We start from the raw sequence: 120,223 nt of genomic DNA on the forward strand, positions 1-120,223 counted from the left end.
GATTGATCATTATTAACTTCCAGTTTTTCTGAAGAATCAGCTTAAGTACCTCACATAAAGAAAATAAACTCATTAGAAGACAATGAAATATAAAAAAGTCTACGTTTCTTTTTTTTTTTCTTAAGTAGGTCTCCTCTATTGTGTCATTGTGGATCCTTGGCTAGCTCTGCCTGGAAAATGGGCAGTAAAGGAGACCTTGTTTTATACAGAATAGCTTGAAATGGCAAGGAAAAAGAAAAATATTTTGATTCCTAAACATAGCTGCTCTGCCTCCTGGGAACTGTAGTCCAGGTATTGCAAAATTATATTCTTCACTGTAGGTTGGGTTCCCTGTAATAAGTAGATCAACGTGCCCTCCTCTTCCACTTTATTTGTGCAGGGAAATGGTGCATCACAGCAGTCCATAACACACCAAAGGGATAACACAGCCTAAAAAGAACAGTGTAAGACAATCAAAGGAAATATATGAACGACTCAGTAATGTTACAGAATTGGAATAGGATTATTACCGCTGCTTCAGCTGCACTTTTCTGCAGAGAACAAGAACCATTGACCAAAAGTATTTTTAATTAAAATAGTTCTATCGAAAGCTCAGCTCTTCACCTAAACCAGACTAGAACTGTACTTTTTTTGGTCAGATTTCCTGTTGACAAACTGTTCAGACACTACTTCTGCCTGCTTCTTTCCCAGCCCCCTGTGAATCAGATTAAATGACAGGGGCTGCTCCCTCTAATTCTCATACATGAATTGCAGTGCTGAGACGCCTTTATGATCATGATCATGCCTTCTAGCAGAGATTGCTTCCCCAAAAGCTTGATGGAAACAACCCTCTTAGAGAGAAAGGAAGCAATTTTTTCCTCAGAAAAAGTCTTAGGAGAAAACAGCCTTCTCAAGATTCTGGCACAGTAGGTTAAGTATCATTTAGCAAGCATACAGAAAAAGGCATGCCTGACTGTTTTCTGACATACAAATCCCATCTTAAATAGGCATTCTGAAGGGAGTGGGGTTTTGTGGGGGGCTGTTATTTCTGGAGAATTCAGTGGAACCCAGTCTATTGTGTTGGCTGTCCCAGAAACTGGCATAACACTGAAAATGAAGCAACAATAATGAATCAAATCTACTGGAAACAGCAATGTGCTAGGAGGAAGAAACACAATCCAGTAATGATAATGTAGTTTTACAGACTTCAGTGTCCTGACATGCCACAGATTTCCTGCATCCATCTTTTAAACCTGCAACTTCTAAGGGATTAACACCTTCTGATGCTGGTTTTATTAATAACAGAAACATTTTCAAATAGTTCTGGGTCCAAAATTAGAATGTACAATAGCTTTTTTATAAGTCTAGATTAGTGTAATGCTCCTAGATTGTAGATTCCTCCATCACTGTTATTTTAAATTTGATAAGATAAGGGGATCTAAAGTGTGTTCACATTCCAGTTTTAAAAATTTAAACAGGACTTGGGATTTTGAATGCAGGGATCTCAGCCTACCTAATGTCACAGCAACAAGGCCTGAGATCCTGGCCAACTAATCAAAACACTTACTTAAAAAAGCTAAAAAGAGAAAGATATAGAAGAGATAGACAGAAGAGAAAAAAGATCCACTAGAAAGAGCAACAGGACCAGTGACAGGAACTGAGGGAATGGCATGAAACTGTCCAGAAAGGTTTAGGTTGGATATTAGAAAAAGGCTCTTCACCCAAAGGGTGGTTGGGTACTGGAACAGGCTACCCAGGGCAGTGGTCACAGCACCAAGCCTGGCAGAGTTCAAGTATTTGGACAATGCTCTCAGGAACATGGTGTGACTCTTGGGGTGTCCTGCCTAGGGCCAGAAGTTGGATTTTGATGATCCTTGTAGGTCCCATCCAATTCAGAATATTCTGTGATTCTGTGATTCAATGAAGAGGAACTCAGTGCTTGTTTGGGTTTAAGCCAAAGCTGGCAAAAGTAATGAGTCACCAAGGTCTTCCTCTAGACCCCAGTCTGCTCCAGTAGTGCACTGGTGTAATTCAGCACACCGGTGATGTAGGAAGTAGCCATTAAAAAATGTTTCACTTTCCTTTAATGACCATCTTGATTCTTCTTCAGTCTTGTTTTTTAATGGCCCTTCTGAAGATTTGAATAGCTTATCCCTCTATTAAGAGTAAACAGATGTGAGGTTAATGCAGTACATTCTTTTCTAGTTGTGTTTCCTTTTTCCTTACCACAAATGATTTTAGCAGTAGAGTTAGGCTTTTTTGTTTGGATTAATGCAAGCCTTTTCCTGCTTTTTATAGACAAATGGTTGTTACCTTAAGCAACTTAGCATATTGGGCATATGAAATAGTCACAATCATCTTTTTCATCTATGTTTATATAGCAGCTAAAGAAATAGAGCCATGCTCCATGCTGGTGTCTCTGCAGAGCTATCATAATGTAAATAATTAATAATAACAGTTGTTCAACACTTGAATGGGAGTCTGTTGTTTGTAAACAAAGAACATTTATTTTCTCTGCATTTCTTATTACATAAAACATTAAATTACTCCAAAGGAAGGAAGCTGTCTTACTCATACACTTGGTGAAATTCCTCAGAACTCCATGACACATCCAAAAGTGAAAGATCAAATGGATTTTTTGAATTATTTTAAATATTTTTTACTAGCAATGTGGGCAAATAAATATGATGTTTATGTTAACAAATTTTTCTGCCAAAATGTAATTATAAATCAAATAGGCCTTGTGGTAGTATTGTCAACATGATAAGTGAAAAACAATAAACAGATTTGAAAAGAAGGAAATTTAAAAGGGCATCTTACTACAGTACATAAATCCAATTACAAAAGCAAAACTGTATCAGAAGTCAGCTGTGCTTTTTCCATACAAGATGCCTTAAGAAAGGAACATGAGTTGACACTGCAGAAAAATTAACTTATTTTGCTGAGACTCAATATGTAATCTTTCTTCCATGTGTTGTAATATTTAAGTATTAACAGGAAAAACCCAACAGATTTTGATTAAAGTTGTGGGTTCGTAATTCCAGAAGATTTGAGAGTCATGATTTTCCATTGCATAAGGCATATCATCCTTCTTGTAGTACAGACATTGAGTGTTTTGATTTATGTCATGCAAATATATCTATGTTCCTTATCATAGTATTACATTACATTTATATGCCAATTGAAGAAAAGGTCCTTGCCCTTAAAATCCTCCTGTAAGTACACAATATTAAAAACAAGTTAATTCCCACTTAGAAGTTTGGCATTTATGCCTACATAACCAATCAGATACTAATGTGACAGGGAAAAGCACAGACTCAAGGTAAGGAAGGTGGAAGGTAAGGTGGTAAGGAAAAATTCATAGATCACACACAATTGAACATTTCCATTTCTGTCTTTTTCTGACTACCTCAGGACTGAATCAAGAGGAAAAGGAAAATACATATTACTATAATTACTTGCAACACACCTGCATGAAAGTCTTCTAATCAGATCAGAACATCATGGTGCCAGATGTTATCTAGAGAAAAGGGGATTCCTCTTTCAAAGAGATGACAGCAGAATAAAAGTGCTTATAACTTAGAGCTCTTGTCTTGAGATTTGCTAGAAGTACATAAGTGTTTGGTAATTCTTCATTTAGACAAATTCACTGAATCCAGCACTGCCTGTGTTCTCATCAGAGCAGGCTTTAAGCATAACCTACTCAAGAAAATACTTGGTGTCCCTTTACTTTTGTAGAGTCTGCACACCCAGTCCATCAAACCCTCACCCACACAGAGGAGCTGCAGCCCAGCTGCAGTGACAGTAACTCCCTGTTACTTACAGAACTAATGTACACGTAGCCCTTTTCCGTGGGGCTCAGAGAAACCATATGCAAGGTGAGATAAGAGTTTACACATGGGAATCCACAGAGGAATAGATCTTCTGCCTATGACAGGCAGAAGCTTTTGGGTACTTGGCCTCTTAAGCAGTATTTTGACCGTGCTGGGAACACTGACTTAGAGCAGGGCCTGCAAATCTGGCAACAGGAGTGGCCCAGGAATTTGACAAAAATGGGTAATGTTGTTCTCTTTTCTTCACTATAGTGGTAAGACTCCATTTCTAAATGATGCTTAGTACCTTGCTCTTGCTGTCTTTCCACAGTAACATCACAGACATGTGCCCTGTCATTGTCTCTCGTGCAAGCTGCCCAGATGTACTGCTTTCATAAACTTGGAGAACTATGGTGCACTTCAAATCAGCAGCATTTTTCACTGTCAGCCTGTATTTCTCTGGTTGCATTCACTGCATTGCCTTGCACTTTTAGTGCTACCATTTGCTGCTTGTCATTGACAAGAGTCTTCAGCAGGTGGTCAGTTTTCCTGCTGGATAACTGGCAGAAGGGAAACAAACCTGTCCCTTTCAGCTAAGTTCCTTCTGCAGCAAGTGTGGGGATATGAGCTTGAGGTGACCCCATCAGCCTCAGCCAAGCCTTGTTCTATTGCTTCATACTAGTTCAGCTGGACAATGCCTTATTAGAGACTCAGTGCTCTCCTCCTCTTATATTTCACAGACTTCAGTGGCTGTTTTATGACCATGCTATCCTTTCTCTTATTGTTTTTATGTATATTGCTTTTTTTCTGGGTTGCTGCCAAGACACGACTTGTTTAAAAAATAAACCAAACCCAGATCCTGGCTTATGTCACCCTAATAACCTCAACTCCGTGGTTTTGTCTCTAGGGTCTACAGTTCATGACATCAAGTCACTTCATAAAATTGAACTGGGTTTGATGGCTCATGGATTTTGCTCCAAACCCCCTGAAATTAACTAACTTCCCACTGACTAAAATTGTCTTCAGATTCATCCTTTGAGTTATCCTGGAGTCACTTGGTAAGATCTTATCGTTGCTGTGAAAAGAAAAATGCATTAATTCTTGTAGCAGATTTCACCAGCAGTTCTCCAAGCACTTTGCTTGCAAGGAAAAGTATCATTATCTCAGTTTTATAGGTCCTTAACACATTTTTGCATAGGCTTGACAGAATGTTTTTGAACACATTCTTGTCTTGTCACTGCTCGTTTCCTCTAAAACTATTTTCTTAGATAAACAGGCATCTGTTAATATTTGACCACACTTTTTTCCCACAATCCCTTTCCTTTTTCCATGCACAGGGTAGATGGTGCTCAGTAGGTGCATAGCTTTCATATTTTAATTTCCATGATCCATGTATGTCCCTTGCCTCTCTCCCTGTATGCTTCTCAGACTTCCTTTTGATGTGAGTTATACTTCTGCATGTCATTTAAGAGCTCAAGTGCTTTGTGCCTGTGATAAGCTTGTCTTTCCATTACATAGTAGAATAAAACAGGATGTCTTTCCTCTTCATAGATAGGGAATATATGGTTGAGTTTTCTATTTTGAGTGTACAGTTTAACAGTCAAAGATCTCCTATTGCAGAATAGTCAGCTGTACGGAGCATAAGTACACACTGCACTGCTCCTATTCAATTCAGTTTCTCTTATGAGTGCTCAGCATTTCTACAAATCTGTTCAGATACCAAGTTGGATACTCAAAAACAAAGATAGGAACATTTTGAGATAATGTGGGGAAATTTTCATTTAAGCAATTTGCCCAGTGTTACAGAGGTCACATTGCATTAATGATAAGACCATCTTTTTCCTTTCAGTTATCTCCTGCCTTTAATTATACATCTCCCAACTATTGCAACAAACAGCTTAGGCAATCTGTGAGGAAAAAATAATTGTGTCATTAAAAACTCCATTCCACAAACCACATTCAAGGGAGGCTACTACAGTTTTTGAAGCATTCCTAATCCAGCATCTCCTGACTTTTTGAGTGAGTGACTTTGTTCCCTCTGAACAGAATTTTGTGTGCAAGTGATCTCCTATTTTTTTTTTTTTTAAAAGCAATCCAGACAAAAAAGATTTCCATTTTGCAGGTTGTGTTCTATCTTTGACATCAGTAAAATTCCACATTGCCATCCTGGTTGTTGAGACACCAGAATTAACTCATAGAAATAGCAAATTGCCATCTGGAGATAAGAGTGTGTTGAGGTACATACTGACTGAGAGCAGAAATCTGGGAATCTAATGGCTCTGGGGGAGGGTGTGCCTACAGCTTCTGCTGTCCTGCTAGCTCCTGTCTTGTTACCTTAAGTTTCATCCACCAATTTTGAAAATTCAGTTGCATTTTCCTCATTCAATCCATCAATCAGTCCTAGACTCTGTCCCCAATGTCCTCACGCAATCAACAGACTCCTCATCCACCCATGAGTTTTGCCCACCATCCCTACCTGCATCTCTACACAGCCTCTCTTAGAGCTGCCCTTCACACTGGTTCCTGGTCATGTTTCCTTGCTCATCCTGACCTCCAACAGATTGATTTGAGTTCTGATCTGATCCTGGGGATACTTTTCAGCCTGTGGGCTCCCAAGAGGTCAAAACCAAAGCCAAATCAGGTGTATGCATATTTCAAGAGAAGAAAATGAGAAAAAAAATATTTTACAGGCTTATTGACAATTGCCAGAGCTTTGTGACAGGCAACTCTCAACATCCTTTGAAACAGAATTTAGGTCTCCTAACTTCTGTTCTTGGCCTGCAAAACAATCTTGTGCTTATAAGATCTATGTTAAATGATTTATTCATTGCTGCAGTGGAGCAAGAGGCAAGACTGTGTATTACTCTGACACTGAGCTCCTTCCATTCCTACCAACTTCTGCAGGAGCTTACCCCCACACCCAAGGGGAGACCCAGGTGCACACCAGACTGCTCCATGTACAGGAAACCTCGAGGCAGAGAACACTTGGGAGCCATGGTGTTCTCTATGAAGGGCTGGCCTGATGCCCAGAGGAGCTGGGACACAGGGCATGACAGGAAGCACATCAACAGGCAAATACAGTGACAGTCTCAGTCATGGTGATGAGGTTGTGCTATGTGCAACCAGCTTAAAAACCAGGAGCAAATCAGCTTCCTGCAGTGTCCATTTCACAGATTGTTCAATTTTTTTCTCACTCTTCTCTGCTTATGTTTCAGTGGTGTCCGCTATTGCTTTCCTCTGCCTCTCTTCCCTTGGCACTCTACCTTTCACCCTTTCTGGTTTCTTCCTTTTCTCGAGTACTTTTTCTTTCTGCTTCTTTTTTTTCCCCCTGTTGATTCTCAGCTGTTTTTCCTCCTTTTTTTACTGACTTTTTTCCCTGACAGCTGGGGATTGAGCCAAAGCCTGCTGAAGTCAATCCATTACCTTCAAAGAGTTGAGGATCAAGGTCTTATTCCTGCTTGCTTCTCTGCTTCTTCTACAATCTCTTTTCCTATGCAGCATTCTCTGTGGTGTTTTCCTTCCAAAAGATGGGTTACTGCAATATGCAGGGAAGGAAGAAGGTTTATAGAGAGAAAATCCTAAGGACCTAGTAAATTCCTTACAGGATTGCTAAATTGCTACTCTGAGTGCACAGATGCAGAAAGCCAAGGGATTTGATCATAAGATTAGGGGGGGTTTTTATGCTTGCTTCATCACAGCACAGATTCTTTCATATGGCTCTGAGTAGTGGTCCTTGCAAAGGTCTTCCAGGAAGAAAATCCCTCTCATTAAAATTTGCCATATTACATGCTGTAGCTAGTGACTGCATTGTCATACACTTAATTTAGTCTGCTGATCTTGAGCTCAAACAGGCAGTATTTAATCACATAAACTAATTCCAGGAAACCTGAAAATAGAGGAAAAAGCCCAATATTGACTGGATATTTACTAATATATTATAAAATCATGTAAATCCTCACAAAGTGTCTCTAATACCTACCACATATGTGTGCATGTGTGTGTATGTGTGTGCATACATGTATAAAAAAAAGTACATACAAAGTTATCTATGTATGGAGAGGGAAAAGTACTGAATATGTATATATTGGATGTATTGGTTATATTCTCATAGGATAGATGTATGAAAAATATTTTGGTAGATCATAGTCTGCAGTAAATATGTGCTGATGGTTGAATGTTAATACATTTTTTGATATAATATGAAGACAGATGCACAGCTACTGTAAATGGATACAGCTCCACTAAATACTGAGGCCAGTAGTGCAAGCATTGTTTTACACCAAACAGTATTTTTATTGTATATTTATAGTCCTGGCTTTATATTTGGCCCTTCATCTGGATTAATATTTTGTGCAACCAGACCAGAGATATAATAATTCTACTTGCAGGAGAAGCCCCATCTTCTTCTCTGCTGCCAGCTGTTGGTGTGAGGATACCCCTGATAACATGGCAGAATCAGTCCTGTTATATGAACTTGCATACTGAAATCAAACATTTTTCCAGCAGAATAGCGACCTATATTGTTCAAAAATAACCAGCCAGGCCCCTGTTACTAGAGTATGTAGGCCATCACAATCCAGGGGGTATTAGCTAAACTCCACTTATGCACCTATTTTTGATTTATAGATGGAGACGTCAGCCCCCACTAGATCACATGATGTGTAAATCCTCATGCAGGAAACCTGTGGTTGGACTCTGCATTGAATTCAGATCTCAGCCTCCTTCACAAGCTCATTGTTCCACACTTTCCTGATGATACAGTAAAGGTAAAGCAGCCTAAATATTTTATAGAGCTTCTGCAAATCACTGGAAAACTGTTGACCACAGTACCTAGGGAACATGAAGCAGTGCTGCAGTCAGTGCACAACAGCTAGACTCCAATGGTTGTTTTAATCCTGTTTAACTATTCTCTCAGCAGGTAACTGTGAGACATAAATTATCTACTACCTGCCAGCAAGGTGCCTGTACTGTAGAAGGTTTTTATGTTACTCAGGAACACATTATATCCAGCTTTGGAGACTCAGTCAAAAAAACGACAGTGTTCTTAACAGTAGGGCCTCTTAAATGTAAAGGGACATGCAGACCTCAGACTTAGAGAAAGCAATAAAAACTGTAATAGAAAATATCTAGGAGGAAATACTCGGAAAATATCTGTACTCAACTTTTAACTGATTCCTGCAGTTCTGACTGGTTTTTTCCTCTCGTATATAAAGAGCATCTGTCTACCTGTGGTCCAAAAGTACTTTTATTTTAGAATGAAGGAAACAACAACCATAAAGTACAAAAGTAAAATTCCCATGAAAGCACACTGTATGTGTGTATTTTTCCTTTGTGCTGTGCAAGGTCTGTACAAAAAGTCCAGAGTCCTTCTAGGTCTCCAAAATGTAAAAGGATATGATGTAGCAAATGGAGGCCCAGAGTTCTATGCTGCATAGAACACCATTGCAAAGCATTGCTATTGAAGCATTCCAACTAAACTCCTTCCCAACTTGCCTCCATGCCATTCCCATTGACTGCAGCGAGCGAACCAGGTGAAAAGCACAAATATGTCACAGCTTGAATAACAGCAGTCCCTTGAGACTCATGATGTATTTTAAAATAGTGTTAAAAAGAGTTCATGCAACAGTATGAAACTGGAACATGTGGCCTAAGAAACAATCCTTTATGTAACAGCTGCACCTTTGTCTCCATCATTATGGTGTGCTCATGGTATTCCGTGGAACTTGCTAGTTGATGTGTATGGATATGCTGCATCTGCAGCCCTGCTGTCAGGTGCTGAGGAGGCTGCAGGAGTGGAAAGCTGCCTTCAGGCTCTCCCCTCTGACAGACATCAGCTGGAGAAAAGCAATGTACAGCTGTGCTTCTTCTCTGAGACCACTCCCACGTAAAGTCCTACAGGGGCTGGTCCTGTCTCTTTTCCTTTTCATCATGTGCTGAAGAGCTGTAGGAAAGGTCATAAGGAGCCGAGGGCTATGATACCATCAATCTGTTGATGGCAACCAGCTCGTATGTCTCTTTTCAGCTGATGCAATCAGTGCCATGACACAGATGTCACAAAACTTACAGGAGACAAGCCTGCAGATCAAAATCAGTTGGCTGAAGATGAACTAAAGAAGGAAGAGCTGTTACTGGAAGGAAGGAAGGAAGGAAGGAAGGAAGGAAGGAAGGAAGGAAGGAAGGAAGGAAGGAAGGAAGGAAGGAAGGAAGGAAGGAAGGAAGGAAGAGAACTTTGTGTAGTTAAGGCAGTAAGCAAATCCTGCTTCCATTCTGGGAAAACGACATGTAGTTTTGGGTCCCAGAAGAGCCTATGTTGCCCCTGGATTCTGTATGGCTTGCAAATTTGACTTGTATGTTTTTCTGTCTCCTCTGCTATCACTTTTTGTGGTAAAGGTGACTCATTTTACCTTTTGTGAGAAGCCAACAGAGACTTGTTCAGGTTAAAAAGAGAACAAAGAATAAAGCTTGTCAAAAAAAGCAGAAACATAAAGAAAATGTGGAAGGTGTAATTCCTTACAGACATACTTACTGTCAGTCCAGTTTTGTATTTTATTCTTGGTAAAAAAGGTGTTTGAATGTAGATAGTCAAGTAAGGATTAGCAGACCCTGTGCAGGCTTTGGAAATGAACATGATCTGAAACTGTCTGGTTTTATAGCCTTGAGCAAATCATATAATCTCTCTGCTACTGTTTTCTGATCTATAATCCAAGAGTAGTAATGCTTTCTTCTCAGTGGTGAATTAACGAATACTTTCAGCATGTTTTGCAGTGCCATATACAAATATTACAATTACAGAGAAACAGGCAACATATGATATCAATGTCAAACAGGTATAGGGTAAACTTGGGATGCTGGATAGCAGTGCACTGAGATACAACTGTAATGAGTTCATTAGTAATGCACGACTGGATTGATTAAGTAGTTGCCACTGTGTAAAGCCTTGTCTAGAGCTGATACTTGATATATTATTTTGACCTGTGACAGATGCTCAATGATCTTGTCTCTTAAGTTTTGGCAGTGCCTGTCATGTCAATACAAATTATCGAGCCAAACTGAATGAAAGAAGCTGTAGTTGCCACATGGATACCTTTTTTATATTCTCCTGTGTATAAAAACTGCAGCTTCCCAAACCGGATTTTTTACATAACCTTTCAGAAGCTTAGTTTGAAATAGCTTGTCTTCTTTTTTTCTTTCTTCCTGAGAATGTTTCCTCTTGCCGTCATGATAAAAATGTACTGCTGTGACAAAACAACCATGTTCCCATGATTTTATCCTTTCCTATCACAATGGCAGCATGTCCTGTATGGTTATGACACGGCACAGAAATTCTACCACACTGAGGTTACTTTTACATTGCCTGATAATGGTAACTGTGATGTGAAGCATCAGAAGATATAACATTTTTCTACACAAAAGAGTCACAGGAGGACTCAAACAGTCTTTGAGGATCTGGATATCCAGCTGAGATAAGAGGTCTGGATGAGTCAGGGTAGTTGCATGCAGAAGCCTTTCAGCTCTAGGCTGGGGATTTGAAGATGAACAGCATCTAGAAGAGGTTACCTATTTCTGGAGTTTTTGATAGCTTATTTGAACTGGGATTCAGCTGGGGATCCAGACCCTTTTACTAGCAGGCTGATTATTACACACTGGGACGTTGGCCCCAGCAGTGGTGGTAACTAGTGCAGCACACCCATCCATCCATCCGTCCGTCCGTCCATCCCAGTGCAGTCAGTAAGGACTGCAGGTGAGAAGTGGCAGTGTGGATACTACATATGTTAGGGGTACAGATGTTTGACATAAAGGATGTTTTGTTTTGGGTCCTTCAACTGTGAAGTGAAAAGATTCAGGCTTTTTCCTTCCCTAAGTCTCTCTTCAGCCATCCATCCCTTCTAATCCCAAACTCCTTCTGATGGCTCCTGGGCTGTGCCTCATATGTGCTTTCACTGGCATTTTAGCAAGAGCTGGGATTGCTAACCTTGTTTTAAGGCAGGCTAACCAAGGCCTTCTGCAGATGGGAAGCGAGGCATCGCACTGTGAAATGATTTGCTAAAGGTTATCCAGCTGTGACTGAGAAAGTGTGCTCTGATTCTGCTGCCAAAGATGCCACAAAAGTGTAAATGTTAATAGTAATAACTTTCTCTATGTGTGTTTCTGCTTTGCAAAATTATATCTCCACCAGGGGACTTGTTAATGTCAACGTCATTCAGTTTTCATGATCACCACTTGAAGTGATCAGTCAGCTGTGTGGATCTACAAATTGCTCCCTTGCAGCCAGCCTCTTATTCTAATGCTCGGGTGACAGTCAGCTGTAAGGATCAGACTCGAAGATGCCTTTGATTTTCCTTTGATGTTTCTGAGCCAAGGAAGAATTTCACACAGCCACTGGGCGGTTGGTGAAGATCCCTTCTGTTTGTGGGAAGCCAGTTACAACGTGGCTGACCCGCCTTGACCTTAAGATTACTGGCAGGACATCTGGGATGTCCTTGCGAGGCAGAGCTGGTTCACTGGCTGTGCCAGACTCAGGGCATAGACCGATTTGTTCGCCTGGATGCAGGCGAACCATTCCAATATTGTGATTATAATGGAGGCTGCACAAATTGATCCTGGTCAGACTCAGTGTGCGTATTTATTTGCTTGCACTTTGGTATCCCTGCTGACGTGTGAGGATAAACAGGGTTCGCCCTTTAGGATTTAATGAGTGGGAACAACTTACAAGGACAACAGGTCCTAGTTTCTAAGCCTTTCTACAAGTTAACTCTCTCTCCCCTTTCATTATTTTTTGTTCCCTTATTTACCTCTTATTCCAGATCTAAGACCAGCAAAAGCTTTTAAAACCCCTGACAAATAAGCATCGAATAAGAGGCTTTGTGCTAGAAGGCTCTCTGGAGTAAGGCACACGCCGGGAGAAAGGCACAAAGAACTAACCCTGGAGGGGAGGCCAGTGGGACGGGAGAGAATAGCTGGAACTTTTTAAACCCTGCTGAAACAAACGGGACGGGGATTGCTGTGTGATTGCCGGCAGCACTTCGGCGGGGTTTGGGCGTTTATTTCCATGCGCGGGATGGCTGTGGGAGCTGCCCCGTCCCTCGGGGGGATGAGCATCCCCGGCGCGGGCCGGACTACAGCCCCCGTCATGCCGCGGCGCGGGCGGGCGGTGGCGGCGAGCGCGCCTGCGCCGCCAGACGTGGCAGCAGCCGCAGCGGCGGCGGGTCCGGAGCGGGTGCGGCGCGGCGGCGGGATGGCAGTGCCGGGGCAGGGCGCGGGGGCTGCGCGGCGCCGCGGGCGGCTCCCGCCGCTCCCTCTGCTGCTGCTCGGCCTGGCGGTGAGTGGCGGTGGGGGGCGGCGGGGGCGGCGCGGGGTGCCCACCGTCCCCGGGCCGGGGCGGGGGCGCGGTGCGGCCGGCGGAGTTGGGCGAAAGTTGGGAGCGGGACGGGCCCCCGGGACCGGGCGCGGCGCCTTCCCCGCCGCCCGCACCCGCCGCCGGCGCGGGTGGGCTCGGCTCGGCTCGGCGCAGCCCGGCATGGCCGGGCGCCGGCAGCGCTCCTCCCGGGTGTCTTCCCAGCGCTCAGCCCCTGAGCTGCTCTCCTGCTTCCCCTTTCCTTTTCTCTCTGTCTCCCAAAGCACCACCCGGAGAAAGCGCACCCCGGCGTGCGGCGGTGGCTCCCCGAGCGGCTGCGGGCTGGGGTCCCCGCCTGCCCCGGCCCCCGGGGCTCCGACCGCCGGCGCTTCGGTCCCAAGTTTCGTGTGAGAAGCGGTGCGGCAGCAGAGGGTTTCCAGAGGATTTCCCCCGGCGGTGGCCGTGCCGCAGCGGAGCTGCCGCGCTCGGCTTTGTGCACCTGAGTGTGGCACCCCCGCCCCGGGCACTGCCGCCCCTGCGCCCCTCGCATGTGGCGCTGTCCATCCCGGTGCGCTCCGGAGTGTCGGGCTGTGCTTCACTGACATTACACTGAGTAGCGCGCTGCTCACCTCAGGGAGGCCCCTAGACTTCCAGCAATATTTTAAAGTCTGATTTTTCTTTTTTTTTTTTTTTTTTTTTAATCCACAGAATTTAGCATAAATAGCTTAAAAGATTGGTGAAGGCACGCTTTAAAGCGCTACTTTATTCACTTTATTGACATGAACTACAGTTCATCCTTCTGCCCGGACAAATGGAGTTAATAATAAAAAATTACGTTAATTTTTTTATGCACGAGTGATCTGAAATGTGTTTGGAAATGCATGACCGGGGAGCACTCATCTAATTCATACAAATCAAGTGTGGAATTGCTAATTGCCCTGTGCTTATTCTGTACTAATATTAGAATTGCCTTTGTGGGACAGAAAGATTCGGCCCTGTCTGATGTAGCCTTTTGCCCCTGGCAGGGCCATAGCTATTGGCTCATCCAGGAGAGAAAAGAAATGCTGTGCATTCTGAACAGTTTTTGCTTTGTTTTAAGCTTGGTCTAGAATCGCAGACCTCTGCTATCTGCACTTTATTGATTTCAAGTGAAACTGAAGTCAGGCTGAACTCTCCCTAAATGCTGAAGAGGTCTTAGTGTGGATTTTTTTTCATCTGTGGCTCATCTTTAATATATGCAGTAGTTTTCTCAGTGATACTTATGGCAGTGCATTCCTCAGATTGTGCATATACTATGGATGAAGTGGAGTTACAATTGGACTGTATTTTCTCTCCCTTCAAAATAGCTAAGCACATGGAGTTATTTCTGGTATTTCCTACTATATCCACTGTGACTGTCAGACCTTCTCGCACTGTAACATTCATTTCATGTTAATGTAAATATTTTCCTGTGATTTTCTTTGTAGATTAAAAGATTTTTTCCCTATCTTTCTTCATATAAATCTGTTGTTCCTAATTGTTCTAGTTACCCTCTTTGACGTTTTGTGTTGCAGAACTGGTGTCTTTGAGATGAGCAGAGGGGGCCTGCTGTTGTCAGTGAAATTATACAAAGCCATTTTTATTTATCCACATTATTCTTTCTTACCTTTCTTAATTTGCCACAGCATTTTATTTGCTCTGTGATGCTGCATGCTGAGCAGATGTCTTCACTGAGCTGTTGATTCAGCTAATTCTTTCCCCTTTGCTGTGTACAAGTAGTTTAAATTATTTCTTCCAATTTGCATTATCTTGCACTTGAAGGTGTGATTTTTCATCTTGAAATATGTAACTCGCTGTACTCCAGGATTGGAAAACTAGCCTACAGCTGTGACATAGCAAAACCTGCTTTTAATTTTTCTTTGAGGTGATGTGGGGCTATTAAATCAGGTGGTTCTCAGTGTGTAAAGTTAAAGTGAAGGTAATACCAGCTGCTTGGTAGGTCAACAAGAAACATTTTTTCCTTCCAGCCAGTCCTTTTTCATGTACCCAAATGTGTTTTGGTTTCTTGGGTTGTTTGTTTTTCTGGAAGTGCTGAGTACTTGCAGTGCACCTGGAACAGCAGCTAGAGTTGTGCATGCGTAGCACTTCTGAAAAATAGGGCTCCTTTTTGACCCAAAATTAGAGGTGGCTTTCGAGAATTGAAATCCTTATCTCTGTAAGACTTCCTACATATGTAAAAGGGAACCTACAAAGCTGGATGAAGAAAATATTTCAGTATCTTCTAATGCGAGATGTTAATTTGTTACCTGCAGCATCACTGTGGATGTGTGATACGCATATGAGGAAGATGGAGTGATTGCTGTCTGCTGTAAAGTTTTATTTCTTGAATGAGTTGGAGAGCCATGGGGAAGTTGTGGGTTCCCTGTTTGATTTATGAAGTGGTTGACGGTATTTCATGCTCAAAGGACAGAATTTACTGTTCAAGGCACTGGGAAGGGGTTTCACACAACGGTGGATTAGCATTTCTTCTGATGCATCAGGTGCTCTGCTTTCCCTAGCAGAAGGCAGCCACTGCTTCCCAACAGGATTGTGCATCTGGGTCCGTTTGCTTTGCAAACACTGATGAATGTTATCTCATGCCAGTGTGGCAAAGATCAGTTTGTCTTCCGAGTGTTGGCTTAATGACAGAGAAACTGAGTCAAGAGTCCGGCTGACTGAGCACTGCTGGGAAGCAGACTTTGTGACCTGGTGCCACTCAAACCCAGTGCCTTCAAAGAAGGGCTTGAAAGGAACATTTCAGGCTTCCAGCTCCTCAGGTACTTCCTTAATCCTTGCCAGTAGGATCACGGGAATGCACTAGTGAGCACTGACACTGACTTGTGAATCCAGGCCTGCAGGGAGGGCTTGGGCATGATTTCCCTCTGTGTTGCAGGTAGCCCTGCAGTGTGGCAGCGGTGGCTTTGCCTCTGGTGAGTTTGCAGGCAGGGTGTGAGTACTGCTTCACCACTGCAGTGCTCAGGTGCTGTTTCGTATTATGGCATTTGGGCTTGAATTCAGGAGTGCCTCTTCCCATCTACTTATTGTTTGTACTACAGGAGCCTCTTTGGAAAGTGTTTCCTGGCAGTCAGAGGGAGGATATTGCAGAGACAAATCCCTTACTTGCTGTCCCGCCTCGTATTCCTACTTTGTCCATTCCGTCTTCAAAATACAGGTGTGTGAAACTGTGACATGAGCTATGCTCTGTCTCCTGAGATGCCCTTTCCAAGTCAAACCTTGACTTTTTTACTCCACTCCATGCCTTTTGGTGGGATGTTTTCAGTCCATTGATTTTGGTGCCCGAGCACCTGTTTACCTCAGAGGCCCTGGGATGTTGACACAAGCGTGGTGTGGTCATCAGAACTGGTGTTCCTGCCCCGGGGTGAGTTCATGGTGTCATGAACAGTTGGTGATGGAAGAGGTGCTTGTTCTGTTGTTGACCACTTCTTTTGCCTTTTGGTGATGGAGTTCCTTGAATTCCCCTGTTTCAGTAAAATGGAGGCTGTGAGGTATTTCTTCAGAGCTGTGGTTGGAGGTCTGAATGGAAAAACTCAGTGATTCTGGTTGCAAATTGCATTGCACTAACTAGCATTGCCTTAAATTTCTTGATGCAGGCAGGGTCACTTTGGAAGTAAGATATTGTTTACCTTGTTCCTGCCACCTTTTCATGCTTGTGAACGGCAAAAAATTACAGCAAAGCAAGTATTTAGTTTTGGCCCTGTGCTGGCTGTGAGTGGCTGGTAGCATTGGTGGAGGGTGCTGTGAATTGCACACTTGCAGAACACAGATAACAGAGGTAATTTAATTTGTGACTGTCTTGATGATGTCTTGTCTGTTGTCTTTGGGTTTAGAGTCATATAGCCTGTTTGCTGGCTGACTGCAAAGAGACTCTTTCTCTACCCCTCCTCACCTTTCCAGGACATGGTACAGCATGACTGTGTGGTTGTGCTGCTCTAGGATCAGCTGTGTGCTGGTTTGTTCTGGTGCTGCCTTCCTTTCGCCTGTTGCAGATCACTTCCTTTCTGTGTGAATCTTGCTCCAGCTATTAAAATTAAGCTTTGTCTCCTATCACCTGGCAGAAAAATGTGAGGATTAATTAGTTAACATTTGTGCAATGCTTTGAAGATAACAAGTGCCATATAAAGTGCTAGAGATTTTTAGGTGTCATTTTTTTGCCCTCTCTTCCTTATAAATCCCATTAATAGTGTTTTTGTCTTCTTTTTATAGTACCTCCTACGTGCTTCTTGAGTAGGTGGTATTTCTTTAAACTTCTCGAAAACCCAGTTTTTAGTAGGGGATTATGTGGCATATGCTTTGCTCATGCCCTTAACTTCTGTAGTCAAATGTGCTCATTCAGAAGTTGTATTTGAAATATTATTTCATCGACAGCTTGTTTAATATATGTATGGTGCCAGTGCCAGGCTTGAAGAGAGAGAGCTTCACATTCAGAATAACGAGAAACTTCTTTGTCAGCGTTAGTAATTGATCCTATTACAGTCAGTTGTTAATTAGTAAATAGTTGCACAGGTTTTCCTTCACAGAGCATTTGAAACCCAGTGATAAACCATACAATTAAATTGCTACTCAGAGCCCTTAAGAACATCCTTTAGTATAGACTATTATGCCTGTAGCTTAAACCCCACTGTTTAAGAACAATATGAACAGTAGAGTCTAGTCAAATCTTGACGTCTCCATGGTATTTTTTGCTACCTTCTATATTTGGAAAGTGAACATAGCAAGCACCACGTTAAGTGGAATGCCTTATTTGTAGCATTCTTTAACCTAAGTTAAAGAGTACTAAGACACTATGTGTCAGAATTTTAATTTGCCTTCCTTTGAAAACAAAAGAAAATCCGACACTTGCCTCTTTACAGATGTGACCCCTGCAACAAAATGTCGTAGTGCTTTAGTAGTGTTTCAGTTTTTTAATTTCTGGAATGGCTTGAGGTGAGAGTTAACTGATCTGGATTACGTATGCAGTAAGAATGTGCTCTTCCACAGAGCTTGTGGGAATGAACAAAACCCAGGAAGTGTCCAGTGGGCATGTCTGCAAATGTAATTCTGTTGGGCAAACCCGTGGTTTTCGAATGCTGTCGGTCTTGCAGTGCAGAAGTTGTTGATTTTCCCGTGTGTCTGCTGGAGCTCTCCTCAGCTGTCCATCCCATGCTGCTGGAGCACTCCTCAGCTGGCCATCCCATGCTGCTGGAGCTCTCCTCAGCTGTCCATCCCATGCTGCTGGAGCTCTCCTCAGCTGGCCATCCCATGCTGCTGGAGCTCTCCTCAGCTGGCCATCCCATGCTGCTGGAGCTCTCCTCAGCTGGCCATCCCATGCTGCTGGAGCTCTCCTCAGCTGGCCATCCCATGCTGCTGTAGGTGTGGGAGTCACTGCTCCTGACTCAGACCATAGGTGGCTTTTCGGGTTGGTAACAGACATCACCGAGCAGCCTTTGTGCTGGGGGTCCTCAGCAGGTTGCACTTCAGGAACCCCTGCAGGGGCAGGTGGCAGAAGGTGGTTTTGTGATTCCAGCGGGATTGCAGAGACTGCTGCAGTGGCCACTTCAGTTGTGACCCCTGAAGTCTGAGACCCAAGAGTTTCTACCCTTTCTCTTCTCTCCACATAATAATTTTTTACCAGGCTTCCTTGAGCTATCTTTGGGTAACAGAGCTAACCTGTCTCCTCCCATCTGATTTGATTAAAATGTTTCCACAGCTATTTTAGATATTAATCATGAATGAAAAAAGGGGACTGTCCTACTTATCACTATCCATCTTGGAAGGCATTTGTTACAAATGGCTCAGTGATCAAAGCAGCACAACCCTGAATGTAAATAGCAGTAGAGGGAGAGCTCCTGAGTGAAAAGCAAGCAATTATTGCACAAGGTCAAGAGTGGTTTGTATGATGAACAAGGAAGATAAAACATCTGCAGTCAAACTGTGATTCTTGTAAGCAAGGAGGCTTTGGATTTGAACATCTTGTGGTTTTAAGTGGGAAGGAATTGCGGGGAAGGAAGCAATGGGTCGGTTTCTCCCTTCTGCCTGCCTGGAGATGACTTAGACCCAGTATGGTCAGTACATGCACATTGTCTGCACCACGGGGCCTGGCTGTGTCGCCAGCTGATCTGCAGGTTTACAGACCTCTGTCACCACAGTACAGAGGTGTTCCTTCAAGTCAGCCTTCTGAAGTTAAGTGCACAATCTATCACAGGGCTCATTTTGAGAGCTAAATGGAAAAGGAAAGGTGAGATTCTGTTTTCTTGTTGGGATTTCTTGCCTGTTCCCACCCCTCCCCCCACCCCCCCCCCACCATTTTACTGTGGCAGACAAGACCCTTGTTCAGAACGTGAACTACTCCCCTCCTAAAGAAGTTAATAATGAAATGAAATTCAGTCATCTCCATTACTGCTTGAAATTTTGAGGCAGGTTTCCTCTTCAACTAGACTCCTATAAAATGCCTTGTCAGACACAATCTGTTTCATATGCACAGGGTTGCTCATTGATCATATTTACAGTGGGTTGAGTGCTGTTGTCCCAAAATGAGAATGACACCAGTGGGTGGCTAAGCTAAGACAGAAATCAGAGTCAATGTCTTGCTGAAAAAGTGGAGTTTAGAAATTGTGGTCGAGTGTAAGGCTGCGTCCTTGCCAAGCAGCAGTTGGGCTAGAATCAGTGTTGTCACAGCCCCAGCTATTCTTGATGAATAGTGTGCAAATTGGCTGCCTAATTATACATGTGTTAGTGTGCGCATAAAAATTGCGTGTTGACATATGGATTCAGCTACCTAAGCACTGTTTCAGCTGCATATCCTTTTATACTTTTTATGCATTATTTGTGTCCAGGGAAGTATATATTTCAGGCTCTTGAGCTGGAAACAGGAGAAATAGGGAATAGTTTTTCTGTCCAGTGTACAGTTCTGCTCTTCTGATAGAAATCAAATTAAATAAGGAAGATCTATTTTCTTGTTTTTAAAACTGTGTTTTCACTGCCCTTGATGAACAATAAATACATAAATAATTCTCCAGATATGCTGCTTATCCTTAGCAAAAGACCATGCTGTCACAAAGCTTTTGTGGGGAACAACTCATAAATTGAACTGGGTTCTGTGGGAGCAGCTGTTAAGCATTTATCACATTTAATTTGAATAATAAATGTAAAATATGAAAATACATTCTTGTGGCTGTTTGAAAGATAGTCCCTTTTTTCATATTAAAATGAGATTCAGACCAGAGTAAAAACTTAAGAAATAAACTCTGCTTTCTCAGATCCTTGATGATTTTGAGAAAATGCGGCCTGAGGGATGACCACATTTTTCAATAGTGTCAGTTCTGGAAGTATAATTAGCAAATAGTTATCTGCCTGTAACTCTTTGCCTCCGGGTTTCTGAAAGCTCAGATATTCCTTGGGTACCAATTCTAAGGGAGTGGGGTTGTGGAGGGTTTACTGCTCTTTAACACATGCATATGTTTGGCAGCTCTGCAAGGAATTGCTAGAGAGTGGGGGAAAAAAAGAAAATTAAACCTTTTTGACGGATCAGACTTCTGCCACCAAGCTTGCAAGATCATATATTTAAATACATACTTTGAAGAACAGAGACAGCTAGAACACATGGGGGTTTTGTACCTTGTACTTGGATAGCAGTGTCTCAGCAGTTTTGAATTGACTTTCTTGAGGGTTTGGGTTCACTTATGTTTTACTTGAGAGTCTTTCATGCATCTCAGACACTATGGTCACATGACTGATGTGTCACCTACACCATAAAAATTCTGTGAAAATAAATTCATATTGCGATCTTGAGCTGGGGAAAATCTGCAGACTAGAATTGCTATGAGATTTGCATTTCATAGTCTGCCACTTGTAGTCTGTCTTTTTTTGAAGGTCTCCACCAAAGTTTCCTGCATCTGAGAACACCAGGTGACGTTCGTGTCACTGAGCCAGCCATGGATGAGGACCTGTTATGATAGGCAACTGTGCAAACACAGCATGAAATAAAATAGACCTTTCCTCTGTTTTGTTGCAGTTTCTCATTGCTGTAACTGGCAAGGGTGGCAGGGATGTTATACATGTTAGTCCTATTATGCCTTTTACCTTAGCAGGTACCGAGGTGGGCAGCTTCTTGAGAAAAATACTTGGAGCCTTTCTTAACTTTTCAGTGGTGGTCATGAGTAGATTTTAAAGCTTTAGGATGCTCAAGTGACAAGAGAGTTTAGCTTGTTTCTTATTTATAGATTTCCATATGTGTGAATGTAGCACTTCCTGATGCATATGAAAAGAGGCTTCCTGCTCAGGAGGGACTGTCACCTTTCTTGACCTCTTCTTTTTTTAATATGTGCTCATCTCATCTTGTGCCCTGGATTTAAACAAAAAGCAGTGTGCTTGATCGGGCAGTGCCTGGCTAATGAGCTCTCCTGCAAAATGTCTGGAGTAAAGCTACCTGAGTCGTATCTTACAGTTAAATTCATGTAGCACAGTATATTCAAATTAGCTTCATCTTTGCTGCTGCTTTACCTATGGGCTGTATAGGAACATGTGTTTGGTTTTCTGTGGAAAAGAAGCATGAAACTGCTTCCACAGAATTCTTTTCTCCCATCCTCTTAATTTTACGTTGTTGCCAGAACTGGTGGCTGTAGCCCTGGTGTGGCTGTAGGGGCTGGTACAGTCATCACTGCTGTGACTCTAGAGCAGGGCAGAGCAGCCCCGTGTTTGGAATTGGCATCTGGTGGAATTGACTCCTTAGCATCCCTTGTCTTCAATGGAGCTGGGAAGGCAATGGGTAGGGAAGGCAGAGGTTCTTCTGGAGGTTTAACCATAAACCAGCCTCTCATTTATTCCTGGGTAGGGTCGGGTCTTGATTAATTCCAGCAGGAGAAAGCTGGAGAGTGCAGAACTACTTAATTCTTATCAGTTTGCAAACATCATATAGTGCAAATGTGGATTGGAGCCAGTGAAATTCTCAGCTCAGCCGATAACCTCCCAGTATTGCTGTGGCTGCCTTAGATGTGCAGGCAGGGCATTTCTGTCTAACTAGATGCCTTTGGCTTGGACCTTTTTGGTTTTATAACCAGGAAAGGCTGCAACATTAATCTTAACTAAAGGAAGATGATGATTTATTCAGCTGGGCTGACTGGTGTACTTGTATGCACAATGCCTTTCCCAGTGGGTTTTGGGCTAATCCATAGGAACACAGAGTGCTACTGCTGTAAAACTGCAGGAAAATGAGTAACGTATTGATTTGATACCTGGAGAGGAATTGGGCAATGAAGCAGTGGATATATGCAATGTGACATGCATCTCCCTCCAAGCACCTGCTGTTCCACCAGCGCAGCGAGTTTTCAGTTAGTGGCAACACCGACAGGGCAGTAGTTAAAGCTGTCATTGTTTTCAGAATCCAATTTTTCAAGAGGTTTATAGCTCTGCCATTATAAGGAAAGAAAGAAAAAAAAAAAATCACTGAAATTGGCAAAACAGCCTTTCGGAAAAGACATGGAATGTCTGTACTTAAAACAATGAAATGGTGTGGGTTGGAAGGGAGCTCAAAGATCATCTCGTTCTAACACCCTTCTTCTGAGCTATTGGTAAACACTGCAAACAAAGTTTACAATATCATTTGGTGTCATGTCAAAAGTGGCTTTTGTGGGGTTCTTTTAGTCCAACTACTTCTTTTTGATAGTCCATAGACTAGACTGTCCTTAATTGAATCAGTTTTTTAAACTGAACAAGCAACCTGTAGTTTCACTTTTTCCCTGTGTTTAGCCTTAGTTTCAGTTAAGCTTAGATTTTGTCTTCTGTAACTCAAGGCATAAATAAAACTATAAGACACTTGAATAGTTACAAAAACTGAGGTGAAGGGAAAAGTTTTTTAAAAAGTACTTAGCAATAAAGAGGTCTGCCCATAATTTGGATTAATTTTTCCTGTGCAGCCCGATTGTGATGGTTTTGGGCAGGACTTTTCATGTCTGTGTCACCTCACTTAGCACAACTATATTTGCCTGCTTTGATTGGCAACACCATGTATTCATCTCAGAAAATACACAACTGATCCACGTACATCAGCCTGGAGTAGGAAGGCTGAGCTCCAGACATCTGGATTTAGAAGAATGTGAGTCTTTCAGTCGAATTAAAGCATCAAGGACATTTATGCTGAAGGTAGGGGCTGACTCACAAATGTGCTTGCTTCCTCCTCACGATTTGACCATCTGGTCAGCAGGGCCCAGTGGTTGGAATCCTGCTTTATGTTATAGATGTCTTTTCTAGTAACTTCTAAGTTCTCAAACGTCCTGGTTGTTTTGAGGATGATCTCCGTCTCGGCTCAGCTTCTCTCCGTTACCTTGCGTGTCCCAGGATTCCCCTCGTGCCCCTCTCGTCTCCACATGTAAAGACTTCTGGCATTTTTACAGTCTGTTTGGTAGGTGCAGGGTTTTGTTTCTGTGCCTCAGTGACTATGGTGCTTGCAAATAGCTGAATTTAAATGAAGTGTGTGCCTGGGGCTGTGTATCCTGACTTCATTGGCTTAGTCGCTCCTTTAAATGCTGCATGATGTAATACATGAGATGCAAGAAAAGCCTTTTACTTCTTCACATCCACTGTGGACACATTTTCCAGCCTGGTTGGAGTGAGGCACGATCAAAATCAGTTCTGTAATTAAGGAAATGTTGAACCTCTTGTGCGTGTTAGGCAAATGAGCTAAAGCTTTTAGCCAAGCAATTAAGTGTTAAAGGTTTTACTGTAAGGTGAATAGAAGCTAGATGATTTCTCCAGCTAAGCTTCCCATAATCATTCCATTAGCACGAATTCAGTACAGTGCAGAAGGGAAGCAGCATAGCCTGATGGATAAGATTATTACTATATTATTATTATTGAAGATTATTGCAGTAAGAATAAGTAGCAAAGGCCCCAGCTGAGGTTATGGTCATAATTTGATAGGAGCTTTACTTTATGGTGGACCAACTCTGCTCTGGAACTGTCGTGATTTAAATAGACCAAAAGATGCAATGGAAAATAACTTGTTTGCATAGATACAGAACGGAGATGCAGAGAGATTAAATGCTGTGTCTTCCATGGGGCCAGTGGAAGCTGAACAAGACCCTGCTGTGTGTGTGACACGGTGTGGGCACTGAGAAACATGAGCCCTGCTCCACTTTGGAAGGGTGGGTGGGAGAGGGCTGTGATTAGTGCGGTAATGTGGATGCTGGATTACTTGCATTTTCTGTCCTCATTTCCTACATCTGCTCCCTGTCAGTGTGGGTTATTTTAACTTCATGGCTCTCGCTGTCTTCCATAGGGTATCAAAGTACTGGATTGCGTTTGCAGCATATTCTGAGATCTGGGGACAAGAGTGCTCTCAAAGTGGCAATTTGCTGCTTCTCTTTTTGAAAGTATATTTAATGTTAAGAATAAGAATTGTTATCCCATTATCTGACTAGGGAACACACTTTTAAAGGGGGTGGCATCTTAAATAAAACCATGTTTCTTGTAGTTGTGTTCATCTTTCCATTTAAGGGTACTTGTTAGGATGGTGTTGGCCCAGTTTCAGTAAATCACATGTCTGGCATTTTTTCTTTTGGTTTTGCTGATCAAATCAAAGTGATAGCCTCTTTAAGGCGGCATGTCTCAAGATTATAAAAAAACAACATGGCAATTTGCAAAAGCAGGTTGTCTTTGTGACTGATGTTTCTGGCTCTCTGTTTCCCTAGGCATTCTTGCCAACACTGACGTACTCATTGAAGGTGTCTCCACTCATAGAAAAAATAAGTGATCACAAGGATTTTAAGAAGCTTCTCAGGACACGGAATAACGTACTAGTGCTCTATTCCAAATCTGGTAAGTCTTTTTTTTTTTGATGTCACAGCTCTTTGTGCCCAGCAAGGTGTGTACCAAGGGGCTCCTATGTAAGCTTCAAGGGCTCCTTCAGGACTTCTTCACTGTCCTTTGTTTTAATTCAGAGGCTCCTGATGTTTCAAGATTGGAGTCATCTTAATTCAGCCTTCTAATTGCTCTGTCACATTGGCAAAAATGTACTTTATTCTGGCTTTGTCTCCAGAACTGGCTCTCTGTAATAAGAGCTTTCTGGTGTGTTTATCACAGTAGTTTGCAAGTTTCGATTTCCTGGTGACACTGAAAGGCTTAATGAATAGTTACAGTACTGAAATCAATCCATCTTTGCTTCTGACAGTTTTGAGTGTCCCGTGGTTGTCTTTCAGCTTTAATTAACAAAATATCAAAATAAAAAAAACTGGTGTGTAAGATGGAAAATGACTCATCTCACATTATGCCACCTGTCCCCTTGAATCTGTTTGTTGTCTCCTCTGTCATTCAGATTCACCTTTCTGGCTGTTTACTTACCTGTTTGCTCTTCCTTTGCTCTGTTCTGCTCCTGCTGTACCTTTTCTCCTTTGTTGCCTTGGTTTTTTGGGAGGTGTTTTGTGTGACACCATGTAAAATGAAGAAACTGTCTTTAAACTTGATACACAAGTGCAGAATGCTTTTGTGAATGTGGAAGGCATTGGACAGCAAGAAATAAAATGTGTCACTAAGGTAATTTTCCTTAGTGCTGTACTGTTTTTGTTACTGCTTCCTTCTTCTTCCTCTAGGCGGGCAGGACAAGATAATGCCTTGTTTGGGTGTTGGGTCCTCCTTTTCTGACCTGTTGCAAGGGTCTTGTGTCAATTAAACACCCTGGTCGTAGAGTTGCTCTGGGTTCATAGTGTCTCAAATAGGAGCAGTATATGGTGACCAGTATCCTTCTCCCCCTGCCCCCCCAGTATCAGAGAATTTTTCAGACAAAGATGTGCAGGTGCTGGAGTAATTAACTTTTATTTCCTAAAGATATGCTTATTCTAAAACAGTTAAAATTATATACATGGCTTATTTTTTGTTAAAATACTTGTGTTTTGCTATAGTGGGGAACTTTGAGCACTTGAACTTGGTCAAATCGTTTTGTAGTAACGGGTTCAAAGTGAAAATCATAAAAGAGTTTCTAATGCTTTTTGATTTTTGAAAGGAACACTTTAGATAAAAAGACATCTGTATTATTCAGCTTCTTAAAGGGAAAATTTTCTTTTTACGCTTAATATTTTAAGTGGTGGTTGCTTTCATTTTTAGCAGCACAACCAGAACACTTCAGCTGTGACACTCATCTAATAAATGTTGCCCTATGGGCATTATTCAAAAGCCATGTTATGGAGATTTCTTTTTTTCTGTTTTTGTTATTTAATTGGTTGGTTTTAGCAGTCTAAAGCACTGCATGCAGAGCTGACTGTGGAATTAATGTTTCTTCCTAGAACAGTGATCCTTGCACAATTAGAATTCTCTTGCTCAGCTGTCATCCAGAAAGAGAAGAGGGGAAAAAAGAGACAGGCATTTGGAGGTGCAGTTTCAATCCCAGATATACATCCCCCAGCTGTGATGAGATGCTGGCTGGCAGCTGGTCATACTGCTGGAACAAAGGCTTTGCTTCCTATCTGAGCAGAACTAGATGTCACTTTCTATGGCAAGCAGAAAATTCACTGGTTTTGGGAGGTGTCACAATTCGTAGGAGATGTTTAGTGCCCCCTACCAGCTGGGTATCCTGCCAGGGCTTCTCAGCTACTGAGTCTGCTGGGATGAGTGGGTCGCTGAATGCTTGTTTTTAAAAGTGTATTTGTCAAACTGTTCCACTCTTAAGTACATGCAAAGAATTCCCCCACCTGTCCTAAGTCCCTGTGTTGGAAAGAAGTGGCAATTGCATGTTCTGGGTATTGGGGGCATGAGAGTTTCTTGAGAACTGATATTTGTGGGTTGATATCTCTGATGGCATCAGGCCCAAGCAAAGTCTGTCAAATACAAAGAGGCTGTTTCTGGCTCAGGAGATTGTCGAGGTAAAATCTGTGAAGGTTTAGAGATGGTTTGGTGGGGTATCCCTACACACTGGCTCTACTTGTCTACTCTGACATCTACAGGCCCTCACTTCCTCAAATGCTGGAGATGAGATACTGGTCTACAGAAACATTCAGTCTGACCCAATATAGCCATTCTTACATTCAGTTACTTGGAGTAGTTGTGGAGATCTGGAAGAGGCTTTGGGTTTCTATTTTCTGTTTATTGAGGAAGGAAGCAGTTCCTGTTAGATTTTTTGGGGGAATGGATACTTACTTGTGCTGCTATATTTTTCTCTCTTCTGTTTATTTTTAATACCATTTATAAGACTCTTTTAGGAACGGTGGTGTTTTGCAAAATCTACGCATGTGGCATGGCATTATAAAAATCTCTGTTGGGTGTAATACAGCCAGTACTTGGAAGGACCTTTTCTGGGTACTGCTCATGACTGTTGGTTTGGGTATCTCCCAGAGTTATGAGAATAAAGTCTGTTATTTTCTGTGTATAGCTGGGGTAGAATTAGGGAGGCAGAGATGCTGAATGACTTGCCCTTACAGCTGATGAAAGTCCTAAATGAAATTGCTCTAATTAGCAGGCAGTGGTACAAACTGGTTCATGCCCAGCCACAGGGAAAAAGGCAGTGTGGGGATGAAAGCTATAGGAGAGGACACAGTACAGCTCCATAAATGTAGCTCAGGGAGTGTGTCTGGAAATACCAATTTCAGTGTGTTGATTAAGGGGGTAGAGGAAAGTCACCCAGCTTCAGCTGCAGCCAGCTTTCCTTCTAGTTTACAGAAGATTTTACTGATCCCTGTTATATTGGTTTCTTCAAATGAGACAAAATGTTCTTCAAGTACTTCAGAACATAGAAATGCAACATTGTGTTGTTTTGTGTGGATTAGTAATGCCGTTGTTAATTTAGTTTTAATATTTCATTTTGTCTTTCAGCTGCTGCTGCTGAAAGCTCGCTCAGGTTACTGTCCAGTGTGGCCCAGGAGGTGAAAGGACGAGGTACTATAAGCTGGATAGACTGTGGGTACGTGTCATGCTCTTTTCCTTCTTATTTTCCCTTTCCCTGGGTTTTATTGCTAACTTAGCTTTTTTGATGGCTCTGAAACTTTTTTCCTTTAACTGGACCCACATAATTCTGTGCAGTTTCTTCTGTAGGGAGCCTGTATCTTACCATCTTCTCTTCCTTTGAATGAGTGGAGGGGGATATTTTTTTCCTTATGGCTGTTGTTACTTCTCTGACAGCATGTTTTTCAGCCTGAAGCTGAGACCCCAGCTAACATTGCCTTTCATAGGGGACACACAGTGTGCAAGCTTTTTTTCCACAAGCCAGGGGAGGAGGAATCCCACATGTTGTGCCTCAACTGGAGGGCAATGCAATTCCGCTCTGACAGCAAATGTTGTGTGAGCAGTAAGCCTGTTTGCTTGGTTTTGAAGCATCCACCCATTTGTGTTTCTCAATAAAATGTGCTTTCTTTTAAAGACCTTCCTCTGTGCTGGTATAGGTTCCTGGCAATTTTTAATGTGAAGGCAGAGAAACTTGTTTTTGTAAGTGGTTGTGTGTGGGGGGAGGAATGAACAGGTGGGTACTTTCTGTTTTGCAGATGTGAAAATCTCTGCTGTGGGTCAACTCAATAACATGTTGCTTGTGGTTTTAGCCTGTGTATTGTAGTGCCTCTGCAGCTTTGAGAGCTTTGCCTGCAGGTGGCAAGTTCCTCTTCTTGTGCTGCAGAGGAGCAGCTTGCTGCCTACCTGTGTGTTGGGATGGATTGCCATGGTATGAACAGATTGTACACACTGTTACATACATCATGTACACTGTGCACGAATGTAAGTCAGCTCGCATCATGTGGCTCCCTTAAAATTGCACTTTTGAAACTAACCCCCATCCATCAAGTAGTGACCCAGAATAAGTCGTTGGTTAATGCAAATTAACGTGGGTTTGTATTAGTTAACCTGCCCTGCTCTTCTCCTGCCACCAGGCAGGTATCTCTCCTGTGGAGTCCTCTGCCTCTGCCTTCTGTTTGCATTCTGCTGGGCTTGTCCAAGTGCACGCACACTTTCATCTCTGCCCAACTGGTGCGGACAGAGTTCCAAGCCATTTGTTGGCAGAAAGCAGGGCTGTTCCTCAGAGGTCAGTGAAGCCTGCACCACTTGCCACCTGCTAAAAAGCCAGTGGCATACCTCTGAAATCCATGAAAACCAGTCTCATTTCTAACTAAAGCATTGATAAGTAATTTTTTGTTGTCAACAGTGAGGGCTAGCAAATAGGGTACTGAGCCAGCCTCTTGGCTTCAGTTTCTAATCAGCTTCAGTTTCCGAGTATGGACTGGTTGCTACCTTTTTGTGTCTTTTGTTTTAGGCTACCTCTGTGTTGGAGGACTTAACTGCTTACTCTGTGTGTGTGGCATCTGTATACAAATGCTGGATGATGAGGCTGTTCAGCTGGCCCTTCAAAATGCTGCTGTAATACAACTAAGCAATAACTCCCTTCAGGGTTTATTTTAATTCTGGGTTGGAGAAGGACAGATTCCATGTTTAGGACTTCAGTTTGAAATCCAGAGAAGTTTTGTCACTTAGTTCAACAGGTCAGTCTCTGCTCCAGAGTTTGTAAGGAATGGTGATGGGGAGGGAAATGTATTGTTTGGTTTTGCTGTAAAATAAACTTCAATTCATCAAACCCTAATATAATCTCATTTTCCAAATGTTGACTTCTAGACCAAGTTTTGTTATGAAAGTTACTTGCAAGAAATGTATTTTCAAGTCTCTCCCATTCAGTGCTTTAATACTTTTCATAGGAAGCTTGGTACTTGCAGTGCCTTTCCTCTCACCATGATAGGGAGATATTTAAGTTAAGCTTCTGGTTTCTATTGAAAGGTGAGTTAATATCAGACAGTGAAGCAGCCTAGTGAGAGTCATGCTGTAAGGGCTTGGAAGACCTGGGAATAGATTAGTAGGTCCCCCAAATTTTCTTTGATGCCAATATTGCTATAATCAGATTGCCCCTTGCTGAGTGACAGGCAGTGACCAGGATGTTGTAATATGGCAATAGGTGTAATTCTCTCTTTGAGGTAAAGCAGAGCTGCCTTTCATGTCTTGTTTGGGAAGAACCTGGAAAATATAGCTGGGCATTTTTCAGAGATGGACTTCTACCCCTTCTATCATTCCTGCTATGGGATATCATAACAGAGTTTGTGAACTTGCCTCATGGGGCAAGGTGAGTTGGAAGACTGGCTTGTGGTAGAGGAGGTTTTGGTGGATGCAAAAAGAAACCCTAAACAAATAGTTTGAGCCCCCAAACCAAGTTTTGTGGTCAATTTGCTTGTTAAGCTTTTGAGGCATTCTGAAATCAATCTAGTAGTGTTAAGGTAACTTTTAAACATTTTTTTTTTCATGAAAGGTTTCTTTCCTTTGCTTATTGCTTTCTAAAAAATTGTATACAGGTGGCTGCAAACCACTGCCCACCTCGTTGCAGTGGTAATACCAGAGGCTGCCGTAGTGCTGTCTCATGGAGGGTCAGTTGTAGGGCCTGGACAGCTGAGTCTTACCAGAGTGGCTCAAACCATTCTCTTGCAGCAAGTATGATGAGAGGCTTATTTGCAAGTCTTCATGCCGAAACAAACAGCACACAGATGCAGGGATATTTACAGCACAGGCTCAATTTGTTTTACAAATACTGACAAGAAATGTCTTGTTTGGCAGCAATATTTAGCAGGAAATTTTGGCTTTGCTCTTCACATCCCTCTGTACTGGGCTTCTTTGCCTTCAGATCCAAGCATTGGCAAGGCTGGCATACATGCAGAGTTGTGGTTTGTGCCTCTGCTTCCCTGTGGCGATGACAGCAGTCCTTTTCTTTCCTTTTTCTTTACTGACGGTGCTTTTTTTTTTTTTCTTGTCATTCTCCTTCCCCTCATTTTCAGGAGAAGGCAAGAACATTCTGCTGTGCAGACAGAGATCAGTGTGGATTGCTGAGTCTCGGCAGCATGGTCTGTATTTCATGCAGTGGAGGGGAGTGTGCAGGTTGGTGACTGGAAGTGGACTTCCTAATGCTGGTTTGCATGGAAACCGTGTTCCTTGGCCTTGGCTTCTGTTGTATCTGTGGTATAAGACAGAGATCAGCTTTGAGCTTTCAGTTACAGGTTGAGTGGTCCCAGGGAGAGAGGGAAGTTTGTTTTTCAGCATGATGTAGGGAAATGCTTGGTTTCTTACTGAGACAGTGTGGTGTCGAGGAGGTTGCCGCTTAGTTTGTCACTTTGAGGCGGGGTAGTAGAGATCCCCAGAGTGCTGGGGCTTGGGAGGTGTAGGACTGGGAATGCCATGTGCCTGCCTTTCCTGCACAGCTGGGCTCACTTGTGCCAAGTGCCATGCTGGAGTGGGGCTGTGTGACCCCCTGCATGTGGCACTGTAGATAAGGTCCTCGTTCGGGAGAGCTCAGTCCGTTCCTACAGGCAGATCGACGCCTCCTTCTAGAGATGAAGGGGCAGCTCGAGAGCTGCTCATGGCATTGAAGTGGTCACTGTTGGCTGCTGTGTGCTGAGATAGCATATGTGGCTCTGTACACAGTTAAACATGAAGCTGTTTCAGTTGTGAATAAAAGACCCAGCAATGATGTGACAAAAATATGCTTTATTTTAGCCTTTACATGTTTTAATTAGGAAGTCCTTGCTGAGGCATTTGACATTGAATGAGTGGTGGTGTGAGAGACAAGAAAATACTGAATTAATTGTGCCTGGTGAGATACATGGTATTTGGGATGGAGCACAACGTTGCAGGTTGTTAAATCTTCAGTGTTCCAGAGAGATGCATCAGGCACCTTGGGAGCAAATGTTCTGGGACTCGTGTCTGGGGAGGTGCCACGTTAATAGGAGCTGAGAGTCACAGCTTCTGTTCCTGGCTTTGCTAATGAGTCACTTCTTGTTACTTTGTGCAGTTACAAAAGGTGTATCTGTTTTCCAGGCAACTGGGTAAATATTGCCTGATTCATTAGTCAATATGTAAAGAGTTTGGAGGACTTTGAAAGAAAAAATGCTGCAGCAGCACAAATGGGTGCTCTTTAGGGCGTTCAGATGCAATTTGAATGGGCATGTAAGAAAGCAGAAGGTTGGGCTATTTACTGAATTATTTTTTTAGTTGTAGGCTGATAGAAATTTGGAAAATTGAAGGGCATCATACAGAGTTGAAAGCTTAGGATGTCTGCAAAAAACCACTAAATGATGTGATATTTTCTGTCTCAGAGGCTGGCTGCTGCCAACTCTGACATCAGGTTGGGGTTTGTGCTGCAGAGCCTCAGTCCCCCCAGTCTCCCAAAACCTCAGTTTTTTAAGGCATGGTAAACAGGGGATAAACATTGATGTGGTCAAGTGAAAGAGGAGTTTTGTGAAAAACAGAAACTCCTGTCAAATCCTTGTGGTGGCAAGTAAAAGGTACAAAGTCTTGTGCCTGGGAATATGGTAAGGTGGAATTACCTTTTGAGTGACGGACAAAATTCTTGCTGTTTGTCTTTAAAGCAGACAAGGCTCTAGTCCCAGTTTGTGATGTCCCGAGCTCAGGTTTTGAGGAATAGTCGTTACAAAGTTATTCTCTAGCCTTCTTAAGTGGGTTTTGTGATCACAGTGTGGCCAAGGACTGATGTTACTTGGAAGAGTGTAACTAGTTTGGGTGAAGTGGAAAGAGTAAAATGGCTTTGTTGAAGAGAAGAAAATGTGTTTGGCAGGTTATAAAGTGCATTGTGGCCAGGTGCAGCTTTGAAGAGGTTGAAAGTAGCTCTCTCCATCATGAATATGATTTAGGGAACACTCCTGGGTTCTCCAGTTACTGAATTGTCTCGAGTTTTTGTTGACTATAACTCCTGCCCAATTGTGGATTGGTATTTTTAAAAAACACCCATTTCTCTGGCTCTGGGTAATTATTCTCTGCTCAAACTTGCATGGTTCCCTTTACTGTAGGTCCCAAACATAAACAAAGCTGTGTGATTTCCATCTGCTGTCATAGCGCGTGTGCTTGGCTTTAGCACATCAGACTGCTAGGAAGAGGAAATGCCATCTGGTTAAAATGTCTGACTAATTTTTGTTTAGTTTTAATCCCACTTTTTCTGCTTTTGTGTGTCATTCTTTTAGTCCCTTTTGTGTGTCATGTGCATCATTCTTGTAGTCCCCATCCCCAATAATTACTTGTTATTGTAGCAGTCTCATGACACTTAGCATAAAGGTGAGATCGTTATTTGGCTGGCAAAGCAGTCCTTTCAAACCTACACAGCTAAACATGCTGCTTCATGAGAGAGCCAAATCTAATGAGTATTTGTCTTTTCTGGGGTTTTCCCTAATATCCCTGTTTTTCTGTATTTTAGATGAGGTCTCCCCAAATTTCTAATTTCCTGATGCTTTGATACAGAATGGCTTTACCTATCCACACAGTCATAAATGAATGTGTTTAATGCCTTGACATAGCAGGGAGAAATTTCAGAAATAAGGCTCATGGTACAGATGGTGTTAAGAGTAATTTTGCTCTCTAGTTTCTACCTTCATCCTATAAAGCCACTCAGAAGTAGGATTTATTTAAGAGAATAAATCTACTCGTCTTTTTTACTTTCAGCTGAATTTTAAAGCTGATGAAAAGCTTTGAAATTGCAAAAAAAACCTTACCAGATCTAATAGAGAGAGAAAAAAGAAAGGAGGCTCTTGCCCTGGCGCAGCCTTTTCCATCCAAGCAGATTTGTGATGTCTGGGATTTCTGCATTTTTCTACAGTAGCCTTGAAGGTGAAGAGCAGCTCAGGAAAGGATGGCTCATAGTGCCAGCCTGGGGGAGGTAGCAGGGGCTCTGTTTGCAGCTGGTGCAGGGGAGGTAAGGCAGGTGTCCCTCAGGAACACTTTGCAAGTGAGTTATACTGCCAGTGTGGTCCTTGTGTGAGTGCCATTTATAAGGGCAAACTGCATTTACAGCATAGATTTTCGATGCCTTCCTTCTGTCTCTGTCATAACCTGTCTGTGTGGTTAATGCTCATTCACATTAAAACCCTTTTATTTTGCTGTAACCGTTATACCACTCTGAAAAAAAATCCTTTTTTAAGTAAGCTCTCAGTTCCTAACATAAACCCATTCAGTTTGGTGTATTGCATTAATTCAGAAATGCAGAGCAATTAACTAAGTCCAGAGCAATGGTTGGGTGTATGAGCCTGAGCTCGTCTGTTTCATCCTAAACTTAAATATTCCGTGGGTTTTGTCTAGAGTTACTCATTAACCAAATCTTCTATGTTGCTGCTTTTCAGACCAAAATGAAGAGTAAGTGAGCTCAGATTTAATGTAAAGGAAATCACCTCTGTTTTCCTGCACCCAGTACTTAATTTAAAACATCCTCTAGCATCCATCCTCTCCAAGCCCATGGTGCAACTAAAGGTCATAAATGGGTGTACAAAGGGCTGCAGCATCTGTGTGCCCATGGGTGATGTGTTCAAAACCTGCATTTTGGGGTTCTTAGATTTGTGTGAAAGACAGAGTAATAGTCATCTTGTATCCTAGGTTGGGACCGTGTTCCCCTCTGCCATGTTGTGGGATGAGGGAAGCTGCTGCTTTGCAAAGAATTTGAGTGTTTGGTGGTTTTAGAAGTTCCTGCGAAGCCTTTGGTAGCTCTTGTGAGTGTTTACCTTATTTCTGTGCAGGTACGTGGGCTGCCAAGTGCCTCTTGCTAATTTATATTTCCATGGAAAGTACTGATCATTATAACTTCGTGACTTTCTGCAGGGGCTGGAGCTTATAATTTTTTTCCTTAATTGTTTTAGCTTGACGATATGATGATACGTGTTACCTTTTTGCCTTGGTTTTCTTTCTGCTTTTTGGTTTGCTTTTGCTTGCAGTAAGAATTAATCTCATGGGTTTTAATTTTTGGAAAATACTTCTTTTTAATCTTATTTCTCTAGATCTCTGGCCTCTCTAATTGACTAATGGGCACAGGGAGTCGTTTGTATTGGGTGACAAGTGGTGCTGGGTCTCCACAGCACATGGATTATTCTGTTTGCATTCCTGGCACGTTCCAGGGGAGCGTTTGGAGCAGAAGGCTGCAATCAACTGCAAGGTGTTTGCAATCCCCCCTTGAAGTGGGGATTTTTGGTGCATGCTATGGGGTAAAGTCAGGCCCTAAATTCACATGAGACTCTGTCCTGTTCATCTGCTAATCCCTATCTTTAATTCTTTCCAGCAGTATGTTTTCTGGTTTTGGCTTTCATGCTACCCTATCCCTTAGAAGAGTCAAGCTTTTCATCTGCCGCACTGTTTGAGCGGTTCATTTGTTCTGTGCTGTGGAAACCTGTTGCTATTGTTACTTCTTTTAGAAGATAATTTCCATTAGGAACCCAGAATGAGTGCAAAATGTTGCTTTGTTTTCCAAGACAAATCTTGTATTTAAGCTTCCTGTGCTCGTTACTTCTGCATCCGTTTCTCCTGGGTCCTGTTCCTACTTTGGTGCCTGCATGTCCTTCAACCCCACTCAGGAGCAGAGTATCAAAGTGCCTTTTGCACTGATGGCTGTATATGGGTTTACTGTTTGAGTAGGTGTAAGTCATTACCATCCAGCTCTTTGGAGAAGTGCATGCCAGCCTGATGGTTTGAGAAGTGATTTTGTTCCTAGGAATTTTTTTTGTTTCTGAATTTCAGATCTGTCTCGAGTGAGTGATACAGGAAGGTGTGGGATCATTATAGAGTATGAGGAGCATTACAAATGTGACGTACTGTTAGCAGCAGTAGTTGTGACAGCTGCTGGCCCAGGATGTGAGGGAGAAGTGAGGATGATAGGGGGGCAGGCAATGCCTGCAGTCTGAGAAGAGGAGAGTTTCGCTAGAATCAATCTGTTTTTGTTTGGTCAGCAAGGTACACAAACTGCTGTATTGTAAATGGATCACGCAGTCTTTGTTGGAGGGTGGAATCAATGACTACAAGGAACATAAGTCAAAATCCCATATTGTCCCCAACAATGGCTAATGAATTTCATTTTTTTATTTCAAAACCTTGTAGGAGCACATCTGACTACAACTGGCTGTAAATGACTTCCTTCTTCAGATTATGTGCAAATGTGTTTCATACTTTTGGGAGGGTTGAGGAAATTTTTGCTGCTAACACTTCTTTTGCTGCTTTTTTGGGGTCACAAGCTCAATTAGTTGTTTGGCAGGATCTCAACTCCATGCTTTCTCAGGATGTTCATCAGTCTATTTTCTGGAGAGGGTATTCTGTGGAAGGTAGCCAGAGGGTATTGCAGAGGCTATGCATTGGGCTGGGAAACCCTGCTTGATAATTCACTTCTGATAGCTGGGCTGAAATTGCAGTTGAACTTCCCTGAAATTATAACTGGAGTTGTTTGTGATGGTTTTCACTATAACATAAAAGAATGAAAGCACCTGAACAACAGAGACAAGAATGAGAGAGTGTTCTGGTAGCAATATGACAGCTTTGACTGATACCTTCCGAAGCTTTTCCAGTGTTGGGAGGCTTGCTTTATAGGCAGTCCTGCTTCTGCTTTGCCATATTCCCTTGCTCTTGGAGCCTGCTCTTTCTCCTTCCCTGCTCATTTTTGTCTCTTCCAGCTGTTGGGACAGTTGACAGTGTTTTTGTACAGTCACTGATGCAACAGAACTGCCATTGCATTAGAGTCTACAGGCACAGCTGTGATATAAGGGACTGCTGAAGCATAATTTACATGAATTGTTGAGCCCTGTTTCAGAGGGAGAGATGTACAGATAAAAGAGAAAATCTGTTCAGAAATTGTGAGCTCTGTGGTTTGCATGTGGTTACATCATACGCTGATAGAGGAATGAGATAGTTTTTGTGCAGGCAGATTTACTGACCTGGTTACTTAAATCAGTTCTGTCAGCATTTTTATTAATTACTTCTCTTGTGCCTGGAAACCCTGTAGGTATGGGTGAAAAAGAAAGCTGGGTGCAGTCTGCATTGCAAAGTGTTAGGGGGTGCCAGGGCAGTGGCTTGGAAGTGATGTGGCCATACAGCACGTGCACACGCTGCTGTTACATTGGCAGCTGGAGATGTGAACCTTTTTGGATGGCATTTTTGTCATTGCCGAAGAGGGTTTTGACAGTCATTGCAGATCCTTCCTCCCTGGTGATGGGGTTGTGGGGCTGTATTCCCTTCTTCATGAGAGGCCAGTGGGCAACATTACATAATAATGGAAATAATTAGGAAGCTGCAAAAGATGTTATTTGTGCTCATAAAAGAGAATGGTGCTGAGGATGTTTGATCTTATTATGGTCCTTTGGGACCTGACTGGACAATATTTGAATTTGCCTCAAGGAGGGCATTTTGCACTTCCACTTCCATGAGCCATTTCTTACTTGAGATCCATCCAGCTTGGACTTGTTTTAGATTTAGAAACCATGTGGACTTAACTGCAGCAAAACTCCTGGGTCTTATTTTGTGTTCCTCCCATCTAGCTTAATCCTCTGTTCTTTCTCTCTCCAAATTACCTTGACACATTGCTGCAAAAGCCTTTTTCTCTTGTGCTCCTCCTGCCACTGGGGACTGCCATCAGTATCTCTCCCTGCTTCTCCATTCTTATGACCATGAGTGTCCAGACCTGTGGGCAGTCCTGGACAGGCAGAGCATCTTGTGCCACTCCTAAGGAACAGCTGTGACTCGTCCCCTTCAGGAGCTGGCTGCACTGGTGGTGAGCCAAAGGAGGCCAGATCTCCTTCACGAGTCCCTCGCCGCCCTCCTGCCCTGGTAACAGCTGGCTGCCTGTGCTAAGGGATTATTCATGCATGCTAACACTGACAAGGGACCCCAGAGGTTTACAGAGAGTGCTCCCTTAGGGCTTCCTGCCAGCTCCATCATGACCCCCAATGACAGAAGTATGTCCCGGTAGAGGAGATGGGGATGTGAATGGAAAGGGATGAAGTGTGCACGCGATCTTTGCAATGCACGCTACCTTTGTTGTTTTTTGGGCTTGTTGCTTAGTTAGGTCAGCTTGGATAGTTCATTTTATTCTTCTTTTTACCAAGCTGTCATATGTCATCACTTCTCCAGCAAAGGCACGTTTTGGAGCCCTGGTTTGATTTTGTGGAAGGGGAAGGGTAGAGAGCATGCCTGTGGGAGTGGAGGGAAGCCGTGCTATTGTGCCACTTAAGGTTTGACCTTATTACCACATAGACAGCTGCTGGTTAGGTCCTTGTGGTATTGAAAATAGGTTGATGTTTTGGATGATTTTCCAGGGAGATAATGCTGGATGATTGTAGGACTGTCTGCAAGAGTTCCTTCAGCGGTAGCACAGCAGGGTTCAAATTGCTCTGGACAGAAATGGCAGGAGGCAGCCAAGGATGGCTGCTGGGGACACATTACTGACCTCATCCTCAAGGCAGTATTTCCTGAACCTAGTGCCTTGTCTTGAGTGGCTTGGCCTGGGTTGGTAGAGTGCTGATTTTGGGGGTAGTTTCTGGCTTTTTAGGTTTGGGGGTTTTTTTGGTTTGTGGGTTTTTTTATTTTCTTTTCATTTTATTTCCTGTTTTGGGTGTCTTGTTTTTTTGGTTTTTTTTTTTTACTTTTAGTCATTATAACAAACTCTTACACTGCCTCTTCAAGTGATATAATTAAATTGCAAGAACTGGAGTCCTAATTACCCTCTCCCATGTGAGAGTTGAGGAGCTCATCTTCAGAGAGAGGCTGTTGGCTGAGATTCAAAAGAGACAAAACTCAGAGCAGGCTGCATCTGTGTTGATATTTACTCTTATTAAGAATAATGGTCATTACCAAGTGATATCAGAGTGTGTTGCTCTTTGCAGGTTATTTTTGTCTGTCTGTAAGTAAAGGCAGAAGGAAAAGCATCTCTGCCATTTCTGCACGTCTCCTTTTCTGCTTTTTCCAAATAATTGTTAGTATAGCATCTGAGCTGGTGGGTCTGGCATGTGCAAAAATCTGCACTGATGCATGAAAAAATTACTGATACATATTTAGCATTTCCTATTCTTGGAATTTGCTCCTCTTCTATCCTGTGCATCAGTGCAGATAGCTTGCATAAACAGGCTTAACTCTCAATGCAGTGGTGCAGAGAATTTGCCCACTAAATGGTAAGAGACATACTGGAGCAAACTGCTGCTTTCTTTCCTGTGATAATGGCTGTGCATTCAGGCAGCTGTGTGAATCTCTGCAAATGGAGAAATCTTGAAAGCAGGGTACACTTAGGTCCTATATAGCTATTCTTAATATTCTTTTTTCTTTTTTTTTAGTAGAAATTCATGCAAACAGAAAATTAATTGCTAGGAGTTGAAATGGTAGGACTTTTGAAGCTAGCTGCTTACTCACAGGTATAGCTCAGCAATAATGCTTTGTAGCTTTTTTTCCACTGTAAACCTTGCAGAATGTTAGTATCCATTCAGATCTCTAAATGACACGTAAGGGAAAATTATGGTTTAGACCATAACCTAAAGTTGCACCAAATAGGTGGTAGAACAGGCAACAGGATTCTTTTGATACCCATTGTAACCCTCTGCTTATGCCAGAGCAATTGTCTGCACATCTTGGTGTTTCACAGACCCTGTTGCTGAGGTTTCAGCATTGCACTCGTTCACATCAACCACCTAACATTTGTCTTGGCAAAGCTGGGATAGCCACAGATACACGTGTACACTGGAAATGTTTGGGAGTGTCTGGAGGAGCGTTTACCAATGTTGACTGTTGTGTGGGCTGACTGTAGCTAAGTGCCTGGCACTCAACTGCAGCAGAGCCACAAGAGTTTCTCTGTGCCTCTGAATCTGTCTGGGATAAGACAAGAGAATGATCTGATACTGGTGTCTTCTCTGAAGATTCCTTGACCTTCAAGTCATTTAGGTTTAGCCCATGGGACCATTGGAGAACTGCAGGAGAGAGAAGACAGGATGTTTCTGAGCCCTGGGTTTGATGTTGCTGCAGGCTTTTCGTATGAACTCCACGTGGCAAACATGTTTTTTTGGCATAACTCCAAATCCAGGGCATTTGTTCTGTGATCTAGTTTTGTTACAAGGAGACATGTCCATGGTATTCAGTTCTCAAGCTCAGATCTCCAGCCTTCCAGAAAAGCAAAGAGAGTGTTTGTGGGCTACAGTGATCTGAAAATGCAAAACTGACACGAATTCAATAAGACTTTTTGGATAAATATGCTTCTGTTCAATTGAGATTATTACAAGTGCTCCTTCCTGGTGTGGTAGTTGTGTGCTTTGTTAGTTCCTTAAAATGCTCATTTCCATCTTCAGCATAATATTCTGATTTTGCTGCATGTGTCCATGGCACATCGCTCCTTATTTCCATGTGCCATAAACATTTGGGAAGTTTCTGCTGAGGTGCACTCTCACTTCCAGCTCACTGTGAACTTGGTGTTTGTTGTTCTTCACATTTGTAGAAAGACAGCTGGAGAACATCGAGAGAATTAGCACCAGTGCTGGCAGCAGCACTTAAGTTGGTGGGGCTCTTGCAAGTCTTGCATCTTGTTGTCCCTAATCAGTTTAAACTTGATGGGTTTTCAATGTTTTCATTTTCTAAATTGATTTATCTGCGTAAAAGGTACAAGTTGTCCTCTGCTGGGAACAAGTTTCCAAGCTGTTTAATCTTGCTGTTTGTCAATGCAGAGAACAGCCTTGTCAATGTGAATCATCCTCTTTTCTGTTTTGCTCATCTCCCCAGATCTTTCACCAACTTCTTATTCACTTCAGCTTGAAGTCTCCTTATGGCTTCACTCCTACCCTGTTCAGGAGAGCAGTTAGGCCATGAAGACCCTTTACCTGCCCACTGAAACAAATGTATTTGCAGTTCTCTCCCATGACCCTTCTCTCTTCTTCAAGTCAGCCTAATCTGGTGCTGGAAGTGGTTCAGTCTTGTTGAGTTTGAAGACCACCTCCAGCAGGTCTGTCTGCTGATACCTCCCTCCATCTTTAGGAGCTGTTTTTACCTCTGCTTGCCAGGTGTGGCTCCAGGACACATCTTTCATACCTAGAATGAATGGGGTTGCTGGGCTTGGGGCTCCAGAATTTCAATTGTTTTTTGTTTTCTGCAGGACCTTTTTAAGGCTAAATGCTTGTGATTTGGACTTGGACATACCATGAACATGGGGTTTTTTGGCTTTTTATTATCTTCTGCCAAATGTAAAAGCTGCTCTTTCTCTTTGAATCTTTTCACAAACAGTGCTCTTTTGACCACCACCCTAACCAGTAGCATGGCTGTAATGAAAACTTGTCTTCCTAAATTTTATGTTAATCTCACGGGCAGAAGATCTGCTGAGGTCCTTGGACATGCTGGAATGAGCTGCTTCTCTACTGGTTAGGGCTTGGCTTTGGAATGTAAATTTAACACAGTTCACTGTGTCCTGACCAAGTAAACAGAGGAATTAAATTGACTAATGGAGCTCTCCACAATGCTTGTCCCACAAACTTAGCTAAACAGCTTCCAAATTGCTGTTAGTTGGAATCAATTGCTGATGAGGAAGCACAGCAATGAGTTCTCAGAACTGAATGCATTTGATTTTCTTTTTTGGTAACCTTTCTTCCAATATGTGTTTTTTGCAGTGATACTGAAAGCCGAAAATTATGCAAGAAGATGAAGGTAGATCCTAATTCAAAGGAGAAGGGAGTGGATTTACTCCATTATAAGTGAGTGCTGGGCTGGGATTTGAGGTTCATAATTGTTGATGCTCCCATTAAGACTGTCCATTCTCCTTTCAGCCCCATGCTGCTGCAGCATTAAGATGACTTATTTTTTATCCTTTGACATATGAAATTAATTGCTGTTTCTTCATTTTGCAAGCATGTGTTGTGACAGAAGTTGAGTTAAATTTATTCCACTGTTGAATAGAGAACACTAAAAGTGTAAGCGGGGCCAGGGAGAGATGTCCAATGGACTAAATCTGCCCAGTGCACGGGGCTGATGCCTGAGATTTGAGCTCTCTTGCTTTGTGTCACTTGCCTGCTGGCATGTGCCTTGGACAAGTTGCTTCACCTCTCTGTACTTTTCTGACTTGAGATAGTCCTTCATAATGTGAGTAGAGAAAGGCAAGTGTCGTGAGACAGCAAGAGATCTTTCTTCCTGAAAATAATAGGAGTGGGAGTACTGTTAGGTACACCAAGCAGCTATATCTCCATCTCCAAAGATAATGCCTTAGTAAATATTCTTGTTAAAGTGTCAGGGAGGAAATTGTTTACTAGGAAACTGTTTCCTTTACACTGGTTTGCACCCTCCCTTTTTCTTTCCTCTTGTTCCTCCCCACCCCACCCCCCTTAAATTACTGTACTGTAAATTCTACTTAGTTCTGTGGCTTCAGCAGGATAATGATGTTCTGGTTAGTGAGAAGTCAGGAAGAGCAGCTGTATGAATTGCAGTAATGTTACTGTAAGTTAACACTGTTCCCCACTCCTCGTTTAACAGGGACGGTGCATTTCATACTGCGTATAACAGAGCGGTCACATTGAAGGTAAATTTAAATATTCCATTATTATTCTTTCGGTTTTGCTAGATGTGGGTGAGACATTTGTGGATTAAAAACTGGTTTTGGTATTTTTTCATGCTAAAGGCATCAAAGGGAGGAGGATTAATCTTCATAAACAGCTGTCAGAATGGCCTAAAGGTTTTTGTGTGCATACATGTCTGTCAACCATAGATCCAGGAAAATTGTTTACTATTTAAAAGATTGACCCCTTGTTGAACTGGAAGGTAAACTGTAAGTTAACTTGCACACTGGTAACAAATAAGGATTTTCTTGTTTTAATTGCAAGGTGCTCTTTGTGGTAGTATAACTAAAAGTATTAGCTGATACTGCGTTTTGATAAGGTGTTCTCTGAGGTTCTTAGATTTTGTGTTTATAAACTTTAAAGAAAGCTGAGTGGCCTTATCTTTTATCAGATTGTGGAACCACAGCTCCTATGAAAGTGCTCTGAGTGCATCAGGTATAAAATGACCTTTCTTCTTTTCCGGCAAATCTTGACATAAAGCAACAGAAGGCAACATTCTGTGGGCAAGGGAAGGGAGAAGGGGTGAGACACAATATGAATGTGTAGATCCAGATGATTGTGGAAACAGTGAACTAAGAGCACAGTGAGCAGGCCAAAAGTGTGCAACTTCCCTTTGCAAAGCCCTGGTGAAGCACTGGAAGTTTCCTGATGTGAGGGGCCTGGCAATGACTTGGCTTCCAGAAATCACTTCTGTCCAGCTCTGATGTCCAGTTCCTGTTTCTTTTCCTCCTCCAGCAAACCCGGGTTCTGCACAGTCCTTGGTCTTTTGAAGACTTGATGACATCACCCCAGTAATTCCATGTATTTCCCCTTTCTGGCTTGTTCAGGGGATCGCCGTGGAATGGAGGAAAGCCTGTGTGAGATGTGTGAACCTGAGTCTGCCAGAGTGACTGTTCCTAAGTGCTCTTGCTCTGGACTTTGCTTTTACAGCCAGAGTTGGAGAGTATGTGAGGGGGGACTGTCTTGGAAGTGTGCCCTGACTTGAATTCATTCAGTGTTCACTTGAGGCTGTCATGCAGGATTTGTCTGAGGTGGGCAGAGTAGGGCCGTGTATCTTCACATCTCCTGCAGCAGAAATCTTGCCTGGCATTAGGAAGGACGATGCTAAATACCCAGCCCAGTCAGCAACTGCCTAAACCAGCTTCTGTACTTAATGAGGAAATGCAGCTGGTGATTATTTTTTTCCTTCTTGGTGGGTGATGGGTTAAGGGAGACCTGCTAGCTGCCTAAATTTGGGTGATTTGAACAATATATGATGTGTCTCTCCTGCCCTCCATAAAATGCTGCAACCAGGAGTTAGTGCTGTGACTCTTCCTTACAGATCAGATCAAGTGGAAAGCACCTGCAGTGCTCCAGGGAGCATTGGGCTGAGAGGCAATCATAGCACAACAGGAACCAGATCGTTTATTCCTTCAGCTGTTTTGTGATGAGCGTTTTGCCCTTCCCTTTTGCCCTGCCTGCTGGGAAGCAGAAAGCAGCGTCCTGTGGACAGGGATGTGGGATTCCATTGGGGGTGGAAGAGGGATTTTGAAGCTCCCTCACTCTAGGTGCTGGAGTCTTTCTCAATTTAACTGCCTCTGTGAAACCAGCCACTAATGATTTACAGGTTGGGCAGTGGATCAGATCTGGGCAGTGGTCAAATAATTCAGCTGAGTGTTTGTTTGTTCTGCTGCTCACAGCTGCCTGGATATTTTCTGTATTTCTCCCTCTATTCCACTTCTCCCTGTTTTCTTCTGTTGAGCCAGTGACCTTTGTTTCTCTCTCTCAGCTGTGTTTGTCAGGAGTCTCCCAGTACATACAGAGAGCAGCAGAGCAACACAATTACATAGGGTATCATACTCATTTTATGGACAGGTGGACACACTGAAGAACAGGGACATTAAAAGACTTGTTTCACATCATTCAGCAAACTTGTGGCAATAAAACTCAGATCTTCTTTCCAGACATCCAGTAGACATATTAATATATGTATGACATTTTGGAGAAAGATGGACACAGCTCTGAAGAGCTGTAAAAGGATTCTTCTGGAGTAATCAGCAATTTCATAGCTGTGGCTGATCCAGCTGATAGTGTACTCGGGTTTTTAGAAAAGCTTTTCATTTCTTAAAGTAACTAAATCCTTATGTAATTAGCAGAGATGCCCTTGTGGTTTCACTGTTAGAAAAATGAGGAATAGAGGATAGCTCAGTGTTCACAGTGGGGGGAAGTTACTTGGCAGTCAGAACCTCCTGCTGCTGAGACCTTTGTTAAGATCTGAGCCGTTTGGGGTATCTAGGAAAAGGAGATGAAATGCAAGAGAACAAAATTCAGTGATGCAAAATCATTAGGAATAGTTTAAAAAAAAAATCCAATTCTTTGCAGAAGGGCTTAGGATCTCACAATACTAAAAAGGACAGCTGGAGGAGATTCCAGTAGATATTTCTGTCACTGTGAGTCGCTTAAAAAGCGATTACTTCATTTTTCTCCAAATTTGAGGGCAAACAGTGGCATTTTGGGATGGCTGATTTGAAACAAATAACTGCAATGTTAAAAAAAGAAGTTTTGGAACTTGCAGCTACATATTGTGAAAGCCAAGAATTTAGGAGTCTGGAAGACAGTTTTTGATAGTCATTAGAGATAGATCCATGGATAGTAAAAAAGCACAGAGGTCCATATGCAGCAGCTTGTGCAGAGTCGGTAAACTTGATTTCTTTTTGCCAGAAATGAAGAGCATGTGCCAGTGTATGCTATATAAGAACTGTAAGTACTAGTCTGTCTTCTCCCCAAGTAACTGTAGTCATCTGCTGTTGAAAACCTAAGCTTAGATCAGCCTTTCATCTTACCTGGAATGTCTGTTCACATGTTGCTTTAGCCACATGATGTCTAATTCTCAGAAGAGCCACGATGCCAGTATCCAGACTGTATTTATTACATGAGGAAGCCTTTTCTGGAGTATAAAGTACAGGGAGAGTTTTACCTTTCTTCTAAAATGGAGAAAACTCACTGAAGTACGAATCTGCTTAGTACTAGCAAAGGGAATAGACTAACCCAATAAATTGGTCCTGCTCTAAACCCCCAATCGTTTTCAAGTTGGCTGTTGTAAGGAGTGTATGTGTGAAATCGAGGAAGGTCTTGTTATTAGCATCCCTACTGCGTGATACTTCCAAGGAGTGAGAAGCACAAGGATGTGTTTCTGTATATTTTTTTTCAGGTTAAAACCTAGGTCCATGTATTTGATTACCAGCTCTCCTGTTGAAACTTGCTTGTTTTCAGCAGCATGTGCTGGATGAAGCATGTCCTGTATTGTGCTGAATCGAGGTGTAAGGTTCAAAGCTGGCACAGCTGGTTACAGCCCATCGTGGCTCTCTCCATGCTGTGGGGGTCAAAACAGGTCCTGACTGTACCACGGCAGGACTGGAGCGAAGCTGGTTCTACAACACCAGGGTTGCTGTGCCCTAGATCTTGCTGTGGCCTCTAACACAGCAGCCTTGGGAGCACTGCTTTTCTGTAATTAGAAAGTGCTGTGGTTTGTTTGGCTGTTGTTTAAAGTAAGAGAGGAAGTTCTCTTTACTGCATGAAGAATTGAGCGCAAGGCAACGTACTGCCTACTCCTGCCAGAAGACATTACACATCTAATTTTTTTCTGTCTTGGCTGAGAGGGAGAGGCTGGATGAATTAAATCTCTTTAATCCTGCATCCTCTAACCACATCTGTTTCTACATGACTGAATTTGGCATGCAGGAATTCTTGAAACTAGCAGAGTCAATTACACTCATTAGCCGTTCAAGATGTTGACCCCTCTCTCCTCCTCTCCAGTGTATAGTTGAGGTCTCTGCATGCTCAGGGTGAGCAGAACTTGATGCAGCTGTCCTAAAGGTAGAACATCTCCCCTGTTTTGTCCTCATCTTTCCTTTCCCCATGTATTATTAGTCTTCTTAGGATGTCATTTGGGATGTTAATGCCTCTAAGTCTAGAGCTTTTTACACTGTAACTCCATTGTAAATTACTTGATTTTATATTTTTTTTTTCCTAGCTAGCTCCTTTCCCTGATAATGCCACTGTAAAACAAATTTCTTCTGGAAGTGTTTGTCACCCTCACCCATTAGGCCCTTCTTGCTGTGTACATTAAGTGTTTTGGTTGCTGTCTGGTGACTGATACATGCTGCCTCTTGTGATAAGACAAATCTTTTCAATATTAGCTGTGCAAGCAGACAGAAACATAAATGCAATAAATGGATCCTGCTGTAAGCTCTGAATCCTCCCGAGCCTTGCAGTACCAACTGAGAGGCAGGAAAATGAGCTAAACTCCCCTCTCTGTTGATAAGCTGCTGGGATATTGTACCACAGCAGCCCCACCAAAGGCAGAGAGGCAGTAAAAGTGTCTCTGAGATGGTTCCAGCAGTGGGACGTTATTAGGTGTGCTGCCAACCTGCTCCTAAGAAGGTGGAGTACACACCCAGGCTTTTAGATAGAACTGGTGTGTGTTAGGATAGCTCACTTAGTGCTGTGGCAGCTTCATCCACTCACTCTCACACTGAAGGAAGCTCCTCAGGGACCTCAGTATGTTACTGCTGTGGCAGAGATCCTATATGGGAATGAACGCAGACCTACAATCAATGCCTTAGAGAAAGCAGTGGGGCCATTCTGAGTGGTGAATAAACATGGAATACCAGGTATGATGTTTCCTAGAGCAGACATCTGAGGATAAAAGTGATCAAGCCTGTGTTTCCATGTACAGCTGGAAATGGGGGTTCGTGTGACTGCCAGAATCCATGGAGGGTCTCTCATTGGTTTAGGAGGGCTGGAGTTTCCTTCAGGCTCAGCTTGAAAACAGACCTATCAAAGTATATTTCCTTATGGTAAAGAGTATATCTGTGGTCTGCTGAAAGGGGTTTTTGGTTGTATGTCAGTCAGGTAAAGCAGTTACGAATTATGTGTGCATGTGTACTTGACTTGTTGGACATGGGAGCTGCAGAATCCTGGGGTTTTGTATTTCCCACTTCTTCTGTCACATTTGCTTCTTATTCTCACACTTGAAACTGCATTCAATGGATTTTTTAGGTAGGTGGGTCACACAGGGAACTGTTGGTGGATTGTTCTTCCTTTGACCAAATGAGCAGTTTGATCTGTAAGTGTGTTCGTTTGCTTTTGCTCACAGCAAGTATCAGTGTGCCCTCCAGCTAGTCCTGTTACTCAGATATGGTGAAGGGCATGGGAGCCTGACCTCTGCATAAAGAGAAGCCTTTCCTACTGACCCATGGACTCACTGTGGAAGGTCTAGTACCATTGAAAGAGCTCTCTGAAGGATCCTTGAAGCTATTTCTCTGTGTGCTGGTACACTTCCACTCTGTTTTCCCCAGTTTTATAGTGGGAGTGGGAACTGATAAGTTTGAATACCAGTTATGAGGAAGGTACACACCCACGTATCACTTGGTTCTGAAACAGGAGATTTGTGCTAATCTGCATTAGAGCAGATGAATATATGAGCAGAAAAGCAAAGGCACTAATTGGATGGGGTTTGCATCACAGCATGGATTTGAGATTGGATGTCTCATGATTTCCATTTGTGTTTCTTTAAAAGCTTTTTCCCCCTGTTTATTACAGTCTATAGTGGCCTTTCTCAAGGATCCAGAAGGTGCTCCACTGTGGGAGGAAGATCCTGAAGCTAAAGATATTGTGCATGTCGACAGTGAAAAGGTACATTAGCTGTGTAGATGTTCTGTTGTTTTATAAATATAAGGGGTGAAGGGAGTGTGTATGTGTGTATTAACTCTTAATGAAACACCACTGGTTTCTTTCTTTGGAAGGCAAGTTTAAAGCACCCAACCTGTTTGAAGTGATTTGACCAAGTTTGTGGGTTGTGATAACTGTAAAGTCCTCTGCTTCTCTGCTTCCCTGCTTCCCACCCTCCTCTGCCCTGCATGTGGTCATAACCTCAGTCTGCCAGCTGACACAGCAAGTGTCAGAGCTTGTGGATGGTGTGGGGGCACAGCCCTCTTTGTCTCAGGGAAGTGTAGCAGCTTGCAAGATACAGTCACTGCAGAATACAAGTAGGAGGTAAAATGCTGCTCTTCAAACTGCAGGTTGTCATTAAACCTTGGGTTCCCTCATGTGCCTGAGGTTAGGAAGTGTGGAGCAGGAAGAAACAGGATCTAGATCTTGAGGGCTTTAGCTTTGTGCAGTAACTGTCCTCTCAGTCTTAAGTGGGAAAGCAGTGAATGTGATAAAACTACCTTAAAAACTACCAGTGCCACCAGTTACCCATTATGTTCTTTCTAATACAATCAGCTTGGTCTTCTATATTAGTTTCCTAGTCTATAGATTTTTTTAAAACTTTAATTGATTGGACTCTAGCTGGTATTTTGTAAAGGGCTTTCTCAATTTTCTGGCTTTCATTTTTAATATTAGAAATGGTTATTTTGACATTCAGTTTTTGTAGGAAGATTAATTTTTAATGTTCACCCTCTGTACTCTATTACAAGGCTTCCAAGGGTTGCATTCAATTTGAAAACTTCATCTAGTTTTTCTATCATGCTGGTACTTGAAAAATCCTTTTCTCATGGCATCTCATAGGTTTGGCAAGGTTTCATAGTGTGAAAACTGAACTTGTTTTGTTATTATTGAGTCTGACTTTTTGAATTGCAATATGGATTTTGGATGTCTCAGTGAAGAAGGAATTTCCAGTCAGAGATTTTGCAGGGAAAATGAACTAAACCGTGGAACTTCCACATATTAACAGTGAAGATACTGGTCTAGGATATTCAGCAGATATTTGAGTGTATAATAAATTCTATCATCTTTTTTCAAGTTAAAATTGAGCAAGGAAAAAAATTGAGTCCTGTCTGTTAGGAAAGATGAGCCCTTTTCCCGCAGATAAATGAGCCTGTGTTCTATGAATACATATATTAGTTTTTTAAAGTTGTAATACAAATAATAAGAGGTGTCCTTGAGTATAAGTGTGTTTTTTATTTTCTTTGGTTCATTCACTAGGAATTGAGAAGACTTCTGAAGAAGGAAGACAAGCCCCTTCTGATGATGTTCTATGCCCCATGTAAGTAGCCCAGCATGTCTTGTCACCTCTCTCTCCCTTCTCCACTGAGAGATGTCCAGGTCTGACAAGAAGCATCACCTGTGCTCCACTAATAATACCATCTTGTGCCACCTTTATCATTCAGCTCCTTGTCTTGTTCTGCCTGTTTGTCCTCAGTTTTTCCCTGGTTATCCATCACTTGTATCCCAGTCTTGTCTCTTTCTCTTGTGATGATGACTCTCGCTCAATGTTCTTTTAAACAGCTGCTTTCTATGATTTTGTTATAGATTTGTGCTGCACAAAACAAACACTGTACACTGCAGGCAGAGGGAACAGTGCAGTCGTCAGGAGCAGGGCTATTGTTCCTGCTCCATCCTAGAGGCATCCTGCATGTTCCTACCTGCATTGGCAGGAGTAACTAAATGCAACTGGGGTTTCAAGAAGAGAAGAGCACATTGGAGTCACTCCATTTCTTTTGTGACCTTGACCTTGTATTGCTGCTACTTTGTCATTGCATTGGCTGCTTGTTCCTTAATGTTGCAGATTTACAGCTGCCTTTTTGTGTTTCCTGGTGACTGCTGTGTGAGAGGCTTTCCAGCTCTTCTAAGCAAGATAGTGTTGCGCTTGAGTTGTTGCTCAATTCAGGAAGCAGGGAAGCCATGAGAAGGGAATAAATGTGTGACCTAAACTAGAAAAGCCTCCCAGGACTGCCCTGATAGAGAAATTGATGTTAGGTACCACAAGCAATTTGCTGGCTGATTCTCTTTTAAACTCTGTCCCATGGCAGCATTGTCTGGTGTTTCTCAGTGTATTTTCTCTTGTAATTACTGCCTGAAATACCAGTTTACCTTTTTATTCTCATCTGAGCACTGCCAAGATGGCCAAAACTGCCCAAGACTTAGTTTGATGCATCACTGAGACGATGGTTTTTCTTTTAATGAAATCACTTGTGGCTCTGTGCCTTCAGGCTGCAGTAGTGTGGTCTTATGTGGCCTGGCGTGGTGTGTGGCTGTTCCCAGCAGCTGCTGCCTCGGATCAGCAGGAGACGATACGGCTGCTCTGCTGTAAATCGTCCCTTCGGGGAGAGTTGGGCTGCTGCCTGGTGCTTTCACAGTTTTCCTGTATCAGGAATTATTGTTTTCCACAACTGGGTCTCTTTCTGAAATGTGCCTTATCTAACCCTTCGTTCTCTTTGAACCGTTCCCTCAGAAACCCTCCTCCTTCCAGTTTCTCTTCTTTGAAGTGGCAAAACACCTGCTAGTTTTCAGTGCTGTAATACTTGTGCTGCTTTCCAAACTGCTGTGAAGGAAGTCTACTTGTGAGTTTTTTTCTTCCTCTCTGATTTCTCAGTTTGTAACTCCCTCATCTTTTATTTAACACACAAGACCTTCTGACTTGGTTGTTGTCCAATTTTTCTTTTCTTGCTCCTCTTACTGGAGACAGAATACATCCAGCAGGTGCATTAAATTGTGGGCTTTGAGCAGCTGAAATTATTGGTTACATACAGGTGTTACTTTTCATAACTGGGAGCAGGAAATCATAACTGGTCACTGGAAGAAATTCTGCTTTTCGTTACTTGTAAGTGAGGTCTTTGGCAAGAGAGGACATCAGAGGCTTTATCTGGAAGGCTGTGGGGAAGACAGCTGCCTTATTTCTCTGCTTTGTTAGAGGCAGGGGCTTTAGATTCATTGTGGCAGATTCATAGGAAATGGGCAGGGGGAGATGAAAGCGACTACAGACTTAGATGCAGTTACTTTAATATTTCAGGAATGCTTGGTCTGGGTAAAACAACTCAGAGCAAAGGCTTGCTTTCCTCAGAAGATATTACCTGCCATTTGCAGACCATTCGCTGTACTTTCGGACCTATATTAGAAAGTCAGACAGCACTAAAGATGAAATATTAGGTATATTTAAAGGCATTCAGATGTATTTGTAGTTAACTGTCAAAGAAGGCTCCTGCAGGAGACTGTCTGGATTTGGCAACAAGAAGGAGCTGTTTATAAACGTGATTGAAAACAAGGCTTTAAAAATGAAGGTGTTAACTAGTGGAAAGACTAATGTGTATTTAATTAAGCTCCCTCTTTTGGGACAAAATACAAGAAGAAAGAACAGAAGAAAATGGGTTTTTTGAGGTTCCCCTTTTATGCATGTTGAGGGGTATATGTGGCTTGGCAGCATCCTGAACAATATAACCCAGAAATACGAGGACAGGAGAGGATGTACTGAAGTGGGAGCAGCAAGTTTGAGGCAGCAGCAGAGCTGGGAAGAGGAGGGTGATAGGGGTGATGGCTGTGTGGAGGAGGCTGCTGTGTGCCTGTCCTCTAGAAGGTACTCCAGGGTGCAGCAAGAGAGCAAAGAGGGGAAGATAGCAAAATCTGCTGAAGGAGTTTGGGGCCTGAGGCTCCTGAGCAGGGAAGAAATAGAGGATTCAGAAGATGATGTCTGTCAACTCACATCTTTTGATGTCTGTCCACTGGTTTGGATGAAGCTGCAAGACTTCAGTGGGCCTTAAGTGAGTGGTCTGTGCCCACCAAGAAATTGTCGTTTTAACCAGCACTAATTTAACAACCTCATTGTCAATTTGAGCAGAGAGATCAAAGGTGGAAGTACCACAGAAACAAGAACTCTCCTTTCTCAGAGTAAAGGATGTTCTTTTCCAGGCATGCTGATGTGATCCTAAACGAGTGGCTGCAAAATCTGTTCCTCCTTTCTGGAAGATATTTTCAAAACTCTGTTAACCAGAACAGAGGTGTTGACTACTGTCCTGTGGTGGACTGAGAGTTTCCACAATAAGTGTCTGGAGTGCTTGGCTCCAGCTACCTTTCTTTCATGCTGGCTGCACTCCTGCCCCTTCCCATCTGCATGCACGGATTTTACTTGGCAGGGGTGAAAACTGCTGCTTACAAGGTGATTTACTGCTAATCTGCTTAGCCCTGCAGAGCATCATCAGACAGCTCTTAGCACACTCCAACTACACATTGGTGGTCTTCCTCACTTGCCCTTTGTCTTTTCCACAGCAGCACATTATTGTATCTTCCAAGGGCTGTTGCTTCTGAGCTATGTCTGCTCAATTAACAGAGCACTGTTTAATACTTGATGTCTGTGTAATGTGTTTAGGAAATGCGTCTCAAATTAATTTCAAAGCCTTGTTAAGCTGGGATGAATCTGAAGTACCTCCCCCTGTCCCTTCAGAGACCAGAAATGCACAAAGCTTTTTGTTTTGAGCTCACAATTACGACATCTTCTGTTGACTTTGGATATGTGTGTTTCATCTTGTATTCTCCTCTGTTTTTATCTCGGCTCAGCTCAGAGCCTGAGGAATATATAAATATATATTTTATATATATACACTCTCTTCATACAGGGATGAGAAATGAATATGAAAATGAAGAGCATGAAAAATGTGCAAAAATAGAGGCTTGTAACAAGAAGTAACATCCTTAGAAACTAATAATCTAATAATCAATTAGTGAAGTAGATAAAGAATTTTTGTTTAAATTTTTTGACTTTAAATATTACTTCATATGCTTTGGAACATAGATACTGTAGAAGAGGCTGAATAGAGTTGTTGGCATATTACTCACACAATTTTTTTCTTTATCAGGGTGTGGTGTTTGTAAGAGAATGATGCCATCTTATCAGCAGGCAGCAACAGAACTCAAGGGTAAATATGTAAGTGAGAAAATGAGATTTATATAACATTTCAAAAATCATTTTAACACTTTTTTTTAAAGTATTTAAACCCACAAATATTTATCAAAATTACCAATTTCTAAGCAAGTTGAAACAAAACAGAAATAAATGACTCTGTTCCAGATCTCTTCAGGATTCTCTATCTTGGTTTTTATTCTTCTAAAACATTGGAGAATGAGATGTTAACTCCCTTGCCCTTTAGAGCCACTGCAGTTTTTTCCATAGAGATGCAGGCTCTGACACTATGTAGATTTATGTTTAGCCTCTAATTTGTGAGTTTGTAGACCTTTTGAGCTCATTTTGGTAAAGAAAGAAGTGTTTGCCTTAATGGGTTTGATCAGCTTTTTGGCCTGATGTTTCATAGCAAGGTCAGGGATGGATGCCCTTAAAGCAGTTATTAATCCACTTTTTTAGTGGAGAATCACCGTGTTGTGGGAGGAAGAGGCCCCTCCCATAAGCTACTGGTAACCTTCCTAGCCACTCAGCATTAATATAGTCTTACAGTTGAAGTGTAGCTCTGTCAAAGTTAGCATTGATGCCACATAGATATGAAAGTAAGTTTTGACTCTAATAAAGTACAGGATTCACAGTAATCTAGTTACCCCTTTGTACCTATAAGGTGTATTGATCTCTGTAAGCAAGTCAAAGGCACTTGTCTAGTCAAGGTTTTATAATGTGCTTAACGTATGATTTATATGATGCCAGTGCACGTAAGGGATGAAGAAATAGGATTGTTGTTTCATGGCTGTAGTAGGATTTGGTCTGATCCTGCCTGTTGGGTCATTCACTGCTGTGTTTACAGGTTTCCTTGTGAGGAAAAGATGAAGCACTGCAGTTCCTTGCTAGGGCAGCTCTGGCAATCCCGTCTCATGACCACCTAGTGCTGTCAGACTGCCCAACATTCTCCTAACTAGTTGTTTTCAGAAGTGTTTTCTCTAAGTCCTTGTTTGCTTAGGGCTGAAATGAGTGGGAGTTACTCAGATTTATTTAGGACACGGCACAACCCTTAGAAGATATTTTCAAGAGAGTTTTTGTCTAGCCAGGCAGCACTCTAATGCCATCTCCCCTCAGAGGAGCACGTGCTGCAGCCTTTGGGAAGGCACTCCTGCCTTGCATGGCAGTACCGTGTGGGGTGAGAGGGATTAGAAATGTAAAGCATCACCTGTAGAGACAGTGCCAAAGAGAAGGCATGCTGCAGAGCACTCTGTCCTCCTGCAGTTATCCCTTCCTCGTCCATGTGCATCTCATTTTATTAAATTCAGACCAGAGAATTTAAACTCTAGATCTATTCTGGTTTGAGTATTTCCTTCCTCACTTGGAAATTGTTTCTGTAGATCCGGGCTAATCCTGCACAGCTGAGTGACAGGACTGGGACACAGTTTTTTGCAGTGGAGTGTTGTAGTGCAGGATCAGTTCAGAGGAAAGTCCAGTTATGCCACTGCCACCCATGTTTTTCACAAAAATCGGTCTGTTTGTCAAAATTTGGCCCAATTAGCTTCCTGAGTGGGATGTGTACACAGCTTGCCATTTCTGAAGTTAACTGTGCTGTACCCATCATAAATTATTCATGGAGTGCCTTAGAGTGATGCTGACCTCCAGATCAGACTTTGCTGCAAAGTTTGTGAGTGGTTTGGATGAGCTGAAGGTTTGGCCTTTTAATCTGACCTGTCATTAGCTGTCAGGATGTGCCAGGCTCAAAAGTGATTATTGCTGTTACATAGCAGGAAAATTAAGTACAGTATTGCCTATTGAAGAGGTCATAAAAGTGAAAGGGTGCACTGTACCTGCTGCTGGTCACTGTGTTCCCTTGGGACTAGCTGTTTCTTGTCCCAGTGCTATTACTGAGAGGAAGGCAGGGTGGCATTTTTAGTTTATATTATGGTTGTATCTTACTATTCCATTCCACCCAGTGAAGAAGGAAAAAGTGCTCCAAATCAGAAGTGGGCTTACTTTATCCTTGGCAGGAAAGATTCCTGTGGTTAGAGGGTTGGCTGGGCTCTGGTGAGTGACTGTCACTGTGGCCCCAGAGCACAGGGGAAGTGGTTATTAGCAAACCATTCATCATCTCCCTAATGCCCATGGACTTTGTGAGTGTGTCAGAAGGTTCTGCTCAGTAAAGACCAGCTTGAGAATATGCTTAAGTGCTTTTCTCCTTTGGTGCTTGTTTTTTGTTTGTGTGTTTGGGGTTTTTTTTTGTTTTGTTTTGTTTTGGTTTTTTTAATTTTTTTGGTGCTGTGAGGTACGACTTTTGGAACAATCCATCAAGAAAACTGTGAATCAAGGTCGAGGGTCACAGCTGAACAGGAATGGTCAGAAGCTCCAAATTAATGGGCAGCTAGGAAGGATTCAGAGGTGGTTTAGGTTATAGGTAGCTTGTTGGAGAGCAGATAAGTGTTGAAATATTTCAGTGAAATAATTCACTGCAGAGGTGAAAGGGGTAAACTGATCTTTGTTTCTGCAATGGCTATTACAAGAGGTAATGGACTTAAATTGAAGTTGGGGTCATTCAGTCATTTGCTAAAAGCAAATTCGCCAGACGTCTGGCAGGAGGACCCTGGCTTTGGGCACTGGGTGTATTTTGATGGTCTCTGACAGCCTGATATTTCATAATTCTGGATTGTTAGCCAGCTAAAGCTGTTACTCTTGTCATTAAAAATAAATCCTATTGTAATAAGCTTTTTGCTAATTATGCTTCTTATAATGTAATGAACACAAGAATGAATCCAAGTTATTGACTTGTATCAATCACCATTGGATGGACACAGTGAAATTGTCTGAAATGGCCAGGGATGCCCATTTAATTCATAGGAAATCCTCTGAAAGTTCACAGCAAACATGGAATCTGGTAGGCTGGTGTTACTGGGTTATTAGTTACAAACCAGGTTCTTTCTTTATAAAGCAACCACTGTTATCTTGATCCTATTGCATTTACCTGCCTTTAGGTGGTGACACGGAGGATAAGGAAAGGGGAAAATTGAGTCTAGATAATCTCATATGAATTAAGGCAATCTGGTTCTTTGAACTACAAGGAAAATTCAAAGTGGAAGACTAGACCAGCAAGTATAAACCTTATTTCTGTACTCTCCTCTGTTCAATTTATCCTTTCTTAGGATAGGGAAGAGAAAACAAAGTATCTTTTTGTGACTTTCCAGCACGTTCTTAGAAACGGTTGACCTTCAAATGAGGATTTTCTGCTTTAAGATTTATTTCATGCTGGCTCTGAGCACATTTGGTTGGTCTGTGCAGTTTGCTGCAGTCAGGAACGTGGTATTAAATTCTGATGTGGTATTTCAGCTGGAAGGAGAAAATCCTGTTTTTGGAGAGGGAAGGAGGAGGGGGTTGGATTAAGACCCTGCTGCTAAAATGATTTAAGCCGTCAATGCCATTAAACTAAGTTAATCAGGAAGTGGTATCTCAGCAACTTGCTGGGTCCAGGTTTGACAGCAGAACGACCTCTGTGTGAAGTGCACACCCACAAAAACTTGGAATCAATCCTATCTTCCAATTTTCATGTCAGAAATTTTTGGAAGACATTTAAACAGGGCACAGAATAAGTCACGGGGCACAGTACAAGTCACAGGAGCCCTGAACCTGAAGCTCAAGGACTGTTGAGATGGAGGATGGGTTGGGATAGAGGTGAGGAATGGGGAGGAGAGAGTTTTTGTTTTACGTGCTAGTCTGAAAAGCTACTGTGCTTCTGTGCCTCTCTTTTGAACACTGTAGGACAAGGTTAATTCTTAACTCTCATTATACCCTACCCTACCCAAGTTAACATATTTAGAGGATGTAAAGGCCCTGTGCTATTTCCTGAGCTCATGGAAATAGGGCACATTTTATTTTCACATCAAAGTGCTGATTTCCCCTTGCCTTTCTGTAAGTGCATTTTTGAACTGGGATAATGCCAGTGCTTCGTTGGTTGGAGATTCTGGACATGAGCTGAGATTGAAAATTCATTGCTGAAGTGGAAACTAGAGAGCTGAGGGTGGAACTTCTGCTGTCCTGTTTAATGTTTGGATATGAACTGAGAACTCTTTTTTTTTTTTTCCTAGTTGCAGAGGAAGAAAAAAAAATCTAGTTACACTTGTACACTAAACTTGTACATCTAGTTACACTAAAAATCCAAATGTGCAAAGAAGAGCACAAGTAGTGCAATTGAGAGAATTCCCTTTAGGTATTTCTGTTAGTGGGTGAATAAAAAGAAACAGAGATGCTTCCAGAGCAAGGAAGAGGTGACATGCTGACTGGTTTGTGTGTTTTCTCTGGATTAGACTCAAGTATTGTTCTGTTCCCCCTTGCACAAAATCAGAAAAACTTCAGTGCCTTTTACAGAGCCCCTTGCTTGACAGCTATATGAATGAAATCAGAATCTGCCAAGATTGAAGTGGGTTTTACTTAAATCTTCAAACAAATGATGTGATGTTCCTGCTGTATTATAAGAATCAGTAAGATTATGCTCTTTTTCCAGGTTCTTGCGGGGATGAATGTTTACTCTGCTGAATTTGAAAGGATAAAAGAAGAATTCAATGTCCGGGGATATCCTACAATCTGCTATTTTGAGTCAGTTATGTTTTGCTACTAATTTAGAAATCATGCACTCTTCTATAATTGCATCTTTTTATCTTTTAGGGCAAGGACTGAACCTTGTTTTGTTGCTTTAACAGGAAAGGAAAGTTCCTGTTCAACTTCGAGAACTTTGGTGCTACTGCAGCAGATATAGCAGAGTGGCTGAAAAAGTAAGGCATTGAACTTCATGCACTCCACCTTTTATGTACTCTTCATTATTTACAGAATGTAATGCTTTAGGAACAGACATCTCTCTCTCCTTCCCTCTGCTCAGAAGAGCAAACAAAACTACCCCGCTGAGATCAGCTAAACTCGTACCGGGAGATTGACTAATGTTTGTATTTTAGCATGCATGCCTTGCATTTCACAGTTGCATTTTGTCTGTAATAGGAGACTGACTGTGGACTAAAATAAATGCAGATACACAGATCTCAGCTTTGCTAAAAATGCCAGCTTAAATTTCCAGTGATCTTGGGTGCTTGAACTTAATACCTTGCAAAAGGTTTAACTCCTGTTGTGTTAAAAATGTGTATACGAAGTGTGCAGTTCTTGTTGGTTCATCAGCCTTTAGCTGAAACCTTTAAAGTGTCTTTCAGAGACAAACTGAAGATCAAGGCACCCTGGATAGGTAGTCACTTTTACAACATCTGTGTTTGCTGTAATGATGTGAAAGTGTTGAAAGCCCCTTGTTCTACCTAAAGATAGCTGTTTGCTGTCATAAACATTTTGGGGGCTGAGTGAGCCTGTGGGACTAGCAGTTCAGAGACAGACAGGAAAAGTGTGTGTGTGTATAGCTGCTCTTCAACTGGTGCAAGCCCCCCCATGGTCAGTGAAGCTGATGGAGCAGCTGGAGAGAGCTGAGATAATCTGGTGATGGAGAAATCCCGTTTGCAGTGCACCCAAGGCTCTTGGGCATGGTGTCATCTTTGTAAGCCTCCCATGTTTGCTGCAGTCGTGGGAAAAATACTGAAATGACCCTAATGAAAGGAAACAAACACATGGGAAAGAACAGACTGTTGCAAACTATTGTAATAGTACAGCTTAGCAGAATTGGCTCAGAATAAATGTATTTTGCTGTACTAGTGGTGCTGTGCTGGGGACATGCATATGGTTGCAGGTAGCCCAGGCTCTTCAGCAGCAGTAGCTTCAGGATTTGGAACCCACAAATGAAGTGAGAGCTGCATTCCTGTTAGCATCAGGAGCTACAAACACTGCAAGCAAGTACTGCCCAGTGGCTCAAACAGGAGGAATTCAGCCATAGTCATTAAGCCTCGTGTAGTCAATTAAGCCTTCAAATGTGCATGATCAAGATGGCAACTCTTGGAAGGAGATGATCAGCCCTTGGAGCAGGGATAGGGCTTAATCACCTGCACTTTGTTATGTTTTTCAATTCTGCAAGGATGTGGTTATCTCTTGGCTACCATATGTGAAACATTAGCTGTTTGGGGTGTTTTTTTCCCCTGCCTGCCCACATAATATCCAGATAATCCCTGCAATATGCAGTACCTTTATATCAGTGCTGTGACAGCAAATGAACACAGCTACTGGAGGCAGCAGAACAGCTGCAAGCTCTTGCCAATGATAATCTCTGCTAACAAGCCACTGTGGGCTTTGGCTGATACTTCAGCAGTCCAGAGCTAAAGACAGCTGTTCGTCCTCACTTAGTGTTAGTGCATGCTTATTAGTTGCCCAGAAGATGATCTGAGCAGTAGCCTTGTGCCCCTGTTCTGTGTAATAAGTACAAGGTTTGAAGGAAACCACATTAAGTAATTATGTGTACTTATATTTTGCCAGTAATTGATGCTTAAATTATGATAAATTAAATTATTAATAAAACCACATCTAGGGTAAACATGCTACATACATAATATACTGTTCTGAGGAATCTGCAGTACAGGTAGTCAAAATGATATGGCAAGGGCTTTAGAAAAGCCAAGGAGTGCAATTAGGTAGCTGCAGGGTGTACAGGCTGTGTTTCAGAATAGCATAATATTAAAATATTGAAAGGTTGCTTTGGTACAAAATGTTGCTCTGAGAACCAAGGCATGGCAGATTCGTGGCAAGGAAAGCCAATGCATTTTTATACAGTGCATGCTGTCATTGTAGAGTCTTGAAAGCAAATCCAGCAGACATTGAGCCATATGAAATGGCCTATTTTGTGTGGACAGTAAGTACACTCCGCAAAAAAGCAGCTGTTGTCCCTCTCCCTCTTCTTGTTTTTTCCCCTCTAAATATTACTGGTAAAGTGCTGAAAGTGGTTGATCTTAGGCTTATTTTTGAGGGAGAACATGCTATAACTTAATGAAAGTTAGAGTTATTTAAATCATTGTCCACACTTTTTCCTCTCAGGACAAGAATGGATAGTTTGGAGATCTCCAACACCTCTTTTTTTTTTCCTTTTTACTACTTAATGAAGGTGCTTCTTTCTTATGCTGAAAGTGTGCTAATGCATCAGTCTTGCAGATGCTTTACCTTTCTTATCTTTCTAATAGGCATTGGCTACTATGTTAGGGAGTTTCAGATGTTTTCATGAGGTGATAGAGACAAACCATCATACAGCCTTAATGCAACACAGTAGAGATACTATCTTGTACATACCACTTTTTTGTTAACTCTGGTACACAGCTGTATCAGTCTGAATGGTAGGCAAGCCCAACAGCTTCTTGCTGCCTTCAGTAGCTACTTGGTTTGTCTTGCTGTTTTTATAGATTCCCCTCAGGCCCTTCCTTAGCATCAGCTACTCCGTTAAATCAAGAACTTGTTCTGTGCTCTCAATTGAATTAGCTTTTTATGACTCTTCTGGACTTCTGTCATCCTAGTCAGATGTTGGGTGTGCCTTGTGTCTGGGCTAAATGACATTTTAAATTTTGTTTATTGCTTTCTCCAGGCCTTGAGGTGTTTCTTACCAACTCCTGTGTAGGCTTATTAGCATGCACAACATTTTAAATTAGGCCATTTGAATAAACATCCTGTGCCCTGCTTTACTGATTCCTGACTGAAATAGGTCACACCAGGCCCTGCCAAACACCACTTTCTCCCAGTGCTTTGTAGGCACTGTGTCCATGTTCCTCATGCTCTGCCTACTCAGCCCTGTTCCCAAATCCATTGAGTGTCATGGTGTTTGCTGGAAAGCCTTTACTGCCAGGATACCTGGAGATTATTGCTCTCTGGGCTGCTTGGCCAGGTGCAGCTCTGACCTTTGCTTTGGTGTTTGCTTCTTGTAGAAGCAAAGTTTGTTTATTGTAGAAGCAGCAGCAGAGGTGTGCATCACAGTTCTGCACGGATTGCTTAATATTCTTGGATCACACCCATTGCTTACATCAACAGAAGTTGCTGTGTGAATCTGTGTATCTCTACTGCTTTTTTTTATCAAACTAGGCTTTCAGCCTAGAAATGAGTAAGGCAGGATAAATGAGTTATCATCTGTTTGCCATTCCTTGTTCCAGGCAGCTAACACAATAATACATTTTAATAAAAAATAGTAAATCTGCTTTCACCAGAGATGGGGTCACATCCAGACCTGTACTTTGCCAAAGAATTTAGGGAATTTTGGGGGGTATTTGGAACTCATTACTGCAACTGACAAGAATAAAATAGCTTCAGAGTCTGGCTCCCAATGTTTGTATGTTTGGGTGTCTTTTCTGTGAACATTGCTTTAATAAATAAAATGTCAGTTAGCATAGTTTAGTTCACAGCTGCCAAATTCTCTTTTTAATGTACATTAATGAAAGCCAAAACCAATTGTTTACTGAGATGACGAGCTCCAGAGGAGCTTAGGTTCAGTTTCCAGACCTGCCACTGTGTCTTTGAGCAGTCTCTGTGGCTCTGACCCATCAAAGACAGTTGAACTCATGTGCAATCATAGTGAAGCTGGTAGAACACATCACTTGCCTTTTGGGTTAAGCATGCAGCTGAGTAGCTTTGCTGAGTTAGGCCTACAAGCCCACTGCAGAGTGAGGACATAACGATGCTTCCCTGGCTCACAAGAGTGGTTCAGGGTAAAACCATGTATTCCTGGGGAAATGGTGTGTGTAGGTGGCTCATGGTCCCAACACTACTCCTCCTTTCTCTGTTGGCCCTAATCATGCTGTCAGTATCCAAGGTGATGGGTTAAATTGGCTGTTTCTGCTCACTGCTTTTTTCTTTCATTTGCAATGACTCCTGTGAACTACAAAGTGGGAATGCTGTGAGAAGGGGAGCATCCTGCTGAGGAGGGTAAAAGAGTAGTAGAAAATGCACTTGATTTCTATAATGTAATAACCAAGCAGTCTGGTTATCTCCTCGCTCCATCCCCTTCCATTGCTGATCTGTCCTCAGGAGCTTCTTGCAGATTTTTTTATTCCTCCTCCAGTTTTATCTGTGTTTCAGTGCCTTTGGGTTCTGGATGGGTACAATTATGGAAGCTTCATAGGTTTGTGAACCCTATGAACCCCTATTCAGTAACTCCTGTTCAGTAGGGTTGGTGTGTCACACATGTATGAACATCTGCACAAAGTGGTTCTTTACACTGGTTTGACGTTCCAAGATGCCTGCTTAGCACCAGAGAGCTGCCTTTAAGCTGTGTCTGTTTGTCTTGTAGCCCACAGGCACCTCAGCCACAGGCTCCAGAGACTCCCTGGGCAGATGAAGAAAATGTAGTTTATCACCTGACCGATGAGGACTTCGACAAGTTTATAAAAGATCATTCATCTGTGCTAGTGATGTTCCATGCACCATGTGAGTTTGTTTTCTCTTCTGTACTCTGAGCCAAATGCTTGCTAACAAAATCAGTGATGTTTTTCTGTGGAAGTTTCACAGAACCGTGAACTCAAAAGTCCAGGCTTTTCTTGTTTGTGATGATTGTTAAATACACAAGGCACAAAATGTTTGTGAAGTTGGTGACTTCACATTTAGGACGGAGATGTGCTTCTGGAGGAGGGACACTTTGTAGACTGAGTCAAAACATAATTGAGTGTAATGGTGCTTAAATAGTCTGAGTACTCATCACTCTACAGCATGATTCCTCATTTTCAACTTCTCTTCAGTATTGTTTGCTTTCAAAGCAGAACTCTGGTTGAGTAAACAACTCAACTTGATAACCATGAGCTTCTGGGTTCTTGTCCATGGCTGCTGATATGTCATTTTGAGCATTTTCACTCCTCTGCCACAGTTTCTCTGGCAATGTAAGGGATGATTGTCATTATATATTGTGCTGAACTATGCCAAAAGTAGACCTAAGTTTAGAAAGTCCTCAGGACTTTTGTTAACTAATGCAGAGTTGGTGGTGATACTACTTGCTGTTCTGCTGAGAATGCATTGAACTGATCTTTTTCATGACTTGAGGTTTTAGCTTGACCAGTAAAATGCAGTGGATTGACTTCAGGAAGCTGTTCCAGCCACACTGCCCTCTTGTATGCTGTTGGGTGGAAGAGAAGAATGCATTAACCTCTGTTCACTGTGGATGTAACTTGTTTCAGCTACACAGCTGGTTCTTCCAATTGTTTCTGTCTGTGATGGACAGTTCAAGCTTGAATCTGCTATGCTGGATGACACACAGTTTCTCTCTCCTCTTGCTGCTGTGCTGGCAGTAGTACTTGGGTGAGATGTTCATTTTCAAGGGCACAGATTTAAAGGTTAGTGCTCTGGAGGCAGACTGTGTGCTCACAGCTGAGGGTCTTGGCACAGAGGCTGAAATCCTGCTTCCCTTTATGCCAGCAGGAGTTAGCTCTAAAATGCCTTTTTTTGAAGGTCTGCTCATAAGACTCATTTGAAAAACGTACCATAATGAATTTCCTCTGCCTGATGAAGTGTCTAAGAATTTGGTCCACTGAAGCAGGGGACTGACTGCTGTTTTGTTGCTGTGTTCCCTGGATTATTTGTACTAATGAAAGTGGGACCGGAGATGAACTCCTGCTCTGAAACCCAAAACACAAGTAGCAGGACTGATGAGGCCTGGTTTGCTCAGGAGTTATCCTTCGTTACCCAAATCCTTCCTTCCCCAGATTTCCCTGCACCCCGGTGTGCCAGTGACAGCATGGGCTGCTGCTCCTCGGCAGCTGTGCGCTTGCTGAGCAGCTGCTGCCAAGCACAAATGTAACTCCTAAATTCCCTCCTTTCCCTCTCTCTGCACAATGGCATGGGATAAGCATCCTTTCTCTTTAGCCCTGGATCTCAGCATGTTTAGAGATCTAGTAGTATTTTAAAGCTTTGCCTTTTTTTGAGTTTGTAAATGGGCAAAGGAGTCCAGTCGTGTATTCAGGAGGAGGAAGAGGGGGAAGAAATCAACAGCTGGCCCTGGCAAAACTTAATCCTTTAGGAAGCCAGATTAAAAATAGATGAATACATACAACTGCAATCAAATTTTATAGTAAGTTCAAGTTAGTTTTAAATCTCAGTAGGATTCTGTTGAGTTTTTAGTGTTTTTTTAGTATTTTCAAGAACACAGGTAACACAATTTTAGGGTTAACAATATTGCGTGACCTGTTTTGAGAGGAGGGGTGCTTCCAGACAGGTATGTTTTGTACTAAGGAACATTCTGCACTAAGGTACAGCAGTACTTTGGCAAATGCTGTTTTAAAAGTAAATCAAATGCCTTAACTGGGCTGCTGCAATCTTCTGATAACACTTTCCAGCTGCTCAGAATTGGGATAAAGAGTGTTCTTTGCCAGAACAACTCCATTTTAAATGCAACTCGAATATTTGGGGCATTTTATTTACATTCAGGTGGTAATGGTAATTCTGCCTACATGCAGAATCCAGCTTGTACATGTGTAAAAGATCTGTGTTTATAAGAATCCTCTCTGGGCATCCTCAGCAGAGTATAAGGCTTGCAAACTAATTAATGACAGACAACTATCATAAACAGTTATCTCCATGATTAAAAGCTCTTCTCTTAGCACTTCTTAAATGTGCTAATGGTGTCACCTTATGAATATTAGGAGATAAATTATTCCAGTAAAAGAAGTGGTAAAACTAGTGAACATCTTACTTGTTTTGACCGTGGTAGGTCAGGCTGAGGAAGTTTTTTTCTAAAAATTATGTATTAATAAAAAAAAAGTCAAAACATCTATAAGATAGGCTCATAACACAGGATATACTTCTAAGTAACTAAGAATAATCAAGGGGATTTCAACACTGGCCTGGAATTAGCAAGTACTTAAACTCCTGTGTCACCACGCAACACACACGTGACTTGGAGTTTTTCTGGCGCACTGTTATGGTTTAGCCTCAGCCACAGCTCAGCCCCACACAGCTGCTCCCTCATATTGGGATGGGGGAGAGAATTTGAAAGGTAAAGCCAAGAAAATTCGTGGGTTTGTGAGATAAAGGTGGTTTAATATGAAAAGCAAAAGCTATGTACAGGCAAACCAAAACAAGGAATTTGTTCACCACTTTGCATTTACGGGCAGGTGTTCAACCATTCTGAGAAAAGCAGAGTTTTGTCACACACAATGGTGACTTGGGAAGACAAACTCCATTACTCCAAATGTCCCCCCTCTCCCTCTTCCCCAAGTTCTGTATGCTGAGCACGACACCATGTGGTCTGGGATATCCCTGTGGTCATTTGGGGTCAGCTGTCCTGGCTGTGTCCCCTGACATCTGATTGTACACCCCTAGCCTCTTCACTGGTGGGTTGGGGTGAGGAGCAGAAAAAGTCTGGATTCTGTAAGCACTGCTCATCAATAGCTAAAACATCCCTAATTATCAACTCTGTTCCCAGCACAAATCCAACTCATGGCTTAATACCAGCTACTGTGAAGAAAATGAACTCTTATCCTAGCCCAACCCGTCACACACACATGAGGAGCTGTTTTAGTAGAGGAGAATTATTTCAGTGATGCTTTAATTGCATATTCAGGTGGCCAGTGCATTAACAGAGTGTAGTATGAAAAGATGGAAAAGCGGGGAATTGGCAGCGTTTTATCTGCTCCCCTGCCCCCAGTGCTGAAGATACAGCTGAACCAAACACATCCCAGGTAAATACCTGTGAACTGCACCATTAGGCACTGTGATGGATGTGGCCAATTGGGTCTCCGTGCCTGTGGCTACTAATGATCATCCCTGAGGACCACACTGTAATTATTTACAATCAGTTGCACTTACTAGCCCAGTCAAAGGCATGGCAGCATTTTAAGTGCTGCCTGGCATAACTAAGTTCAAGGAGAGCAGCCTAGGGTGTTTTAAACACATCAGGAAGGTCTGCAGCATGCAACTTGCACCTCTTGGGATTAGAGACACCGTACCTTTTGTGCAGTAGTTTATCACAACCATTAAACAGAAGATATGCTGCTTCAGGTCATGTGGGTGAGTGTGGGTGGGCAGGATGAGTTCATCCTGCTTTTGTTTCACAGGTCACTGGGGACACAGAGCAGGATTTTTAACCTGCTGCAACTCCTTTGTAAAGCCCTTAAGAGGATGTTCAATAAATCTGAATATTTAGCATAGGTAAATAGTGACCCAGCCAGTCAGGCTCTGAAGGCACTCTCCTCCCCAGCCATCTGTGAAGGGTGTGCACTGTTGTGCTCCTTACTTAAGCATTTTGCTGAAATTTCATAAATCGTGTTATCCTGGATATATCCAGACTGGAGTCTTGCAGACATCTGAAGTGTTTTTTCAATCTGTTGTTGTACCCAAAACCTGAGTTCTCCTGCACTGTACAAAAGAACAAAGAAAGGCCCCTCCTTCCCAAAGGATTTGGAGTTTTTACTTGGATTGATTGTATTTGGTAACATGAGATAGCAGAGTTGTGTTAGCAGGCCTATTTTTGAGGCTGTAACAAAGGATTTATTGCACCAACCAAAGTTATTTCTGTACTATAACATAACTAAAGGCAGCCTTGTTGCTTATGATAGGCTTCTGCTAGCAATGAGAATAAAGAGTCCATGTCTGTGTGTGCTTCTTGATATCTGTGCCTACAGCTGATTGATTTATTTAGATGCCCAAGATGACAGCTGGGTTCTGAATGTCTCTAAATATGGGTTATGCTGCCAGTCAAGTGTTGTTAAATGCTTTAGTGTCATGGGTATTCACTGGGACTTAAAATGCTCCGGAGTCACTTGATCACAAAAAAAAGCCCTGTTTGTGTTTTCAGTTTCCTCATCAAACTGTTTGCTGAGTCCAATGCAATTTTTAAAATAATTCTGTCCAAAATATTTGCCAAATTAGTGAGGGTTGCAGTCTTTCTGACTCTGTTTTGCCAAAGGAATAAACCTCCTACACATTTATCCTTTCTACATTTTTCTCAGCATTTTTCTCCAAGTCACATCTCCAAGTCACAAAATAAACCCAACTAAGTCACTGTTAAATCAATTCAAATGCCACTGAAAGGTGTTTGAAGTCCAGGATTGAAATTCAAGTCAACTCAGAAATGGTTTCTAGCAGTGTCTGCTGTTCATGCACAGGAGTTACTTTTCATTATGTTTTGTTAACACAAGAGACACTGCTAACATTTTAACTGTGTCTCATTCACAAGAGACACTGCTAACATTTTAACTGTGTCTCATTCACAAGAGACACATGCTAACATTAAAGCATACCTGTTCTTGCAACCTAATGCAGAATAATGTCCTGGTGCCACTATGAGCTGTAGCCTCCCCGTGTACCTTCAGCAAGCACGGATCTGAGGAGTCTCTGATGCTGATTGGTGGTTGTAGTCACCCCTGATGTTTGCTTGGGGCTTCTTTACCCTCTCTCATACCCCATCAGCCAGACCAAAGTTTGTGGTCTGGTACTGATGCTAGAGGTAACAAACAGAGGAGAAAAAAGTGCTTTGGTTATACTGTTAATGTGAGTGTGCATTTGCTTTTTAAAGGATTAAACTATTAAAATGTTTTTCCTGCAACATTTCTTCCTTGTATGTGAGCTTAAGTTCAGGTTAAACCTGTGCTCTTCCCAGTCCCCTTCATAGGGTTCCTTCAGAGACCATATAAGCTGATTGCAGGAGGTAAGGTTAGAAAAAATGTCCATATCCTTAGTAGGATATTGGAGCCATTGTGGTTTTTCCTCCAGTGATAAAGAGGGAAAACAGGGAAAATGCAACCTAACAGACCTTTGCTTGCTTCCTCCCAGTGGAAGGGAGTGCAAAAATAAATCTTGAAATTATAAAATGCACCACAGTTTTCATGTGTTGTTGAAATGTCCGTGAAATTCCTTTCCTGTCCTCGGATATTTTCTCTCCCTTTATAAACCAACCCAATAAATTATGCAGTTGCTGCTTTCCAAAGTCATCTATTCAGCTGTTCAGGTTTTTAATTGCACAGGGAGCGGTTTTATCAATTTGGCTTTGAAAAACAGCTTTTCACACCCTTCACTCCTTCCCTCCTCCCTCCGGTGCATTAAAACCCAAGGCTTTAAGCGACTTTGTGAACTCATTATTAAGAATCCCAACCGATTAGCCCAGTACAAGAAGAAGGCCTCAGCTTCTAACCAAGTAGTGAACTTGGATCTCTCACAGCCAGTGCACCATCACTGGTTTCAGTGGCCTTGTTTTTGTTTCTTACTGCTGCACATGGTGAAATTGGGATGTAGAAATCCATTGCTCACTTTAAATATGAAGTAAAGCGAATCCAAAATGTGTGCACAAAATCAAATCTGTTTTTTTTCAAACCATGTTTTACAACTATAAATAAATACGTCTCCCTTTCAGACCCCCACTGGTTTGTTTTGAAAGCAAGCTATGATGCTGTGAGCTCTAATTGGGATGTCTGTTGGCAGCATCAGCCAAAAGGCCACAAGTTGAAAAGGCTGAGGAATAATCTACTCTGCAGCCTGAAAAAAATTGCCTTTCTAGCACAGGTCAGCAGCAGCCCAACATTGGCAGCCTGTGATAAATAAGGAAATTAAATTATTTGTAAATAAATAAAGTTTTTCCATTCTAATTCATGATTCAGTCAAAGATATTTTTTTTTAAATGTCAACCAATGCAGTTGTTCCAGTAGAGGTTAAAGGCTTGTGGGTTATCCAAACATCCAGCAGCAATAAACATGGATGGAAACATCCTTTAATTTTTACTTGGCCCTGTCATATATGACATATGTGATTTTTAAAATAAAATGTTGGTTGTGTTCAGTGGCTACCTAGAGAGCCTTTGGCATCTGCCTTCAGATGTAGAGCCTCTGGGATAAAGGCAAACAACAGGTATCTGGGAAGCTGGTTTTGGTGAACCTGTGCAGGTCTGGATTACTGGAAGTTTGTAGTGTGTAAGGCATCTTACAGATGTAAGTGTGTAAGGAATCTGGTCAGATGCCATATCCCTGTGGTACAGCTATATACTAGTCCATAGGAAGATACACAAGGGGACATTTATGTGTCAGGGTGCTTGCTGTGGGCTCAGTCCTGTTCATACCAGACCCTGTGAAAATGTTCTCCTTGTTTCAGAGTAATTATAGAAAGCTTTGAACAAGTCAAACTTTCTGGACTGTTATGTGGGTCACAGGCAGTGCCTGTCTCTGGTGGGTTTTTTGGTGGAGCAATGCAGATGTCAGGATGGGCTGTTGCACTGCCTTCATCACCAAAAACTGAAGTGTTGTGCAAGGGCACTCGGATGATGAATGTTGCTGTTTAAGAGTCTGGACAGATTGTTGAAGAGAAAAGATTTGCTTCAGTTTTAGAAGCACGTTTCCTGACTCTCTGTGTCCCATAGGCTCCTAATTTTAATGTCGCCTTAGTGTGTTTTTAATGGGATGTATAATAAAATGCTCCTGTACAGGCATAACTTGTGCCAACTTTCTGTGCATTGTATGTATGTACTTCTCAGCTGAACATTCCTGCAGGCTTCTGGAGCAGATACATTCTTCGTGTAAACCAGCTAGAAGTGGGTACATTCTTAGCTTCAGAATCTGCTTCCAGAGGTGAACAAGTCCTGACTGTTGATTTCAGAGAGAGGAGGTTTGGGTTCTTCTTAGACTGGGTTCTTCATTATATAACAGCGTGGAAGTCTACAACAAGATGTTGCTCGATACTACATATACTTGAATATCACCAAAAATCTTAGGGAGTGTAAACAGTTCAGCACAGTGACCTGCCAGAGCAGTGACCTTTAATTAAACTAATTACAGAAATTATTTTCAGGGAGATTTAATCACACATTAAAGCAGAAGTTCTTGGAAAGGCAACAAACCAGGAAAATGACGAACCTGACGTGGATTTTTCCTTTAATGACAATACCACTCATGTTTCTCAAGGATCTAAAAATAAAAGTCAATATGGGTTTTTAGTGGTACTTAATATAAATAGGAATGTGAAGAGTATAAAAATCCTAATAACTAGCTTGTGCAGTATAACCTGATAGGATACCTAATGAAAGGGGCGAACACAGCAACGACTGATTCCATTGTCTCTTTTCTGTTGGTCTTTTGATACTGGCACACACAGTTCGTATGGGATTATTGTCTTTTTGAAGCAGCTTGTGCTCTTTGAGCAGGGTATGGTCATAAAAAAGGATGATCTGATGATAAGAGCGATAGCCTTGGCCTGGAGATGTAAAAGTTCAGTTCTTTGCCTTGCTTTGATTTGTACAGTCACGACCCAAGTCACTAAATATTTGTCTCGGTTTCCAACCTGTGAAGTGGAGATAACACTTCACCTTGCATGGGAGTTTTATCTAGCAAGCCATGGCCAGACTGCAAGCTGCTCCAGTATTGCAGGAATTGAGATATGGCAGGCATACGAGCACTGCAAAGTCTTGATTAACGTGAAGGAGGTAGGATTCTGCCTTTGGTGTTCCCTGGCTTGTGGCAGACAGCAGTTTTTTGGCCCCCAAATTTAGGAAACCCCATCTGCCACTGGGTGAGCACAGAGCTCAGACAAGATTATGGCAGCTTGAGCTAATGACTCGCAACCTGGTTACAGCTCATGCCAGGACTAAATGGGAGGAGCCTTGACTTGCTCTGGTTGAGCTTCACAACAGGAGGAGTGGCAAACTTGGGGTGTTTTGGGCTGCTCTACCTTTGGGCTGGATCTTGACTTGCTCCGTGGCATGTGCTGTTCTGGGGACACAGCGTGTACATTGAATAACTTACTTGGTAGCAGTTGTGGGTATTGAGAGCAGAATGTAGGGTATAGGTAAAGGAAGAAGGAAAGGAGACAAAATGTAGATATTTGGTGGTTGTGAAATTTGGGAGGTTTGCTCAGAATGCATTGCTGTATGCTCGCCTCCAATTAGGAGCAATTAGTTTCTCTATTAAAGAAGACATTTGCAAAGGCTATTCCAATCAGAAAAAAAGCTTCATGTGAATGTGTGGCAGGTGGTGTGAAGGGAACATTAGTTTCTTTGGGGATTTGCTGCATCATTTCTCACATTACTATTGCCTTTCCTTTCTCCTAACGAGTCCTTACCGACTGACTCAGCCTGTTACATAGGAGTAGCTGCTGGAGCACTAAGGAGCAGCTGAGGTGACAGCTGAAGAGAGACTGGCCTCATTCTCTGGGTATTTGCTGTCAGTTATTTAGGTGGTCAGAGGGGTCTTTCAGAGGACTTAGGTAATTTTAGCTGTTAAAAATCCACATTTGAGTGTGTGAATTGGGTGACTGTCATCCTGGCAAGCTTGACCCCAGTGTACATGTAAGCCCTTAATGCTCTTGTGATGAGTTCTGATAGGAGTGAAGCATAACTTACTTTTATAGGTTTACTTTGCTTGCCTCTAATGATGGGATAACAGTAGGAATTAGCTTTAAGAATTAAACTCCAGGTTTATTTTTTCTGAAATAAATTAATTTCCTCACTTGGATAAGCTCAATATACTGTGCAGGGCTCTCATTTGGAAAGTGCCTTACAGTATCTCTGCTACTTGAATCCTTACCAGTAGAGTTTTCACTGTCAAGTTTATCTTCCTAAATACTTTATGGCTTCAACTTTTGTTCTGTGAAAGGTAGAGAACTGACGTAAAGGGCAAATAGTGAACAGAGAAACCTAGAGTGAAAGATTGCTTGCCTGCCTGTCTGCTCCTTGTGCCCTTTCAGATGGTGAGTTGGCAGGTGATGCCATTTTTCTGAGTTACTAATACATGAATCCATTGCCTGGACACTGAGGCATTGTGCTGCTGGTGGAGCTGTGTCTTCTGGAGTTGTGACTGCTTGTGGTTGGCAACCGTGCAAGCAGGCTTCTCCTAAATAGGTGAATAGGTCTCAGCTGGTAGCCACTTCTGCTGTGATTTTGGACAAAAAACGTACATTCTGCACAGTATCTCTTCTTGACACTTGACTTTTCCAGACATCTTCACAGTAACAGTCAGTGTCACCATTCCTTTTAACCTCCCTGCCCCCTAAGCTTGAGTTCTTTGGGATGTACCTTTTTAGGAAGATCTCATTGCGTTACATCCATTTTGCTGATGTCTTACACAAATTGCATCCTAGGAAAGAATTCTCAGGTTATGCTGTTTTTGTGAGCTGAACATTCAAAGCTCTTTCATCGAACCTGTGTTCTTTGGCATTTTCATTGCTAAATCCAAAGCATAAAGTCTTCCATAGTGGGGTAAGAGTGTGAGGGAAAGCAGTGCAACTTCTCTTCCCTCCTCAAGGTAAAATTTTGTTGTTCACCTGGCAATGGAGAAAGAGGGGAGTCTTTTTTGGATGTGGAATAATTCTGGCTTAATTGAGAAGGAAACTTTCTGGTGGTATTTTTCATAAACTCTCAACAATTTCACCTTAAGGCAACCATGCTGTTGTCTCACATTTCAGTCGGGGAAGATTAATTTTCAACACCTACTCAGGGCCATGTTCCTCAGAGCTGGTGTAGGAAGTGTAATTCATATCTTCCAATACCAGCTGATTCACCTTCCTTCATTTCTTTTCCCTCCCAAGAGGGATGGTAGGAGGCACTATCATCTCCCAACACTGATTTCTATCAGTTGCACCACAGTCTTGAATAAGAGGGTATATGCATGCAGTTTTGGTACATATATGCAATGTAATCTCCAACAGCCGGAAGCTGAAACCACCTTTGGAATGAAGATAAGGAACCATGTGATTCTTGGTTTTAGTTTATTTTATGTAAAAATGATGATTAGGTTAAAGGTTGTTCCTGGATGCGTGCTGGAGTCTCTGCTGTGCAGATGGGGTGTATATTTTCAAAGGCTGCTGTCAGGAGTCCAGCTCAGCCACGGCCCCCTGTGAGCTCAGAAGCTGAGAGTGCACACTGAGGGCAAGATAGAGCAGAAGTTTCTCTCCTTGCTTGATTCTCAGGAATCCCTGGGAGGCAGCAGCCTGTGGCTGAGGTTAGTCTTGGAGAATATTCACCCTTTACCCTGAGCCTGAGTCAGAAGAAGATATGCTCCAGTGTGACCAGAAATGAAGGCGAAAGTGTGTGTTGTGCAGTTCACCGGAGCTGCTGTCTTTTAAATCCCGTGGAGGCAGCCTGCAGGACCTGCTCCATGTTTGTCTCCCATGTGCTGAGCCTTCCCCTGCCAAGGGCCATTGCTGGCTAAAGGTGGCCCTTCTGCCAGAGCTGTGAACACAACACAGATGCAGACAGGTTTCCCAGAGGACACATATAGTTAAGCTCTCTTCTCAGTTTGATCTGATTCATGTAATGCATCTGACTGTCTTTTTCAAAAACAAGTAAATAGTTTTAACTCATACTACAACTGTCTAAAACTGTTATGACTCTCCTGAGCAGTTTTAGTGATGCTGGGAGGCAATAAATTATGCCACCATAGAAAAGACAAGATGGTGTCTGTGTTTGGGTCACTACCACCTCAGCAAGTCATACAGACAGGAAGAAGAGTGACCAATTTGTAAAGATTTTGTGCCCCAACTTCACACTGAAGGGCTCCTGGAAGCAGGCAGAGACTTTCCTCTGTGTGCCCATGCTGGGACTGGATTTGCACAGCTCATTGCAAGCACAGATTGCTGCAGTCGGAGTTCATGGTAATGCCAGTGAGACGGTGATAACGGCGGGGCCGAGTCGCTGCCGTGCTCTCCGGTCGCTGGGATGAACCGTGCAGCCCACGCAGCCACGGCGTTGGGCTGCAACCGCAGCAGCGTAGCATGACTGCAATAATCCAAACTGCTTAAGTATCTTTCTCCTAATTCTATATTTCTAGTTCCTCAGAGTCTTTTCCAGGCTGACCTTTCACAGGCTTTGTCTTTTGTAAAGCCGTAAAGCTGTTTGCTTGTCACTGATCTCTAAGCAATGTAGTGCCTGGTTAAACCAAACCTGCCTTTAAATGTATGGTATTGGGGGTGGGGTGTGTCTGGATTTGTGTGTGTGCTAGCTGTTGGAAATTTGAATTCAATATTGCGTTAAAGATGTTGAAGATGCATCTCTTATGAGAAAGCATCAAGTCTTAAAACATCACTGTGTTTAAGTATCTGGAATTTTACCTGGGTGTGCAGTGCTGCTGCTGAGAACATGAATGGTTTGATGGGAGTAAGTACCCAGAGGGAAAAGGTGGTGCAAAATTCTTTGGGCTCCTGATCCTTCCTAAGATGATTCTGGGGGTTTTTTTGGGGTTTTTTTGGGGTTTTTTTTAGCAGAAACATGAAGATCCTGGCATGGCCTGACTGCTCTGGCTACTGTGACTATTAAGTGAGCATGCAACCAACCCAATTGCAAATCGTACCTGTGATTACAGGGAGAAACAGCTGCTTTTGTCATCCTCCCTCCCTACCAAATTTGTGGATGATTTTCCATCAGATGTCTGCAATGCAGATGGCTAAATTATGCAAGGAAGTCTGCAGCTGTTGTAGTTTATGCTCTCCTGTACCGGTGAAGGAACTGTGAACTGCCTCATGTCAGACCTGAGAGATCCTCTTTTACATGATGCATAAGAAGTCTTTGTGTGTTACAGACTTGCATGGCAGAAGAGAATACATTTGTGTTCTTGCATGGGTGATAAGAGGGCTGGGATTTGTGTGTGGCTGCAAGGATTGTGTCACCCCTGCTCCATGTAGATACTCCTGCTTTTATATGTAGGAGTGCAAGTTCAAGGTCAACAATGGGGCACATGTAAGAACTGGCTATTCTACTGTTGTGAGAGGTCACTGCTCCTTTGGGATTAAGAATGTAGAAACCAATGGTGTTATCCCTAGCTGTTAAACGTTTAGAAAGCAAAGGTGCATCTGAAATTTTTGACAGTTCTTTTTCTTTGCTTGAAGTTGTCCGTAAATCTTGTGTGAGTGTATTCTGAACTGCCAGTGGCCCACTTGCTGAAAGCAGGACTTGTTTTGTGATTCAAATTCGTTTTCTCATCAGGCTAATGGAGGTATTTTTGGTATGCAGCTATAGATGGATGTAGAGCTGGCATGATACAATAAGTAGCTGGTACATGATAAGAGTATTTGAGCAGTCTGTTGATGACAGAAATATAATGATTCTTTAAAATCTTTATTTGCAATTTAGTTTGCCTCTAGGGTTCTTGATGTCAGAAATTGCTTCTTCACAACTGCCTGGATGTTGTCTTTTATCTCTTGCTTGTCACACACACTTCAGATCCTCAGACAATATTGTCTTGAAATGAGAGGACATGACCAAAAGCATGGCATTTATTTATATAGTCATAATAACCTGAAAGAAGCAAACACTAAATGACAGAAACAGAGATTTATATTCTTGGGCCAGCACTAAGACAGCATATGCAGGAGCTTATCTGGAGCTGCTTGACTGGTTTTCTGCCTGTAGAACTTGGTTTTAACAGTAGAAGTACTCGTATTAGTTCATTTCTAAAAAGATTTGGAGCAACTGTGTGTTGTGAATCTTTGCCATGGTGCCAAATAGGCTGCAGTAAACAAATACAGATATTTCCTTGGAAAAAGAGTTGCTTGGTACATTTATTAGCCTTTCCTTTGTCCATGTGCTGCTCACCCTTTCACTTCAGCATTGCTCTGTCCACGCTTGGCCTTTGCCTCTACATTTGCATATGGTCACTCTCTATGAAGGACATAGTGCTGAGCAAGTGTTGTCCTCTGCCCTGCAGTGGGATTCTGGAGGGAAGTGACCAAGGTGATGTGGGGACCTTTGGTCACCACTGTCTGGGGGTGCAGCTGAGCTAAGCTGTGTGACAGTGACTGCACCAAAGGAGAGAGCTGCTTATCTGCCCATCTGCACAGTGCAAATGAGAAGATTGATTATAAATAAACTGGGAAAGAAGAATTCTTGCTTCATTTAGACATCTGTTTTAAAAATGGTTAGCAAGGGTGCGTACCAGATGTCCTAGCACTGATTGTTGTAAGTATTGACTTCTTTTCCCTGTCTTGTAACACTTCCTTTATGCTCATCTGTGTGCTCTTTCTAGCCGAGCCTTGGCCCTTGCAGCCTGGGGCTCCTTTTGTGCGAGAGGATCAAGATGAGGGGTGAGAGGTCAGAGGAGCTGTCCTGAGCTGGTCAGCAGAACCTGGCCTGGTTTCTGCTGCCAGATGGAGAGTAGCTCTGTCTTGCACCCCCAGGGCAGCTACTTGTCTTCTGCAAGAAAAGACCGAGGCTGTGGGAGTCCCCTTGGATAGACACCTACAAGACCTTTGGGTGTTCCCACCAGCCGTGACCCAGAGAGGCTCAGGGGATGGCAGTGCTTGGAGTAGGCCCAGGACATCCTTGTGCTGATTGCAGCCTTTCTTCTCACCTGGGATGGAATGAGTTGCTTCCCTTGCTTAGTCTTTCAATGTCAGTATATGCTTAACAGGACAGTGCATCTTCTAGAAGCACATCTGTCACAGATGCCCACTGCAGACCTGTGGACTCCTTCCATTGTGTCAGCAGCACACAGGAGCATTTGGGCTCAGGGTCTGTAGGGTTGTTGTTATTTTCCCACTCATTTTATGAACAGAAAACATTTAAAACTAGAGGAGCTTAGCACAGAGGGATGAAGCTGCTGCTGAACAACCTAATGCAGCAATCAAAGGAGAGGCAGTGACCTTGGAATTCATTTAAATAACTTTTCATTGGCCTTGAAAATTTAATGGCAATCTTCACAGGATTATTCAAAGATAGGCTAAATAATCATAGGAGAGATTATTTGATTTGCAGTTTGTAGGTCTGACTTGTAATTTGTATCTCCCCTTTTCTGCAGTGGTAGGTAAAAGCAGGCTGTAACTCACAATGGCAAAATTCTCATAAAGACAGCCAGAAAAGCATCATTTATTGTGGGAGAAGCTCTTAAGGTTTGTTGTCCCTCTCTCAGGTTCAGTTTAATGTGGTGACTGTTTTCCAGGCCGATACATCGTGCTGTCCTCTGTCAGGGGTAGAACAAGCATTCACAATAAAGATTTGAAGACTTCAGTTTGCATTTAAGTGCCTTTTAAAGATCTGATGCTTCTTCCCTTTATTTTAAGCATGAGTGAGTTAGCTTTGTGGCAGTCAGTAGTGCTGTGTCTGTGTGATGTTCATGAAAGAACCTGGAACAGTGACATTTCATGGTCTGGATATCTCGATCCAAAATATTACTTACATGAATTTCAGATGCTTTGGATATTTTTTCATATCCTGAGCAAAATATGCCTGGGTTGTTGGTTTGGGTTTTTCCCCCTCTGCATAGCTTTGTGAAAACTCTGATTGTTTAATGCCTTTGGTTGATCAGATCTAATTAATGATTGTAATATAATTGGAATATAGTGGATACTGTAGCCAGAGCATAGTATGAACCTTGCTGTGGCTAAAGGACTCACTGTGTAAAGCCCACCAGGGTGAAGTTAGCTCTGCAGAAAAGTATTGTTTGTACAAATTTAAGCTACCTAATTCAGAGTGGTTCCCAGGTATCTGAGCTGGGAGTTGAAATGCCCTTTGTTTAGAAGTGAGGAAGAGCACAAAATGAGTAAAGTTCCCTGCTCCTAGAAGGAGAAATAAATCAACTTGGGCAGGTGTCAAAGGGATCTGTCAGCCCCTTACACAAAGCCATATGCCTGCAAGTTTTCCGTGGGTGGCAAATAAATCATTTTGCCAGCCTCTTTTGTGCTTCTAACCAAGATAAGCAGTGCTGAGACAGTAACTCTTCCTCAGCCTCTCCCAGCTTCTTCCTGAATTCACCTGTGAAGCTGCCACATCAGGTTCCCAGCATTCTCACACCACGGTGTAAAATTAAAGCAAATCTTTCTCCACCAGCTGAGCTCCCCTTGTTCTGCTGCTCCTACCACGTTATTGGGTTTTGCTTAAAAGAATGGCATGGGGCTCTTTAATGCTGTGGTCTCTGTGCAGATGACTAAGTGGTATGACTCTAGCTGGTGTTTGAACTGGGGTTTGGTCTGAGATCAACCGCTTCAGTATTTGCTGTAATTCTTAGGTGGGATTTGCAGTTGTTATTCAAATGTGTTCACCCTGTTCTATAAACATGCCCTGAAAGTGTTCCATGATGTGCTGTGGTGGCTGAAGCTCTGTTTGCTCTGGTGAAGTTACTTACACCTGGATGTCTTATCGCCTCTTGGCTGCAAACGCTCTTTGACTTGTGCTATATAAAACATGCTTGTCTTGTTGAGTTCAGGCTCAGGTTTGTGTCTGCTGGCTTCAGCAGTCATCCCATTAGAGGGAAACAAAGCAGTGCTGAGGTTCAGAGTCTTTGGTTTATTTTCTTTTGGACAATGGTGTAAAAATAGCCCCAGCCCTGTTACCCAAACACCTCAGCGTCGACTTTTGCTGGCATGCATTGAAACACATTTCTAGCCGTATCTTCTGATACAACTTCCAAAAGCTCAGCAAAGTCTGGGTTTTCAAGTGCCCATTCCAACAATAACAGCTCAGGAAAGCGAGCTGGCTGCTGCTGCAGACAAGAGGGAGAGGTGCAGCGAGGCACTGCACTGGGATTGCAGAGGGCAGTGTGCCAGGGCTGTGCCAGCGCCTTGTCCAAGCTCCCTGCACCTCCAGTCAGACCTGACCCTTGCCATGCCAGGTGTCCATCCCGGCCACTCCGTCCCTGTGCACTGTTCCAGGGGAGGCTGCCGTTGTGCCAGTCCCTTGGGGACAGGGAAGGAGCTGTCACTGAGGCCCAGCATCACACTGGAGGAGCCAAAGTGTAACTTCACATCGCTGCAGGAACCTCACCTGGGCCTGCAAGCAACTGCACCAGCTGAAAGCAGTTTAATTTACACCCAAATAATTTATTCTAAGTCTGCTTTTCTCACTCATGCATTCATTTTATTTTATTGTAATGTCAGCACTTAGCAGTGAAGTAATGGCAGATCTCTGGAGAACTTCTCACAAGTGAGAAAGCACCATTATCTCAGTTTTACAGACCCTGCTTATGTTGGGAACATATGTGGTGGTGTAATTACACTGATGTGATTAAATCAGTGCAAATCCTTGCTAGGGGGACATGCTGCAGCACTGTAAAGCGGGGCTTATTATCAGTGCAGTTGAATTCAAATTATATTACTCTATTAAGCTGTACTAGTGTAAGCCTCCACTGAAAGTCACGAAGTCACAAGAGGAGCTGTGTTGTTTCTTTTTAAAGCAGATAAAGATTTGGAAGCTGAAAGGGGTGAAGTTGTGCCTTGCCTAAGAGCATGCTAGAAGCAATGGGCTTGACAAATATTTATAGTACTTCTTGTAAGGAAAGAGGTGTGGGTGTGAAATCAGGAGGTGTATTATTATTTTTTTTTTTTTAATAGATTAAGTTCTTTGTTTAAACTATTGTGGCCATTTTGGAAAAAATCCTGTATCATACTAAGGCTTTACAAATGCATACAAAATTCAAGTAAATCTTTACCACATGGTTTTGGATTTTGATAATGGCTGGATGGGTCAATGAATAACCATGGTGTATACAACTTAACTGTATTTTTGTTTTTTGGCAGGGTGTGGGCACTGTAAGAAAATGAAGCCAGAATATGAGAAGGCTGCAGAGTTTCTCCATGTAACCAGTGATGTAAGCTAATTTCCTTTATTATATCCTTCAAATAATCAGTAATAAATAACTAGAGTAATAAAAGTGACTTTTCTCCCTACAACAAATTCAGCTGTTCTCATCCTCCCACAGGACCCTTCAAAATGTGCTTCCAAAGTACAGTCTCATCGCTAATGCATGAGCCCTGCCAAAGTCTGAGGAAGAACATTCTGTCTTGAACGAAAACAAAATCGAAAAATGTTTATGTATTCTGCTGTAGGCCTCATACATAATATGATCAAATCCAAAAATGGATTTTTTTCCCCTTACTTAAAGGCATTGAATGTGAAGAAACATAGGCTTTTATTTATGAATTAGATTTGGAAAAAAACAAAAGGGGTTGATCCCTGTTTCAAATACCCTGTTTTTAATGGTTGCAGCACTCCATTAGCTTCATCTTAAGTGCTCCATCAGCTCTCTGGAGAAGAGAGATCCAATAATACAAGTATTAGTGTTATTGATTTGGTCTCGTGCTGTGTATGCCATGCAGGAGGAGAAGTAGAATTAGTCTCCCCCATACTTTAAGCATCTTCTGTGGAGACATCTAGAGTTCCTTTATTGCTGTTGGAGAGGGAGGAGATGAGAAAAACAAAGACCCAATGAATCACACTCTATGAATGCCTGTTCTTCTGTGCATCTAAAAGTGGTCCACAAAAAGATGCCCACAAGTTAGGGAAGGATTAATTTGTAAACTTGTCTTTAGCAGTGCTTGTTTCTTCTGGGAGAAATAGGGATTTGTGGGAGGAAACGCAATTTCTGAGAATGGCTCTTAAGCATTATAAAGTGAATTATATCCAGAGAGTACTATCAGAAATGGGAGGGGAACGGGTAAGACTCTGGTTACATTTAGTCCATAGTATGTCCCTTCCTGGTTTTGCATCAGTCCTTTCTGTCCTTCTGTATGTCTGTGCTCAGAATCACAGAATTAATCAGGTTGGAAAAGACCACTGAAATCGAGTCCAACCCATGACCAAACACCACCATGTCAACCAGACTATGGCACCAAGTGCCACATCCAGTCTTTCCTTAAACACCTCCAGGGATGGTGACTCCACCATCTCCCTGGGCAGCCCATTCCAATGTCTAATCACCTTTTCTGTGAAAAAATTCTTACTCATGTCCAACCTAAGCCTCCCCTGGCACAGCTTAAGACTATGTCCTCCTGGAGGCAGCAAAGGAACCCAGACCATGAGTGATTGCCCCCAAGCCCACTGTGTCCTGCTGAAGAGGTGTGTGTACGTGGCTGGGATTTACAGTAAGTGATCTCTGTTTCAGAGTCCAGGTGTCCTTGCAGCAGTCGATGCTACTGTCAACAAGGCACTGGCAGAAAGATACCACATCTCAGGGTTTCCTACTTTGAAGTATTTTAAAGATGGAGAGGAGAAATACACTCTGCCACACCTCAGAACAAAGAAGAAGATCATTGACTGGCTGCAAAAGTAAGTTTTAAGGGGTTTTGAGATAGTATTTGGGTTTCTGGTTAGTGACTCCTGCAGATGGCTTTGGAACTAAATGGAGCTTCAACACTGCCTAAATCCCTTGCTAACAAAATTAAACTGAATTCCAGTATTCAAACCCACAGAAACATGTATGTTAATTATGGTCTCTAATACACCAAATCCTTTATTTGCTATGGGGTTTTTCATAGTTGTCCCAGTATTTCTTTCCCAAAATAAATATTTTTCAAATATGCCTTAAGCCTTTCACCAGAGAAGGAATAGCAATGGCTCTGAAAAATAAACAGAACATTTGTTGTTTCCTCTTTATACAAAGCAGCAGATCACAGTGTTAGTAAGTGAATTTCTACAGTTGTACTTTTCTCTTTCCAACATTTCAGAGCCAATGCCTAGAATTCCACCCACGTGGGGCTGAAGGAAAGCCAGCGACACCAACAAAACCAGCACCTCTGAGAGCACTAACCAGCTTTTCTTGGGTGGTGTGCTGAAATATGCAGAATTAAGTTTGCTATAAAAATGATGACAATAATTCCATTTCAAATTAAATTGCTGGTAAAATTCTCTCTTTAAGTATGCATTATATATGCATGTATGTAAAAGTATGCATATATATATAAAATATGTATTTTCTTTAGGTACTGTAAGCCTAATGTATTTTGTGCATTAGTCAAGGGGAAGAAAACCTGCCAGAGTTTTGTGAATATTTTAATCATTTAACCGTTACATGCAGTTGGCATGAGGAATGTAATCTATATTTTTCCCCACTTATCTGGTGGGGGAGGAGGTTGTGTGGGGTTTTTTGGTTCCTGTCCTTTCGTCCTTCCTCCTTTTCTCCTTTCTCTTTTCTCCTTTCTCTTTTCTCCTTTCTCATTACATCTCTGATGGCTTCAAATCAGGTAATAGATATGGTCTGGCAGTATCTTTGTAGCATGTTGGGAAGCTTTATCTGTGTTTTACTTTTAGACATGGTACTCCTATGGCCTCCCTGCCCACGCAGGCTCCAGGCTGCTGTATCCATATTGTATGTTAAGTCACTGTCCTCATTTCACTGCTTTGCTTGACTCTTTTGAGCACTGTGTAATTTGTACTGAGTTAAATAGTCAGGCTGATGCTGCCTGTACATACTGGCAGGTGAATAAGCAATGAGGAACAGGGAAGTGGTGTTAATTCTTCTGGATCCTGCTGTGCCTCTGGGATATTTTTGTCTACAGCCTCAGCTAGTCAGCAATACAGGTGAAACCCAGACTTGTCTCCTGCTCTTGCCTCCTGGATGTTCTCCCAGCTAGAGAGGCATTAGAGTAGCATCCTTGTTTTCTGACCAGGGATAGAATTTTCACAGCTGCACTGAAGGTGGTGGAAATAGGGATTCATCTGGGGTGCAGGCTGGTGATAAAAGTACAGCTTGTGGAGACCTGTCTCAATGGGTGGTCTAGTTGCAGCCATGTGGGTTTTGGCTCTGGTTCCTCTCTGGTGATTGTGCTGCCACACTAGGTTGTTACCAATTCCTAGGTAGCTTATTCCAGGTCAGCATGGAAAAGTTTTTGTGAGAATAAGTCACACCTCTGTAACTGTAATCAGTGATAGCTCACAACAACTGTGTTCGTGGGAAAATTCAGCCCATCTAACTTTTTCTCTAACAACTGGAAAATCAGTAATGATGGAAATACAATGAATGTCCACCAAGTGACCTTGAGAAGGGCTTTGAAAATTAAGTTTTTCTCCACTTGGTTTTTATGTACCTGATACAACTTAATATGGTGTCATTCAAAGTGTCAGGAAAGTCTGAAAAGCTAATTTATTACCAAGGCGACATATGAAGGTCTTTATACTGTGGCACCATTCTGATGATTTTATATAAGTAATCACTATTTAAGATACAGCAGGAATGAATTTAATGAGTCTGAGAGAAGTCTGTGAGCTAGTGAATAGCAGAATTTTTGTTAGAGGTGCTCTAGGTGTGCGGGATTGCTCTGATGTAGCCAGTATGTGCAGTCATAATTGAAACCTGACATTCTCTTTACCGAGGTGAAATATTCCAGTTCAGTCACCCCCAGTATTCCAAATGGAACGATGCTGATTATTGCATCCAGGCTTTAATATCTGAATTCTAGAGAAGGTCATGAAATTCATTAAATTAAATGATAAAGAGTACAAAAAGGATGTTTGAATGGAAGATGCTGTTCTGTATCGGTTGCCTTTTGATTCCACCTGCTTGCTGTTCTTCTCAGCTCATGCCTGTGGATTATACAGTGATACAAAGCCATGTTTTTTCCACCCAAATGTTGGATGCAATGTAGGAAGTCTTCATTCGACATTTCTACTCATATGCCTGACTACAGTACCTTAAATTATATTTTTATTGAGTTCCAGAAATTAACTTGCATCTTTTTTGCTGTTGCCTGGTGTTGGAAATACTGACTATGTCTTTCTATTGCACAGGCACCCTGAAGGATTTTTCACATCAGTTCCCTCATGCTAATTATGACCAGGACAATGCTGTCCCTTTATCTGTTTCCAGAAACATTTTCAAACCAATTTCATTGTCTTTCTTTTCTAGTCCCGAAGCACCACCTCCACCTGAGCCTGCATGGGAAGAAAAACAGACCAGTGTTATCCACCTTGCTGGAGAAGACTTCAGGGAGTCCTTGAAGAAGAAGAAGCACACCCTTGTCATGTTCTATGCACCATGTGAGTAAATAACCTCTCTACATGGATGGGTTTTATAAGCCCTACAGTTACTATGAAATCCTGAAATTATTCCCTCGCTGTCCCCAGACTTTTAAGGGTAAAGAGCTGATTCTGAATATAAGTGCATGGGACCATCATAGGCACAATCATTTGTATCTTTTTAAATGGAAACAAAACAGTATATAATGGTTATATTATTTAATGCAGACACCAAAGCCGGCAGCAATACAAAACCAAAACAGATTTATTTTCCTCTGCTGCATTTTATGGTCCATATAACAAAATGTGATCCTTTATAGTAGCACAGTGGACATGGAGAGCCTGATTCATTAGTGCAGCACTTCAGTGGTGAAATCAATACAGTAGTGTAGGAGGAGTCAGTCCACGAGGCAGAGAACAAATTTTGATGGAGAAAATTTTGCATGCAATAAATCTGCATTTAAGTCTCCACTGGGACTAGGGACATAGCTTCCTCCTCCTAGATTGTTTTGCATGCACCACATAATCACTTTGTTTTTGAAGCTCCTGAGAATATTTCTAGAGAAGTTTAGAATCAGGCCCTTTATAAGTAAGGTGAGTGAGAGGAACCTCTTCTGTGTTCCTGTGCTGTCCCAGAGACAGGCAGACTAGGTACAAGTTCTTAACTTTGGAGGGATTTATCAAAGGGAGAAGATAATCCAGGCATTTAATATTAGATACTATTAACGTGCCTTTACAGCCTCACCAGATGCAAAAAAAATTTCTTCCGTATCACATAGCCAGCAATTAATGGATAACCTTCAGATAAACAGTTACCAACTTGTTCCCATTAAACTGAAGGTATTTTCCATAAAGAGAGGAAAAGGTCCTTAATGTTTAATCAGGCTGCCCCTTATTTTGCTTTTCTGTTAGAGAATTAAACATGAATGCTTTGGGGCTCCCATGAAGGGATGTGGAAGAAAGCAGGGGTACAATTCAAGCAGGGTACAATTTCTGGAAGGTTGTAAAAGAAAACAGAAGGGGACATAATCCCTCTCCACTCCAGTTCCCACCACCTGTTGACTAAAAATTGGCCATATGGCAGGAATTTCTGATTCACGGACCTCAGCTGGTTAAGAGCAAATTGTGATTTTAAAATCAAATGATTGCACAGGAAATGGTAAGATTTAGGAGTTCACTGTCTCTTGAGTTCTCTTTTCCTGATTAGTGACTTTCTGCATAAGAGAGATTTATTTCACTTTTGGTTTTTAGCTGCACTTTTTTCAGGCAGTTACATTCTTGGTCTTTTTGAAGGCCATGTTTAAAGCAAAGACTTTATGTGTGATGAGTGTGCAGCTCCCAGGGTTGAAAGCATGAGGCAACTTGCCTGATGGACTAATTTTTTGCAGTTGGACTTCCACCACCGCCTTATTTCGAAGGGGTGAGTGGAGATCAGCCTGTCCCTGTCTGCATGAGCAGGCTGTAAAAGCAAGGCTTGCATGATGTAAACTGTTGGGTCCTTCGAGGCTGCACTTCAGACACATTTTTGCACTGTTTTTGACACAGTGCTGCATGAGACCACCTATATACAGGACAAAGAGGTGTTAACTGGAACCCTGTCTGGCCTTCCCATGACTCCTAAGACAGCATTGCTGTTGTGGTGTCAGTACGTGAGTCATACACAGTTTCTGATTTGTCAGATTTGTTCTCTCTAAATGTGGAAGTGTCTGTGAGCAAAGCAGAAAGCAGACACACACAGGAAGTGCAACGAGCCTGCACTTTGTTGGGTGCAGAGGAAAGTACCAGATTAATATTTTAAATCCTCATTTTGTATGAAATAAACATTAATGCACTAGAATAATTAGAATGAATCAAATCATTATGTTTTTTCAGCTTTTTAGAGTGATAATGTGCCTCCTGATAAATTTGATAGATTAGCTTTTGTTTACCATTTTCTCAATTTTGAGACCTCTTGGAGCTTACACTGCAAATTAATCTTTAAGTTGCTTATTTTAGTGCAGAAGGAACACTGCTAAAGTTTCAAGGTCCCATTACCTCAAATAATTTTCTTTTTCTATTCAGATCCACATCTTGGGTGAGGGCAGACTCACAGTATGCTACTCCATTCACTTGTGACTCTGTGGCAGTATTTGTTACACTTACACATATGCTGAGATATTTTAAGATTGGGGGGGTGTGTGTATGCATGCATATATAAAGTATGTTTACATATAAATATTTATGGTAAGAAATGTATCTCTCATCTGTCATTAGAATTTAAAGCAGAAAGTTGAGTATTCTGACCTTTGTCAAGCTTTCAGCTAGAGTGACAAACCTTTAGGCAAAGGCCACAGATATATATCTTAGATGCAAATTAAAATGGGAGCTGGCTTTTCTGTGTCAGCTTGCTGTCCAAATTACTTAATATGTATAGGAGAACCACCAATGTGCTGCTGTGCTGATAACTCAGGACTGAGCTGAGCAGGGCTTTAATGGTACTGAACAGTGCTTCACAGTGATTTAGCTCTGGAAGAGAAGACTACATGCACATGGAAAAGATAGGGAACTCATTACTCTGTCTCCTGGAATATGGGTGAAGCATAAAGGTTATTCCTCATGCCTGTGGAGTACTTTAAGGACTGAGAATTGGAATCAAAACTCTTGAAATTACTGGGGGAGAAAGTCCGCTCCTGCGGACTTGACACCCACAGAGATCTTGATTTCACATTCCCATTCCTGCCTGCTGGCATCTGTGTGTGCTGTAGTGACTGATTTGGGGCAGGAGGCAGGAATAAGGGCAGGTTCCCAATACTGACTTGGGAAAAAGTGCCTGCTGTAGAAAACCCAGTGCTACTTGTGCTGTTAGTGACCTGGGACCAGATCTTCATCTAGATGTCCTTTGGGTAGGTCTGTACCATGCCACACAGGCTTGAAGTGTGGGCTGGCATGTGTTAGAGCTACTCAGGGATAGAACCTGGAGCAGGCTGCTGGCATCTGTGCTGCACCGCACCTGCCCACCTCTTCTCTGGACCCTTGTGCAGCTCTTGAGAAGATGTAACTGTCATCCCACTCGTGTCTAAGTTCAAAATGCCTGAAATAAGAGGAAGACAGTGATACCACCTGCAGAAGGGAAGCACGAAGCCACAGGTGCATGTGGGGACTGCTGTGAGGGGTTAGAGGAGTATTTGAAAGCAGTAGGATTAATGCACGAGCATTTAAAAAGCTTTTGGGGAGAGTTTGTGGGATTTGTGTCTGTATCCACTCCAAGGACTGGATGTCCCTCATCCAGTCCTTGGAGTACTGGATTCCATGAACTACTCCAGGTTTTCTTTTATAACTGTTGGCTTTGTCCAGAAATGGGGAGAGGAGGCACCTAGTGTGAGTATGGTTTGGTGTGCACACAGAGCCTGGTACATGGATGATTGGGATTTGGGGGCTATGGAGCATATTGGGAAGTGAGCCAAATGGACAAGAGCAGTTAAACTGCAGTGCTGAGCCAGCCAGGGTCAGGAGGGCAGTGGCTGCAGGTCTGTGCTCTACAGCCAGAGCTTGGTTCAAGGCTTGCAGCACTAAAGCCAGGCATCCTGGACTGACCCGTTTGCATCAGTGCCTCTTCTGGGATCAGCGCCCTGACTTCTCTTTCTCTTATGTCCTCCCTGTTCATATACCTTATCTGGATGTGTTTTATCTGCATTTTTACTTTATGTTCTCTCTCCACTCTGTTATTCCAGATAATTGAGATTTGACTTTGACAATGCATTAAATTTTAACCTCCTACTACTGTAACACTGAAAACTGCAAAACAGAAGCAGTTGGTTGTGATTAGTTGTCAGAATCACAAAGGGTACCAAAAGTTCCAGTAAATAATGTCTTTGCAGTTGGAGGTGTTTTTTGCTGCATTATTCAAACAGAATTAAGGGGGAAAAAAGAGTGATTGAAGCTAGGTGAGACTCTTCTCTGCAGGGCCCAGGGACAGGCCAAGAGGCAATGGGCTCGAATTGAAACACAGGAAAGTTTGCTTAAACATTTAGAAGAAGTGGTGATTTTTTTACTGTGGTTGTGGTTGAATACTTGAACAGGTTAACCCAAGAGGCTCCATCCTTGGAGATACTCAAAACCCAAGCTGGACACAGGGCTGGGCAACCTGCTGTAGTTGACCCTGTTTTGAGCAACGGAGTTATACTAGATGATCTCCAGAAGTGCCTTCCAACACTGCAATGCTGTATTTCTAGGAATAGTTATACTAGAGTTTGGGTTTGGGGTTTGGTTTTGTTGATTGTGGTTTGGGTTGTTTTTCCCTCTTCTCATCCAGTTCTGATTTTCTCTAAACAGGAAAGGCTTAATAACATCCCCTGCTAATTCTCAAACAGAAACAGAAAATGTCCACTTTTGAGTTAGAAGAATGAGAGACCAACACATGAAAACACATTTGTGTCATTTTTTGGTTGAGATTGCTGCTTCCAAAGAGACTACAAATGAATCAACTGTGTCAGAAAGGAATTATATATAATAGACCAGTCATTAACAGGTCCAAATGATGGGGGGGAGGGCACTCTGTTTTTAGATCAGTCAGTTTTAATGGCAGGACTTGGCACTGAGCAAACTCATTCAATTTCTACTTTTAGTGTCAAAACACAAGTTAATAAGCACTCTTAAAAAATAAAGACTTTCAGCAGCAATGGGAAGTAGTCGAGGGAAGGTGCTCCCTTTTAATGGTTCATAAGGGTGGCAGTTGCCAATGTTATTAACTTGCCAAATAGCCTCGATTTGTGGGACTCAACAGGGTTTGCAGAATGGGTATTTTTAATAAATGCTTTGCTGGGAGCTGAATTCCGGTTCTGTGTTCAGCAGTGAAACTTTCACTTCACTGGAAATAACTTTTTCCAGCTGATGAAATTAATTTTCTGGTGAAGCCTGACCCATGGGGTACCCAGAGAGCACCCAGAAATAAACCATCCTGAGGATGATTTTAATGAGGTGTTTGGATGGAGCAAGTGGCTGTACTGCTGCAAGAGGATGTGCAGTTAAAGACATCAGCCTCCTTGGTTCTTCACTTAAACTTTTTTGTAGGGTTTTTCTTTCAGGGCTGGAAGAAGTGAATGAAGGTGCCGAATTTGTGTTGCATCTGATAAAGTCCCAGAAGACTTTGGGATGTTGTTTGAGCCATTAAAAGGCTGTGTGTTGATCTAAGCTGTTTGTGGGAGATGGTACCTGGGTATTGTTCTGATGTAAAACAAAGACAGTAAAGCAGGAATATTTACATCACTGCTGCTTGATGGGTCAACTCCTGGGCAGCATTAAGAAGTAAGTGGGAAATCAGGTAGGACTTTCTTCAGCAGTAAGAAATCAGACAGGGGTCTGACTAAATGAGTCCTGCCCACCCCTGTGTGTTTCATCACAAATGCATAAAATGCTGAGAGCTAAGCAAACCTGCATTCATTTTACCCACAAACTTTGTTCAAAATATTAATTATTCTGTATCCTGGTATGCTCCTTCTCTGTGTTTTCACAACAAAAACGGCTTGGTTTCTTCTGTCCAAGTTATGCATCAAGGAATATACAATGACAAAAAGCAGCTGGCTGAGAGTCCTTGCCAGAGTGGGTCACACTGTGTGCACAGACAGTGCATATGGTTTCTAGGTATTAATGATGACAGCCAGGAGGGCAGTGTGCTCCTCCAGCCCTGGGACCCAAGCTGTCAGCAAAAAGCTGTTCTGAAGGAAGCAGTAATGTTTCCTTTTCATCCTTCCTATTTTTTGGAGCAAGCTTGGACAAGGGTGGTTTCATCATATCTCAGCCTTTACACAGGCATTTTTGGGGAGATAATGCTGTGTTTTGGCTAAGTTGCACTGCTGTAGCAAAACATGGCAAATTTTATTGGCTGTGAGGCCTCAGCCTGTGGCTTCTGGGCCTGAGATGAGCAGTCAGTGTCTCTGGTGGGTCACTCAGCAGACTTGGGTGACATAGTTCTGTGTGAAGTATGCGCAGAGGGGGAGAACATACTCGACAATTGAGTTTATGAGTTCAGATGTGTGGAGCAAAGCAGCAGCACAGATTAATTTAGTGTCCCACAATGGCCTTGGATTGGCTCCCACCAAGATGTTTTCCTGTCACTTGCAAGCACATCTTGTTAAATTTTGATTAGGAGGCTGTATCAAAGAGCCTGAACAAAATGTATGTGTTTGTAAATGAAGCTTAAGCTATCAAAAAATTATTAAAAATGTGCTGAACAGAAAGAATCCCTTTGAAGGAAAAAACCCTTGCAGAAAGGATTTTCTGGTTGTTGACTGAGGCAGAGGTGAGATCTGGACCCTCTGATAATGAGGCTTTAAATCTCATGTGGGCTGGCACTGCAGAATTTTGATATGTTAGCTCTGCCACTAACTGCTTTCTCTCCTGCATCCGTGGTGCTCTTGTTACAGGCACGTTACAGAGGTGTGTTCTGTCGGTGTAAATAGTGCTGATGCCACAGAGCCCCTTAACAGGCTGAGTTTGATAAAGGATGGATTTACAGAGTGGTCTCTGCAATCAGGCTGGCAGAACTGCTCTTAGCCCCAGTGTTTGTGCCCAGGAGAATAATTAGCACCGAGAGAACAGTTTGAACTGCTCTCAACTCAGAAGTTGAGGTGCTTCCCCAGGCTGTGCATAACTGTCACAAAGTGCTCAGAGGTGGCTGTGGTGGGGCGGTGGCATTAAACTAAAATTTGTTGGGGTGATCCAGCTCCTCTTGTTTTGTAACCCTAAAGTGTTACAGCTGCTTGATTTGGTGTGCAGAATATTGCCTGTATATAAACAGCTCCAGCTTGTGAGAAGGGGAGGGAAGTGCATGTTCTTGCCCCATGGAGTTCTCTCCCTGCAGACACATAGTTGTGTTGGTGCAGTGTCACTGTGGGTACATTAGGAGACTGTGACTATGCCACCCATCCTTATGCACTGTTATGAAACCCATTTCCAATAAGACAGATGCTTTTTTTTGGTGCTGTGTAACATTGTCTGAACAGGAGCTACTTTTAAACATCAGCACAGCTGAAATTCCAGTGTTCTGCTGGCTGTTGCTAACTCAGCAGTGTATCTTCTATTAGTTATGTTTTCTGGTATGTCAGATGGCAAAATTTTTTCATTTGCACTGTAACTGTGTTTGCAGTTAGCCAGGGCCGATGCTGACTTGGTTAACCACTGCTGCTAGCTTTGTTTGAGCTACATAGGCCAGTGACACAGTGGAAAATGCAGGTCTGCTGGAACTGGCACTCAGGTTTATTCTGGGAGTAACTGTTGCTCTTTAACCCTTTCTGTCCAGAGGTGACTTGCTGTACAGCTTTCCATCTCAAAAGGATTGCTTGTTGCCAAATGCTGAGTGCTGGCATGTCATTTGTAATTCACTACAGTCAGCCATATCCTTGCTTTTTGTAGTGGATAAAACAGTCCAGGAAATTTGTGCCGAGTCTTTTTACTCTCCTCACTTTGCAGTTTGACCTGTTCCGATGACTTTGTTGCTGCTGTTGCAATTGTTCATGTCTCATGGCTATGGTTTTCAAATAATTTGGGTTTTTATGTTTTGTCTTCTTTGCATACCTCCAAAGTGCTACAAAATAAGAGTTCTGATAGCTTGGGAAAAAACTCAACAAAATCCACCAGCAGGCTGTGAAATTTGGAGTAGTGTGCCTGTTGTTAAGAGTAGTAAGACAAACCTTGGTTGACCTGATGTTTAACTGAAAACCTCATAACATTTTTCAAATCAAAGAAAAAATCCCCCTCTTTCAATTACTAATATCTTATGTCTTAGAAATATGATTATGCTGTGGTGTCAGGTCATGTCATCAAATGAGCTTTGGGTCCAGATATTCAATTAAAAGGCCCTCCAGTTCTCTACTGATAAAACAAAGTGAATTAACCTTTCAGTAACATCTCCAAATGCCTTTCTGAAATCTGCCTGTGGATTCAGTAACTCCTGTAGCCACATGAATTGCATTGGTTTAAGCAGTATACCCTTTTTCAGCTCTTATCTGTGCAATTACTGTCTGTGGCCTGTCTTTCCTTGATTGACCAAGTAATATTCTTGTTTTAATTCTAGTTAATTGCTTGGAACTCTTGAAGTGGAAATAGGCTTTGCTTGATTCTGTGGTGTACGAGCTCCCGGGCTGGCTTTGATGGCTGTGCAGGGTTGCTGCTTGCACTTGCTTAGAATTGCAGTCATTTAAAAACCAATAACGGAGGGCACTATCTACCCCTGTTATTTAAGCAGTGATGATTTCAAGCAGAGATGGGGAATTGGAAAGTCATTCTCTGCTCTGCACTTTGCACGCTGAGGGCTCCATCCTGCCACATGCTGAGCCCTCTGAGGCCCTGATGGTTGTGCAGCTGAACGAATGGAGTCAGCACCTTGCAGCCCAGCTCCCTGTCAGGCAGGATTGTGAGCCCTGAGAGTCACTTAACCTCTTCCTGATTCTATTTAACCTTGGATGTAATGACAGAGGGGGATAATCACATCTGTCTCTCTTAGGGGCAATTTGAAGCGTAATTAATTGATATTAGTTAAAGCATTTGAGATCACCCGTTGAGAGGTACTAAAGGAAGCCGGGGGCTGAGGAGGGAACAGAGCCCTTTCTCATACTGAGGGTAGAGCACAGACAGCACAAATGCCACGGTCTCACAAATTACTGGGCTTTCAGATCTCCTCTAAGGAGTTGGCCAGGACTTTGTTATGAAAGTACTGACAGTTTAAGTTAGTGTCTTTAATATGAAAGCAGCCTGCATTAAAATGTGTGCGTGTTTAAACTATCTCTTTGAAAAAAAATCTCATGTAAAATATATGCACACCACTTTGCTACTTTATTTATCAAGATTTTATTAAGTACAAGCTGCTAAAAGCACGCACGGCAACGACATGGGTAGGGTTATAAATCATTATGTATTAATGATGGGCAGAAGGCATAAGGTAGTGCTTTCTGAACTCCAAATGCCCGCTCTGTGCTGCTGTAGTGCTTTAGTTGGGATGCTCAGGTTAGGGTTGGCAGGGGATGTTGTCCTTGCCTGACCTGCAGGCAGGGCTGGCTGCTGCAGCTCCGGCCACTCGGAGATGGTGACACGAGGACAGCCAGACCACGTCACTGCTGTAGCAGTCTCAGCTCAGTGATGCAAGTCAAGGACAGCTGCCTTCTGATCAGGTAGAGAGCCACTGTGTGAAAGCTTCTCTTTTAGAAAACCATTTCCTTTCAGACTAAAAATCACTAGTGATGGGGAATATGAATTTCCATCTAAATTTGACTGGCTTCAGCACGCAGCCATCTCTGGAGCTTATTCAGTTCTTGGCACCCAACTTGAATAGCTCGTTATAATGAAATTTAGAGACTCGCTTTTCTCCATTTCTATCACTTCTTAATCTTTGGATTTAAGCTGTTGACACACTGTGCTTCCTGACTCCCTTTGCCTTGAAACACCTTTCAGTACTGATGTTTTTCTTATGGGTCTTCTGAGCCCCCTCCAGTTTGAACTCGTTGATTTGTGGGCCCAGAACCGCAAACAGCATTTCAGAGGTACCAGGCATAGAAGCCCTCTCCACATGTACTTACTATTTTAATTTATATATTCAGTGAAGTTCCTTTTGACAACTCCATCATTTTCTTTCAAAGCTATATTGCTAGCATTGTTTGGATTTCTTTTGCTTCTAATATATTTAAAGCCCCTTATATAGTTAAAACATCATTATTACCTCTGCTGACTGTAGATACTGCTTTGATGTCCATTTGCTTCCTTTATCTATTTTGTACAAATTGTTAGCTTTTGATTTATATTCATTAAAAACCAGCTTCACCTTCATTCTGTGTGCTATGCTAATACAGCTTCCACTCTTCTAGGGAAACTGAATTAACCTTGTACTGTTCAGCTGTAGAGAGGTTAAATTTTATCACTGGGCTTTGTAGTTTTAAATTAAACAAAGCATGAAGTAACTTAAAGGATGTTTTTTCATATTTAAGCAAGTAGAAACCTGTGGTTTTTGGAAAAAGGACTTGATTACTTTAGGCAATTCTGAAAATCTGCCACAATTTTATTTTAAATGTAGTGAGGTGACTGTTGTACAACAGGGTGCATCTGTTTCGTGCACTGCTCTGGAGACATCTTTAGAATTGCCATCTGGTCCTAATACCTTTGTACACTGAAGTTTTAAGAATCTCTTAAGTTTTACCTTTGACTCACTATCATCTCTAAACAATTCACTGGTTAAAAAAAAGAAGCCCCTCAATGAAAAATTATCTATTTGAATGTAATAAAAACATGTAGGTTATTCACTAGATTGTTTCATTGCTTTGAAATCTTCTTTGCATCCCTTCTGCATCCCATGGGATCCTGCAATTATGGAAGATATTTTCACAGGATATGATGTCTGAAAATTTATCAAATTGCTACCACATCATATCAATTTTGTGTCATTCTTACCTTACCTGACAAGTGGGTTTATATTATTTTTTCCTCAGTCTGCTTTTTGTTTAAAAAACAAAAAATCAGTTCACAAGATGATGTGAGCACTTAGTTAAGTTTTTCCATTTCCCCATGTGATATCTTTGTTTTACATCATGTAACAAATGTGTTGTGGCATCATTTTGGAAATCACATTGAGCTCAACCCTGCAGTTCTTTATTTCTTCACAGCCCTCAGAGCAGTGTTTCCATGAGATAGAAGCTCCAGCACCTTTCTGTGCCCAAGCCAATGCTGGGTCATTCGGTCTTTCTTCAAAGACACCCAGAGAAGATGCTGTACCTTGAGGTTGTTCCTGCTATCAGTAAATCCAGTCCATGGAAAATAAGCTGGGTTATATATTTTCCACCACTTCATCTCCCAAAAGACCCACTAGCTTTCCTTTAAATGCTTCTCTAATTAGAGGAGATTTAATCTGACTCCCTCTCCCCTCAGTGATAATGGCTCTGAGTGAAGCCTGCTTGCTGGCTTGCTTGATTTCCCTTGTCTGCTGTTCATCAGCCATTCCTCTTGAATTTTTCCCAGAGAAACCATATTTCTCATATACTGGATCAGTCGAGAACTACTTGGTTTTCAGGGTGAGGAATGTGATGGTGCCTGCTGTGACTGTACCACAGTGTGCCTTCCTGGCTCCTACCAACTTTACAAGGAATGGTGGAGGAAAACCTTGTAGAAAATACTGGGTTTGTGTAAATTTTCTAATTTGTAGCACAAAGGCAAAGAGAACTTTAGAACTCCTTGATTGCAGGTGTTCTCACATGGATCCAGAGACCTGTGGTTTAAGTGTGCAGCCCTTGTGCCCTGGCAGGTCAGGGAGAGCAGATGTCAGGATGGACTGTATGGGGGGTCCTCAAGAGAGCCAAATTCTGAGCACAGAGGTGGGAGTGTCTTGCCAGAGCTCTATTAAATTGTTTGTTGATTGAGAACAGGGAATGGCCTCAGCACATGCTACTGCACGTGCCTTAGACGGCAAGCTCTCGTTTTCCTACTGGGTGATGCAACTGTGTTTCTGCATTAGGAAATGGAGTTATCTTGAGATGTGCAGGAGTGATTAGAGGTTTTGAGTGCCAGTACTGGGATCCTGTGGAAAGGCTGGGTGTTTCAGGAGCAGGTTTCTTTCACATTTCTCAAGTCAGGCACAGGAAATTACTGTTCAGTTCACATCTGCTCTTAACCCTGTTGAGATCAAATTTGACACTGTTGTAAAAACGAAAAAAGAAAATTGTTAAAGCAAAGCCCTGGATCTGTGTTAGAAGGCTCTGCTCCAAGAAGTGCTGCTTTCAATGCTGCTCAGTTAAAACTCCACTTCTTGTCCTTGCAGGAAGTCTGTGTGCTTACCAAAGGATCCAAATTATTCAATGAAAATGAATTTTCCCACTTGTTTAGTCCATAGTGACTGAGAAGGGGCAGGACTTTTTGGTTCTTGACACCTTACCCACACCTTCATGTGCCACCAATTTAATCTCTTTCCATTGCAGCCCATCTGATAAATCCTTTGTAAGGAGGCTGCACACTTCCTATCCTCATGTACTGTGCTCAGTACATTTCCTTTCTTTGCACTTTCAAATCTAGAAGATAGTGTTAACACTTAAAATAAATGTGTGACAGTGGGTGCTAAGAGGGAATGGGGAGAACAAGTTTTCCGTCTGTCAAAATGAAGACATCAACCTCTGCTTTTATTTTTTTTGGCATGTGTGCTTTAAATAGAATGACTGGGTTGGGTGACTTCCAAGTGTTTGCTGCATTTGGCAATCCTTCTAAGTTGTAACAGATGAAGTTCTGCTGTTCCATATGATGTGCTCCTTCCCCCTTTTTCAGTGACTCCTTGAAACTCCTCGGGAATTCAGTGTAGCATTCACATCTGTTCCGTGGATGGATGTCCAAGGCTAACAAAATGCCTACTGGACGTGGAGGCAGCTCTGCCAAAAGCCATATGGTTGTGTTTTAGTTTTGCGAGCACAGTGCAGTAAAGAAAAGCGGTTGGGCCAAGAGAGAAGTGAAGGGAGGAGGGATGGAGCTTCAGATGGCTAAATGAAGGTAACCTCTCGTGATTTGGTATCAGATAATGGTATTTTTGTGTGGAACAAGATGCTTGTTATTTGTGTTCTGATTTTCTTGAGGAGTGGGGCTCATGAAGAGCTCTTCTGCTACAGCTTCACTAGAGGCTTTGAGAGAGGCCTTACTGTCCTGAAATATCTTTTATTAAGGGTTTAAAAGATGTTCTTTGGTGAAATCTAAATTCTAAGCTCAAGATCATAAGCAAAAAAAGGGAACCTGAAGGGTTTAAGTTTTTAGGAGCCTTTATGATTTAGTGTAACAGTTGGAAGTGTTTTCCAGAAAAACTGCAGTGTGTAGTTAAGAACAAGTATTCCTGTTTTAGAGGTGCCTGATTTTTATCCATTTTTTGTTTATGAAATTCTTTTTAGATGTTGTCACCAGTTCTGATTTATTTGTGTAGAGCAATTTTAACAAGTCAACCAAGGCAATTCCCCACAGTACAGGAAATTATCCAAGATGTGTTAAGAGGCAGGCTTGACCTGCATGCTCTTCAGTATCAGGCATACAGGACAGACAAGTGGTATGAGAGAAAAAGGGTCACCAAAGTGGGCTGATGGACATGGGAGCAGCCTGAAACCCTAGCCTCCACCTCTTCTTTCTTCTCTTCCTCCTCGTCCTCCTCCTCCTTCTCTTTCTTGACCATTTTCTCCCAGGCAAATGCTGAACGACTCAACAAGGTTAATAGTTTGCAAGCTGTAGAACACTGCACTATCTCCCACTGAAGCACAGCTGCCACAGGATAGCTGCCATCGTGCTGCATAAAGAGTTTGAAGCCATTAAGATGGGTTTACAGAAGTGCCTCAGTTTCCCAGGAAATGTTCCCTTGACTTTCTGGTGTTCTTAGCTACTGCATAGACTCTCAGTGTGTTTACACAAGTGTGTCACTGCAGTGCTTTCAGAATCCTATTCCAAAGAAAGAAATGCTCTACAATTCAAACCAGTGCATGTAAGCAATGCAGTTACATTTTGGTGAAGCTGAAAGGGGTATTCAGCCTTTCCTTTGTGGAAAGAGGTGTGCAGTGTTTATTCACAGGTAATATTTTTCTTGTCAGCTGAAAGAGCGAGCGTAGCTTAGGAAGGTGGCTGCAAGTCTCCTAAGAGGGCATTTGTTCAGTCCTAACTTCAAAGTAACACTTGCTCATCATGTAAAATACTGGTAAACAACACTGGCATAAGCTATAATTGGTGTTTGTGAGCAACTCATTTGTGATTTTTCTGTTCCTATCCAGAAATAATAGCAGGATGAACTCCTTCGTCAGCATTACACAGTCTGGGCTTTTTTTTAACAATCATCTACGCAAAAAATAGTGTCCTGAGTCTTTGCTTGGGATCAGCCTCTGTGCTGGGTTTGAAAAAAAGTAATTTGTTACACATCTGCAGGTACTTTCCTTTTCAAAGCCTTATTTAGTATAGTAATGATGTTTTGATAGATTATTCATAGGCAATAATTTGTAGACATTGCTTCTGAATTAAGAGCACTCACATCTAGACCTCAAATCAAGACAGCAGTTCTAGTTTCCCTTCTGTGACTTCTTCTGAAATGTTTGAGTAAATTCCGTGTATATTAAAGCAAGGGATCATCTGGCCTTTTGTTCAATGCTGCAGTGGTACAAAGAAGTATCAGCCTATTTCCCATACAAAGCTCTGGGTTCCTGTGTGCTGTGTCTGTGAAACTCTTCAGGGGTTGTCCATTTGTGGTGAACAGCAGGAAGGTCTCCAGGAAGGCCAGCAGCAGTCATCCTAACCCGGGACTGGACACCTCCATCCATGAATGATGTCTGGCCTTTTGGATTTGCTTCTCTTCCCCTCCCTTATGTTCCCAATGGGTTGGCTTTAACACAGGCCATTTCCAAACACTTACAAATGCTCCCAGCAACTTCCTTTCCAACTTCCAACCTCCTTCTGTTCCCAGCCGTGCTGTCTTTATTCCCATGCCCAAATGTAGCTGGTAGCTGTGGCAACAGCAGTAATAACCTACATGGCGATACCAGGAGGTACAGAGCAGGGCAATGGTCTGTCTGTCTGTGGCTGGTGGTCCTAAAGTGCCCTTAGGGGACTGGAGGTACAGAAAAGCCCCCTGCACCATGGCCCCTATACAGGATGTTGTGTAACTGTAAATGTACACTTAAACTCCTTGAAGTCAGAGACATTTTAAACATGTGCCTACTTTCGTGTAGCTGACACATGGTCTACACATGCTTTGTCCTTCTCATCCCAGGACTGGATGATTTTTAATTCAAATTTCCCACTGATTCACCTTGTGTCTTGAGTTTGTCCCAGTATCTTTCCTACAACTAAAGTTTATGATGTCTTTTTCTTCCTGTGTCAAACAGGGTGTCCCCACTGTAAAAATGCCATTCCACATTTCACAACTGCTGCTGAAGTCTTTAAAGAAGATCGCAAGGTAACTTGCTGTTAAATTATTTCTGTGATATTTAAGAATGCTTTCCATAATTTGTACTTTATAGGCTTTGCTTATTGATAAGGTGATAGGTTTGTAGATAAAATTCCTGTTACACTAAAAGAAATGTATCTGCATCATAGGGGTTGTATCTTTTTTGGTCAAATTGAGTTACACTTCCAACCTATTCTGTTTTCCCTAATGTGCTGTCTTTTATGTTTAAGTCTTTGTGTAAGAGTTACTTTGTATGAAGTGAAACACTATTCTTTCTCATTGAGGGATTAAATAAAGATAATTCACATCATCTCCATTCCCCTTCAACTTTTGTCAGCTGTTAGGGTGCATGTAGAGAAACCACAAGTTGTGTGATAGTCCTGAAAACCTCAATCATATAATTAATCCTTGCTTGCATAGCACAAAATATAATTTATTTCTGTAAATTGGCTGACTTGAGCCCAGGATGTTCCTCTAGGACCCTGATGCTTCTGCCTTGAAAATGCATCTGATGGCTGAATCACACTGGGTAATTTCCTTGCATCAGCTGAACCATTTTAACTGAGCACATGCAGATCTAGGATTTAAAAAAACCCACTTGAGCCCCTGGATTTAACCAGATAACTAGCTAGAAACCTGTTCGTTATCTTTCAGTGAACCGTATTTCATTCTGATCTCTGAATTTGTTCCAACTTCACAATTGCTTTGTGTTTGGGTGTGGTAAGGAAAAGATTGGCAATTTAATATGGAAATTGCTCTCTACACCTTCCTCAGGAGGGGAAACTGAGATGCTGAGCTCTTCTCCCTGGAATCCAGTGACAGGACACATGGAAATAGTTCAAAGCTGTGCTGGGGAGGTTCTGACTGCACAGTAGGAAACACTTCTTTACCAAGAGGGTGATCAGTCCCTGGAACAGGCTTCCTGAGAGAGGTGGTCAATGCCCTGAGCCTGTCAGTATTTAAGGGACATTTGGACAACATCTTAACAACAGGCTTTAACTTCTGGCCTGAATTGGTCAGGCAGCTGGACTAGATAATCCTTGTAGGTCCCATCCAACTGAAATATTTTATCCTATTCTACATTCTAAATGAAGAGGTAATTTTGTAACAGTTGTACTCCATAACAGAAGAATTTTTGTAGCTTTTTTTATTTTCCTCTCATCTGTTCTGTAACTCACAGAAGATGCATCAGATTGGCAAGAAGCAAATCATTCTTGTATCACTGATTGCATTAAATTAGGAGTCCATCACTCCTGCCCTCTGGCACACAGAAGATTCATAGGCAAGCAGCTTTTAGTTCTCCTACTGCTGTAAATTAGTTTGCTCAGATGCCTTTTGGTTACTTTTTTGTTTCCAAGATCTCTCAGAAAGTATCCTTGTTTTCCCACTTTTCTGGTAGTTCCCAAGGTAGCCTCTCTTTCCTAAACTCATTAAAATTTCAGTCAGAGGAGGTGAAACAAATGTACCAAGCAACTTGCTTATTAGAGCCCCAGGATGTATTAACAAGCAATCTGAATCATGGCACAGTTAGTTGGACAGGGTGGTGGTGGGAAATGCAGGCCTGGGAAGCTTTTCCTTCAGACTGCAGGTTATGAAAGGACTGCAAGAGCGGAGCAGTGATTGACAGTTGCAACTCTTGACTTCAGTTTAAGGCTGAAGTGGAGAGATATAAAATGTAATGAGTTGGAACAGGAGAGACAGTAGGGAATATTAAGGCTGGTACAGTTTTAAAGAGGTGTGTGCAGTTAGGGAGAATGGTGTTATTCCACCCCAATGACTTATGAAAGTGCCAGGGATTGATTATGTTGGGAGCCCCTATTTAATTGTGTACAGCTATAACCTGCCAAGGTGCTCCTTGCTGCCAGTTTGTGCCATTGTGGAAAAGAAAACAAACTGGTTTAGACCTTAGAAGGGCACATCACTGTTTCCAGAAGCAGCATGGGGCATATTCCCATGTTTCAAACTGGACTGAGCCTTCAATTAATTTGTAGTTTCTGTAGGGTTTCAAACTTAGGTAAAATCACTGCTAAAGAGGAAGGAATATTTATGCTTTCAAAACCAGGGCAAGATTACTAATTTTCATTTTAAGTAGTAGTTTCTTTTTACTACTTCATTTCTGTAGCAGTGTCCTTTTTTTGTTTCCCTGGAGAAAAGTTCTTCACTTAACAGAGTATAGTAGCATTTAAACTTTATCTTCTTTTTAAAAGAAGGGTCTTTTAATTAAACATTTAATCCTGCAGAAGCCAAAGAACAATCAAAAACTTTCCAGCCTTGAATTGGTTATAAATGGTATCTTAAAAGGTATCCTTTGGGAGACTTTGAGTCTTTACATTGGAATTTTGAAGATGAGCAGAGCTTGAAGCTGTTAAATACGTGTCTGGCTCTGCAGATTGACTGCAAGGGGGTGGTTTTGGCGCAGGAGCCCCCCTCCCCCGGGGCTGTGTGTAATGCTCTGTACTTTTTCATCATCTGCACTGCTGGAGTTGGAGTTTAAAAATGCACTGCTCAGAACATTGGCCCCAAATGTCAGCTCTCATTGGCCACATCACTGCTGGTGGTTTTAGCGGGAATCCCCAGCCTGCTCGCTGGCCTGGGGCAGTCCTGTGGCTGCTGCAGAGCACGGCTCGGGCTGGGACCCACAAACCACAGCCTCCAGTCTTTCCATCTTCCTGGAGAAATTCAGTGCCAGTAGGGCCAGATCAGTGGAGAGGCTACTCCAGTGGCAGTGAGAGCATTGTTTCAGTTATTTAAAAGGAACAATAAAAAGCCATCAGGAGCATTCTTACCTTGGGGCGCTGTGGCCTTAGCACACAGCTGCCAGGGGAAAGCCTTTGGCCAGTGCCCCACAGCTCAGGTTCTGGCAGTGACCAGTGAACGTCAGAAAATGCAAATGTGAGGGTTGTCACTTGGCTGAACAGATTGAAGAGCAGGAAGGCATGTTCAGTAACTGCTCCACAGTCTTTCTTGAAAATGAAATCTTTAAAAAAATCTGCATTCTGCCTTTTGGCTGATCCTAAAGCTCAGCTTGAAGGAACTGATTTGTGATCTTTCAGCTTGGATTTGCTGAAGGAAAGCTCTTGACTCCTCAAGGCCTCTCAGTAACAAATCTCTGGCACTCCTGCAAAGGGACTGCTCTTTGACCAATCTTTCCATTTTCACAGGAGACGGTTCCTGTATGAATGCATTGACCCAAATCAGAGCACCACAGCTGGATTCTAGTGAGTTCTGACAGAAACAGCTGTGGCAGAGATTGCTGGAAAGGGTGCAGCAAGTGGGGTGAGCTGGGGGTGTTAGTGGGGGGCTGCCAGTCAGCAGTGAAACTGGTGGGTCCCCAATCTGTACTGTGAATCACAGTTTAAAATGATTATACCAATCAAATGACTGTGCAGAGTTATCCAAATGAGTTAATATTTTAGTTTGGCAAGGAATTTGATCCCTGTTTGCTTAAAAAGCATGTGCTGAATTTCTTTTTAATTAGACTCATTAAATATGGTGATGTTAGCACTGTACATCATGGTGCACTAACGGATGTCCCCTTTGCAAATAGGCCTGCTTTGAGAAGAGCTGATGAGCTGCACCTCCTGTAATGCTGCCATGCCACATCTGGGCAACTAATAATGAATCTCCCATTTGCAAGGCCTTTCACTTTGAGAACAGTAGCTCCATTGCAACAAGCTTTAGCAGACCAGCCCCTAACTGCTGTCAGGATCCAGAAGAAGTGATATCAATTGAAACCTATGGAGTAATCATATCTGAATGCACATCTGTCTTCTTTATAGGTGTTTTTAAGACATTTGGCAACAACAGACTTTTTTACTAGTAATCAGGTAATTGTCATCTGGAATTGATTATACTTTAAAAATGTTGGTTGGAAGCATTTATTTCCATGCTGCAATTTTGTTTTTGCTTTTTTTAAGCTTATCAAATATCATTCCTCTCTGAAATCAATATTCAGTTAGCTATTCACTTCCATTTTCATAACAAAAGTCAATATTAGCTCTAGCAGAGATTTATTTCCTTGAATCAATAAACCAGTGTGTGGCAGTACATACTTTAACAGGAGAGCAACTATGATTGCAGGGTTTATTTTTACTGTATCATCACATGGTGACTGGGAGACAAACTGTTAAAAAGAAAGAGCTTTAAGAATAGAAAGGAGGAGTTACCTGGAAGGTCAAGGGATCCCACTTTCAATTTTCTACACAGCTGTTTGAACCGTTGAATGTAATTGTGTTTCTTACCTGTAAGATCCCTCTAGAGCAAAAAGTTATTTCATAATTCTGTTGGATGGGAACTGTGATTCATGATGTATGATTAGATTATAGTGCAAGTACTTCTCTTTCCTTCTAACACTTAGTAACAAAATAAGGCATCACCCTTCTGGTACAGTTGGGGCACATGGAGATCTGTGGTCACATTTTCAGCAGAGCTCCACTTCTACTGAAGCACCTAAATGAAAAGTTCTGGTTTTTCTAACAGCTCAGCTTTTGTGATCAGTCCTCTTCATCTGAAAAATATGCCATGCCCTATTTCCTCAGAGCTCTTCAGAGCTGCTCATACACTGCTCACGGTCTATTGCCATGCTGAGTTAAGTTTGCAACCCTGTAGTGAAGCTCCCAGTTTTTTGGTAAAACCATGAAAAATTATTGTGGTATTCCTTTTTCAAGTAAAGGTATTTTCCAGTCCCATATGTTGCTAGACTCATATTAACCTGTACTTACTATGGAAAAATGCATACTTCTTTTGTGTGTTATTGTTGTTGCTGTTGTTATCATCATTATCCATTACGATACATACTCATCTGATACTATTAATGATTATAGGGTGCATACCAGTGGTGAGGAACTACCTGTAAAATTAAGAAAGTTGGATGTACTCCAAGAAACTTCCTCTGGGGTCCACAGTCTCTGACTGATTATGTTTTCATTTGATAACGTTTCTACTCCTGGTACAGCTGCTGAACCAGGCTGGTGATAGACCTGAACAGCATTGGCTCTGGAGAAAGAACCTGTATATAATGATGTATTGTCAATATCTGAGGCAGCAGAGCTTTGGGTTATAGAGAATCCATAATCCCATGGAGTTTTGTGCATGTTGCAGATATAGCACTTACAGCTTTTTCTCCCTGAAATGTTTTTTCAGTGGATTTTCCCCTCTGGTTAGAGGAAAGCTCAAGAAATTAAATTTTAGCCCTAACAATCAAAATCTCCATAAAATCAGTCTTGCCTTCTGAAAGCTGTTACAGTGGATTTTTCCATAATGGACATATATATATATATATACAAACACACGTAAACGTGAGACCAGTGTTAGCAGAGTTTCTTCCTCTCACAGATTTTTAGAGGGTTTTTGCCTCTTCATGAGAGGGAATTCGTGAGAGGTGCTGCCAAGTGTCTTGGCTCCTGGACACCTATCACAGATACCTTATGCTTAATATGTCTGCAGTTTCTGGTTGAATAAACCTAGTGGGTTTGTAGGTCAAAGCATGTAGGTCTCGTGAACCTCTGCTGTCCAGTGAACTTCTGTGTAACTTGTTGCAGGTAGTTGAATATGAAGATCAATTCTGAGAGGAGTATTCTCCAGAAGTCTTTAACTACATTTTGAGTGAGATTTTTTGGGGTGTTGTTTTCCTGACTCAGTTTCCTTCTTTAGTGAAGCAGAAAAGCTGACTGTGGCTAAGAGGGTTGAGAATGAGGGGAAACTCCACCTACAGTGGATCACTGCTCACTTGAGCCAGGACTCTGCATCTTTCTACATGCAGCCTTTCAGTAGAGCCATGCAGGAATTCACTCTGGTAGGACACACCTCTACCAGCAATGGAGCTCAGTATTGACAGTCCATGAAAACACAAAGCAAAAGGGCATCAGTGCTATTTGTTGAAATTCTGGTGTGTCTCAGAGTTCAGCTGTCTGGAGTTGATAGAATTGAGAGAAGAATTGGTCCTCAGTCCAGAAGTGTGTTTTGCTACAAGTGTTTTCCAGCATCACTTTTCCCTCAGTGCACTATATTTGATCTTCCGCTGTGAGACAGGCAAGACAATTAGGACTGTGATGCTATGATAATGAGTGCACAGAGATGGTAGCAGCCTCTATATTTAGGCTGCCTTAACATTTCCAATCTAAAGCAATCACTCAAGCTCTCCTAAGTACTCTTACTCAGCCACTGTTGGCAGCAGTCATTGAAATGCAGCCTCAGATACAGTCTTGGGAATCAGATGTTTCTCTATGAAATTTTGCTCACGTCTGTATGAGTTACAAGGCTTTTGAAAATCACCATCCTCTTCTCTCACTGGCTGTAAAACCAACCAAATGTGTGTGTTCTGAAGAGCTGGGCTCAAAATGGTGTTTGCAGGAGCAGTGGTGGGGCTGTGTGGGAGCTTGCATTAGGAGCATTGCAGAGAGGACAGACCACGGACATGTCTCCCAAATGCTATTCCAGATGTGCCATTAGACCTGTTAGACACAGCATTGGACTCATGTGGCTGCTGCAGATGACGTAGACTGGGATCTCTGTGTGCACAACTAATGCACAGATGGTCCAGCTTAGGTTTCCATGTGCTGAGGAGAGCTGTGTCTCAAGGACGCTACTGAGCGTTTCTGTCAGAAGCCACCTCCTTAACGTCCATCAGTCATCTGTTGTGAGGCAACAGGTGAAGATGTTCTGAACAAGGTTAACAGTGGCTTGTAGCATTCCATTCCTGCACTGCACCCTCTCCTCACTGGGGGCTGTTCTCACAAAAGCTTTTTGTAAATGAAATTGGACTCTTTGCTCCAGCCAGTACCAGTTTAGATGTTTCCAGAGGTACAGATAAAGAGAGCTTCTCTTCCTTCTTCCTTCCAGTGTACTAAAAACTAATTTTCTTAATGTCCAAGACACTAAGAACAGATGGATCATCAGTCACAACAGCTTCATGCCTCAAACCAGCTACTAAGATCTGGATGAGTACATGCAAACCTTCCCCTTTTTCTGGCTGTAATCTCTCTCTGTGTGATATTTAGAGCAGTGAGAAAAAAGTTATTTTATTTATTCTTCTAGTTTTTAGGAAACCAGGACTTCAGTATTCTTTCTGCCTTCATGCTGTGTCATCAAATAAACGTTTGTCTCCATTCTAAGCCTTTCTTTACACAGAAGTAGCCAACAGATCTCTAAATTTTGACAGGTTGCTAAGGTCAGGAAGGCAGGAATAGTTAGATGAAACTCTTCTGCAATTTATTATTCCTAACCTTTCATTTAAATTGGACCTGAATGTGTAGAAGTCTGTGTTTACAGAAAGAAAAAAAAAAGGGATCATACATGTTTTTAACAGCTCTCAAGAGTCCTGGTTCTGTAATAGCCTTATTAATGTTTAAAATCAAAAACCAGATATTTAAGGTAAGAACACTGTTCATTTATCTAGTGCTTTCCACCTGAAGATAGAGTAAGCAAGATCATACTGAGTATTGTCTTGTCGGGCTTTCAAAGTCGTAACAAAACAGGCAAATTAACTGAAGTTGGCTTTGCTAATCTCTTTCAATTACTGCTAGGAAAATGAGATCAGGTTTTCTCAGTTTGACAGTGTCACCATGAAACAGGAGGGCTTTGTGGAATATTAAGTGATCTTTTAATTATGGAAGCACAGTTCAACTGCATCCCTAAAGTCATGCTAGCAAAAGGTATTTCGATCAGCTGTTTGAAGGAGGCTTGTGGAACGGAAATTTCAAATTAAGATGTGTCTGCTATTAAATTAGCACTTGATAAATTGTAACCCACAAAAAAGTTGCAAAATGTCATTCCTCTGATTTGTTTGGTTTTTTTTACATAGGTTGTACTTTAACATGCTTGCCCTTCAGCAGGGCCTGGCTTGCGCTGTGAAGGCAGAGCTTGTGTGAGCAGCCTGCATTCAGAGCCCGAACTGCTGCTCACAGGAGCAGTCAGGGTGAAATCACAGCACAGGGTTCAGTTACTTTGAGTAGAAGCCTATGAATTACATTTTATTTCAGCATCAGATCTGTTAAGGGCAGCCCCTCCTTAATTCTTCAGACAGTCACGACTTGAATGTTCAGAGCTGCTGCTCTGGGGCTCTGAGGTTGTGTTTCCTCACCCTGCCTGTGTGGAAGCAGGCAGGGACTGAGGGTGTTGCTCCACTGCCAACAGGCTGAAAGTGTGGCAGGCTCTTTCCTACTCAGGGTTTGTCTATGCATCTAGAGATTTCAAAAGGAATTAAAGCCCATTTTACTAATGGCTGCATATAATGTACAGTCCTGAAAAAAAGACAAGAAAGGAAATACAAACCCAGGCTGAGACTGTAAGCAAGCAGCCTTCTTCCCTATGTGCAGTGCTTGGTAGACAATGCCCTGGCCTCTTATCCATCCCCATTTGACCTTGGAAGAGCTGCATGGAGTTTAGAAAAGCTATTTGGAGTAGAAATCATTAATTTCTGAATAGGCTGTGTAAGTGACCATCCATGTTTGGTAACTTTTCCTAGCATTAGCCATGCCACAGGAAGGAGGATGGGTTAGCTGGATCATTAGTGTCACCAAAGCCACTGTCACTGTTTATCACTTAAAACCAAAGTGGAAGAAAAATATTGCAGCATGACAGAGCTGTGACCACTGTGCTTGGATTTGGTTTTATTAACCCAGCCTCTGGATTTCCTGTTTGGAGTTGAATGCAGAGCTCAGTGGGAAGGTGATTTTCTGCTCTGTGAGTTGAACATGTCATGCAGCTGCACAGGCCAGGTGATGACCATCCTCTGCTCTCCCTCCACAGCTGAACCCTTACAGAAGCCATTGCATGTTTGGCAGAAGACTTGGACCTGTCACATTGCTAAGGCTAAGATGCAGCAGCATCACCATGAAGTGGGCTCTTGCTTTGTCTTCTCCTGCCTCAGCATGATCTCTTGTGTTTCAGATCGCCTACGCTGCAGTGGACTGTGCCAAAGGACAGAATCATGACCTGTGTAAGCAGGAGGGGGTTGATGGCTACCCCACCTTCAACTATTACAACTATGGGAAATTTGTGGAAAAATATACGGGAGATCGAGGGGTAAGTGAAAGCAAGAGTTATCACCTGGTACAGGGAGGAAAGTCTCCTCTGCCTGTCCTGCCTTGCAAATGAAAACTGCAGAATGAATTTCTACCATGCTGGAAGAATGTTGAACTGCCTCTATTGCTGTCTTACATGGATTGTACCACAATCCTGTACATCTCTGCATTAGGAACACACTTGGTCTATTTTTAGGAACATGAGAAGAGGAAAAAGGATTAGATTTGGTAATGCTCTTTGTATATTTTATTCTTTAAGCTGAAGCCTGTGAGTGAATTTGGACTGAGTGAAAGGGAAGGGTTTATTGCATGTGCTGCTGGCAGAAATGCCAGAAAACACAGGACTTAACTCCTGTCAGTTCTGGATTGCATGGACACTGCAAACGTGTTGCAGGTCCACCAGGCTGCCAAATGGTGACAGACCACCAGGCTGCCAAATGGTGACAGACCATTGGTTTTATAGCCAGGACAAAGCTGTCCTTTGGAGACTAGGGGAAAGTAAATATCTCATTTGCCCTGAATCAGATTCACTCCTGGCACTCAGGATGGGAAGAAAAATCATGCCATCTACCCCTGGGCTGAATTTTCATTCTTTTGTCCTGCTGTGGCTAGCTAATTATATACTATGAGGGCAAGAAATGGGGGCAGAAATGGCATAATGCCTTCAGTGGTTGTAAAGTGCCTGAAAATAAGGAAGCTATTAAATTATTTGCGGGCTGCCTTTGTCATAACCTCCTAGAGGGAGGTTACTCCTCAGCAGCCATTGATTACCTGGGGTCTGCAAGAAAAACTTGGGGTCTTTGAGCCATGCAGTGATTTTGAAAAAAGATTCTTACCTAAAAGTTATTGCTGCTCTTAGAGCTCAGAAAATTATATAGAAGCATGAATTTAAAAGCCAGGTTCTGAGGTTCTCTGTTAGTCAGGATCTTAGGGAAGCTTTCATGGAGCTTCACCTCCCAGTTTTCTTCAGCATACTTGGACCCCAGTAATTACCATTTCATGGTGCTGATCCAGCCGTTGTTATGGATACTGTGTTTAGTTCCAATTCTGGATCTTTTCTTAAAAGTGAAGATGGGTGCAGTAGCCAACAATTGAAGTAAAATTTCAGCCGCAGTTTTTGCATCTCTAACCCATACTTAGAGAAATGATATATGAAAGAAAGGATCCGTGGTGGCTCATAAAAAGAATTTATATCCAACACAGGAGTGCTCTGAGGCACAGCAGTTGGGAGATACTTGTCCATACGCTGGATAGTGGACTAACAAATCCCCTATATGCAGCCAACCCTTTCTTGGGTAAAAATTACCCAACGGGAACATCCCAATCTCTCTGCTGTTGGCTGCTCTGTTCCCCTTCCACCTCTCTGGGGACCTACTGTCTTCTGCTTGTGCAGCATTGAATTAGGGTTTGTTATCTCTTATCATGGTAATGCTGGAGGCAGGGCTTAGCATCTCCAGGTGACAAATGGCCGAAGCTTGTCACTTCATTTATTTTCAGTGGAAGACTAGTCAATAGTTTTAGGAAAGTGTTTTTATTGTTCAGCCTTCTAAAAGCTTTGTGGTTTGGTTTTGGTTTATTTTGTTTTGTTTTGTTGTTCCCCAACATTGTTTTAAGTCTTCTTTTAGTTGCTCTCTACCTTTGGTATTTTCCCTCTTCATCACCTGTTTTGAGTGGTGTATTGTGTGATGGTTTAAATGCAAAAATGGTCAAATTGGGTGGGAGCAGTGCTACTTGCCCAGAAAACTTCAGTGTTGGGGTACCAGTAGGCAGTGTATTCCAACACAGGTGTTAACATCTCCACCCATCTGAGCCTTCTGAAATGCCTGAGAACTGTGTTCACAGCTTTCCTTGGAAAAGGAAGTTGCTGGCATTCAACAGCCTTAAATCATAAGTCGTTGAAATACAGAGCTTGGCATCTAGACAACCAGGTTGGAAATTTTTGATGATAATTTTTGTAGTAATTAAAAAAAAAAAAAGTTATTTCCATCATTGGAATGTCTGGAAAAGGAGGAAAATCATGATCAAAACTGTTAGAGGATGTGGCATGTGTGTATATAGTCAACAAACAATCCAGCAACTGCTTTTAAAATGACCCAAATAACATACAAAGGCAGCTTGAAAATGTCTTTTGAGTGTTTTCAACAAAAAGGCATCAGTGGCAGTTCTAGTGACAGATTTTACCTTGTCCTGTGAGTTTTAGGGCCTTTTTCTCTGTGTCCCACCTCTTCAAAGTTTGACACGTGGGATGCGCGTGGGTATTTTCCTCTTGCATTGCACTGGAGCAGAGCATGGTATGATGAGGCAATGCAGAAGCAGTAACTGCTCCTTAGTTTCTGTTCTGCCGTGGGGTACAGAAACTAAACAACTGCTCCTTAGTTTATATTCTGCTGGGAAACAGAAGCTCAAAGTGTTCTTGATGCATTGTTTTGCTTTGTTGGTAAAAATATGACCCATATTTTTCTTCCTTCAAAACCAGGAGTCTGGATTCACCACTTTCATGCGAACCCTGAGAGAAAGAGATCATGAAAGAGTAGGCAAGAAGAAGGATGAATTGTAGTTTCTGCCTCAAAAGAAGCTTTCCGCTGCACTGTGAATGGTTCCAGGTCCTTTGTTGATGCACCTGAGACTTCACATATTCTCAAGACAGAGACTTTTTTTTTATAAATAGCCATGGCCATTTTGTACAATTTTGAAATAAAGTGAAACCACTTGATTTTTAAAAGGAAAATAAATTAGAATGTTGCCATAATGTTTTAAAGAAAACTTAGCATTTTCTCTCATGTTGGGAGACTATGCCCACTGACACTCCTATGCAATATTTTTGTAGTCTGTAGTGTGTCTGTAGGTGATGTTGTTTGTTAGGGTGAAATTTTTGTTCCGGTATTGCAGTATATGTAAAAAACAAAGGGGAGGGGACACGGTTTGGTTTGGGTTTGTTTTGTTACATTTTGTTTAAATCAGTCCAGGAAAATGGGATTTATAAGTCACAGATTTATTCAAATGCAGTTTTACATTCTTGTGAAATAGTTATGTGTTCTTGACTGAGATTTGGGGGGAACAATTTTAAGGTGCTCAGGGATAAATAAGGTATCTGAGTTAATGAAGACATTAACATTGACCAGTCCAGATCTGTTAATTTCATTTAAACCTCTCTGGTCTTTAAATCAGAACTGTTTACATACCTTTATAAAATGCATTGAGTGAATTAAGCCACGCATCAAAAATCAGCAGAGCATGGGTGAAATGAAAAACCCTCCTTCTTTGGCATCAATACTGTATGTATCTCTAAGTTATGTCAGGAATGATTATCTTATAGAGGTACATGGTTACTCTTACAGGGAACACAGTCTCCCTTCAAATTATGATTGGGTCATATCAAATATCTGTTGTAAAGTGTTATGTTCAGCTGTTTTGAGAAATGCGTAATACTAAATGCATAATACTTCTGGTAATGCAATAATTGTGTGTATTACCTGTTTACATTCCAAAAGTTTATCTTCATTTGTAGGAGGGATTTTTCCTTTTTGCTCCTTAAGGAGTTGCACAAACAATCTCTCTCTGACAGTCATCACTGTAAAACCTGTATCAGCAGCAGTTGAAATGTGTTACACTTTTGATGCTTAAACAAAAAAAAAGTTGATCTGGAAGTACTTCTGTCTTCACAGGAGGGGAGAGGGAGGGGCAGGATTCACCTTGAACTAGAAATAAATTTTTAAAAAGACAAGTATTTTTATCATTAATCAGCCTTGTTCAGCTTCTTCCCCACTGGGCCAATGACCACAGCTGGTGGTGGCTTAGGAAGAGCCAGTGCATGCAGGACAAGTTCCCACTGCCCATGGCTGGGACATCCCAGCCTTGGGGAGTGCTGGGCAGCACTGCAGGTGTGTGGTGGTGTGAGGGTCAGCCTCCCTCTGCCCTGGCACTCCAGGGGGCACAGAACAGCTTCCCACAGCAGAGAGCTGTGACCTGGGTCTGAAACATTCCTCTTGCTCCTCAGTCTGCCCGTCTTGTTTTCTTCTGGTTTGGACCTGCAGGCTGTGCTGAGGGGCTGCTCAGGAGGTGAATGGCATCTTATCTCCTTCCTGGGTGTTTTTTCCTTCTCTCTCTTGCCTAATTAATGGCACTATATATTTGGCACCGTTAAGCTGCTGAAGCCATTAGTGAGTATTGTGGAATACCAGCAGCCTGATTGGCCTTGTATGGTAGCCAGCTTGTTAACCATGACATCAGTTGGAATGGCCATGGAGCTGTGCCAAGTATCTTCTCTTGTTAGGCACCTGATGAGCCTCTTCACCCAAAAAAATCAGCTGCCTGATACATAATGTTATAATGTAAAAGTAGCTTAATTTATGAAGTCTCTTACTCTGTTTTTTTCCATTTCAATTAGCACAGTTACTTATGTTGTGTATAGCACTTTTACAGAAGATCATGGTAATTCTTTATTTCAAGCTATCCTCATGTAAGTAGCAGGCACTCCACCCTGCATTTAGGAAACTACATATTGAAGCCATTTGATCTCAAACAGGAATTCTTCTGCTTTTAGCAAACTATCAAATATGATCAGTCCAGAACTTGCTGCATATCTTTTGATCTCAGAGTCAAAGCAGCTGGCACTAATGAAATAACAGCCTCCAGAAAATGTTGAGCATTTCTGTGCATAGGCTGTGCCTATGTTTGTGCTAATTGGTGAGAAATGTAGACTTCTTCAAAAATAAGAAAGAAAAAAATGATAGTTTGCCAATGGTGACTTCACTAGTCAGGATCATTCTGAATTATAGGCTTTAGTAAATGTTTAGGATAAGACAATTGCACACTGTGCTTCAGACTAGTAATTCCTTACAGCCGGTTACACCATAATAAAATCAGGAATTCTCATTTTTCCCTTCAGTCTTTTGTCAGTTACTTCTTGGACTTGGGCATTCATTTTTTTCTTGGCTAATCATGTGTTAATGCACAAATATAAAATATTTGAGAATGCTTTACCTTCTGTTACAGGGTCATGACTCATCTGATTTATGGTCTGAATGGTTTTTGAAAAATACAGTTTTGAACAACATAAATGATTACATCAAATGGCTGACAAAAGCCTTAGTTACCGTGAACTAGAGTGCACCAGGAGCTTGGAGTTTTGCTTCCAAGCCTTTTTAATTAGTAGGCCAGGTCTGGATATCAGTCACACTGTTTTAGTTCTGTTGCCTCCAGTAAAGCAAAAGTTGGTGTTTTTATTTGCTAGTGAAGTCAGTTTATGTTTATATTCACATAAGTCACATTGAAATTGAAATATGTTATTATTTTCTACAAACTGTGAATGAAAAATATATGTAAGAGCTCTTATTTTCTGTATTTAAATGGTTGGTCATTTCACACATTCAGAGTTTCCAGCCTGTCGCAGTAGATGCGTAGCCCAGGCGTTCATAATCACACAGGAATTTCTGCCATGGTTAAAAGTGAGTAATCTGGGCTTTCAAGTCATGAATCATTTATCAGCAAGAAACTTAATTGCTGATAACAAATGGTTTGCAGTGAATCAGATTCTGCTCTTGCAATTATGGGGTTGGTCTTTCAGGCTTTTTAAGGTGTGATTCAAGGGTCTTGGACATCTGCTACATAGTTAACCCTAAGCAGATTAAATCTTGTCGAGGAAGGGTAAAACATGTACACAGCAGAGAGGCTGAGCAAGGATTGTGCATCACTTTGTTCCCTAGTGTTGGCTTAAACAAGATATAAATAGCCCACAGGCTGTGTTAGTCCTGCTGTGTGGTTGGACCAAGAGATGAAGGGCAGCAAGGCCAAGCTTTTTGTGCATACTGGAAGCTGGAGAGGAAATGGTTTTCCCATCTAATGAAAGAGCCTGAGATGTTGGATTTGTTTCATCCGCCAAAAGGAGGGAAAAGTTCCCAGGAGAGTGAATGCTCTGGGATATGGCAAACACAAGCTGGGAGTCCCAAGATGAGTATAAACTTCTATCCCAGCCCCTGTGACCCCAGAGGATGATTTGGCTCTGTTGTAATCCATCTATCTCTGACCCAGTAACTGTGGCCTTACTTGCTTAAACCAGAGCAACTCCTCCAAGAGAGGCTGGAAGAGACTTGCTTTCCAATCTGAGTCAAGGAAAGCAGCCTAAAAAACCTCCATTTCCTCTTTCCCCCTGCTTTAAATTGCATTTTGGATCTGACAGCCATGTTGACCCCCAAGCCCCTCCTAAACAGTTGCAGTTGGGTGAAACAGCCTTGGGAATTTATCTAAACTCCCACTCAGACCAAATTAAGTCCCCAAATCTTGCTAACTTAAAATCCTTTCAATAGTCATCTGCAAAGATAGATTGATATTACTGGTGAAAAGAGATTAGAGAGGTAAGGTCTATGTTCGTGCAGCATTTAATTTGGGAGTAAAAAAGCAGATAAAACTCCCATCATGAGTAAGCTCTAAGAGAATGCTTCAGAGAGTCTTGTTCAGATGGAATTGCTTTATGAGTGATTTTGATTTTAGAGGCAAACTGCTTTTCAAAAGAAAAGTCAAGACCTGGCGACGTAGCCTACAGATGTTTTGTCTGTTTGCCTTTTAAAAAATAAAAAGTAAAATCACTCTCCATATTCTTGATAGTGCTATATTACAAGAAAGAAATGTTGCCTACATGGATTTCCTAGAATAACACTGAACCCCTGCCAACTGCGTTTTACAAACTATGAAACAAGCTATTTGCTCCAAATGACACTCAGGAGAGTGGGGACTGCTGCCCACGTGCACCTCGTTTTAATTTAATAGCTTACTTTAGTGTGATTGGGTCTGTAATGGAACACTGGGATTGCAGGAGTAAATTCTGAAAACTGAGAGGTCGGGGAAAATCAGCTTTTATCAGCAGGTGTTGAGCACTGTAGCCAAACGCTGGCATTTCCTTTGCCTTTGGCAGCCCAGCATCCCTGAGTGTTCCATGGCTCTGCTGGAACCACAGGAGTGCAGCCCTTTGGCTAATCCGGTTGTGTACATTACTGCTCTGTGCTGGAACTGATTGGAAACCAGAATTTTTCCCATTCGTTTCTTTGACTGGTCATAAGAAGATGATAGGTTTTCTCTGCACATCCTGCTTTTATTTACAGAGTGAGGAAGGAGGATACCTGGGTGTCTACAAAGGAAATGAAGCCAAATGCCATTTTTTCTGCTGGCAGCCAGGATTCCTGGGGACTGACCATTGCTGCTGAAATACTTCCTGCAAAGCACTGTCGACTGGCTTGGCTTTTGCAAGGTCTTGGAAGGCACTGTGTGATGCAATATTGCAAAAAATCTCAGTATCCAAGGCAGCAATTTCCAACCCCTGGTTTCTGAGGAGTTAAGCTGAAGTATAAATCATCAGCCCAGTGTAGCTGTTTTAGAGACATAAAAAAAAGTGGTCTGTTAGCCAAAAATTTAGGAAATCATGGCCCTAATGCAGGCCATAGGATGTGTGGGTGTTTCCACACAGCTGCCCGACCTGGTCCTTGGTTTGTAAGATTCCTGCCCCTGGAAGTCCTGTCCTCCTGTCCCGCGCACTCGGCACTGCTGCAGGGAGACAGCGCTCCTTAAGGACAGTTATTCTATGCTTAGAAAGCATCATAGTGCTAATTATTCTCATTAGCTTTGAGCCACTAATAAATTATCTTTCCTATTGCTCTTCCATCACTCAGTAATGAGAACCATTTAGCCAGATTTTGCAGATACTGCTTGCTCCCTCTCTACAGCATGATTCCCTGCAAGCATTCATCATAGGAAAAGAGCTACGTGAACAAAATCTTTTCAAATTAGTCTCTGGTGCCCCAGTTAAGTGGGTGTCTACATCGCAGGCATGCAGAAGAGCCTTCTTCATTAATATGTGCAATTCTGCCCGAGCTGATTAGCTCTTGCAGCTCATTTGATAGCAAATGTGTAAATCCGTCACACTCTAAATGCCAAATATGTGCACAGTTAAATTATGGAGAAGTAAGAAACTGCAAGAGTTGGGAGTCTTTATTTGGAAAAAGAGGTCCTTATCCCATGCATTAAATTGGAGCTCTGGGTTTATCTAGAGCATTTGTCACTCCTCTGCTTTGTCATTTTACTGCTGGCAAAATGAATAATTCTTCCTGTCGTGTTGCTGGTCCTTTCAGTATGTGTGGGTGTTTAATTTGGTGCCCAACATTTGTAACAGACACCTGGTATCCAGCCTGAGTTCCCATAAAACAATAGGCACAGCACAATGCAATCTTCCTTGTGCAGGACAGGAAACCAAACTAATCTGTTACAACTATGTATTACTAATAATGCAGTTACCATCACTTCTCTTGTTCTTTTTTGTTTGTAAAAATCTCGTGAAGAAAAGGAGGGGGGATAAGCATCCATGTTTTTTAGCCAGGGCAGTGCTGCACAGTGTAATTAATGTCGAGGTGTATCTGCCAGCACAAGTGAAGCACTAAAGAGTGTCACCTGTCAGTAGGGAGGGGCTGGTCTGCTGCCGCAATACAAGTGCCCTCGGCCAGTTATTCTGGGACCTAAGAAGAAAACTGGCCTTAAGAGCTCCTAATTTATGCATGTTTTTCCTCCTTTCCATGCCAAGTAGCTGCAGAGCCAGCCCAGCCTCAGGGCCTGGACACACCAGCTCAGGGCAGCCAAGCCCTCTGTTTTATTTTCTCTCAGCACGCAGAGAAATCGCAGTGCAGACCCAGCCCGACCTCCAACGCTATTTTGGCATTACCTTCTGGGCATACAGGCTAGGGGGAAAAAGCTTCCCATTTCCCAAAAGTTCTGGCGTGGGAAAGCTGTCTTTCTCCAAGCTGAGCATAAACTCTTCAGATAACATTTTCTAGGAAAATGTGCAGCACAATAACGGATGTCCAATATCCTGTAGCCTCCAGGTTGATGGTGAGGGGATGCTTCTTACTGTACCCCACCCCACAAGCATGGAATAGGATGAGTAGAACCAACATTTCCTGCTGTATCCCCAGAATGTAGTGAGACCTCTCCAAGGGTGTAGGATTTGCTTACCAAGAAGACAGTTCTGTGCTGGGCTCACCTGCAGTGGGTACACAGTCCTCCCCAGGGACAATATGGATGAGAGGCTCGCTCTTTTCCCTTTTCACAGAGGGACAAGCACCTTCAAGGCAGATCTCTCCTGATCCAGTGGGAGGTGAATGGGGCCACAGGAGAGCTGCTGCAGAAATTCAGAGGTGCTGCACGATGCTGCCCAGTTCCATGCAATTCCCTTCAGACTCCGGGGTCCATCATGCCTTCCACCTGCAGGACTCCATAAAAGGATTGTCACAGGACTCCTGACTTATGTAAAACTTACCTCTCTGCCAAAGCTTTTCTTATGCAAAAGAGCAGCAAAAAAGGAGGGACCACAGAAATCAAAGAAACAGTTCACTGTGGAATAAAGTCATATCTCTCTGGCAAGGTACTGTAGTATGAGGTGCATTAGGTATATTTTGGATGGATGTATAATCTTAATTGTTGTGTATTGTTTGTGTTGTAGTCCCAAGATCCAGGTCCTCATTATTCTAGATGCTGTACAAATACATAAGAGTCTGTCATGCATGGAAAGGCTTTTATTATGTAAATAGTCAGGTTGGGATAAAAGAAGTAGTGTTATCTCTGTTTTACAGATGAGGCAGTGAGACGAAAAAAAAAACAACAAAGCCTTTTGCCCAAGGACACACAAAGTCTGTGGGTCAGTCGTGGACTTGAAATTCAAGTCCTGATGTAGTTTCTTACCAGCTCTTCTTTCAATTTGTGTACTGTCCACAATATAATTAAAATTAAGCACAAAGAAAACAACACCATGTGTAATTTATCTCTATCTGAAACAACCATCCAGCACCTCTCAGCCAAATCCTCCCCAACTCTTCCCTGTTTCTGTATTTCTTCCATGCCCAATGCCTCTGATCCCCATACAAGTCACCGTACACATCCTCTGATTTTCTGCAACATGTATCAGTTGACTGTAAAGCTGTTCAGGAAGAGACCCTGCTGCATGTGGGGCTGTGTCTCAGTTGGACCAGTATGCCAAATGTGTATTCCAATCCTTCTGAAAAATGATACTAACACTATTTAGAATAAAAAAGGATGCATATACATTTTGGCTGGGAATATAGAGTCAACCAATCTATAACTGCTGCTCAACATTACCTGCTAGTCAAAACTGTATATTGATGCAAATAACTAATCTATACCAAAGACAAATAAAACATGGATTCTTCACTGAAAAGTACAATATATTTTGGTTTGTGTACAGCAATATTTTATGTCAGGCTTTTGGAAAGAATGTGGGAGGAGAGAATTGTAAGAGTCATGACAGCCACTGGAAAACAGAATAAAATGCAACTGGCATTTACCAAGGCTAGATAATATCGAACTAATTTGATAGGTTTCTTTGATAGAGTAATTAATTAGCTAGACAAAGAAGGGAAATCTGTCTGTCTGGACTTGAATAAAATAGTTGATGAATAACCGTGTATAAATTTATATCTCCTGCATGGAGAAGTCTGAGATTTATAGATGAACTGCAAAGCATACATGGAATGTATGGAAGCTGAACGATATTGAAAGGGAATTATTCAGGGCTCCTAAACTGTAAGTCTTAAGACTGACTGTTACTATTTTCATCAGTGACATATTTGGAAAACAAAGGTATCTGATCATAAAAATACATTGAAGTCACCAAGTTAGGAGTATCATCAGTGTAGAGAAAGTTCAGAATATTGCACAGCAAGAGCTGACTATCCTTGAAGGGCGAGGCCACAGAAGTAGTAAGGGAGGTAAGCAGCAGGCAAAATTCTCCAGGAAACCTGCAATGACACAGAAAGATTTCAAGTTGCCCCAGTGCAGAATGGGCATGGAAAAGGCAAGTGAAACTCTAAAATGCAATAGGAGAGACATTTCTAGCAAAACAAGGGAAGTAAGAACATCTTTGAATAAGACCTCAACAAGATTTTGTTTGGAATAAAACTCATCATTCTGATTGTGTTAAAGAAAGCTGGGTTCCTAATGAAATGGGTACAGCAAAGGACTGCTAAGAGGAGGAGGAGACTGGAGAACCTTTCAGGAAAGGACAGCGAGCACAAGGGGCTTGTTTAGCCCAGCAGCTGAAGACTGAGATGTGGTTTGATTGCTTTCTGTAAATACATCATGTAGGGGGAATATTAAAGGTAGGCCATCTTGGTGTATGAGCAAGTGGGTATAAATTGGCCATGAATAATTTAGACTATCAATTAGGTGTTCTTTATCCACCTGCATAGTGAGGGTATAAAAATTATAGGGATTAAACCATACCTAGTTTTAGCATGAAGCTCACAAAATGTATTAAATGGATCATGTGATCCAGTTGTCTGCAGTACCTGGGGACTGGATTTGATAACCCAGAAAGTCCTGCCCATCCTGTGTCTTAGTGGGTTTCTATTACAGTGAGCCACCACCTCCATCTTATAATCTTATTAGATATTACAGTACCTATAATCCCTTCAGTCCTAAGAAACCTTTCTATCCTACTGAATTAAATTTCAAATAGAACAACCTAACTGTGGATTACAAAGCCATATGTGTTTTCTTTCTTGCCCAATAAATTTGTTGCGGTGATTATCATAAACAAAGACAAATTTCATTAAGGACCAGGAATTCTTTTAATATAAATTATAGTGTTTATGGCACAACTGTACTGACAAATAATGATTTTTTTTATTTATTGTAATTGTTCAAATGACTCCTAGTGAAATTTTTGGCCTCATGAAGTGATCAGCTTGGAATGACTTTCCCTTCTATGAAAATATTTAAATACAAACAAAGTCTGCCAATGTGTTCAATTAGAGTCACGCAGGGAACTAAAGGGATTATGTGTACTAGGAGTATATTCATGTGGCTTTTCAGATCAGCTGCTTCTACCAGAGAGGGAATAAAGTAAGCAGAAAAGCCCCAAAGAGAGCCCATCACTGTTGGAATAGCTTGGGACAGGATCATCAGAAAAGCTCACTCGTGTTATTTCCATAAGCCCATAATGCTTATGGCCCTGTAAATAAAAATACATTAACAACACGTTGCTTTTCAAACTAATTGAGATGCAGTGTAAAGATTACTTTTCAGAAATAGGATGTTCTTTATGCAGGAGATCATACTGGGCCCTGCTGCAACGAGAGCCATTGGGATAACGCTGTATTTTATTCTAACATCTGCATTTATTACCAGTGAGAGACTTTCTGTGACATTACGAGGTTGCTTCATTCTTGTAAAGCCCTTGAGAGTTAAATACTGGTGTTCCATGAAAGAAACTCTTGGGCCCAGCACAGGACCTTAAGACTGAATCAGCAGAGGAGGTTTTTAAAAAGAGAAGCAAGGAAATAAACTGCATATTCTGCTGATGATTTTTATGACCTTGCTCACACTTTCGCTGATGCTGTGTTAGCAAGAACAGTTCATTCCAGTGAGTATAATCCCAGCTCTTGCAATTATGGACACAGGTTTCTCTAAAACCTCTAAAATTGGGTGCAATTTTTTAGAGTGCAGAATTGTTAGAAAGTCACAGGCTTTTAGCCAGTGCCATGATTTCAGGAGCCTGATTCGGAGAGTAAAGGCCTTGTGATGCAGCTGGGCTGCACTCCACATCAATTCACTGATTCAACATACCTGGTTTTTCGTGGGAATTGGCATTACTATCCAAGAAACAGG

General features: G+C 42.2%; 1 protein-coding gene across 1 annotated transcript; it reads left to right on the top strand.

Annotated features, from left to right (window-relative positions):
- Positions 1 to 12,978: 12,978 nt before the first annotated feature.
- On the top strand, positions 12,979 to 112,719 carry PDIA5 (protein disulfide isomerase family A member 5). The gene is made up of 17 exons (XM_069021081.1): positions 12,979 to 13,110; positions 24,828 to 24,954; positions 27,937 to 28,024; positions 41,523 to 41,606; positions 42,379 to 42,424; positions 48,045 to 48,137; positions 49,431 to 49,491; positions 53,075 to 53,142; positions 57,629 to 57,720; positions 57,825 to 57,896; positions 62,306 to 62,442; positions 79,420 to 79,490; positions 80,784 to 80,947; positions 83,523 to 83,653; positions 98,476 to 98,546; positions 107,427 to 107,561; positions 110,037 to 112,719. Exons 1-17 carry the CDS (start codon positions 13,027 to 13,029, stop codon positions 110,115 to 110,117), a joined length of 1,605 nt encoding a protein of 534 aa, XP_068877182.1. The 5' UTR covers positions 12,979 to 13,026; the 3' UTR covers positions 110,118 to 112,719.
- Positions 112,720 to 120,223: the final 7,504 nt, after the last annotated feature.

Source organism: Aphelocoma coerulescens, chromosome 7, assembly GCF_041296385.1.
Source record: "Aphelocoma coerulescens isolate FSJ_1873_10779 chromosome 7, UR_Acoe_1.0, whole genome shotgun sequence".
NCBI classification, from domain to species: domain Eukaryota; kingdom Metazoa; phylum Chordata; class Aves; order Passeriformes; family Corvidae; genus Aphelocoma; species Aphelocoma coerulescens.

What these genes read in the sequence shown, in the direction of transcription:
- PDIA5 (XM_069021081.1), top strand. Translation starts at nt 13,027, where the DNA reads ATGGCAGTGCCGGGGCAGGGCGCGGGGGCTGCGCGGCGCCGCGGGCGG. An exon ending in ACAGAGCGGTCACATTGAAG is followed by an intron (nt 42,425 to 48,044) that starts GTAAATTTAAAT and finishes TGTTTATTACAG; the next exon opens with TCTATAGTGGCCTTTCTCAA. An exon ending in TTCTCCATGTAACCAGTGAT is followed by an intron (nt 79,491 to 80,783) that starts GTAAGCTAATTT and finishes TCTCTGTTTCAG; the next exon opens with AGTCCAGGTGTCCTTGCAGC.